The 144,179-nt window shown below is 43.6% G+C and overlaps 3 protein-coding genes across 7 annotated transcripts; 1 reads left to right on the forward strand and 2 right to left on the reverse strand.

The window, feature by feature from the left end:
• Positions 1-5,140: 5,140 nt before the first annotated feature.
• On the forward strand, positions 5,141-15,768 carry Ube2a (ubiquitin conjugating enzyme E2 A). The gene is made up of 6 exons (XM_059250401.1): positions 5,141-5,348; positions 5,506-5,586; positions 5,993-6,018; positions 12,945-13,034; positions 14,142-14,230; positions 14,546-15,768. Exons 1-6 carry the CDS (start codon positions 5,305-5,307, stop codon positions 14,672-14,674), a joined length of 459 nt encoding a protein of 152 aa, XP_059106384.1. The 5' UTR covers positions 5,141-5,304; the 3' UTR covers positions 14,675-15,768.
• A 1,435-nt stretch (positions 15,769-17,203) lies between these two features.
• Positions 17,204-34,247, reverse strand: Nkrf (NFKB repressing factor). Its single transcript, XM_059250306.1, has 3 exons — positions 33,982-34,247; positions 23,176-23,306; positions 17,204-22,013 (listed from the first exon to the last, which is right to left on the reverse strand). Exons 1-3 carry the CDS (start codon positions 34,245-34,247, stop codon positions 20,056-20,058), a joined length of 2,355 nt encoding a protein of 784 aa, XP_059106289.1. The 3' UTR covers positions 17,204-20,055.
• An 8,555-nt stretch (positions 34,248-42,802) lies between these two features.
• Positions 42,803-115,344, reverse strand: Septin6 (septin 6). 5 transcript variants are annotated; one of them, XM_059250384.1, is made up of 11 exons: positions 114,968-115,344; positions 100,040-100,154; positions 91,532-91,727; positions 73,391-73,577; positions 68,641-68,802; positions 61,910-62,006; positions 57,591-57,759; positions 54,095-54,227; positions 52,368-52,558; positions 49,531-49,575; positions 45,630-45,789 (listed from the first exon to the last, which is right to left on the reverse strand). In XM_059250384.1, the coding sequence occupies exons 1-10, from the start codon at positions 114,995-114,997 to the stop codon at positions 49,572-49,574; spliced, it is 1,284 nt and encodes a 427-aa protein (XP_059106367.1). In that variant the 5' UTR covers positions 114,998-115,344; the 3' UTR covers positions 45,630-45,789; positions 49,531-49,571. The 5 variants fall into 5 exon arrangements, with proteins under 5 accessions (XP_059106366.1, XP_059106367.1, XP_059106364.1 ...); XM_059250385.1 differs by lacking the exon at positions 45,630-45,789 and adding an exon at positions 46,302-47,029; XM_059250383.1 differs by lacking the exons at positions 45,630-45,789; positions 49,531-49,575 and adding an exon at positions 42,803-43,770.
• Between the last annotated feature and the right edge of the window lie 28,835 nt (positions 115,345-144,179).

The following is a 144,179-nucleotide window of genomic DNA, read 5'->3' on the forward strand; positions in this document are numbered from 1 at the left end:
TGCACCACATGTGTGCAGTGCCCATGGAGGCCAGAAGAGGGCATCAGACAACCTCTGAAGGTTGTGAATTGCCTTGTGGGTGTTGGGAATTGAACCCTGGGGCCTCTGCAAGAGCTTCTAGGGCTCTTAACCACTAAGCTATCTCCCCAGCTCTCCTTCATACTCTTGTGTTCATTCTTTTTCTTCAGTGCAGGGAATCAAAGACATTTATTTACCTTGCAGCATGTCCCTGCATTGCAGATTAGTAACTTTCAGTACAAGTTTGAATAGAAAATGCTGTTGGAACTGAAATCTGAGCTTGGGAAATATATTCACTGCAAATTTATATAAGAATGCAAACCTTTAAAAACAGTTAAATAATATTTTTATTTATTCTTTGAGAACTTCACACACATATCCAAATTTCCCTCACTTCCAACACATCTCAGCCATGCTCCTGCACACACACACACACACACACACACACACACACACACACCCTGAGTAAATGTTAAAAAAAATGTTAAAAAAAATTGAAGACACAAACATCATAAAAAGAATCATTTATCAAGTCTATAGCAAAAGATAATTTTTAAAAACCTGCTGGGTGGTGGTGGCGCACGCCTTTAATCCCAGCACTCGGCAGAGCCCCGCGGATCTCTGTGAGTTCGAGGCCAGCCTGGGCTACCAAGTGAGTTCCAGGAGAGGCGCAAAGCTACACAGAGAAACCCTGTCTCGAAAAAACAAAACAAAACAACAACAACAAAAAAAAACAAAAAAAAAACAAAAAAACAAAACAAAAAAACAAAAAACAAACAAAAAAACCCATTCGGTGTTCTTTAACAGATGTGGAGGGTGCTGCTTCTCATTCAGAAAACTTTCAGTCTTAGCCCTGAGCTCTAAGAAAGTTCAGCTGCTAAGCTGTAGAACTGTGGCAGGCAGGGCAAATGAGAAACATTCAATTCCCATCTCTGATCAAAGGCAATGGTTCCATCCAGGAGAGTGAGTGAATGACCCTCTGCTCTCAGACAGCATGGAGCCCTAGGCTGTGAAGAGGGCATTTCTTCAAGATGCCAAAGTGAGATGGGGGTGAGAGAATGCTGCAGGTAATATGTTCTAGCCTGATAATCATCTGTGGAAAACAACTGTGTTGCTGCTTGGTATGACAACCTTGCTTTGATGAGGAGTGTTGGGGACACAGTGTCCCCAGCATGCAATTCCATTCTTCAGTCATAGGGCACTATTCTCAGACAGGTGTCTTGGTCTTGCAAACTACTTTGCTTTGAACCCTGGAGTTACCTTGATTATATAGTCCAAGAAAGAAAGAGAAGGAACTTAAAAAAATTGACAAGCCCACAGAAAATTTAAACATGTTTACTGTATCTTGTAATTACTTTCAGACAGATACCCAGTCAATAAATTAACCATTTCATGGACACCCCCAGGAGAGCTCCCTTGCTCTTTCCTGGTCTCCTTCCCCTTGCCCCTGGCCCCTTTCACTCTCTTCTTCCACATCCCACTATGTAACCCAGGCTGGCTTTGAACTTGCACTCCTCCTGCTTCAGCCTCCCCAGTGCTCCATTCACAGCCATTTTTCACCATGCCCAGCTTGCATGGTGCTTCTCAATAGTCTATTCTGTACCTCTTCCTCTCTTGCGCTCAAACTCTCACAAAAGCTGCCTATGGAGCCTAAATCCCCCATCCCTGCACTTAAGGGCATTTAATCAACTTTGTAAAAAAAAAAAAAAAAAAAAAAAAAAACCTCTCAATTCATTACTTCTCTGTGAAGAACCTCTCCCACGCTGGGTTTGATGGTTCACACCTGCAATCTCAGCACCCAAGAGGTTAAAACACCAAGATCGCCATGAGTCTGACAGAAGCCAGGGCTATGTAACAGAATGATTTCAAGGACAACCCAGGCTATAGAAAGACCTTGTCTCACTTCCTGCTGCAAACAACACATGGAACACATGAACCTCCTCTTCTGACCGAGCCAGCCTGCCCACTTCTCCAGAATACAGTTTCGCTCCATGCACTTGTTCATGTTGGCGTCCTCATATAAACTGTTCGGATTTTGTCTCTTTTCCAACAAAACTGAAATGGGCTTGTTTTAGGAAGCTTGTCTTGACCCCACTAGACTAATTAATGGTCCTTCATTGGTGCATTTCTCAACATGGAGGGATTCCCCCGTGCCTACTAGAGATCCCACTCTTGCTGTGGAAGGTAGGGTTGTATAATGCCACCCTTTACAAAGACTCTTGGTCCTTGTTGTACCCACATATCTTTGTTTGGCTGTTAAACCAAACATTTAATCTAGATTCTACAGGGAAGCAATTGCACAAATTTTATTTATTTATTTATTTATTTATTTATTTATTTATTTAGGTACTGGGGATGGGACACGGAGTCTTAAACATGTTAGGCAAGTACTCAGTGACTGAGCTCTAATACTCCAGTCCTCTGAAAAGAGTGAAGACAAGCTGGAGTCAGAAGATTTTTAAGATCTAGAGATTATCAAGGTCCGGTGTGATCTAATTGGATAAACTAGAGAAAGTACACTGGGTTCTCCCTAAAGAAAAATGTTCAAAATGTGAGAAGAAGCAAAAGAGAGAAACACTCCATGTGTGACTGAACAGAGAGCAGGTCCCATAGCCAAGAATGGGGAGTGGTCCCAGTTTGGCAGTCAATAATGAAACAGGGCCCTCAGCCCTACAACCACAAGGCACTGGACTTGGCCAACAGTAATCAGTTGGAATGACAGAGATCACATGCTGTTGGTTTTTGCCAGTCTTGCTTTTGCTGATTTCGTATGTGTGAAGTAGAAGACTTCAAGTTCCTAGATAAGGGGAAAGGAGTTTTGAAACTTCGTTTTGTAACCTTTTCCCACCACGGCCATAACACGATGCTGTGATGGACACTTGCTTTAACCGATATGTTGGAGTTAATGGGAGATAACAATTGTCTGCCACGAAGGTACTTGTTGTTAAGCACCTAGCAAAATCATTACTGTTGGCATGTGCTTCCTACCTCCTGTACTAAAAACAATTTTTCCTGTGTATCTGATGATTTCTGGACATCTTCACATGGATGTCTCATCAGTCCCAGGAGCTCAGAAAGTCCCACTCAAAATTTCCTCTCCCAAATGTGTCCTTCACCCTTTATACCTAATTCTGTTAATGGCCACTTCAAATCTCCACTTATCTTGAGGCTTAAAGCTTCAGGCACTTTTGACTTCTTGTCACCACATTCAATCTCTTGCCAAGTGCTCTTTATTCACCCCTTCCTTTTCTCTGGTGGCTATAGAAGGCTGGGCTCTCCTGAGAGAGAGAGAGAGAGAGAGAGAGAGAGAGAGAGAGAGAGAGAGAGAGAGAGAGAGAGAGAGAGATTTTCAAAATGCAGCAGGACTTAATGGGAGAGAGAGTCTGTTGACGACTTTGAAGCCATAGTAGGTTCCCTGGTAAATGGCCCCTGGGAGGTGGGGTTGACTGGTATGGTATCTCTCCCTCGCAGTGGCACAAGAGCCCTACAGCTGCTCTCTTGGGAGCAAAGTCTGATTAACACAGCTCTAATGGTGTCACTTCCATGCTCAACTACCTTCCAAGGATTCCATTAGCTTGGCATTCAAAATTCTCCGGGATTTAACTCAAACCTGCCTTTCTCATAATTTCCATCATTCTTAAACGTGTATCTTGTCTGCCTCCTGAGTGATTTTTGGATGGATCTTTAAAAATGCTTCTTTCAACCTGTTATTGCTTTTGCAGGTCCCTATTCCACCTGTGACTCTTCCCTGCAGCTCACAGCTTTGCCACGTGCCCCTACTGTTTCCTTTCCTTCCGATCTTCTGTCCTTCCAAGGCCCTGCAGCTGGATAATCTCATACCTTGGACTCCTCTAAAGTAGCTGCTCGGCTTGTTGAATTGCCAAGGGGAAATGTGGTTCCAGAGACAAATTGTGAGTGCCCAGAGCAATTGTAAATTGTCCATTTTATCTGCCTGAAGCTCTGATTCCCAGTACCATTTTATTCAGCCCCAGGCTTAAATGTTGGGATTGAATTGTGCACCCTCATCCCAAAGAAAAGGGACCCAGAGTCCATTTTCAGAGTCAAGCAAGACCCATTTATTTCTCTGCTTATTTTATTTACTTTATTTATTTACTTTGCCCACGATACTAACCAGTCTCTTGTGTCGGCAGGACTGTGACTCTAACATTTGTGTCTTTTTTTTTTTTTTTTTTTTTTTTTTTTTTGGTTTTTCGAGACAGGGTTTCTCTGTGTAGCTTTGCGCCTCTCCTGGAACTCACTTGGTAGCCCAGGTTGGCCTCGAACTCACAGAGATCCGCCTGGCTCTGCCTCCCGAGTGCTGGGATTAAAGGCATGCGCCATCACCGCCCGGCTAACATTTGTGTCTTTTGAGAATGAGTTTTCCTCTGCCAACTCTTTCCTCCACTCTTCTCTTTCAACTTCTCCTCTTTCCTCCACCCTAAACAGTAGTTGACACTTCAAAAAATTATTCCTTCTCAAAACAAAAGAAGCTAGGGGTGAAGGCATATCTCTGTCATCACAGACCTTGGTCGGCCTCTGGGATTTACAGTGAGTTTGAATTAGCCAGTGTTACATTGGATACTATTGTAAGCGACCAAAACTACAATACACACACACACACACACACACACACACACACACACACACTAAGAGGAGGAGGAGGAAAGGGATTGGGGAGCCAACGACAAAATAAGAAGTCATTAAAGACTGGCATGGTGGTGCACTCTTGTAATCCCAGCATTTGGGAGGTGAAAGCAAGAGGGTCAGGAGTTCAAGGTCATCCTCAACTACACCGTGAGTTCGAGGTCAGCCTGGCTTAGAGGAGACTCAAAAAAGAAAAAAAAAAAAAAGCAAGTAAATATGAAAAGAAAACTTCACAGGGTTAGCCTTCAAATCAGCAAGTGGGACCAGAGCCGTCCCCCCGTTAAATCCCCGTGAGTTGAGGACTTCCGTTTGCTCCCAGGCTAGCCTTCCTCCTCGAACTTGGCCGCCACCTCCCCGTGGGGGCTTCCAGGCCGGCCTTGAGTGACATAACAACTTTCGGCCCCCCCCCGCCCCGTGTCTTGGTACGGCCCGTCCGGCGTCCGGCTTCCCACCCCGCTTTCTCCTCAGGTTGGTTCAGCCCCCGTCTACTCAGGGGTGGTGCTTAGCCGGCGCCAGACAGACCCTCGACTTCGGAGAGGCAGTGCCGTTCCTCTGGGCGCTTCCTCGGCTGCTCCGGCTGCCTCAGCTTCCTCAGGGACCGCTGACCCTGGTATATGCCCCAGCTCTGACCCCGCTCGAGACATGTCGACCCCGGCCCGGCGGCGCCTCATGAGGGACTTCAAGAGGTAAACCCCCCGTCAGTCAGGGAGAGGCGGTCAGGGGGCTGCCTGCCTGCCTGCCGGGGCACAGGGCGGATCCCGAATTCGGGGCGGCCCGGGGTGTGGTGATGGGGGGCCGGCGGCGAGGCGCGGGACTCAGGGGAGCCGCTGTGTGTCTCTGAAGGTTACAAGAGGATCCCCCGGCCGGAGTGAGCGGGGCTCCGTCCGAGAACAACATAATGGTTTGGAACGCGGTCATTTTTGGGTGAGTCGGCGCTCCGGCCGCTGCCGAGGACCGGGGCACCGGGGCCGGCCCCTCGACGAGCCGCGGGGGGGTGGTGGGAAGGGGAAGATATTTGGGGTGGTTCGGGCCTAGGCGCCTCCCCGGAGCCTCTGCCTCGATTAGCTCCGTTCCCGCTGCCGGGGGAGCCGTTTGGGGGTTCTCGGGGGGCGGGGTGGGGAGGGGTGGCGGCCGTGGCGGCGACGGCCTGCGCTGCCTCCGGAACCCCAAAGGGCCGGCCCGGAGCGGCTTTGCCAGCCCAGACAGCCGTGGCGGCGGGGAGGCAGGCATGGGAGCCCTTGACAGAGGCGCCTCCTCCGGGGCGCCGGGAAGAAGGGGACCCCCTCCGCGGGTACTAACTGGGTTCTGTTTGTGTTTCTCTCTGTGGCAGGCCTGAAGGGACCCCATTTGAGGATGGTAAGAGTTTCTTTACCCACCTTTCAGGAGCCTGCTCATCGGGGGAAGGGGTTCCCTGTCATCAGCAAGCCTGCCCTGCTTAAAGATCCTGCTTTGCCTTGCCTCCTTTGCCTGCTAAAGGCTTGAGTGAAAGCCAGTGTGTGGCCGGTTCTGGATAGGCTTATGCTTAACCAGGACCGCACCTTTTCGGTCGCTTTCCTCCGTTTAAAACATCCTGGGTAAAAGTCACTTTGTAAAAGAAGTGCCACAGCGCTGGTACTAAGGAGTGTGGGGGTTTGAGCAGCGAGCCTGCTAACTTCAGCCCCCACGGAGATAAATCAGTACGAAACCAGTCCACCAGAGACCATCTGGTCCAGTATTCATTCCATCCCAAGGGCAAGAATTGTGTTCAGCGGTAGTGTGTGCTTTGTTGAGTGCTGAATGGATGCAAGATTCTCTGACACAGTTACCTGGCTTCTTCAAATCGACATAGAAGACACATCAGCCTTACTGCCGTAAAGATGCCTAATTTGAGTATAACATTGTTCCTTGATTTTAAATTCCTTTACAGTGTGTGCTTTCATTGGGATCCTCTCGTCAATAATCTCAAAGCAGCTTCAGAATTGAGGTTTGCCTTACAGCAGTACCCCTTTGGCGAGTGTCCAGCCTACTTGAATGTTGAGTTTGTATCAAGAGGTGTATAACTTTTAAACAATTTAGGGTTAACTTTTAAAACACACTAATTGCTCTTCAAAAACTTTATATTTTTGAATGCCGCCATGGTGCCTTATACTTTTAATTCCTGCATTTGGAAGGCCGAGGAGGAGGCGGCAGGTAGATCTCTGTGAATTGGACACTAGTCCAGCTTACATAGTTTCAGGCCAGCCAGGGATACATAGTGAAACTTTGTCTCAAAAAATAAAACAAAAAGAAAAATACCCTTTCTATTTTGACATAGTTATAGATTCCTGTGCAGTTGAAATACCACAAGAAGTCCTTGTAAACTCTCCCACGTAACCTCCCTTATTTGGTTATCTCTTGAATGACTATAACTATAATATCACGATCAGAATTGACAGTGATAGAGTTTTATAAGCAGACAGTTGTGTATGTGTGTGTTCAGTTTTTGGGTCTTTTAAGGTTTAATTCATTTAAAGGATGATTAAAACTATTTGAGTTCATGAAATTCTTTAGTGTATGGGGTACTTAAAAATAATCTTTCTGTATTTTTTTCAATGGTTTATGTTTCTTTAGTAACATGTACATGTGCACACACACATAGACATACACACCCTTCAGTTTAAAGGTGACAACCAAAACATTCCATTTTTTTTCCAAGACAGGGTTTCACTGTGTATCCCTGACTGTCCTGGAACTTGATCTGTAGACCAGGTTGGCCTCGAACTCAGAGATCCCTCTGCCTCTGCCTCCTGGGATTTAAAGGTGTGCGCCACCACTGCCTGGCCCAATACATTTCTAAAACTACTTCATATATATGCTTGCTGAGACAGATTGCTTTTTGTTACTGGCAGTAACAAAATGCTGTGAAGTAAGTCAAGTTCACCTCATTCTATAATTTGTCTCAAATACCAGACACCCGTAGGAAACCATGGATAGCTACCAGAGTACTTTTAGCTTTCTCTTGACCTCACTTACTAGGTAACTGCCGCTGTTACATGCTGCAATAAAAAAAGAAATGACACAGGAGGGTGATTCTAGGGCATACTACTTTGATGAATTTAATGGAAGAGCTAGCCAGACTTTTCTTTACTAGATTGGTAGATTTTGTTGTTGTTGTTTGTGTCATTTTGTATGTGTAGCCCTGGCATCCTAGAACTCACTCTGTAGACCAGGCTGGCCTTGAGCTAACAGAGATCTGCCTGCCTCTGCCTCCTGAGTACTGGGATCAAAGGCTGATCTAGTTCTTTATATATAAGCTTTATGTGTAGACCAGTGGTCCTCAACCTTCCTAATGCTTCAACCCTTTAATATAGTTCTTCATGTTGTGGTGTCCCCAACCAAAAATTATTTTTGTTGCTACTTCATAACTGTAATTTTGCCAGTGTTATGAATCATAATGTAAATATCTGTATTTTCTGATGGTCTCAGGTGAACCCTGTGAAAGGGTCATTTGATTCCCCCCAAGGGGCCATGACCCACAGGTTGAGAATCACTGGTGTAGTAGGATTTATTTTTATTGCCCCCCCCCATTTTTCCTCAGACTGTTTTATCCTAGGCACAGCTTATTAATAGCACATCATTTTGCTAGAGACTGACTACTTAAAATTTCAAGGGTGCTCCTGATGTTTAAAGTAGTATGAATTAAAAAGGTACTTGTGGAATCCATTATCTACCTGGACTGTTGCCTTTGACATTACTGGCTTTGTTTTTGATGGTGCATAGTTCTCTCTAACCTGGTATTGCTGAAAGGAGTTAAGCTAAATGACAGTACCCATCTCTGATTCTTTCAAACAGTCTAATATACATGGATGCTTCCCCGAGGGTTTAGAGCTCTGACTGGCAAAAACAAATTCTGACCATTTTTTTTCATTACTCTTAATTACATTTGGAGAATTTATAATTAGGGAAGAGATTTGATAAATGTTAGCTGATTTTGCTGTTTCCAATGTGTTTCCAAATTAAAAGCCCTCACACAACTTTTGTTTATTCCTTGGTAGATGTTTCTGAACCAGGTCCTAGTTAAAAAGAGGAAATCCTGAGAAAAGGATTTCTTAAAAGCAGTTTGCTTTACCTTCACATATTTAAGATGAGGTGGATATGTTCTGGAAAACTTGCACTACCAGAATATTGTAAGGAAATACTTGGTTGAAATATCTTTATATATAAGCTAAATACAAAAGTTGTGGGATATATTCTTTATCATATCCCAAATTATTAAGAGTGAGATAACTGCAGGTATTTTTATGGTATATGTTTATCTTTTTAAAAAGTTACCTCTTGAAGTCCACTAAGAGTGATAAAGAATTTTCTTTCAGTCATCAAAAAAAATTTTTTTTTTGGTTTTTTGAGACAGGGTTTCTCTGTGTAGAAAAAAGTTTAAGTACATATAATTTTGCTTTTTCCTCCAGGTTCCTAAGTTAGTAGTCAAATGACAAGAAACAAGAGCAGAAAAGTTTTTCTTTGACTAACAGGATTTGCTTTCTTCTCTCTCTCTCTCTCTCTCTCTCTCTCTCTGTGTGTGTGTGTGTGTGTGTGTTTGTGTGTGTCTGTCTGTCTGTGATTGTTTTTGTTTTGTGTTGTTTGTTGTTTTTGAGACAGGGTCTCTTGTAATCCAGGCTGGCCTCAAATTAAATATGTGGCTGAGGATGACCAGAGGAACCTAAGAAGTTCCTGATCCTCTTGCCTCCTCCTCCTCCCAAGTGCTAGGATTAGAGGTATTTGTGCCAAATTGGCCATCAGGTCTGATTCTTAACTTTGAATTTTCAAAAACATTGAATGTATGGTATGTCTTTAGGCAGAACATACATTCTTTAATTCAACCATGTCAGTCTTTATTGCCATATACTAGACATCACACACACACACACACACACACACACACACACACACATATTATATTTTTTTCTGGTCTCCATGTTTATTTATGTTGGGACTTAAAATGTTTTGGCCCCTTCAGGAAGATGAAAAAAATCAGTAAAAATCAGTAAATATTGTGTACAACAATGAGGCCTAATCTTTCATTATTTTGGAGTCTAGCCCTCTGAAGGTGAGCTCTGGTGTGAAAATGTTTAATAGCCTATGATTTTTTAAATTGCCTTAACAGTTGTTTAGATCTCATGAATTGCAATTGAGGGTTCTACTGAAGAGGCTCTGCTTATTTAATGTAATTGAAAGAAATGTTGCCTTTTAAATGTATACATTGAATAAGATTTGGTTAAGTCTTAATTTATGAATCAAGTAAGCATAAACAGGTTGTTTCACTTTTGAAGATATCTAAAGCTTTTACAAAGACTGGATTCACTACTTTATAGCTAGGGTAAGCCTCTTGTTGCTTTTCCAGACCACAGTTAGGCAGAAGGTTCCAGCCAAAGAATTTGAACTGGCTGCATATATACTCAACTTACGAATATATGTGTTTGCTATATGACAGAAAATTAGTGATGCTTAATAACTGAACTTATGTGTTTCTCACTGGTAGTAAATCTCAGAGCTTGGATTTTTCTCTCATTTAGCCAGGTCTAGATATGTGAAGCAGAATTTTAGCTAAAGTAATTGTCCATTTATGGAGAACTTTGTAGGACTATACACATCTACTACATTTAAGCCTTACAACAATGTTGCAGTAGATACTATTAGCCTTCTTTTGCACAGGAAAAACTTGAGGTTTATCAAATGCAGTACCAGAGATATGTATGAGTGTTTTACCATGTGTGTGCCTATTGCCCTTGGAGGCTAGAAAAGGGCTTGGGATCCTCTGATCTTCCATGTGTGTGTTGGGAACCTATCCCTGAGCTTTTACTCGTAAGCCCATTGTGGTGTTTTTGTTGTTGCTTCCCCTGTATATTGCTTTACCCCCTTTGGGTACCACATTTAATGATGCTTTAGTTCAGGGTAGCTGGGGTCTCTGTATTGTTAAGCCTGTCCAGTTTTAGAGCAGCTTCTTGGTCATAAATCCATTACCTATAATTTAGTGAGATACCACTACTAATCCAGTTCTGTTTATACATAAGAGAATTCTAAGTGTTGAATATGGTCTACCATTTCCACCTTTCTTGCATTTCACGGTCATTAATACTGAAAACGAAGGACTGTGCTTTACTTCTAAAGAAGATTGCTGGGTGTGGCAGAATATACCTTTACTCCTAGCACTCAGGGGCAGAGACAGATGAGTCTGAGTTCAAGGCCAGCCTGGTCTACATAGGGAGTTCTGGGGCAGCCAGGACTACATAGAGAGACCTTGTCTCAGACAACAACAACAAAAAGAAAAATTGGTAAGCAGGAGGTGATGAGCATGAAGTATGCTCTGATGCTCTGTAGTATGCCCATTCTTTACCGTTTTGCTCCCATAAGCTTCTTTATATAGTATCTACATATGGTCTTCAAAAGAAAACAGTTTCTAGAGTGACAGTAGTTTGAAGAATGTACTTTTCCAGTTACATTTTATTTACTTCTATATTTGTGGTGCTGTGGATGTAACTGAGGGCCTGAACTAAGCTAAACAAAATGCTCTTATCATTCAGCTACAATACCAGGCCCATATTTCCATTTTAAAAAAGCAATTCTTCTTTCTTTCCTTCCTTCCTTCCTTTCCTTTCTTTGTGTGTGTAAGGACTTTGTAGCATTTCTTTTCTTTTTACATTTATTTTCTGTATGCTTGTGGGTACACATGTGGAAATCACAGGACAGCTTGGTAAGAGTCAGTTCTCTCACCTCGTGCATTCTGGGAATCAAACACAAGTTGTAAGGCTTAGTGGCAAATGCCTTTACCTATTTAGCCATCTTGCCAGCCCACATAATTGTGTTTTAAATTATTCTAGAATTTGGTGACACATTCATAGCAAGCACTTAGCCATCTCATCATGCTCTATAACTGATTCTTGAGTTTACTTGAAGAGATTTCAGAAAAAAAAGTCCAATTGCTTTCTTTTGTTTTTGTTTTTGTTTTTGTTTTTGTTTTTGTTTTTTCAAGACAGGGTTTCTCTGTGTAGTTTTGGAGCCTGTCCTGGATCTCACTCTGTAGACCAGGCTGGCCTCGAACTCACAAAGATTCGCCTGCCTCTGCCTCCCAAGTGCTGGGATTAAAGGCATGTGCCACCACTGCCCGGCCCAATTGCTTTCTTAAATCTAAGAAGCACAGTTAAAAATAACACTTCAAAGGATGTGCTCTCCACATCACAACAGCCTACAATTCTTTTTTTTTTTTTTTTTGGTTTTTCAAGACAGGGTTTCTCTGTGTAGCTTTGCGCCTTTCCTGGGACTCACTTGGTAGCCCAGGCTGGCCTCGAACTCACAGAGATCCACCTGGCTCTGCTTTCCGAGTGCTGGGATTAAAGGCGTGTGCCACCACCGCCCGGCTCAGCCTACAATTCTTGAGTGTCTATAATTTAGTATGCTTTAGGGCCACCAGCTAACCTTAGGCTGGTACATATTTTTAAAAATCATTTCTTTTTAATGCTAGTAACCGAAACAAGGATCACGAAGATAAATTTGTAGGAGCCATTAATGCAATCTAAACCAAATGTAAATTTAATTATTTTTGTTATTCCCTCCATTAGTGTGAATTATTGCATTGATGTTTTAGTGAAGTACTTTATGAGTGAAACTTAAGGGTCTTGAGAGGCATTGCAAAGTTTGTTCTGGCTTAAGTTCAATTAAGTTTTCATTATAATCACTATTACATTAAAGGAACCAGTGAACATTTTTCTCTGTGTTCCACTGTATTTATTAACTCGATTATGGATTTGGATTTCTAGCAATGGTTTTGGATTTTTTTTCCTAGCCTATTGAGGACTATTAGAGAATTTTAAGGTAATGGCTGATTGCAATAGGCCTTTGAGGTTTTGAGGGGTACTGCAGGTTAAAACTAGGGCCCTCTGAATGCTGGGCAAGTGCTTTCCCACTGAACTGTATCACTAAGTTATTTTTAGTCTAAAGGAAGATCAAGTTTGGGGCTCAGTACCTTGTCATTTGAAGGATATTTCAAAGTGCATAATGACTATCATACAGCAAGCAGCAATTTTGTTTATTGTGACTGTCTTTAAGTTTGGAGAATAATGGGGAAATAATTAAATCACCTTTGGGTGGTGCTTCTTAGAATAGTTCCTAGAGATGCGTTTCTTAACTAGTCTCCTCTGTACTTTATCACTGTCTATATGTTATCTCATTTAATAATTGAAAAAAAAACTCAGATAGCATTAAAAACAAAGTACATGTGAACATGAAAAAATTGATAAATGAAATCTCCTACCCTCCTTTTTTAACTACAGGAACATTTAAACTTACAATTGAATTTACTGAAGAATATCCGAATAAACCACCTACTGTTAGATTTGTCTCTAAGATGTTCCATCCTAATGGCAAGTATTTTATTTTATTTATTCATTTATTTCTTTGGTTTTTCGAGACAGGGTTTCTCTGTGTAGCCCTGGCTGTCCTGGAACTCACTCTGTAAACCAGGCTGGTCGCAAACTCACAGAGATCCACCTGCCTTTGATTCCTGAGTGCTGAGATTAAAGGTGTGCACCACCAGTGCCTATTATTTTGGTTTGGGGTTTTGTTTTTTGTTTGTTTGTTTGTTTTGATGGCAAGTATTTTAAACATGTTCTTGTAAGGTCCTACAGTGCTTTTTACAGTGGTATTCCAAATGCTGTTGCTGTTCATGTGAAGTACTTGTGAGTATTTTGCGTAGGTATCTTCCTGTCTCTGGAAATTAGAATTTGTTCATGTTCTTTTACCATCTTGATCTATAGTCCTAGAAGTGCAAGAGGATGGTACCTTTGCTTGGAGTCGTAACAGTCTGTTAGCTTTATGATATTTGTTACTTACTAAACAAAAATAAAGATGTTTTTGAGGGTTCTGTTTAATGACTGGCCAAATTAGGGTAACTGTATTGTAATTATCTTTACTAGCACGCAGAAAGGTATTTTTCAACTTAAGGTGCAAATCAGAATTGCCATGGAACACTTTGAATACAGAGTCTGTGGTCCCACCCCAGACCCACCAAACACTAGATTTTGTTGAAGGACCTGGCACAGTTTGTTGGAAAAGTATATAGTCTACAGGATTATGTCTTTTACTTTTTTTCTAATAAATTTTTATGGTGTTAAGACTTTTATCTTTATACCAAGATAAAACTTTGTGAATGTTAAGCTATTACCATTAAAAATAGGATATGTAGTTTTCAGATTTGGTGAACTAAACTTCCTACAATTCTATGGAAGGATACCCACTGGAAAATATGTATGACATCCTGAACAGACAGTTTCTTCTGAATAAGCATTGCCTTCCAATTTTATACCATGTTATTTCTTGATCACCTTATTTCCCTAGTAATGATTGGTACCTTTTTAGACAGTTAACTAAAGGAAATTTTAAACTTCAAAAGCATTCCTGAGCATTTTTGTCTTGAATATGCTTAAATTTTAGTAGTCTTATGTTTAACATACCTACTTCTGTGTTCTTAGTCTATGCAGATGGTAGTATATGCCTGGATATACTTCAGAACCGTTGGAGCCCAACGTATGATGTATCTTCCATTTTAACATCCATACAGGTGATTTTTTTCTTTAGTGTGATTATGATCTTTGATGTTTTTACATTAGTGATTATTTTGACCTTTTAAATTTTGGGACCAAGTTTATTGTATAAGGGAAGTAGACCATTAAAATACACATCACCAGGAAATGTTTATGTGCATGTATAGGTGCCTGAGCTACTTGCAGTTAATTTAAGTTAGTATGTGGAAGATGGAAAAATTAACTATTATTTGGAACAGTTGTACTGCCACCAACTGATAAAATAACTGTTCTTCAACACTTTTTCTGTCTTGTTGCATTAAGGAACTGACACTTCTATCTTTTTTATGTAGTCTCTATTGGATGAACCTAATCCCAATAGTCCAGCAAACAGCCAGGCTGCCCAGCTGTACCAGGAGAACAAGCGGGAATATGAAAAGCGTGTTTCTGCAATAGTAGAACAAAGCTGGCGTGACTGTTGACTCAGGGAAGAGCAAACGAAGAGGCTGGCCATAAGAAAAATGTATATTGATGCGTTTATCAACTTCTTATTCTTAATTCATTACATTTACTTTATTAAAAACAAAATAGCTGTTGTGCTGTTTGTCTTCCCTTGCCAAATTTTTCTTCCCCTTTCTGTCCTCCTGTGGAGCATCAGAGATACCATTTGAAATCCAATGTACTGTACCTGGGTTACTTGCAAACATTACTACTGCGTATGTCCCTTTGTTGTATCCCACCTCCAACCTTCAGCCTCCAAGCAGTTATCAGGTTACTGTATATTTTATACTAAGCTTTTAAGATAAAACAGTTATGTATAGCCTGGTGACCAGGATGTTATTTGTAACAAAATGATTGCTGCTGTGTTTCATCCTGGCTAGCCCTTCCCTTCTGTTCAATTTGGCAAAGAATGCATTTAGAATATGACCTAAAGAAAACAGGAATGCATCCATGTAAACATTTTAAAGGGGAAGGAAAGCTGAAAAATCCTATACTCATTTGTAAGCAAGATGAATTACAAGATGGCACTTATTAATAGCAAGGAGACCGCTAAAGGACCCAGCTAACAAACTGAAGCAATTTTAATAACTGACATAGTCTACTTTTTGCAAGATAATCATAGTACAAACCCATTATGTTTCAGAATCCTGGCCTTCAGAGCGTTTTGCTTTTTAAAGAGGTATGAGAACAGGACTAGAAGCTATCATTTTTTTAAGTTCGGAAAAACTGAAGATCCTCTAATGTTTTTAAAGGAACAGTGTTGCCCTAAATAAACTTTTCTTTTTATGATTCAAGGAAGTGAGCCTATCACTTACAAACTTTTCTCATTCAAATCCTGAGTTATTGCTGCATGCTTTCAGTGTTTTGAGAACCTTAATGCCCACATCTGCAATTTTTCTTTGGATATTTACACTTTTAAATATACAGTATGGGGCAAGGCTTGTAAATGTTTTGTCTAATATATTTTAATTGTTAACCTTTTATGCATTTATAGCACTTCTAACTTTGCACAAGTAACCCATGTAAAAACTGTACATTTTCAAAAGTTGTAAATAAAAAATAACCTTAAAATTTAGTTCACATTTTTATTAACTTTTTTAGGGATTTCCTTTCTCCTTATCTTCCCTTTTAAAAATAAGTACAACAAAAGCAAAAAAATGTTTTCTGGAAATACAGACAGTACTGTTAGAAAACCTTTTTCAACTTTGCAGTCACAGAGTTAATGCTTTTCAAACATTTTGACAAATTATTATTCAATATACATTGTAGGCTATAAAAAAGAATGAGGGGCTGTAGATGGCTCAGAGGTTAAGAGCACCGACTGCTCTTCCAGAGGACTTGAGTTCAATCCTCAGTAACACATGGTGGCTCACAACCATCCGTAATGAGATCTGGTGCCCTCTTCTGCCATGCAGGCACACCACTATATGTAATTATGTAGTAACTCTTTTAAAAAAATGAAATGATAGGTATTTTACTAGTATCCTCAGAGACTAAGCTCTAACTTGTTTATCTTGGGAATCTACCTCTTAAAAATCCTCTAGCTTGGGGGCTGGAGAGATGGCTCAGCGGTTAAGAGCACTGCTTGTTCTTCCAAAGGTCCTGCGTTCAATTCCCAGCAACCACATGGTGGCTCACAACCATCTGTAATGAGATCTGGTGCCCTCTTCTGGCTTGCAGGGATATGTGCAGAACCTGGTCTACAGAGCAAGTTCCAGGCCAAGCAATTACATAATGAGACTCCATCTCAAAGGAAAATAATGGGGAGGGAGGTGGGGGACAATTGGAGAGACAGCTCAGTGTTTAAGAACACTTGCTCTTTTTCCAGAGGACCTGTTTCAGTTCCTAGAACCCACACTGGGTTGCTTACAACTGCTGTAACTGCAGAACTAGGGGACTCTGATGTCTCTTCAGGCCTCCTTGGGTACTGCACTCAGGCAAGCACACGACACATACATAAAAATGAATAAACCTTTAATACTACAACATTTATATAAAATGTTTAAATTCTGTGTAAGCTTGTGAGGGCAGCTATCTTCTGACATCATGCTGAAATGCAAGTAAGCTCTCCTGTGAGGAGCAACCTATGTCACTTTAAAGAGACTATGACAATGACATGCTGTGTCTCGTTAATAGTTGGAAGGAAAAGATGCGTGCACCCCAGTCATCCTTGAAGGGTACTTAAACCTTATTGTGGGAGAGTTCAATCTACACTATTAAATACCACATTAACTGCATTGTTCCACTTAGGAGTGATGTCGTCAAATACACTTAATATTTGCCTTTCAAGTCCATTTCTGTTTCAAAGTAGAACTCTATCAAATTTTTTGTTTGCTGTTTGAATTAACTTTTTCCACTCCGTTTTGGCTGGGCACCTTAAATATTGATACTGTTAATATTTGAACAATTTAGGATGAGACTTGGAACAGGTCGAGTTAGTAACATTTTATTTTGTACACCTGAGAAACACCATCTCCAATTTCTCATGGGATAATCCTTTTACAACCTTAACAATGAAGCTGACATAGGCACAGCCAAAGCTACCTAGACACTCATCAGAACATTTCATACAAATTACCCTTTTTTCTTTACAATTTTTAGCACAGCCTGCCTTGTCTGCATGTAATTCCAAGAAAGTTAAAGCAGATTTGCAAGGTGCCTTTTTGAGATCCAAATTTTCAATTCTGCACCTGCTTATGTGAGGAAAGGGGTATGCTGAAGAACCAAAGTTGTAATTAAGAGTCCTTTATTTAGGACCAACTTCAAGGGTTACTCATAGCAAAGTAAACACACTGAATACTACTAAACACCCCAATGGAATGTATATTTCTATTCATTTTGCAATCAAGGGGGTGTTAAAAAAGTGGCTCTGTGAGCACAAGCACATATGCATATATAGATTTCAGCTTATATTTAATATAAATAAAACTTGGAAGCACTCATATTCTGTCAGGTTTTATAGCAAAGTTCCTGGGGTAAAAATGTCTTCTATTTCTAAGGAAAATGCAAGGACAAAATAAGGGGAAAACTGGAAACTAGAACAGCAAGGTTGTCAGCAGCTCATTCCTGTCAACCTGGTTTCTCCACATTATTCTCAGGCAGTTAGTGACTCTGACTTAATTCCACATTAATACTAAAGCTGCTCTACCTGGCCCACCAAAATCAGGAACCCAATTCCTATATACTTTACCTAATTATCACTGATCCTTAAGTGTAACTAATCTGTTCCAAGATGCTTTTATAAACACATATGACTTTTGATTTCCTACCATTTTCCTCCAAAACAAAACAAACAAAAAAACATTTTGAGAGGAAGACATGTAAAGAGAGAAGCAAACCAAGTTTTCAAATATCATAATCTCTGAAAACCATCTTTTGTCACCAAGAGCACCAAAGACAGCGTTCAAACTACCTGAACCATAACTTTCCAAGATGGGAGTAAATTTTGCAGGTAAAAAAATAGTTATAATCACAAAATCGATGAAGGTTCTACCCTAGTTCTCTGTTTTTGCTAAAGTATTATACACCAAAATAAAATGTACACCTCTTCTACCAAAACTAATAAAGTATATACACTCTGGTGTGGAAAAGGAGTAGAAAGCTGATGCTGTACTGTGCTACCCAATGCAGGCACATGTAAGTTAAGCTGTCCACGTATAAAAGCTAATCTATATTTTTAAATACACATTTTACTCTCGCTTCTTAGCATAAAAAAGAAAAAGGAGTAGGGAGGCAAAAAGGAATTTGCCATGTATTGTGGGCCAGTTACAAGCCAAACATGGATCTTGCAAATGGGCGCTGAAGAGCTGGCTTAGCAGTTAAGAGCACATACTGTTTTTCCAGAGGAGCAGAGTTCAGTTCCCAGCACCCACGTCAGGAGGCTCACAAGTGCCTGTATTGCCGGCTCCATCTGACACCTCTGGCCTCCATAGGCATATGCACTATACATGTAACTCGCCCCCCACACATTATAAAAAAAGAAATCCTTTTTTAAAGGACATTGCAAACAACCTAAGAGTCCTTACCATCATTTCTCTGGAGTTGTTTAACTATCAATTTTAATATTCATTTGTCCTATTGCTAGGTTTTACCTGATTCATCTGAGATACAATAAAACCACATAAAAATAAACAGCCAAAGATTTGATAAGCCAGAATGCTGGCATACAAGAAAAAAACAAACCACACAGTAAACAAAAAATGTGATGCGTGACAGATTCTGCTCCCATTTGCTAAATCATTACATTATCCATGTGTGCTCTGACTGAAATATTTTGTGCAGCCACTAGGTCCTTTGTCTAAAGACCCAAAGTGCTGCCACTAGGCTGCTCTCCAGAAAGAAGCACACCACCATTTTGATCACCTTTGGCTCCTTTTTATTCAGGAAGCATACACTAACTCTTTTATATTTATACATTTTTACATTCCAGAAATAAGCGAAAATAGCAGTTTTAAGTATGTTACAAAGTTGGCTTTGGGGCGCAATAAGCTTTTTGAGAGAGGGACCAGCCAACTGACCTTTTCATCAAAGCACCAATGTATCTTCAGTCTTTCACCAGGCTCTACCACAGCTGTGGTTGCCTTGGATGTGGTGCACAGACCGTGTGAAAGCTACAATGGAGAGTTGCTCTGAGTCTCTCTGCAAGGCACCAAGAACAAACAGTTCAAGCTTCCTTTCTTCTCACTGAATCAAGGCTTTTTGGAAACTTTTTGACATCTCTCTCAAGTAGTGCTCTCTCAGCATGAAGACTAGAATTTGATAAAAGTCATCTATCACAAGATACAGTAAATCACTTCCAATATCCTGGAAATCACAGGGCAGAAGTTATAAATAAACACACACTAAAATTACTTTTAAGAAAGTTTTACATCATTTAGTAGTTGGTAAGGACATTTACATGTACAGCACGATTTATTGTTAAATGTTCTATAACTGGCTTCACACAAAGATGAAAATTGGTAATACAAAGTGACCTGACATCTTAAGTAAATCTGGAATTAGCTGCAGTTTAATTAGAGTCACCATTGACTTTACATATTGTTGCAGAGTGCGGTGCTATGCCCTTTATAATGTGAATTATTTTCCTCAGAGTGAAATTGCACTTAGATGGGTGATTTTGCTTGTGCAAACTACTAAAATCTGAGGGACAGAACAATATGAAAGACACAAACAATATCATCTGCTGGGTTAAGCTAATACAAGTGGACAGAATTCTCTCCAGGTTCCAATACCTAATAAAGCACTACATGAAACGAACAAGGTGAAACATTTTAAGAATGAATACTCGTCAACCAGAATATGTGGCTTTTTTTTTATTTGTAGACCTGCCTCACGTGACATTTACAAGTAACTTAGTAAAATCTTAATTTGCTTGGGGCATGACAAGCTCATAATGTCCCACTTGGCCTTCCTGTTTGAGTTGATCTAGTAGGTCTTCCTTCCGCCGTTTTCTACCTACCACCAGGTACCTATCATGGCCTACCCCATGAGACTTACTCTTCAGGCCATACTTCTGAGCAATCTGATGGATTTGCTTCCGTTCATCATTGGTCAGCTCTGTGGAGAAGGTCAAATCTGAGTGGCTCTCAGAGCGGGCATAGTTTCTGATGATCTGTTCTATATCTCTCTTAGCAATCTTATTGACCCTCTCTACATCTAGTCCAAGCCCTTCTCGCTTATGCTGCTCTTTGACTGAGATAGGCTCCCGTATGCCCTCACCAGATTTACCTAAACCACCACCCGTCCAACCCATCTTTCTCAGCAGTTGGTTTCCTATGTTATCTTCTTTGATTTGCTGTTTGTAAGCTTCTTCTGCTGAGCGGCCCTGAATTTCATTTCTTGAAATCACATCTTCAACAGTCCCTTTCTTCAAGTTGTTAATGACAGTTGGCTGGGTCTTTTTCAGGGTTTTCACAGCTTCTCCAGCAGCTTCATATTTGACACTTTTCTTCACCCCAACTGCTTCTGCAATGACTTCACTTTCTAGAATCACTTTGCATTTCCAGCGGAGACCTGTCATCCTTTCATAGACATATTCAACTGTCATTCGGTTAAACTGAGCCGTATCATTCAATGTGCACACAGGATTGGAAGAATTCTCATAAACTACAACATCTTTTATATCTTTCTTCTTTCCAGATCCTCTGGGTGAAGAGCCTGAGTGGCACTGGGAACTTTTGACAGATGGGTAAGTGGGTTGTGTTTTTTGAAGAACCTTCAAAGCCTCATCAGCAGCTGCATGTTTACTTGTTTTCTTGGTTCCAAAACCTTCAGCTAAGCAGTGATCTTGTAGGAATACTCGACACCGCCATGTGCGATTTGGCATCATCTCATATTTGTACTCAATTGACATTTTGTTGAACGAGGCAGAATTGTTAAGGATGCCAATTGCATCGTTTGCATTTTCTGTAATGACAAAATTGGTCCAGTGTTTGGCAGAACTATTAAAAATAGGCTGCCCCGAAGCATCCTTTCCCAGTACTACCAGGTCTTCTGGTGGTTTCAGAGCTGGGGGAAATTCATACGAAAGCATGCCAATCTGACATACAACAAGGTCCTCTCCAATTATGTGCTTGAATTTCCGCCGGACAACTCTAACCTCAATCCGCTTCTGTAAGAGTTTTACAGCTAGCTCAGTAGCTCGATCCCTGGACCCATTCTTGCTCCCTGCATAACCTGTAGTTAGATAGATATTTTGGCATCTAACTTCACAAGCATAACCATCTGTGAGAAGTTTTTTATTTTTGGGGATGTCGGCAGGAGGAATTTCTTTTAAAGGAGCATATATATACTCAGGATTTGTCTTACATGCCTGAATACAACGAGTTAGCATATAGGTATAATTAATTTTATCAGATCCAGAAGTCATCTCTGGATTAGAAAGGTTCTTCCAGATAGTTGCTGTTAACTTTTCAATAAAATACTGTTTTTCAGCAACCACTGACTCAGGAAACATCTGTGAAGGAGAAGGCTCTAGAGGTGGCTGACAGTTTGCCTGCTGGGATGTGCTGCTTGGGGCAGGGTTCCCATTGTCAAAATACATGTTGGATTTTATAGGCTGCTCTTTTGTGAAAATAAATCCCGATGAATTACAATAACGAGAATTCCCATCTTGTATATTGAAAGAGTCTTGAGTATAATCTTGGTAGAAGTTTCTTGGCATGTTGACAAAATGTGTTCGTCCATTTACCTCTTTTGTTTGAGGGCCATAAGGATCTTCCTGTCTTTCAGCTTTTGAACTACTAGCTACAAAATGTACAGGCTCAAAACGAGGTCTCACATGGAATTTGGAACCAGCTTGCTTTTTAGGAGGATTTTGACCTATAGAATGAGTGAAATTTACAATTCATTAAAATGGGAATATTTCAAAAGAACCAAGCAGGAAAATAGCACCAACTGCATTATCTGAAAGCTGCACTGTTGGTACAAGGTCTGTCCCAGTCACTTGGGTGAAGGGATTCACATCACCATAAGACTCAACCATAAGGGGAGACGCTCCCTCTCCCCCCATGCATAAGGAAAGGCTCTTAATAGGAAACAGTTCATCCAATCAAGTATGCAGGCTGCTGCCGTGCATGACTAGGAGATGAAATTACAAGTGAGCTAAAGCACAAGTGAAATGAACTCTTCACCTCTACAGAAACGTTGTGCTAGGACAATCTCTTACCACCTGTGCTTGAAAGTTCCCAGAAGAACTACAGATGACTCTAAGGAAACAGAAATGCTAGAGGACCAGAGGCACTTACTAAACCTTTCTCTTTTGTGACTCTCTGATAGTGATTTACACAGTTGTAACTATAGTATCAAAATAAACAGTTTTCAACCAAAACCTTAGTTCTGACTTTTCTTGCACAAAAGGCTGTTGCCTCGATTTCTAGAACAGATAACAACTGAAACTAATGATTAATGGGGGACACCACATTTGAAGCCACAGAGATCTACTACTAAAGCTATGCCAGAAACTAGTGCTTCTTCGCTATAGCATTCCTCAGTAGAAAGCTGGTCCATCTGGACCTATCCAAGAATATCTAATTACTCAGATGCTCAGATGATCTCAGAATGAGACTCTTCTATTTAGAGGAAGGTTCCATGGCATAGACTTCAAGGATAGCATTATAGTGGGACTTTGTACTTTCAGTTCTTTTTAGAATACTCGAAAAATTGTATGTAAGTTAGAAATAACTTATCTGGGCCAGGAAGAAAGGCACACACCTTTAATCCCAGCACTTGAGAGGCAGAGGCAGGTGGATATCTGTGAACTCAAGGCCACCCTAGTCTACCAAGTGGTTTCCAGGACAGCCAGGGCTACACAGAGAAACTCTGTCTCAAAAACAAAATAAAAATAAAACAAAACACAAAAATCATTTATCTTTGCACAGAATCCAATGCTACCAGTGTTATTTGAAGCCACATGCCACACTCGTATCATTTTAAGAAACCACACTTCTTCAAATCCCACCTCCCAGAAACAAGTTATACTCACCATCGTAGGCTGAAAGGTAGCGTTTTTGGCCTTTGGAAGGTTTAGGCAGCATCAGATCATATGACGGCATCTCCCCAATATCAATACCTTCGGCCATCTGAAGAATTTTTTCCATCAAGCGTGGGCTGTATCTATAAATTAATATAATGTACAATTAAAAGAGGCATAAATATAATTCTTATAAATGCATCTAAATGAGAGAGTATTTTATCATTGCTCCCACAGGATTTATTAGCAGGGTATTTTTGTTATGAAAACAAAGAATCAGCCCTAAAATATTTACCTATATAGAATGAGTAGTTAAGTTACTCACTAGCCATCAAGAGCAAGGTTTTCTGCATAAAATATACAAACATAGAGACTGCAGAGACGGTTTATCAGTTAAGAGCACTGACTGCTCTTCCAGAGGACCCAGGTTTGATTCCCAGCACCCACATGGCTGTTTACAACTGTCTATAATTCCTGTTCCAGAGTATACAACATTCTCTTCTGGCCTCTGTGGGCAACAGGCATGCATGTTGTGCACAGACATATATGTAGGCAAAAAACAGTCATATACATAAAAATAAATATTTTTAAAAGACATACAGATATAATTTCTAGCCAAAAGCATTTTAACACGTGAACTGGAAATATAGCTATACACTCATGATTTTTCTCTTTCATACATGTATTACATGTAAACAATTACATGTAAACAATTACATTTATATGTTTACAAAAATACTGAGTGTTAAGGACAGCTGGGTTGCTAACATCCAAATTGTAGCTGCTATCATTTCTCATGAAAAGAAATCATGTTCCTCAGAGAAATGCATGCTTCCAAGTCTGGGGCAGGAAATGTCTAAGAAGAGCCTGGGAGATCTTGGGCCTACAAACAAAGAGACAGTCAAAGGTCACGGGAGTTGTGCCAAATGGACTCAGAAGCCAATCAGAATAAATTCCTGGCAACATGAGCCAATTTGTGTATCAATAATAGGAGCAACAGCTAGCATGAATTAAAATATATCAAATATGTTTAAAATCTATTAGTTCATAATACTTACAAAGCCATTATTCTCTAGACAAGTAAATATTAAAGGGAGAAAGCAAGTACTTATCCTGCATTTTCCTGTTCAAATTATATCTCAAAATCACCAAAGCGTTGCCAAAGAAAATCTCCTTTAAAGATTTAGTTTTAGTTGTGTGTATTCATGGGGGAAGTGTGCATACATGGGTGCAGGTGCCATGGGAGTCCAGAGGCATCAGATCTCTTAGAGCTAGAATTCTAGATGTGAGCTGCCTGTTGTAAGTAATGGGAACCAAACTCCACTCCTCTTCAAAATCAATAAGAACACCTCTCCAGCCCAAAGAAAATCATTTACAGAAGCATTACAGCTAGCCAAGGTAAAATGATAGCCCACTATCATTCTGCAAAGCACAAGAAGTCTACTGGTGAGGTATAGACAGGGAAGAACCTAGAAATGGACTCACGTAGAGGTACAAATACAATCCCACAGAGGAAGTCTGAGCACCTATATGTAAAAACCAGGCAGGTAAACCTAACCTTCACTTTACAAAAGCATAAAGTGTAAAACTATGAAACCTTCATTTAAAAAAAAAGAAAATCTTCAAGTTCTAGGCCATGGAAGCAGTTCTTAGAATTGACACTAGAAGGAAACAGTGTGGGCTGGAGGGATGGCTCAGTAGTTAAGAGCACCTGTTCTTATAAAGGACCCAGGTTCAATTCATAGCACCCACGTGGCAGTTAACAACTGTCCATAACTTCAGAACCAGTCCATAACTATTCATAACTTCATAACTTCCAGAACACACATGATACAGACATACATGCAAGCTACACATGCATACACATAAAATAAATAAATCTTTAAAAAGGAAAACATGGTAAAATGGACCTAATCAGAATTAAATCTTATCCTCTTAAAAGACTGAAAAAAAAAAAAGACAAATTACAGACTGGGAGAAAATGTTTGTGTACCAGGTACTTGACAAGAACTTGTTAGCTCCAAACCCAAGAGCAACAAAATCAAACTTTCAAATGAACAAGAGGAGCTGGGGAGATGGCTCAGTGGGTAAAAGAATACTTGTTGCATAAACTGGAGGCCCCAGATTGAATTCCCCAGCATGTATGTAAAAGCTGGGCATGGTCACGAAAGTCAGTAACCCCAGCATTGTGGGGCAGAGACAGGTGGATACCATAGCTTGTTGGCCAGCCAACCTAGCTGAAATGGTGAGCTTTGGGTTCAGTGACAGACCCTGTCTCAAAATAATAAAGAAAGAACAACTAAGGAAGACCCTTGACATCCTACTCTGGCTTCTATGGGTGCATTCATCTGCACACATGAATGTACATGTATATACACATACACATTGTACACACACACACACACACACACACACACACACACACATACACACACAAACACCAAGTACAGAAAGACTGTAAATGAACACACAGAAGGATGTTCAACACCATCAGCCACCAGGGAAATGCAACTGAAATACATCACTGACCTATCAAAATGGCCAAAATAAAATAGTGGTGACACCAAATGCTGGCAAAAATACAGAGAAACTGGATCTCTCAGACATTGTTGGCGGGACTATAAAATGACAGTTACTCTAGAAAACAATTTGGCAGTTCCTAATAAAACTAAACATTAATTATCACATGACCCAGCAACTGTACTCTTGGGCATTTATCCCAAAGAAATGAAAAGTTATTGTTCATATAAACACTTGTATATCAATACTCAAAACAGCTTAGGCCTAACTATATATAATCAGGTAAATGGCTAAAACTCTGGTACAAAACAAAACAAAACACCAGGGAAACCACATAGCAACAGAAAGAAAGAAACCACAGCTACAGGTCACAGTGAGTGTGGGGGGTTGCTAATTATTTTAAAAGAACAATAGGCGGGATCTTTGTAGTATTGGGAATATTGAAGGTCTTCTTAAAAAACATATTACAACTGTGTGTAACTGCACACACCGTGGTGCCTGCTACACGTGGTGGTCAGAGAACAACTCTGGAGTCATTCTCTCCTTCCACTTTCATGTGGGTTCCAGACATCAACCTTAGGTCATCAGGCTTAGATGGCAAACACCTTTACTTACTGATTCATCGCACCTGCCCAGAAATAGTAAATATATTGGCTACAGTGATGGATTAAAAAAACATGCAGTTTGGAGGTATTGCTCAGTGATAGAATGCCTATCTAGCATGCATGAGGATCTAGGTTCCATCCTCAGTACCACAAGCAAAAAAACTATACATAATGAATTATATAGAATGAAATACAAACATACAAGCATAACTAGAGGACCCTGAGTAAGATCTGCTGGTGAAGACAATGTCATTATTCTAACTGCAGTATTTTAGCATCATGGAGGGAAACCAATAGAGGACTATTGGGCTGTGTGGGCTGTGTTTGCTTTCTTACATTTGTTTTGTTTTTTTTTTTGTTTTTTTTTTTTTTTATTTTTTTTTTTGCTTTCTTACATTTGTTTATTGTGCCTGGAGGGGGTTGCACATGTGCTGAATTGTGCCTATGGAGGTCAGAGGACCACTTGTGACAACTAGTTCTTTCCTTCCACCATGTGAGTCCTGGGGCTCAAACTCAGGTTGTCAAGCTTAGTGGCAAGCTTTCTTGTCACTGTTTTCTCCCACCCACCCCATCTTTCTGTTTTGAGATGATCTCAATATACAAGTCATATGTATCTCAGACTAGCCTCCCATCTCAACCTCCTGAGTGCTGGTATTACAGGTGTGACCACAACAGGCTAGATTGGCTTCTTGATGACATAATTTTACTGCATGGCAATTAAAAAATGAGCTCAAGCAAAGTTTTGTTATCATGAACACCTGCTTACCCTTCCTATTTTCAGAGCCTTTCTTGGCCTAACTGGCAGCATTTGGGAAGAAAGTCCTGAAACTGAGTAACTAGCACAGCTTTTCATGAATACTTGTGAAGTTAAAGATTAACATCTTGCATTTTCAGCGCAGTAGGCTACCTACCCATCAGATGGCTTTCCTTGTAAAGCATAAATCAAAAGCTAGTAGTCTTTACTGACAGATTATGGGAAGCTAGCTATAACCTGAATTTCTTACAGACAACTGCTATCACAGTGAGCATCGGTACCTGAATACCAAGAGTAATTCTATTTTTATTTACTCTTATCTGAGCATCAGAAAAGATATTGTAAAGCACCATACATTCTATATATCACTTCCTTCAGATGTGGGCAGTCCAATTTCTAAAGTATGGGATGAAGATAAAGACTAGGAAAATCAGGTGACACAATTTAAAAACATTTATTCATTACTTTAAAAAATTATGTTATGTATATGGATGCTTTGCCTACATATATATCTGTGTACCATGTGTGTGCCTGGTGTTCATAAGGGCCAGAGAGGGTATCCAATGCCCTGGAACTGGAGTTATAGATAGTTTGTGAGATGCCATTTGGGTGCTAGGAACTGAACCAAAGTCCTCTGAAAGAGCAGACAGTGCTCTTAACCACTGATCCGTCTATCTAGTCCGAAGTCCACAGCTTTTTAAAAACACTGATCTCACATTTGCAAAAATTGGTACAACCAAGCCACTTGCCTTGGGTCCAGTCATAATTCTCTAGATCTTCAATCAGAGCCTGACTCTGAATATGCAGTATAACTGAAAATGGTACACACGCCATATGATGCACATGAAGGATATACCTAGGGCTCCCTCCATTCATATTCACTTGTCTCTCAAGTTTCTTCCAGCTTCGCTAATTGTTCCTATTTATTGCTCCCTATTCATTACAATTGCTACAGAATTTACCATCTCCTAGAGGCTATAAAAATAAACCCTTGCGTAGGTTGCCAACACAGCCAGATTCTGTCCTTTATTAGGAAGTCATAATACAAAAGAAGCCCAGCAAGCTTAAATAAGAATGGAAAGACCATCATGTTATCTAATGCTTGACTAGTCAAAATACAAAGCAAAAATTTTAGTCTTGTTTAAGATCACTAGAATTCTATTTCTAGTCCTAAAATTATCCAAACACCCATCCAAGGATAAAGGTCAAGTTATTGCAATCTTCCATAGTGACTTTTCATAATGCATTAAAAATGATACCTTTAACTCTAAAGAAAACCAATGAAGAAAAACTTCACATTTCAACCAGTGATAACTTCAGTATCATTTAAGGGGTTACTTTATATTCTGTTTGTTTTCTATGCTCTCCCATTGCCAACTGACTGCCTATGTTGATCTGCTATCTATTATAAGAGTTCTCTTTATGTTGCTATCACATCTATTCTATTTTGGTTTTACCATGCTGAAAATTGAACTCATAGACTTGAGCATTCCAGGCAAAGATTCTACCACTGAGTTATAGTCCCCTGCTACCATATGGGTTTTAATGGCTACACAATGTTCTGTATTATGGAATATGACATAAAATATCATTAAGGCAAGCCAAGTATAATTTTTAAACGCACACATATCACATATTTATATGCCCATTAGATCACATGTTTGGCTGTTAATATTTAAGGAAAAAAACCACAGAATTGCAACAGGTCTTAAAGTTCTTTACATAGTTTATCAAGCTTTTGGAAAGCAGGACGTTCTTCAACTCACCTACCATGTCTAGCATATTATTAAAAGATGATTTATAATGGGCAGCATACTCTTCTTCATAGCTATCACAGTCTTGGTTACAAGACAGTTGCATCTATGTGCACAGCTACAAGAGAAACATAAATCATTATACACAATGGCACCTGAAATTTAGTAAATATTTGATAATAGATGTTTATAAGTTATTTGCAAATATATTAAATAGCTCTACTAAATCTAAATTAAAATGCTGAGATTAGAAAGTTAAAAGCTGGATGTAGTGGCACATGCTATTATTATTATTTTTATTAATTTTATGTGTATTAGTGTTTTGCCTGCATGTATGACTGTGCACCACATGCATGTCTGATGCCTGAGGAAGTGGTAAACCTCCATGTGGGTGCTGGGAATCAAACCTGGGTCCTTTGCAACAACAACACATGCTCTTAAGCTCTGAGCCAACTCTCCAGTTAATCCCAATACTTAAGAGGCAGAGGCAGAGGCAGGCGGTGGTGGTGCATACCGTTAGTCCCAGCATTCAGAAGGCAAAGGCAGGTGGTTCTCTGTGAATGAGGCCAGCCTGATCTACAGAGTGAGTTCCAGGACAGCCAAGGCTACACAGGGAAATCTTGTCTGGAATAAACAAACAAAAAGTACAACAACAAAAGAGGCAGAGACAGGTGGATCTCTGTGAGCTCAAGGTCATCCTGATGTACATAGTGAGTTCCAGAACAGCCAGGGCTGTACAGTGAGACCCTGTCTTGGGGGAAGGGGGAGAGGGAGAAAGAAAGAGAGAGAGAGACAGACAGACAGACAGACAGACAGACAAAAATTAGGGCTTCAAAATACAAAATTCGACATTCAAAACTACTTACAAGATGCTTAATGGTTCAAGTTAATAATATATGTATATTAAAGGTGAATTTTTCAAAATCCCCACCCCTCACTCCCACTTCCTTAGTGACTTGTGTACCTATGTGCAACGTTAAGTTTCACAATATATATCTACCTGGAATCTACCCTCCAAACTCTCTAGACTGTATCGAGGAAAAGAAGTTAAGGTAGCTAAGCTGATTTCATGTCATTTCTCTAATAATGTGTTAACAAAGATAAGCAAGCCAGGGTTTGTATGCCAGAACTCTGCTTCTAAATCCTATGGATCAAGACTGGAAAACTGAGCCAGGTGGTGGTGGCACCTGCCTTTAATCCCAGTACTCAGGAGGCAGAGGCAGGTGGATCTGTGTGAGTTCGAGGTCAGTCTGTTCAACAGATTGAGTTCCAGGATAGGCTCCAAAAGCTACACAGAGAAACCCTGTCTCAAAAAAAAAAAAACAGAAAAAAAAAAAGACTGGAAAATTGAATATTCCAGGTAATCTAGACACTGTGTCTTCTTAAATGGCTGTGGGTGGATCTTGGTGGTATAGTTTTTTGGCTAGCATGCATGAGACTCTTAAGTTCTACACTCAGTCCTGCAAAATAAATAAAGTAGAAAACACACTTGTTATAATCTGTAAGTAAAAGCTGCACAGACACCCTAGGTCTTCATATGCATAATTATTTATTTATATATGTAGTTGATCAAAAGACTATAATAAGTTTTCATTAGCCACAAGACTAATGTTTTGAAACTGTTTTAGAAATTTCTCGGAAAATTCTTCCTGTCTCAGACTAAGTGCTGGGATTACAGGAACGAGCCATCACATCCAGCAACATTACTTGATAGGCTGCTTACTTTTATAAAACAGAAAAAGTGAAGGGAAAGTTCTTTGAGCTTCTTGGTTGCTTGAACAATGAGGAGACATTATTAAAAAGTAGAGTGGAGGGCTGGAGACATAGGTCAATTGATAGAGTGCTTGCCTAGCATTCATGAAGCCCTAGGTTCAATCCTCAGCACCAGATAAAACCGAACATGGTGGTACACCCTGTGATCTCAGCACTCAGGAGGCAGAGGCAGGAAAAGCAGAACTTTCAGATCATCCTCAGCTACATGGCAAGTTCAAGGACAGTCTGGGCTGCATAAGACCCTGTCTCAAAAAAAAAGTAGATTGCAAAACATCACTTTATTTATCCTATAAAGTACAACTTCTCACACTCTGGTCCTCAAATTAAAATATCAACATCATCTGGTAACCTGACAGAAATAAAAATTTTGAGGCCCCTTCTCACATCTTCTGATTTGGAAGACTTTGAGTAGGGGTCCAGGAACCTGTCTTTTAATAAACCTAACAGGTGATTATTATTGTTAATGTTATTATTTTAGACAGGGTATCCTTATATAGTCCAGGTAAGCCCTAAATTCAACATCTTGTTTCAGTCTCAGGTCCTGAGTACTAATATTAAAGTCTTGTGCTACCACATGCAGTATCTAAAACGTGTGTTTTGATGCATGTTCATGTGTAAGAACCACAATTACAGAGTCAAAAAGATATTCAAGTGCTGGGAAGATGGTTCAATGCTTGCTACAGAAGAGGACCTGAGTTTTAATCCCCAGCATCCATGTAAAACTAGGGCAAGGTGAAACACTGCACTGTCTGTAATCACACTGTTCAGAGAGGAGACAGACAGATCCCAGAGGCTCAGAGGCCAGTCAGTCTAAGCTAATTGGTGAGCTTTAGATTCCATGAATTTGTCTCACACAGAGAGACAGAGGTAGAGAGTGATAAGAGGTGACACCCAACAAGGATCTCTAGCCTCACAGTCAAGGGTACCCACCACATAGCCCCCCCCCCCTCAAATCTGTTCCGTGGAAATGGCCACTATCACCAAAAGGAATGAAACGTGCTCTGTGCTCTGCATCCCTGGCACATGAGTTCTTCTTGCGCTAAATGGTAGAATTTTCAGGTATTCCTTTTATCCCAGCTCTTAATCAAATAGAATCCCTTGAACAATGAATTAACAATTTGAGTTTACAAAGGACTGTGCCACCACATTCCTACAATGTACCTGAGAAAAGAGCAGTCTGTCACACAAAACAAGAACCCTGCTAACTTTGAGAACGTAGATTTTATGCACTCAAGAAGAGAGCTAACAAAGCCTACCTACAGTGAAGACCACACTTAGTTGCTAACTTCCAAAAGTTCTCTTGGGTTCTTCCCATTCTTCTATGTCCAATAATCAGATATAATGCAAACACTGCTTTTCAGTTCATCTATTTCATAACTCTTTAGTAATTGTTGTAGTGATGTAGGTATACTGCAACACACAGACTTCTAAACAAACGATTTGCAAATACACACCCACACATCCTGGGTGCTTGAGCTTTTAAGGCCAACTACATTGGCTTGGTTTGTGTTCATACCCTAGTTACGCATGAAGCTGCTATTCTCGGGATATAAGCCTGAGGTTTAGAGATCTGACTTCTGTCAGTTACTTGCTTTTGTTGATGGTCCATCCTTCCCAAACATGGCAGCTGTGTCTCAATGGAAAGAGCATCAGACTGGAAATAGTTGTGAGACCTTGCACAGTAACTTAACTTCTTGGCCTTCATTGATATAGCTGTAAAAGGGACATACTTTCTAACCTCTAGGGTGGTTAATACAAGATGGAAAGTGCTGAAAATATGCTATATACTACAAATCTGTATACATCTATCACCCTCCAGACATTTACTGAGCAGCTATTATGTTAAAGTAGAATATTGTACAAGATTTCTTCTAGGCACTGAAGACAAAGATATAAATATGAACAACAGTAAAGTCCTACCCACCCCCCCCCAAACTTGCATTCTAGCAGGAAGGTAAGTTTAGTTTTGAACACAAAGGATGCTTATCCTCCCCTATTAAAGATGTTTTAGGATTTTGATTCCTTGTAGCCTTTTGTGGTATTAAGACTTAGGATTATAAGATAAAGGTACCTTTTTACATGCAAGAATAACATTGTTAGGTAAATTAGATTTATCTGATGATTAGTTGTTGAGGCTTTCCCAGCAGCAACCAGCTCCTCCAGTGAAATAATCATTATCTCCAGAGGTAGAAATTATGTTAACTTAGAGAAGATAGGGAAAATAAAATTCTGTGACAGGGCAAAGCAAAGTTTCACACTGGATGCCACCTTCAACAATTAATAAGATAAGAGCAGACAATTTCTTCTGCGTTGTTTACAGTCATTCCTAGAACTGATCTGGCTGGATTGAATCTGATCATTTTCCAGAATTTTTCATCTTCCTAATAAAAACAAATTGGCTGTTAGGCAGGAATACATAAAAAACAAAAAGAAGAAGTAGTTTTCCAGTGTACTGAAGGAATTAGTCTAGGATAAGGCCAATTTTGAGGTTCTAAAGGACAGAGGACCCAAGCATGCTGTTCAAAACAACAACAACAACAACAACTGCGCTGGAACCATACTGCAGTCTACAGAGAATGCAAAGTGCTTTCCAAGAGGCCTGTTCAGAAGCCACCAGGTTCTAGGAAAGGAGGAAACAGAGAAAGACACATATACACCCCTCCAACCTCACACAGAGGCCAAATGTTAATTCTTCTTATCACATTGAAGGTGAAAAGAGGGCACTGTATTTTCACAGCAGATAGACCCATTTCTTTGTTTGAGTACATTATGCGCAAATCTACAAGCAAGTCTTACACTGCAGCCTGATCAGAGACCTGACACATCGCCTCCCCCAGAGAAGACTGTAAGACCTGGCTGGGGGGCTGCAAGGAGAGCAGGGTGTTTAATCTAATGGAGATGGAAGAAGAGTGTGGCCAAGAGACTAGGGTTAGAGCTGCGGAGTTCCTTGTCCGCTCCCTGAAGCCCCGTGGAATATCCTCTGCGGATGCCGCATCCTTGGGAAGACCCTATGCAGTTCTGAGGTTCTGCTAATTATCACCAATCACCACGACTAACTCTCAATAATTCTCTTCCAGGAGCTACCTAATCTCCATCTCTGGTCCTAGAGGGGCATCTCTGTGCCCTCATGTGCTGTCATGTCATTGCCTGCCACCACGGACGCCCACCCCACCCCTCAACCACTAGTGAAGCGTCTCCGTGTCCTCTAGCCAATCTTCAAATCTCAAGCCTCCAGGCTATGATCCGCATCCTGCCCCTGTTCCTATCTGGACCACCTTTGCTGACCCTTTCCTTCCCTTGGGCTATGCGTAAGCCAAACTCCATCATCCGTCTCTCGCCTCATCCCTGAGCCGACCCTCATCACCCGTCTCCCGCCCTTGTCCCTCACTCGAGCTCTCAACACCATCCTCACCTGCAGCCCAGGAAAACGTGGTTGGTCCAGGCGGCGGAGAGCGCGAGGAGCTGGTCGAGCGCAGCCCCGGGATAGCTGTGCAGGTGCCGACAGATGAAGCTCCGCCGCAGAGCCCAATGCCAGTCACTTTCGTGGCTATAGCGCCACTGCTCCAGCACTGGCTCGGGCGGGGGCGGCGGGAGGGGCGGCAGCGGCGGCGGCGGGAGGGGGGGCAGCGGCGGCGGCGACAGGAAGTCACCCCCCAGCAGCAGACGTCCTCCAGCCATCTTCTCTGCTTCAGAGTGGGGACGTTCCCCCCCCCCCCCCGCCCCAGGGACGAAGCCAACAAAGTGGCCGCGAGCAATCGAGGCGGCTGCAGGGAGGAGCGGGTCTGTGTGAGGGACGCTTGAGGCCAAGTCTTAGAGGACGGGAGTGTGTGCCTGGGGGCTACGCTCACAGGGAAACGGGGCGCAACGGTCCTTGTAGCCAAGCTGGCCGCACCGCTCCAACTAGTGTGGGAACGTGGGGGCTTTCTCATATACCGGGCGCACGCGCCAGCGGAGTTGAGCCCCGCTACTCCGCGCCTCCTCGGACCCTGAGACCCATACACTGAGAGTAGCGGCAAGGAAAAAAAATAGAGGAAGCACCGGCACGCTGGGATCCCCGGCTCAGGTGTCTCACCCTACCTCCCCGCGTGCCACCCTGAGGTTGTGAGGCCACTGCGCACGCGCCGCGGCCGGTCTCCAACTTCAAAATCCCGCCGCCAAATCTCGCGATGGACATTTTTTTCTCTTCCTCTGACGATTCCTCTCCACTGACGCACTCTGGTGACCAGCGGTAGGCGGAGACTCCGGATAGGGACCTGAAGAAAGGCTCTCTGAGGTTCCTGAACACGCTGATTCCATTATGTCCCTGGAAGGTGTCCTCAGGTGACTCGTTGGCAGTGATGCCTGGCTTTACCTCTACCTGGGTTTCTAAGCGGCGCGATTCTGAGGCTGTGTCCTTTGGAAGGGATTTAGGTTTCTGGGTGATTTGGCATGTTTTTCCTGTTAGCTCTCCGAGATGCCTCTTCAGAGACTAGCTTGAAAAAATCAACGCACCGTTCACCATCAGCTTTGGAGCTGCTTGTGTAAGCGTGGTTGCAAAGAAAATAACGGCGTCCCTTCTCAAGCCGATCCTTTTACACCTTTCTGATCGTGGCTGCAGACAATTCTGTGTCCTGTCTATATATATATAGATAAATATATATATATATATATATATATAGATAGATAGATATATATATATATATCTATCTATATATATTTGGTTTTGTTTTTCTTCCACTGGGTTTTATGTAGCCCAGGCTAGCTTCCAATTCACTATACCAAGGGTGACCTTGAACTTCTGTCCTCCCGCCTGCATCTTCCAAGTGCCAGGATTACAAAGTATATCATCATGCTCTTATATTTCAGTTTACTCAGAAGCCAAAAGACTAGTTAAAAGCTGGGCAGCATAATGGCCAAAACATTATATAGATTACAATCTCAGTAATGAAAATTAACCCTTCATAGATTTAACTATTACACTAGCATCAGAACTACTGGATAAGGTGTCTTTTGATACATTATCCTCAATTTAAAAGTGTGTATGTGTGTGTGGGGGGTTGTTTCTTGCTATATAACCAAGGCTAGCCTCTAACCAACACTTTCCCAGGTCTCTTAAGTGCTGGGATTACAGACACTAATCATTGTGCTCAACTTGCAGATTGACAAGAATGACAAATTTAGCTTCTAATTTTTATGTAGATATGTCTCTGTGGGAGTGAGGGAGGGCAGACGCCAGAAAACTAGAAAGGGGCCCATGAGAGGGAGAGAATTACTTTCACCAGAAAATTGCCCTATAATAAAATCTCAATAACTGGTATCTATGCTTTATTAAAAATACCAAAACTCATGATTGAAGGGATCCACACTTAATCGTTTATGAGAAATCTTAAATTCTTGATTATGTTCTGTTAAGAATTGCTGTTCAAATTTCCTTCTAGGTGTATCTTTTCTGGTTAGTAATATTACTGGGTATATTGTCATATTCTGTTTTTGCACATTTCTACACATGTAACTATTTCCACTCAATGGTGTAATTTTTATTTTGGTCTTGATATATTTCATTAGTTAATATTGTGTCTTTTAAATCTAATAAAAATTTGAGAAAGACAAACAACTGACTCTTTTTCCCTTGATAAAATGTCCCATCTGTGAAAACAGGAAGTTCTTCTTTTGCTGTTAATGCCTGCACTGGCTTCCATGGGCATGCCATAGGCTCGTCAGATGGATGAATGCTTTTCTCTTTGCACCATCCTAGCTTCTTAGAGTCGACATTTAAGCTGATGTTTTAATAATTGGATTAATTTTGGGCTTCTATGGTTATGTCCCCTTCAAAATTCAGTTGCTGAAATTTAATGGCCAATGTGATGGTGTTAAGAGGTAAGAGTCTTGGGCCAGCCTTTAATCCCAGCACTTGGGGGACAGAGGCAGGTGGATCTCTCTGAGTTCAAGGCCAGCCTGATCTAAAGAGTGAGTTCCAGGATAGCCAAGGCTACACAGAGAAACCCTGTTTCAAAAAACAAACAAACAAACAAGGTAGGGTCTTAGTGCTGAAGAGATGGCACAGTGGTAAAGAACACGTGTCATTCTCGCAGAGGACCTGAGTGGTGCTCAGAACACCCACATGTTGTCTCACAACCTTCAGTAACTCCAGTTCTAGAGGAATCGGATGCCCTTTTCTGGCCTGTCTGGGTACTAGGTATGAATGTGGGCTACATACATGGAGGCAAAACACTAATGCACATAAAATACATCTTTAAAAAAGAAGAAAGAGATAGGGTCTTAAGCTAAGTGTGGTCATACACAGGTGTAATCTCAGTATTTGGGAGCTAGCTGCTCTACAAAGTAAGTGCAAGGGGCGGGGCTAGTGCATAGCGATACCGTACATGTATGTTAGAAACTGAATATCCCATCATCCTCTTCTATGTATAGTTGAGTTCTCAGATTTGTAAGTTTTTATACATCCTTTCATTGAATAAACACTTAATTAAATGGGAAAAAAAAGAAAACAAAATCATAGGTGCTGATGGCACACACCTGTAATCCCAGCACTCGGGAGTCAGTAGGAAGCAGGCTGATCTCTGTGAGTTCAAAGCCATTCTGGTCTAGAAAGTGAGTTTCAGGACAGCCAGAGCTCTCTGGTACACAGAGAAACCCCGTCTCTAAAAACCGAAAAGGTGGAGGGGAGGCAAGAACAGAAAAAGGTAGGATCTTTAAGAGTTAATTAGGCCTTGTGGGCTACTTCCTCCTGAAAGAAATGAAGATCTTCATAAAACATAATTTCATACAGCATTTGAACTTCTATCTTCTCCTGTATGAGGACACAGAATTGCTCCCTTCTGATACAGCAACAAGAAACCGTCTTGGAGCAGAGAACATTCCTCACCAGACAAGCACGTTTGCTATTGTCTTGATCTTGGACTTTCAGCCTCCAGCACTCTAAGAAATCAGTCAGTTCTTTAGCAGTTATGTAGCCTTGGGTATAGCAGCACAAAGGAACTCGGACATGGTCTATGCTGCCAACCCTCTCCAAAGCGGCACTGCAGTTATAACACATCTTTCCTTCAATCTGAGAAAAAGAAAAACTCCTTCCTCTTAGCTCGGAATGAATCTTCATCAGATTTGCACTTAGGTTTGAGACTCCCATATTTGTATTCTGAAACTACCGACACCATTACTCCTGTGGATTGGTTACAATTGTATTTGACACCCATAGGTCCCTTTTGTTTCCCTTTTTCCTCTTGGTATAAACTTAAAATGTTTGATTTTGAGACATGATCATATTCCACAGACATCCTTACTTAGGGAGTTGTAATTATACTGGGCAGTATTCTATAGATTCCTGAATGACAGATTATGTGATCCATTTCCTAAATTGGATTATACAGGTTGTTCATAGAAAACTGATTTTGTGTAGAACATTTGTGACCTTAGCTTGGTGTTTAAGCCAATGTGTGTCTCACAAATTTATCACTGAATTTCTGGAGAAACTTAAGTAAATATCTTTCTTATATATTATTTTCAAACTATAAAATTGCTATAGGATCTCAGTTCCTGTGATGATTAATCTTGCTTGTCAAGCTATATCCATACAAGTAACATTATACAGACTGAGCAGATTGTGTTTGTATATTTAGGGGTGTGTGTGTGTGTGTGTGTGTGTGTGTGTGTGTATAAGACAACAATTAAAGAAAAAGAGGCCCAAGGCCAGAGGCCATTTTTCCTGGAACATCATGATGGTGTTGTTTAGGATTCCCACTATAGAATGGAAAGCTTTTCTCTAGAAAACAAAGCAGAAGAAAAACTTGCATGATCATCTTGTGACCTTCTTGTGACCTGGTAATCCTTTTTTTTTTTTAAATAAAATCCTACAGCCAATCTGTTTTAACCCATTCCCTTTGCACAAGGTACAGAATCTCTCAGGGAGCAGCTGAGACACCTAAACAGAAACATTATCTGAAAAAAGATTGAGGATATGGAGGGAAGAGACTGTAAAGGCAGTCCAGTGCAATCCTGAACCATACCACAAAACTGTTCCCATTCATCTTCCTACCCTCCATTAGTTTCCAACACAGCCTTCAGCCACTCTCTTTAGACTATGCACACAACGCATTTGACTGCACCAGGCTTCCTGCTCTGACCTTTCTTGTAAAGGAGTCAGTAATGACAGGAGGGAACCTCAGAACCCGCTTAAACACTATTTCCCATTAACATATCAGAAATCAGACTACCCCAAATTCGTGTGTGTGTGTGTGTGTGTGTGTGTGTGTGTGTGTGTGTGTGTGTTGGAAGAAGTTACATGCCTATTTTGATTACACACACCACTCCCTATTATTGTAACTCTCTAGTTCCCCTCCTCCTACCACCAACTCCCTTCCTCTTCCTAACCAGCCTCCTTTCAGCTTTCATAGGTTTTTGGGGGGTTTTTTGGTAACACAGTTTCATTAGGGTAGTTTACAGTAGCAGGGGTCAGAGTTTGTTTACAGGAGCATGGGCATCTTACCATCAGCTATACCACTGAAGAAAGCTTCTCTCCCGCATCATCTGCATATAAATCCTTAGAGAGGCTTTTGTTTGTTTTATTGTCTTGAGACAGAGTCTCACTCTGTAGCCAGAGCTCGCTTCATACCTGCAGCAATCCTGCTGTCTCAGTCCCACACACAATTCTTTTCTAAATATTTATTTTAAAATTTTCCTATGAGTATATATTGTACATTGAACATACCCCTCTTCCCCCTTGCTTTTGTCCCCCCCCTCATTAGTTCCTTTTGTCATCCTAGACAATTACACCTCCATTTTCATCCCACAGGGTTCTTGACCTGAGTACTCCTTAACACAAATGCACTTTGAGGAATGTTTACGAATGGATTCCAAGCAATGGTTAGGAATCTCCAATTAGACCAAATTTGGGTAACCTGAGCACCAAAATAATTAGGAACAGTAATGAAGTAGAAAACATTGGAAAGTGTATGTGTGCGCGCGCAATGAAAATCCAAAGAGGAACATGAGACGGGAGGAAAGACATGTCAAGGGAGAGGCAAAGGGAGAAAAAAAAGAAAGGAAAATGGAAGAAGTATGACTTGAAAACAGAAGGAAGAGGACTTAGGGATGAAGGGAACAAACAGGATAGGAGCAGGGGGAATGTGAAGGACAGTGCCAGGAGGGGACAGATAAGAACAAAATGTAGTGACTTGGATCTATGGAAATGTCATAATGAAGCCCACCACTTCGTGGGCTAAGTTTCAGAGTTAATAATGCAATCCTGAAATATTCATAGAAAACATATTTATCGTATAAAGCCATCAATTGGCAGTGATGCAAGCAGACTAGCGAGAGGGAAGGAAAGGCTTGTGCTTACCACGGAGTAACCGTGCACTGACTAGCACCTGTGGAAGGAGAACTGGAATTGAAAATCATTTTGGATATTTGCTCAGGCAAGAGCTACCAACACGCTAAATCTAGGAGGCATCTTCTGATGAGAAGCAAGGTGTGTGCAGGGACTCACAGTTTCTCCACATCGTTTTTTAGTAGTAAGGTCGTTGATGGAAGAGGGCTGACTAAGCCTGGCAATTATATAGTGGAGGAATGAGGCAACACCTTGACACCACATGAAAATATTTCTTACTATTTATTAATGTATTGTATGTGTGGGTGCATGGGTGTCATGGTGCATTTGTGAAAGTCAGAAGACAACTCTGCTGAGCTATACTTGACAGCGCACCGCACATTCTGTATCTTTAAAAACAACAACAAAAAGGACTTCAGAAAGATCAGTGTTGAAGGTGGAGAGATGGCACAGAGCTTAAGAATGCATACTACTAAACCGGGCAGTGGTGGCGCATGCCTTTAATCCCAGCACTCGGGAGGCAGAGGCAGGCCGATCTCTGTGAGTTCAAGGCCAGCCTGGTCAACAGAGTGAGTTCCAGGACAGCAAAGGCTGTTGCACAGAAAAACCCATCTCAAATGCATGCTACGCTAGGACCAGAGTTCAATTCCCAGCATTCTCAAATGTACACTAACTCCAATTCCGAGGGCTCAGACACCCTCAAACACAGGCATTGCCCTCATGTACATTCTTGCTCACACACATTTGTAGTTTTAAAATAAAAATAAAATATTACAAAAAAGATCAGTGTCATAAAAGGCAAATAAATTCTATTCCAAATTAAGGAGATTTAAAATACAAGACAAAATGTATGATTCTAGACTAGATCCTGCATTTTTAGAGAAAAAAATGATGTAAAGGAAAAAATTTGGTAGATTAAAATGCTGTAATAATGAGTCATTTACCAAAGTTGACATTGTCCAGAAGAAGAGAATGTACTTAACTCAAGTTGACATTGAACATGATACAATAGCCAACTCCTGATCCTCCTGTCTCACCTTCTTAGGGCTGTATTACAGGCATATACTACCACTGCTGGTTCTATTTGGTGCTAAGGATCAAACCCAGGGCAAGCAAGCAGTAATGCAACATTGTAATGGTCCTCAATGGGAGGTGTCCAAAACAAGAAACCTCATTTACTAAATGCCCCGGTTTTTTTTAAGACTTATTTTAAATCATGTGTATGTGTTTTTGTCTATGTGTGGGTATGTGCATGTGAATTCTGGAGCTTCAGAGGCCAGAAGAGGGAAAGGGAAACCATGGAGCTCCTGGAGTTACAAGGGCTCAGCTCTTGTGCTGGGAACCTGGTCCTCAGCAAGAGCCGCTCTTAACCAATGGGTCATCTCCCCAGCTCCATCCAAGAATGATTTTTTTTTTCATTTTCATTTATTTAGTGACTTCATACCCACATTTGCCTGCGCCATGGCACATGACTTAAATTCAGAGGACAACTTGCACGAGTCAATTCTCTATTTCCAGGAATTGAACTCAGATCTTTAGAGGCTTGGCGACAGGTATGTTTTCCTGCTGAGCCACCTCGATGGTCCAAATGCCCAGATACTTTTTGTTTTCAACGCGTATTAGTTCTGTGAAGGACTTACTGGTATTCTCCTTGTCTAGAGAAGTCCCACCCCCACCCTACGCCGGGTTTACTAAGACAGGGTCTGGATATGTAACTCAGACCGGCCTTGGACTCACTGTGTTTGACATCCCCTTCCCCATGCTTTCTGAATGCTGAAATTATAGGAATGTGCCATCATCCCAGCCTTTGGCGTTTTTGGATTTTGCTGTTTTTCGGTAATAGAAACGGTCCCCAGGGCTTCGAACTTGGTCTTTTATTTATTTATTTTTTCCGGGGCTGGGTGGAGTGCCAGAGCACGTGTGGGGAAATGAAAACAACTTACAAGAAATCAGGATTCTCCTTCCGCCATATGGGTCCCGGGGATCGAACTCAGACAGTTGGGCCTGGCAGCAGGCGCCTTACCATATTACCAGGCCGCGTTTGACTTTCTTATCACAACTTTCCCGCTATTCCAACTAGCTAAGGATTCTGTATTTTTCCACACCTCTGCAGGCTCATCAGTGTTTAGCGACGTCATAAACGAGTATAGGCTTACTCTGCTGCCCTCTAGTGTGTGAGCTGCGTAAAGGCAGGTCAGTGCTGTTCGCTCTGGTACCTGATGTGAGCTGCATAGAGGCAGGTCAGTGCTGTTCTCTGGTACTTGAGCAGAGGCTTCCGGTTTTCCTGCAGAGAAGACTCACTGGTCCTTTCTACTGCATTTGGTCGTTAGGCAAATGGAGCTGGGGGAAGCAAGCTCCACTTCACTCACAACCAGATTTCTGAAAACTGACCATGCTCCATTTTGCCTACCTTAACGTTTGGGAGGATGGGAGGCATCTCTCTCTGAGAGACTGAAGGCTTAGTATCTACAGAATGTCTTTTAACTTGTGAAATTGGGGAAAATGTTCACATCACAGGAGTAAATGAAAGAAGTAGCACAGAGCTGTTTTTGTTCCATAATTAAAACTTACCTGGATTTTGCTCTGTGGGATGCCATTTTCTGTTTTCCCCTTCCTCTACTGTCTGATACTCAGTTCATTTGATTAGTCCAACCAGTGCTAATTAAAGGGAAAGCAGGAGACTGCCTGCTAATACTCACCTTGCCCCACCGGAATTTCAGGGCCAGGAGGAAGAAAGAAGGGGCGTGGCAGTCCACTGAGGAAGACTTTGAGGCATCTCTCTGAGCCTCCCAAATTATCCACTTGGGAGGTGGCCACCCATTTCCTAAAGCAAACTGTGGTGAGCCATGCCACCAACTGATGGGATCAGATCATAGAACCACTGAGCATTTGTTTGAATTTTATTGAAAATTGACACGGACATTAGAAAGATAATGAGCTAAACAGTGCTGGTTCTGGGATGTATCTTGTGGAAAATGAAGGCCCCAGAGGGGCAGTGACTGGTCACACCTTTGAGCAAAAAGAACCACAGAGAAGAAAGGAAAAAAACAAACACAGATTCTGGAAAACATGCGAAGAGGCTCTCAAGAGACAGGACAGCAGAATGTTGGTGTTTGTGGTATGGCTAGATGGGAATGAGCACACTCACGTGATATTTGGATGTTAAGTAAAGCCAATGAATTGAAGGCAGATTTACCAACATCAAAGCTCTCCTTCCAGATACCAAGTTGAGCGGAAACCTCTTGCAAAACCCCCAAAGCCCCTTGGAAGTTTGTGTGGAGAAACTTTGCTCTCACTAAGCTTAACCCCCCTCAGTCTTTCTCCAGCTGGATTGTTAACGCTCCATTTCTTCCCCTTGCTGGGGTCTGCAGCAAGCCCGTGGATGCTGAAGATGCGGATGTCACTCAACTTTCTCTTCCATATTCACAATCAGCTTAATAGTGGCTGAAGACAGTCAACCCATTGACCCAGAGAATTGTTTTAAACAACAAACACAGAACTCAAAACCTGGTGAACAGCGCTTCCACACCCACAGCTGAGGTCTCCTGCCCCAGTCACTTAACACCTGGGGGAGTGGTCCTGTCGTCGTCTCTGAGGTCACATTGGGTCCATTTCCAGCTCTGATGATTCTTTTTCCTGCCTTGTAAGTTTAGGACAAGACACTTGCATGTAAAACAGCATGTAAGTCAGAAGAGAGCTTCTTGCCTGGACACAGGGACACATGTACACTTGAGTGTGGTGTGTATGTGCACAGTTGCAGGGAGAGGGGAACTGGTTGGTTTCTTGCTTGAGACAATATGGAGCCCTAACTAACTCTTCTAGAATGGCAGTCTTCTCCTGTAGACTTAGAACAGCTGCTGAAGACAAGGTTAAAAAAAGCTGGAGAGGGAGAGAGAAAGAGAGAGAAAACACGAAATTAGCCGAAGAGAAAGGTCGTTCAAAGTGGAATGCCAGGGCAGTGGGCAGTGGAAGGCAGCATAGGTTAAATGCCAAGAAGACAGGAGCAGGTCACGGAGGGGACGTCACCATGGGGAATCTGTTGAGAAGGGTTGAAGAACACCACACACCGGTTTAATGAGTCTTGCTTTAATTAAAAAATAAGCACATATTAACAGCCACATGTGAATGCCAAATGATGTCTAAAAAAAGATCCAAACTAGGTGGGGAAAGCAGACTTCTTGGCTTTGGAGAAATGAAGGGTGTGTGTGTGTGTGTGTGTCTTTCAGGAAAGCCATTCCATTCTAGTCCAGAAAAATAAAAGCACAGACCATATCTAATGACTGGTTTTTGTTTCACTAGAAGCAAACAGAGTTTAGGGCACTTTAAAAAAAATAGTAACAACTGTACTAATTAAAAAGACTTCCAAATGAAGAAAAACAAAACCCGTTCCATTTACAGTGAGAACAGTTACTTAATGAAATGTAGCATCATCTCAATTCCTTTCATAAGTTCGATTGCTTTTTATATCCACCAAAGTTCCCTGATTACAAGAAGCCACACAGTGCGCCAGCGAATGGACACTGATCTGGTCCTGGTCCAGACTTACAGGAAAGCTGACTGACCATCAGGCACCATGGCAACTGGCCTGGAGCCGTCTCTTCACCATCCCATCCTAGTTTTCTATGTGAAAACTCTCAAGACTCCTCCAACATTGCCTGGTTTCTCTGAACTTCAAAAAAAAAAAAATCTTGTCTCCAGGAGCATACATAAATACTCGGGTCCCTTAGTGAAGTGGATCAGGAACCCAGAGACATGAAATTTTGCTTGGGCTTTGCCAAGAAATAGCAGTGGGACCTTGGAAAAGTTCTTCAATTTCTCTACGTGTCAATATCCTCCATAGGGGGTTACATCGGCCATGCTGACCAAGAAGTTCCCACCTTAGATATAATTCCTGCTTGCTTTTGGAAGGTTGTATAGCTCAAATGAAATCCTCAAGCCTCAAGTAGTGAATTTATATACAAATGCAAAGGAGAGGCCTCATTTCTGGGAAGGTGGATTAAAACCTCTAAGACAGCTGGGTCTACACATAGCTGGTGTTTGCCTTTAATCTTAGCACTCAGGAAATACAGGCAGGCAGATCTCTGTGAAATTGAGGGCCAGCCTGGTCTACATTGTGATTTCAAGGCCAGCCAGTTCTACATAGTAAGAACTTGTCCCCACAGAACTCCATAGCTACAAGTAAGAGGTCCTTCTCAAGGAGACCCAGACAGCCTTAACTCAGAAGCCTGGCTCCCCCGACTACTGACTGTGTATCTGAGGGTATTTAGCGATTCTGCTTTGGAGCTTTCTGTTCTTGGTGGTGGTGGCTTCTTCTGTTTTACCTCTAGGCATAAGGTTTCCTGAAATTCTCCACTTCCAGTTGGTTTTTCCCAAGAAATTAGCTCATGCTTTCTCATTGTCGCCCTGTACTTGCCTCTAGCCAGTGACCAGTAACGTATCAACGTTGCCTTCTCTCTTTGCCAACAAGAAAAGAGAGTGCACACGGACTTGCTTGCTTTGAACTAGTTACACTTTGGGCTTGGTCTTGGCTTCGGGGTATTAACTATGATTGGAGAGAATGGCCCCTGCCCTTTTGCAATGGTTCAGGAAGCCTGGAAATTTATTATCGTCTTGTGTGTTTTAGAGGTAGTGATCATACAACCACCTTTAAAATATGAAAAAAGAAAAAAGGCCATGGTCCATTCCAGTCAGACTGGGAGGCAGAAACAAGTCGCAAAACTCAAAAAGAGAGAGAGAGAGGTGGGGGGGCTTGAAGTACCAGAGCAGGGGTGGAGGGCCCTGCTGTCTGGCACCATTAAAAAAAGTTGTCAGTTAAAATAAGAACCTTCGCTTAAAAGGCTAAGTGGAGTCCAGTCCAGCTGTAGCAGGGCATACTATTCAGTACACAGCCATGGATTACTGCAAAGGAAGGGCAGAGAGACGCCATATTAGCCACAGATCATTGCCAGGTCGCCTCTAGCTGTTGCTCTGTCGCTAGTCAAACACCAAAAGCCTTACTGTGCCTCATGGCCCTGACAGCGGAAGGCTCTGCACTTCGAAGGGTGGCCCAACGCCATAATCAGATGGGACCCATTATACAACTTAAGACTAGGGTATTTTTAAACTATCAGATCCTCAGACCAAAGTAAATGTCAACCACAGCACCTCTTTTCTTCCCTCCAGCTAAGGATCTCTCCTCTTTTAAGTGGCATGTGTGCAAATGCAGAGTCAACCCATCATTACAATCATTGGGTAGACTAGAATACCCATCCAGGCAAGCCCCAAGCCTAGATTCTTTGACCAGCTCATCAGTTTACAAACTGGGATTATTAGTCTTGCTATTCCATCTCACTGGGATGGCAAGAAATGACCAATGACATGCTAAAACCCCCAAAGAGAATTCTGTAAGTCTATCATTCAAGACTCTAGGCTGGTAATAACATTCTGCTTTATTTTCCCTTCTGTATCTGTGGGGTACCCAGAATCAGAGAGAGGGGAAATATGCACTGTCTTCCCCAGAAAATTGTGTTTTATAGGAAGGGCTTGGTGCAATAAGTGTGTGGCTGACTTTTAACACAGCTTGTATAACGTGACTTTGAGTGAATGGGATCGGGAAAGGGCTGGGCTAAGACGGTAGAAGAAATAGGTATCACTGACGGTTCTTTTGAAGCCTATGAGAAGGGGCTATGGCTCCTGGGATTAGAGGAATGGGAGGACAATCCCATTGACTAGGATGCAGGAGTGTAAGGGGACAGCTCTGAGCCCCGACTGGTGCTTATCCAGCCAGCGTAGATGGAAATACCTCAAGGAAACAAGTATCAGTCACCTTCAACGGGGAAGCTGGTACATGAAAAGTAGGAAATGGCAACCCCTGAACATGTAAGAGTCTGGCAAGGATGGGGATGGGGAAGTGGGGGCACAGATGACTGGGGTACTAGGTGAGGGACTGAGGTATGGAATGTGTCTCCAATCTATGTCATGGCTGGCTTCTGGGTCAGAGGCCAGACATCATAATTTGACTCTCAGGCTTCTATAAACACTCGCAGGAAGACAGGGGAGGGCATGGGTTGTATGCCCCCTAAACATGGTAAGGGGGAAATAAAGAGAGGGAGGCCCAGCTCTGTTGCACAGGAAAGGGTGCGTCTACAGGAAGCCCAAACTGAAAAATGAAAAGAGAAGGGGGGGGTTAATGAGTGAATGGATGAATGTACCCCTAAAAAAAGTCAGAAGGAAATTAAGTCGTAACTAATAGATAAAGTAGAATAGCTATGTTAGATGGTCTTAAAAGTCGTGTTCACTGGCTCCTGGAACATGCTTTCTCATATGAATGGCAGCAGTAATGGCATTGAAAAGCAAAATAAAGATCAAAACCCACGCAAATAATTTTAAAAATCTGTTCTTGACATACAATCCCACATACACACACCAACTGATCTAGTACTGCTTTCACAGTCTAGTACACAGAAGCTTGCCAAGAAAAGACAACCGACTTGGGCTTGAAATCGGCTGCTCCAGCTGTTTGCTGTCTCTCACTTGTAAGTCATGGCTTTAATGATCGTTTCCCAGGGTTCATTTTAAGGGTGGCCACTAACAAAGATGTACTCAGGGAACTCTGAATGAAAATGTGTCAACCAGTGTGCAAATGAAATCTGAATTAGCCTAAATTGAATTCACCAGGCTACATCTTCCCTGCTGTCATTGAAAATGGTGGAACAAAGAAACTCCGTATGAACTGAGCTCCTACTATGTCTCAGACACTTGGCTAGGCACTTGGACTATGGTAGTGATGATATTATAGGAATTTAGTCTTCCTAAATAGAAAGCTGCTATTGGATGATGCTGGTGCCCTAGCAGAGGCTCCAGGGCTTGGTTTTAAACCAGGCAGTAAATGATTTCTGTGTTCCTTTAGCACTCATTTGTTTGGCTCAGTTTCCTGGGCTTTCTGTTTCTGAGGCCTGGACGGACTTCCTTGCCAGGATTTGCTTGAAAGGAGGATGCTTTTGCCAGCTGCCTCAAGTCTCTAGTGCAATGGTTGCAGCCACTGGTTTAATGGCTAACAGCAGACTCTCCATATAAACCACTGCATGGCTGGGCCAGGGGACATCTTCTCAATACTTTAGTCCCCAACCCAAACAAACCAAAAGTAAGAAAGGCATTTTATGAGACCACTGGGGTACTTTCAACACCAATTAGACATTTTATGTTAGCAAATTATCTTGTAGGTGTGATAATGATGGCTGTGTTTGTTTTAAAGCATCATTTATCACCTAGAAATATATACTATGTATTTTACACATAAAACGATACAGCTTTTGCCTTACAATAATCCAACAGTTGTGGGTAATTGAGGAAGCAGGATTAGCTGTATGTCAATGATTCTTTGATGACCAGGCTCCAGGAATATGAGGCTGAATTGTACTATTACCTCTTCTCTTCCCTACATTTGAAAGTTTCCATGTTAGAGTTTTAAAAAGAAATCTAAGTGTGCTGTTAAAAATATCTCTATTTAATTTCCCTCTACTACCTGATTTGGGTAGAGTATACAAAAGCTATGTGATAGCATGGAGTGTTCTGTTTACTCCTGTAGACACAACCACTAGTCCTCAGGCATTCTAAGAAATACCTGCTAAATCCTTAGCAGAGGTTTTCACGAAGCTTGTACTTACAGAATTAATATATGTTAGTGTGTGTGTGTGTGTGTGTGTGTGTGTGTGTGTGTGTGTGTATGTGATGTATCTGCAGGTACCCACAAAGGACAGAAGAGGTTGTCAGATGCCCTGGAGCTAGAGTTACAGGCAGTTGTGGGCTGCCTAAAGTGTGGGTGATGGGAACCAAACTCAGCTCATTTGGAAGAGCAGCAAGTGTTCTTAACCACCTGAGCCGTTTCTCCAGACCCAGAATTAAATCTTTAAAAAAATTAATTTATTAGCACTGTTTGTGGGCACACATGCCATGGTGTAGTGTGATCAGAGGAGAACTTTTGGAGTTGGTTTCTTCTTCCACCTCTACATGGGTTCTAGGGACTGAACTCGGACTGCTGGGCTTAAACGGCTTTCTGTGGAAGGCAGATGCTGTCACTGAAGCTGCTCAGTCCCTCGCTAGCCCTTACAGAACCAAATGGAATGATTTCCCTGGAGTAGCTAAGTCTCTTCACTGTCTTCCACCGAAATAGGAGAACTTGAACCCCACAGATAAGGAGCAGTTAGTAGGGGGAGACAGAAGCAATTTCCTAAATCTAGGGTGTGTGTGTGTGGGGGGGGAGTCAATAGTGACTGTGACATTGCAAGCAAGGAACCCAGCAGTTTCCTGCATCATCACAATCCATTTTCAAAGTCATGATTATGGCTCTATGGAAAAAAAAATGTCCGAGCTGAAACGTTACTCGTTGGTCTTCTTATGCTACACAGCTGTTCTAGCAGCAAAGGTCTGCAAATGCCATCACACACATACCTCCAATCAGACAGGCAGTCATTCCACATGTAGCATGCCCACTTCAAACCATGACAGATTACATCTTCATACTGTAAGTCTTGGGAGGAAACTAGCAGGTCCAATGAAGCCATTTCCTTCATGGTTAACTCTATGTATCACAAGTGTGGGGTTTAGGGAGGTATGTTCTAGAAGCCACTGCCAGGTCTATTTAGAGTTAATAAAGCTTACCAGGACCCTGGGTCTCATGCAGCATGCAGCAAACAGCAGAGTTAACTGTAAAACAGTAAGAGCTGATGAAGATGGAGTGAGCATGAGGAGAAATCCAATACTATGAACCGATACAAATAATGAAGTGTTAGAGGTCAAAGAGATTAGGAGAGACAGGGAAGGGAACAGGGAAGGGTGGCTTGGTAGACACCCCTGGAACACTGGTACTCTTTCTTAGTCTCTTTAGGGGCATCCAGAGGAAATTCTAAAGCTGGGACTTGATCAGATCCAACCACAATCTGTCTAAAAGAAACATTACTACCACAGTTTCTACCCTCCTCCAAACCATCACCAGCAAAAGCACCACGGCAGCAGAGTAGCATAAGTTTAGTGACATGTCTTCTAGAAGTTAACCAATTGCTCACAGAGACGCATAAGGAGCCCAGACCTGGGACCACTCACACATAGTAGAGTATGGATGGGGACAGGCTGGCTCTGATTGCTAGTGTAAGGTGCCACATTCCAGCAAGGTTCTTCCATCGAAGAACTGGAAAAGGGCACTGTCACCAACCCCAGATACTTCTGGAGAGTGGGGAAAGCTATGTCCCTATCCAGTCTTCTGCACGAGATGGGAGGAAGTCAGTCAGTTTGAGGGCGGGGGGGGGGAGTCTGGTCTGGGAAGAGTTTTCACTGAGCATCTTAAAGGGACTATATACAGCAGCGGTTCTCAACCTTGGGTCCCCAATCCCCTTGGGGGTTAAATGACCCTTTCACAGGAGTCACCTAAGACCATCAGAAAATGCAAAATTAGTCATCAAGTAGTAATGAAAAAAATTTTATGGTTGGGGGTCAGCACAACATGAGGGACTGTATTTAAAGGTCGCACAACATGAGGGACTGTATTTAAAGGTCGCACAACGTGAGGGACTGTATTTAAAGGTCGCAGCGTTAGGAAGGTTGAGAACCACTGCTCTACAGCATCAGGGCAGCCTAAACAAACCGGGTGATGACAAATTCTTTTATTTACTTTTAGTTTTTTGAGACAGGGTTTCTCTGTGTAATAGTCCTGGTTGTCCTGAAATTTGCTCTGTAAGTCAGGCTAGCCTCAAATTCGAATGCTGGGATCAAAGTCATGCACCACCACCACCCAGTGCAAAATAAATTTTAAAAAGGAAAATATGAATCATTTCCTGCTAGTATAACTAATATGCCATGACTGATAAGTTAATAGGTGGTACATCCAAAGAGGTTTTCCATTTGCCTAGTTGAACCTTACTACCAAAAAAAAAAAATCAGTGAATTTGATATGTAGTTTTAAGATTCTATTGTGGGGGTGGAGGTGGGGCATGACAGGCAGATCTCTGTGAGTTCAACGCAAGGGTGGACTACAGATTGAGTTCCAGGATAGCCAGGGCTACACAGAGAAACCCTGTCTCAAAAAACAAAACAAAACAAAACAAAAAAAACCCCAAAGATTCTATTCTGGAAAAAAAAAATATCTGGACCAAGTTGGTGAAAATATTCAAATTACATATTATGTAGTCAAATTGGATAACAAGATCACAAAACTTAGTGCCTTGACATATAAAATGGTTTACATTCATGGTGTGATTCCTACGTGATAAGCCAGGTACAGAGGCAAAAAGATACTTCTTCCTTCTGGAAAGTATCCAGTGGCTGACTCAAATCAGTGGCTCAAAATAGAAGGTCATGAGCATGGTCACCTCTGGATCTTAAGGATCCTTTAGTAAAGAAACTGTTAAATACTCCATCTCGGAATTCCCTGAGTCCCACTGCACAAACAGCCATAGAGCACAAGGGAACCTCTGGATGTGTTCTTGCCAGAAACATTTTCTTCTTCTCTGGCTCTGAAATAAGGAATGGGTAATTTCTGCAAGCAGAGACTGGGGTAGGGTCAGGACTATTAACTCACCCAACACTTGGAGAAACAAAATGGTTTCTGAATCGTTCCCCAAGCTTGAAAATGGCTGGGTATAACTAAGCAGCCAGCAGGAAGAGGTATAGCAAAGGGATGGGGGATGGGAGACAGGGTGCAGCCTTCAGTGGCAGCATTCACCTTTCACAGGCTGCAGCTATGGAGAACTGAGGCAGAGGCAGGCTTAGATTGTAGGCCCCTCCCCTCAGATGTGGGACAAGCAAGCAGACCTGTATGCTGCATAGCACTGAAAGTCTAGATCAGTGGTTCTCCACCTTCCTAATGCTGTGACCCTTTACTACAGTTCCTCATGGTGTGGTGACCCCCAACCATAACATCATTTTTGTTGCTGCTTCATAACTGTAGTTTTGCTACTGTTATGAACCGTAATGCAAATATCTGTTTTCCAATGGTCGTAGGCGACCCCTGTGAAAGCGTGGCTGAACCTCCAAGAGGGGTCTCGACCCCCGGGTGGAGAACCACTGGTCTAGGGTCTAGGGAAGCGCATTTAGCTTCTGCTAAAAGATCCTGGCCTAGCCAGCCTTCCGTTCCTCTCCTTATCCTTCTACCTCTCTCACAGTTTGTTTCCTACTCTCTAGCCCCTCTTCCCTTTACCATCCACCATGAGTTGGTAGAGCTTTTCCAGACGGGCCAAATGGCAAAGCTGTACTTCTGGGAACGCTCTCCTCCTCCTCCTCCTCCTCCTCTCAGCAACTCAAACTTGGGTGCCATGGGGACACTGAAGACTACTTGAGTCTACCTGGCAGCCCCGCAGTTCACACCTGAGCACCAGCCCCCTTGGCCTCTAGGTCCTGCCAGGTGGTGGATGGAGTGAGGGGAGGGGATAGGCAGGAAAAGAGAGATCACACACACACACACACACACACACACACACACACACACACAGCAGTCTGCTACTTACTTCTTCTTCTCTTTGTCCCTTTTCAGAGTCTGCGAGCCCCCAGCCTGAGAACCCTGAGACTGGAGCAGCTCAGCCGCTGTCTTTCTCTGTTTGAAAGCATTCACTTCATCATCCAGGGATTTCTTCTTATCCTCCAGCTTCTTCTTTTCTTCCTGGTGCAGTTTCTTCAGGCGGTCAAACTTCTCATGCAGCTGGCGGAGAGGCACAGGGAGGTTAGAGGGAGCCCCGCCCCGAGCAGTGAGCAGTCCCCAGCCCAGCGAGGACCAGAGTGGGTGGGAACCACTGTGGCTACAACTCTGCAGGACTCTGGGACATTAGGAGACATTCCTGCCAGTGACCGCCATGATGGCACCAAGGATGATTGTAGATTGCTGTAAATGTTCTCAGAATCTCTGCTCCTGAAATGGTCAAGGAACAATGTATTCTGTGTATCCAAACATTTTATTTAAAAGAACCCTTGTAGTCATTGGGTGTGGTCGATAATAGTATTCAGTTAGTTTGTTACAAGCCAACCACTAAATCTAATATATAGGGCTGGAGAGATGGCTCAGAGGTTAAGAGCACTGGCTGTTCTTCCGGAGGTCCTGAGTTCAATCCCAGCAACCATATGGTGGCTCACAACCATCTGTAATGAGATTTGGTGCCCTCTTATGGTATGCAGGCATACATGCAGGCAGAACACTGTTTACATAATAAACAATCTTAAAAAAGTCTAGTATATAAAAACTGTTTTCATTAATACAGCACTCTGTTTTCTTTTTGAGACAGGGTCTTGCTGTGCAGCTCAAGCTAACCTTGAACTCACAATCCTCCTGTATCTACCTTTTGAGTACTGAGCTTACAGGTATATGCCGGCATGCCTAGCTTACAACACAGTTGAGGTAGGCTCTGTTATTATGTCTGTTTTATGAGGAAACTGAAAGTCTCATAAGTGAAGGCATTTGCCCAAGGTCAACCCAGTCTTTGGAGGATTATATAATGGGATCTCCCACATGTAAAGCTCTCCTCCTGGCTAAGCCCACCTTAGGATCTACCTGTCTGTGCTCCCTAAGGCTGGATCACAGGCATGTGCAGCCATGCCTGGCTCTTGGTGTGGGTGTAGATCTCAACTCAAGTCCTCATGCTTTCAGGGCAAGCTTTGTATCTTAGCCTCCCATCTCAGCACAGGAGTGCTAGGATTACAGATGGGTGTCACTGCATCTGGCTTTTCTGTGCTTTCCAGGAATTGAATGCAGGTTGTCAGGCTTGACTGGCGAGCACTTTTACCCACTGAGCCACTCAGCCAGCCCAAACTGCATGTGCTTAGAAAGGACCATCAAATCTTGGTTTAAAGAACCAGCTAGAACTGCACTAACGCAGATAGAGGTGCTAGGTGTGGGGCTCAGTGATAGAACACTTGTCTAGCATGCGGAATGACTTGTCTAGCATGTGGAATGACTTGTCTAGCATGTGGAATGCCTGGGTTCCATCCCACCTACAGCTAGTGGCTAGCATGTTGGATGGCAACACCTCTAAACAATGAACAGAATGAGGAAATGTCCCAGCCTTAGGGAATGAAGGTCAAGGAGACACAGATGTCATCAGAGTCTCGGCCACCTGAGCTGCACTGCAGTCGTGCCCAGAGGCTACAAGTCCCTCCACCCTCTAGCTACTCGGTCAAGGCTGAGGCCTCTCGCCCTGCACTCAGTCTCTCCTCCCACCTGCCTGCTCTCTAGGCTCACATTTACCTCTTTTTCCGCCTCCTTGAGCTCAGCTTCTTTCTCTTTGACTCTCTGGACAAACATCTGTCTCATCTCCTCTTCTTTTTTCTGGAGCTCCCCTAGGAACTCATTTCTTTTCGCCTCATATGTCTCCTGTAAACTGTAGATACAATCAAGTCAATTCCACTGGCTCCGGGGCAACCCCTGCTCAAGAAAACGGGCCCCAACCATCCTGAGTCATCTCATCCTCTCTTCCCTAATTCTAATTCTGACCGAGAAATGCCAAGAGACCCACAAAAGGGGAGGGGTATGCTTAGCATGCAACAGCAATATTACAGAGCTACTGAAGGGGGCAGAGGAGCCCTGGTGAACTGCTGGATACCTTCTAGAAATATTCTCTCTCTCTCTGTCTCTCTCTCTGTCTCTCTGTCTCTCTGTCTCTCTCTCTCCCTCCCTCCCTTTCTCTCTCTCTCTCTCTGTCTCTCTCTCTGTCTCTCTCTGTCTCTCTCTCTCTCTCTCTCTCTCTCTCTCTCTCTCTCTCTCTCTCTGTACAGATGAGGAAACTGGGGCTCACAGAGGTGACGTGACTCGCTGAAGAGTGTACACCTAGTTAGAGGCAGAGCTGACACCAGAGGCCGGGTCTCCTGTTTCTTCATTTAAGGCCCCCTCCCGCTGTACTGCACTGCCGGGCCCCGGCTCTGAAATCGACCACATTGACGTACCACTTCCTCAAATACTCGCTGAGATTATTTATACCTACCACGGAAGTGAACAGTGTGAATAGACATGATGCTAGTTGCTCAGCCTCTAGAGTCCAGAGCCACCATGCCTGTCCTAGAAGAACTCAGGGTCTAATGGGAGATGCCTGGATCAAGACCACTGCCCCTGGTCCTCATTTAGTTTTCAAAAAGGGAGAGTCAGCCTGGTGAAGAACAAAAGGACTGTGCTCCCAAAACAGAGAAGCATGTGGGAAGGCAGAAGCGGGGAGTGGCCATTCTCGAACAGGCTTGGGGGAATCGTGTGAGCCATGAGGAGTGAGAGGGGAGGTTCTTGAGTCTGGAAGAAGAGGACATGCTTTAGACGGCACATTAAAGAAGTGGACATATATCCACAGAGCGGTTTACATCAGTCAGAACATGAGGAAGTCTACTTGGCTATTCTGGGAAGGAAACTTTGCAGCAATTCAAGTGTGAAGTGGCAGGATCTTCATGTTAAGGGCTGGCAGGGAATGGAGAGATCTGGAGGGACAATAAGGGCTGCAGAATTTCTAGGTCTTGGGAGAAATCAAAGCTGACTCTAGACAGCTCTCCTCTGAATAGCTCACACGGACTTTCTCAAGTATATCTTATTCTCTTTGTGAGCATCTTTCTTTGAATCTTAGTGCTTTCTTTGAATCTACGTTAAACTTTGCTAATACCCCCCAAAGAAACTTGGACCACTAGGTAGACAGTAGAACATGAACAGCAACAGGAAATGCTGGAAAGGGAAGAAGAACACGGACCAGACGGCAGACTGTTGGGGACTCAGATCAGGCATCCATAGGATGCCTGAGCACAAATGTCTGCAGAGCAACGGCTTCAGAGTTCAATGGCAAAGTCTTGGCTTTGGATTCATCAGTTACCTAGTGGTAATTAGGGTTGTGAGAATAGAAAGAACCAGGACAAAGAGACGAAGTATGAAAGAACAGAGGTTCCTTCCTCCATGGAAGGAATTCTGAGGGAGCAGCAACATTTAAAGGAGACAGCTGAAGAAAATGAGCCGGAAAGTGAGACCAAGGAGTCAGAAGACAGAGAGGGAGAGGGATGATAAAGCTGGCCAGGCCAATACTGGAAGAGCTGAAGGTCTGCAGAAGGTATCTCAAGAAAGCCGAATTAATGTTTCACATCAAAATCAAAGATAAAAATCAAGCCACAATGAAATCGGCCACCAACCTACAACTACAGGCCCTTTTGTGGAGAGCTGGAGGCGAAGCCAGATTGCAGTGGGTTGAGAAGGAAGGAAGTGAGGGAGGAGGAAGAGGAACAGTAGATCAGAAATGTTTCTTTCCTGTCAGAGACAAACCTCTTGACAGGGGAGGAACTGGCAAAGAAAGAGCAGAGCTAAAATTTAAAAAAAAAAAAAAAAAAAAAAAAAAGGACTTCATCAGGCAGGAGTATTTCCGAGCAAGGTAGCCAAGGGGCAGGGGAAGTGAGTGAAGAGGGCGAAGATACTGGAACAGAAGTACCGAGGATGGGGCACAGGAGGAAAGGCCGGGACTGAAGGGCCAGGTAGAGGCACACCTCCTTCCGGATGCAGATGAAAGCTGTGGAGGTGAAGGAGAGCAACAGAGGAGTTTCTGCCAGAGACAAACTCGCTTTCCCCCAGCTCAGGAGCTCTGGGGCCTTGACCTGCCTACCCTCAGAGGGGTGGGAGGCTGCCATTCCTAAAGCAGACATCCCCCAAAGGACTGTTTGTACAGTGTTCTGGGCCCCCTTTCTGCTATGAACAGGTTCTGTGGCATCCCAGAGGCCATTTGAATGCCTTTTCCTCCCACAGATAATCCCCCTGGCTTGCTCACGGATGTCTGACATTTCCTGAAAGGAGATGGAGTCATGGTAAAGGGCAACACATGGTAATTCAAAATGCAGGGCTGATGACACATATTGTGTATACAGAGCAGATATTTCCACTGGTCTATGGCTCCCACCTGTGCAATAAAAAGCACTTTAGATTCTGAAACACCAGTGAGTATTCATCTTCAGTGGCCAAAACAAAACTCACACTGAAATGCTCCGGCAGTGGGGGAAGAGCATCACGCAGGTCACCAATACAAGCAAAGTGACTGTGGTCCTGTTTTGTATTTTCCTGCTTATTTATTTATTTATTTATTTATTTATTTATTTATTTATTTATTTATTTGGTGCTAGGGATGAACTCAGGGCTCGTGCATGTTAGGCAAGCACTCTACTACCAAATCACATACCCAGCTTTCCTTTTTTTTTTTAAAGGAATGCTCTTGCTGCGCAGCCCTGGCTGGTGCAGTGCTTGCTACATACCCCATAGCAATCCTTCCGCATTAGCTTTCCCAGTGCTGGGGTTCCGGGCATGGGCCACTATGCCTGACTTTTCCTATTTGCTTTCTGAGAACAGGGAAGAAGGGAAAGACCATAGTGGAAACCTGTCTTAAGCACAGCAGAGCCAGATGAAGAAACAGGGAACAGAGAACAGTTCCTAACTGCTACCCAGTAGAACAAAACCCCAGCTCAGGGTCTCTGTGAGCCTGGCTGACTAGAGCAGTTATGTATGGGAGGGAGGGGTGGAAGCAGTGGGTGATCAGCAAAGTGGTTTCTCCAGGCCCCTCCCTTAAGCAAGGTGGTGGTAGCTCTTCTGGCAGATGTGCAGACACGGAGAGGGAACAGTCCAGCAACACTGGTGACTCAGGAATTACTTTGGGCCCTCTGGCTAACCCCATGCCTCTCCTCTCCTGCTGATTCTCCAGGGCAAGGCTTCCTGAGCCGGCCTGGCCTGGCGTGAGTGGTGGTACCTGAATGGTTTGCTGTCGGGGTCGGTGTCCTTGAAGCCCATCTCCTCCAGCTTACAGCGGCGGTACAATTCATAGTGCCGGGTGTGGGTCTGCTCCCGCAGATCCTCCATGTTGACCCGAATCAGCATCTCCCGCAGCTTCACAAAGTCGCAGTGGGCCTCATTTTCAACTGCATAGTGGGGATCGGGGCATGGGAGGTATATTGAAAGGAAGGCCAGCAGAAGAAGAAATGGATGAAGTGAGAAGTAAAATGGCTAATGGTGACATCGCCTCACAACCTCTTTATACGGCACCTACAAATTTCCCTTCATTCCATTTTCTGTGAAAACGGGAATGAAACATTAGGAAAGGGCACTACTACTGTGCAAATATCTAAGAGCTTTCATTAATGCCTCAACACGAATTCGCCAAGCAGACTTCCACAGGAATATCTGCTCCGCACTGCTTTGCAGATCTATCCATCCACCCACTAAATATTTGTGGTATCTTTGTTCCCAGTAGTCTCTGTGGCCCAGATAATTCAGAAACGAAGCCGTGGGGCTCTGCTCTTAGGGACCTGCTGCTTAGTGGGAAAGCACATGGACACAGGACAATATAACGCAATGCCCAAATTACAGACATGGAGGGAGGCGTGGCTGCAGTACAGTAAAAGCCCAGAAGAGGGGGACGTGGGAACTCCCAGGAGAGCACAGGCTTCCCCAAAGACAAAACCTCTTGGATGACTCTGGAAGGAAGAATAGAATTTATCAGGCAGAGAACAGAACACAATCTTCACGAGGTCTCCAGAAGGCTAGGCAAGGGCACATAGAGAGCAACTTGCAGAGTCAGGCTTCAAACTCGGGTAGTGTAGGGGAGAGGCAAAAAGACCAGAGATGGAGTCTCCAGAGAGCAAGGAAAAAGAGCTAGGGTAGCAAAAAGGTCATGGGGACAAGGAGGGGCAGACCTCAGGTGTGGCCCATGTGGATAGTAGAAGCTTTCAGGGAGGAGTTTTACCAAGGGTGGATCATGGCCTGACCACTGCAATCTTAAGCAGGAGAAAGTGGGCACCATTTCTTTGCTTTGTGGGCAAAGGTCTGCATTTTGGGCAGTAGACGAGAATGTGAGAGATGTGGACTAAATCACAGCAAAGTGGACTTCTGGCCCGAGCAATTCTGCAGGCAGGGCTCTGTCAGGATGTCTCCAGGCCTGGATCCACTGTGTTGGATGGTAGTGTTTGGCCATGTAGAGATGGATGGTGGTGTCTGAGAGGATGAAAAGATAAGTTACCCAAGATTCTGTCTCTCGGGGTCTGGGAGAGGACAGTAGGGACAGAGAGGAGGGGTTCTGGAATGACAGAGTTGAGTATAGTTGCACCATTATAGATGGTCAGATATGGTCATCAGAAGTATTTGTCCAAAGTCCAGAGTGGTCCATGTACTCTTTCTACTTAAGGCCCCTTACACTCAGGCCTGAACTCTACCTATTGCCATAGAACATAAACTAATATAAAAAGCTGCATCAATAAAATAACTCCTTGGGAGCAAGCTATCTGTATCTGCTTCTCTAACTCTGGACAGTGATCTCTGGTCAGGAGGAATGATTCTAGAGCCAGACATGGTGGCACACCTGTAATTTCAGCACTTAGGAGGTGAAGGCAGGAGGGTCAGGAGTTCAAGGCTAGCTTCAACTACATAGTGATTACAAGGTCAACCTAGACTACATGAGACCCTATTTTTTTAAAAGAGAGAAAAAAAAAGAATAGTTCTAAGTCTCTTTTAGGCTCCCAAGCAGTGTTCAATTGCTTCCTCATTCAAAAAGAATAGTCAACTCAGGAGTTCAAAACAAATAAACAACAACAAAACTCAGTTTGGGATAAGAACAGGGTAGGCTAAGTTGGAGGAAGGAAGTCACTGGAACTATATCTGCTGGTTTGTCTCCTCCCATCTCAGGTTTCTGTCTTTCAGGCACAGACTCCAAAGGTGTGACTGTTGGTTCAGAAGCCACTTCCCAATGTTCCTAGTGTAACATCCTGTGGTAGTTTGAGTGTAATTGGCCCTCATAATCTCATAAAGTGTGGCACTGTTAGGAGATGTGACCTTGTTGGAGTAGCTGTGGTCTTGTTGGAGGAAATGTGTCATTGTGGAGGTGGGCTTTGAAGTCTTATATATGCTCAAGTATGTCCAATGTCTCAGTGCACTTCCTGTTGCCTGTAGGTCAAGACGTAGGACTCTCAGCTCCCTCTCCAGCACCATGTCTGCCTGCATGTTGCCATGTCCTACCATGATTATAACAGACTAAACCTCTGAAACTGTAAGCAAGCCACCCCAATTAAACACTTTCATGGTCATGGTCTCTCTTCATGGCAATAGAACACTGACTAAGACACATCCCTAGCTCCAAATGGTGAAGAGCAAAACTTAGTGTAGCTCTGCCCAACAGTCTTCTCCTACCTATGGGACATCCAGACAGGGGATGTAGCTCAACAGTAGCTTTCATCTAGCATGCATGAGGCCTGGCTTCCGTCTCTGACACTGTAACAAAGAAGAACTGAGGATGTAGCTTAGTGGCAGAGCACTCGCCTACCTTGCATGAGGCCCTGAGTTCCATCTTGAGCACCACACAAGAATGAAAAGGAAAGAAATCCAGCTACCGTGAGTGGGGCTTTGCTGTGCCTTGAATCATACCAGTCTTTGTATGTGAGGTGGACAACTCACCATCAACTTTCATCTTTGCTTTTTTGCAACACAGTCTCCCCAGGCTGTCTTTGAACTCACGATCCTCTCATCTCAGTTGCGCTCCACCTCCCAGTACTGGACTTACAGATGGATGCCACCCTTCTTGGGTGCCCGTTCTCCTTTATTTGCCCAAGGATTGGAAAGAATTTACAGAGAAACTGCCAGCCCTGGCCCAGTTTACAGCCATAGACTCAAGGCCCCCAACTCCTGCGCACTGTAGTGTCATAGGGCTGACAAGAGCAGCGTAGTATGTGTGACAGACCACAAAAAGAATTGTCGTGAGTGTATGCAGTAGATATCTGATTCTTTTAAATTATGAAATACTCATATACATATATATATGTATATGAGTACATGAAATAGGTATGTGCAATTTAAAGAAATTCAAAATTTTTAAATATCTCCACAACCTAAGTTATTGTTACTGGTACCTTGGAAGCCCCTGCTGGCCTCTTTTTGATCTCATGTCCATCTCTCAATTCCCTGCCTCCTCTGGCAATGAAACTTAGGCATTATCCTGACTTCGGGGTTTAACACTCATTTGTGTATTTTTATTTTAATTAATTTAGTGTGGGGGTGTGTGGGGGGTGTACGTGTGCACTCATGTGGGTGCTGGTGTTTGTGTGAAGGTCAGAAGACAACTTTTAGAAGTCAGCTCTGTCCTCCACTGTGGGGCCTCTGGAGATCAAACTCAGGCCATTAGACTTGGAGGAAAGTGCCTTTACCTTGCCCCACAAGCCATCTCACTGGTCCCCTTTTAAAGGATTATCTTTATATTTATGTGTGTGTGTGTGTGTGTGTGTGTGTGTGTGTGTGTGTGTGTGTGTGTGTAGGGTGTCTGCAGAGGGCAGAAGAGGGTTCTGATCCCTTAGAGGTGGAAGTGAGTCTCATGGTGTGGGTGCTGGGAATAGAGTTCAGGTCCTCTACAAGAGTAACAGGTGCTCTCTACCTCTGAGCCTTTATTCCAGCTCTTGTTGTTTTATAAAAATGATTTCATCATTTATCACTCATGCATGCATTTATAAAAATACATATCATGTTATTTTAGCCTACTTTTGGAATTCATATAAATAGAAACCTATCATATGCATTCTTGTATGAATTTATTCAGCTCAGCATTGTGTTTCTGAGATCCATTCACACAGATGTAACTGCAATTAATTCATTTTCATTGCTGTCTAAGATCCCATTATATGACCATTTCACAAATTACCCAGTCTATTTTTATGGACACCTCATTGTTTGTAATAATTTATCATTATGAATAGCACTGCTGTGAACATTCTTGTGCTTCTCCTAACGACATAACTCACTCCTATAGTCCTTTCTGTGTTGTGCCAAGTCCATTCATCTTTTGTTGTTTCGTGGGGGGGGGGGGGAGAGATAAGGGAGTACTTTCTCCATTAGAGACAAAAGGAGTCTGCTCATATCATAGAATCCAGGCACAGGGCCAGAAGCTTGCTGCTAGTGACCCCTGTGGCTGTTTGAGACCTAAACTGAGCAGCAGAAGCTGAGACAAGCTAGGAACTTGTCATATCATGGCAGGGGGCAGCAGATACACAAAGAAGGGGCTCTCTGAGTGCAGCCCATCTGTGGGAGACTCACCCTGCACAGTCCCCCAAGGATACTGTCGCGCCCTCATCATCTTGTTGCCGATCTTCACTTCTTCCGTGCTGCCAACAACGGCAAACGGCAGGTGGGCCTAGAACAGAGGCAAACAAGCACTCAGAACTCCAGAAGAAAGATATTGAACACCCCACAATGTAACTGCTGCTCATCTCCAGGCCTTCCTTTGGGCCTTCCCCTGCCATGTCACTCACTGCCTCAGCACGGAGAGGTGTTTATTAAGCTCCAGAGTTCCACAGCCATGCAGGGATGAGACCTAGTTCTTGCCTCTCTGTTCTGGATAACAATGGCATGGTTGAAAACATAGGGAACAGAGCAGGAACATATGCAGATACATGACCTAGCAACCTAAATTCACCAGTCACAGTTGCTGGGGGTGGGTTTATGAGCATCAGAAGGGGTTGGGCACAGACTCTGGCATCACTGCTCTCTTTCTAGAGTTTGAGAGCACAGTCTAAAACCATTGAGCTAGACTGTCCTTGTTCTTGCCCACCCTAGACAAGAGCTCACACTGACCCCATGAGCCTAGAGGGCAAATCACTAAATCTTCATCCACGAGCTCAGATGGTGCACAATAAGGGCCCTAAAGAAGTAGAAGACAAGAGTTGGGGATTTAGCTCAGTGGTAGAGCGCTTCCCTAACAAGCGCAAGGCCCTGGGTTCGATCCTCAGCCCCAAAAAGAAAAAAAAAAAGAAAAAAAAAGTAGAAGACACTTCCTCGCGCTTTGGGAGCTTGCGCTCTTGTTGATAAAGCCTAAATTACATACTGAAAATTCTGTTAGCTAGTAGGTGACCCAGGGCAAATAGTAAGTACTTCATAAATACTCCTTGAATAGAGGGTGGCAGGGCTATCAGAGTAGCGAAGAGGATGAAAGGGGAAGGTCAAGCAGGGTCATGAGCTTGGTGCTTGCAGGAGAGATGAGGGGCAGTGAATGCAGAGGGCTAGACTGAGGGAGGAGGTGAGAACGAAAACCATGTTGTATCATCATCTGCTTGCATCCTGGGCTCTCAGCTCTAAGAGATGGAGGAGGACTGTGTGTGAAGTGGGAGGCACTTCTCTAGGCTCAAGAAGAAAGAAAAAAAAAACACAAGAAGAAAATAAAGGCATAGGAAATGCCAGTCTTCCCTTGGGCCTGTTATTTTTATCATCAAGGGACACTGTCAGAATGACAGGGTCACTCACTTCCCCTCTTCCTCAAACTGCTGTCATTTGATTCCTCTAGCTCCCTGACTATTCTCAAATACACAGCCCCCGCCAAACTGAATTCCAAGGCCTCATAAAACCTCCCACAGCACACTCCTTTGTAACTGGCATCAAAGATGGTTCTAGAAAGTACAGGCAAACAGATCATTTCCAAGGGCCAGAAATATAAACCTTATATATTATCAAGAGGGAGCCATGCACGTCCTAAACTCCCATGCTAGGTCTTCCCAGTAAGTAGTGAGGCCACCACATTTTGACTGCCAGCCTCCCCGAGCCACCTAGGGTGGTCTACATCCGGTGTCCTGGCTAAACAGCATCTGCTAAACGTCAACTAAACACGACAGACCAGGAGTCACTGGAAACAAGCTCTGACCATGCTGTTCTTGAAAGATAGATGGCTATGACAACCAGAATGGAATCAAGCAAGATAGTGAGGACTTTTAACTTTCAATCATACTATCAGGTCCTACTCACAATATCTCCCCCCCCCAAATGGAGGCCAGACTTTCTTCCAATTTTTTTCAGGTCCCTGCAGGAGGCTGACAGGTGATGTTTCATATACGTGGTCCCAGGGAGGAGACTCTTGATAGTTGCAAGACAAGGTCCCTGCTGACACATGATGAGCAGACTAATAAGGGGACCCCATGTGACTCTACTTAAACCTATGATGAGTGACACCAAGATATGAGATCTCTCAGATGCAGAGTGCTATCACAATACATAGCTTGTCTTGGGAGTCTGGCCCCAGATTCAGCGCTTAGTCCAAAATCCCTGAGACTAAGTAATTTATAAAGATATAAATAGACTTCCCATAGTTCTAGAGGCTGGAAAGCTAAGCTCAAAGTAGTAGCGCATCTGGGTGTCGGATGAGGGTCTTCTTGTTACATCCTCCCATTGCAGAAGGTAGACAATCAGGCTAGCTAAATTCTACATAAAGTCTCTCTTATAAAGGCCCTTAATCTCATTAGTGAGGGAGCAGCCCTTATGGCCTAACTAACCACTAAAGGCCCAATCTCTCTTCTTTTGAAAAGAGGTTTCTTTTTCATTGTGTACATGTATGTCGGTATGTGGGTATGTGCATGTGAGTGTAGGTGCCTACAGAGGCCAGAAGAAAGGGTTGGATCTCCTGGAGCTGGAGTTAGGGGAGTTGTGAGTCACGCTACATGGGTCCTACAGTTCTCTGGTATGTGCTCTTAACCTCTGAGCCATCTCTCCAGCCCCTCTCTTCTTTTTAAAAATCAGACCTAGGAATTGAACTCAGGGCTTTGCACATGTCAGGCACATGTTCTACCACACACACACACACACACACACACACACACATACAGAGAACACACACACACACACAGAGAACACACACAGAGAACACACACACACACACACACACACACACACACACACACACACACACACACACACACACATACAGAGGAAGCCGGAGAGCAGGTTATGTGGGGGCCGGCAGGGGCATTTGCCAGCGACACCGCCGCGCGCGAGCCGGAAGTGCAGGCTGTGCCAGCCAGCCTGCCGCGCCGCAGGAGCTCCAGGCTAGACCCTGGTGACTGCGGCCCCTTGGCGGGAGGAGGAAGATGAGGAGCGGCGGGGGCGGCGCGGGGCCTCGCTGCTGCGCGGAGCCGGGTTCCGAGCCCGCGGCCGACTGCGCAGCCCGCCTGCGAGCCTGAGATATCTACGTGGAGCTACCATGGAAAAATCCTGGATGCTGTGGAGCTTTATTGAAAGATGGCTACTAGCCTTGGCGCCGAGATATATATGCATTCATCCCCAGCCTTCTTTTTAGTTTTTATTTTGAAACAGGGTCTCACCAAGTTGCTCAGGCTTGTCCTGAACTCACGCTGTAGTTCAAGCAGGTCTTGAACTTGTGATCCTCTTGCCACAGTCTTCAGGGTGGCTGAGATTATAGGTTTGCCTCACCGGGCCTTGCGAGGCTCCATCTCCAAATGCCATCACATGGGTAATACTTTCAAAGCACAGCACTACTTTTCCAGTTTCATGACTACCTTCAACTCCCCCTGGTCCACTGGAAAGTTGTTTGATGATCAAGTGTCATGACACATGTGTTAGGCTTTGAAGACCAGAAGAATAGTTTTTGCTTTTGTTTTTGTTTTTAGGTTGTGGTATTCCATCAGGATCCTGTCTAGTGGAGTATACAAAGTGGCTTTGGTTTCTTCCCAGGGTGGACAGTGCCTACCAGTCATGAGGCTGGTTCTACTTGCCCTCACTTCAGGCTCCCACTAGTGGCTAAACAAGACTGTCACCTAATTCACTCAAGTATCGTTGGTCACGGAAGTACACGGGAGCAATGGAGGTACCGTTGCTGGGTTGAGGGAAAGGACACACCTGTGGGCCTCCCTATGATCCAATTTGCCAACCATGTGCTCTTATTGGGCACAAATACACTGTCTCTGTGGGAATCAAACCCAGTACTTAACAAACGGCCAAATAACTGAGCTTAGTCATGTAACCGGGCCTGTTCTTTAATCCCTGGCTACAATTGGAGCTATTCTAAGAATAGCATTAAAAATTTTGTATTTTTTTTAGACAGGGTCTCATGTAGATCAGGCTATCCTCTAGCTCTCTGTGTTGCTGAGGATGACCTTAATCTTCTGATCCTCCTGCCTCTACCTCCCAAGTGTTGAGATTAAGGAAGCTGAGGCAAGAAGGCTACAAGTTTAAGGACAGCCTGAACTACCTAGTGAGACCCTGTCTCAAAACAATGAATTAATTTAAACAATGTGACAATTTTGAGATTTAAAGCCTACACAGCTTTGAGAGCAATCCCAGCATGGGTCGAAAATAGCATTTAGCAAACTCTCTCTCTCCCAACTCCACATCTCCTGCCCCCACAATCTGAAATAAGGTTTTCCAGAGCCACCCAAAAGCCAAAGGTGAGGCCGGGCACGCTCACTTATGAATATCTCTTAGTTGAGAATAACAGGGCAGCTGCACCAGTCTTCTCTAACTAGGTAAAAAACTTGGGCTTCTTCTATTTCCCATGACAACGGGCCGTGCAGTAGACAGAGGCCAGGGATCTGGAACCACATCTGGAATGGAAAGGTCAGCACCCAATCTTCATAGCACCCAAGCACCCCCTCCCCATCTCTGTTGATATCAGTGCATAGCTCGTGGTTTCTCTGGAGACTTTGACACAGTCGTAGTGGGGGCAGGTGGACAAAGGCCTTCTGTGTTTATTATATCCGTGACTCTTCCCTCCTGTTTCCCAACTCGGCATCTGGAGCACAGAGGCTTCCCATACAGGCCCCTCTCACAGACATGCCCAGGTCCAGGCATCTTAGCTGTAAGGCAGCCCTTCTCTTCCCTTCCCATTCAAAAGAGCACGATGGGATGAGGGAAAGGACACACCTGTGAATACTGAGCAATGCTACTTAGAGGGATGACCAGAACCCACCAGATTTAGCTTACTTTTCTTTTGGAGGCAGGGGATTACGATATGCAGCCAAGGCCAGAATCAAACAAGTGATCCTCCTGCCTCAGTGCTCAGATGACAGGCATGCTCTACCACAACTAGTTTTTAATTTAGGTGTTCAAAGTGAAGCAGGGGCAAACTACGGGCTGTTGTGCATAACATACGGCTGGCAGTCTCTTCACTGCCATAGCAGTGTGGTTGAGAATTGCTGCTTCCCACCAATGGCAAATTTCCAACTCCGAGGTTCAATCTGCCTTAGGCTGAGCAGGAGGCCAGAGTTGTGCTGAGAACAGAGAAGGTGATTGACACTTCTAACCCATAATGTAGTGACGTAGTTTGGTGGGACACCTTCGTATTGCAAAAAACTTATTCCTATTTGTTTGTAGCAAAGCAAACTATGAGGCTGAACACTGCTTGATGACTCAGAGAATGAGTCTGGAAGCTGTCTACAGGGACTGAAGTCCTGGGGTGACTAGACGCTTCCAGGTATCAGTGCAAGCGACACCCGGTGCAAAACACTTCCTGTTTTGCTACATGCTGGGCACCTTCTTTGCTTTTCTTGTCATAACAGACCCTTATTTCCATCAAAATGCCCTGACTTCCTGATAGGACAGTACTATTTTGTTTTTTGATTTTTTTTTTGTCCATACCCACAGCAGGTCACAGAGAACACAACTCTACCTACTACATGGCACACAGACTTGAGCCGGACTTGTCAAGGCTGATGAAAAGCTTCTACTACTAAACCTATCAGGGGTGGGCCGTGCTGATGGGCAGGACATCAGGCGAGACAATGACTTGCAGCCTGGCTATGCTCATTTGTTGGCCAATTCACAGGAGGTGGCAGCTCATGTTGTAATGATGACTTAGAGGGCACCAGCAGCGGGAAAAGTTGGCTAAAAATGGCTTTTGATGACAAGGCTTTCCTGAGTTTGGCTGTCCCCTGACATTATGTCATTAGGAAAAACTGATGCCTCTCAATAGAGCAAAAGAAATCTGTTCCCGAAGTAGAGACTTGCTGAAAGCTCTTAGCTGTCTCCTAGAAATCACAACATTGAAGCTTTCACAGCAACAGCAGCAACACGTTGTAAAGAAGCGCCCTCAGCCGTCTTTATTACTCACTCCCCTAGTAGGGGGAGGTGGGGGAGGAGAGGAAAGAGGACTCTTTGTGGAAATTCATTCACACTTAATAAGGCAAAGCATAACCCTGATGCTTAAAAATAACATCACTGGGGCTGGAGAGATGGCTGAGTGGTTAAGAGCACTGGCTGCTCTTGCAGAGGATCCGGATTTGACTCTGAACACCCACAAGGCAGCTAACAACCACCTGTAATTCTAGTCCCAGGTGATCCCATGCCCTCTTCTGGCTTCTGTGGAGACTGTACACATGTGGTACACTTACATACATGCAGGCAAAACATTCATATGCATAAAAATAAATAAAATCGTTTTTTAAAAAATCATTGTGGTTGCCAGAATATTGGAGGCTATTTCTCACTGTTCGGTTTATGAGAACAGGACTTAATTCTTGGACAACAGCCCATCCTTGTGCCTCTGAGGCCAAGCAATTGTTTCAGGCTTTTGCTGTGCCCAGGGATCCCCAGGGCAAGCTGGCCAGCTAGACTGTGAGGTATTGGTGAGCCCTGGTTTCAGCAAGAGACCTTACCACAGTAAGTACAGTGGAGGGTGATTGAGGGAGGGAGACACCCTACATCACCCTCTGGTCTCTACACACACAAACATACACCTGTACACACATATGAACATATACATGAACCAAAAATGAGGAAGAAGAGAGTGGAAGAGGCCTGAATTCCCAATCCACACTAAGCCTTGGGCCAGCCTTTCCCTGGTTACCAATCTCTGTGTCATTGAGACTTCACAGCAGCCACCACTAGAAACAAGTTAATTAGGTTCTGGATCCTCTGTCAGCAATACCTGAGACTTGGGCAATCAAGAGTTACCACACTAAGATGGTTGATGAAGGTACTTCACTGCTATCTGCCCAAGACTGATCATAAGAACGCATGTCTAGGCAGTTGAACCCCATGCTCCCACTCACATTCATGGTTCCATTGATCTCAGCCACTGACTCATCATCCGTGGGGAACTGATAGATCTGGACTCCATTGCTCACAAGTTCGCTGGTGATTTTGATCTTGAACTTGGTCAGCTCACTCTTAGAAATGGCATCTGATTTGGCAATGATGGGGATGATATTCACCTAGGAAAAGGAGGAACAAAGCGGGATCAACTTTCGTTAACTAGCAACTCACAACTACGCAGCCTAGAGCTCCCACCAGCTCCCAGAGGGGATAGCTCAGCAAATAGGTGTGGCACTGCCCACCTTTAGCCACACAACAATATACTAAACAATAACGAGGACTTACTATGTGTTGGCCACTGAACTAAGTACCCTATGAGTGGTTGCTAGTGTTTTACCAATGTGAAACCGAACCACACAGAGGTTCAATAACTTACCTAAGGCCACAGGGCAGATAAGTATCAGAACTGAAATTCAAATCAAAGTCAGCCTTATTCCCAAAGCTATGAGCAACTATGAGCTTTAAGCAACTATGAGCTAGCTAGCTATCAGTTCAGATCTAAGCTGATGAACTGTGTGATATCTTGGAATCAAGGTCGCTGCTGGAGTGAATCAAAGAAGAAAGATGACAGGGAATCTGTGGTTGACAAGGTGACTGGTGGACATCCGTTGGTAATAGTAAGTTGTCCCAACCCATGCAACCTTGGCTCGCCCCAGGCAGATATAACACGGATCCACATGGGAGGTCAGAAAAAGGAAGCAGGGACAGAACTTGATGAAGAAGAACATGTGGCTTTCTTCCTTGCAGCAGCCAGTTGGGCACAGAAGACCCAATATTACAGATCTGACATGAAACATATGCAGAAATGTCAGACTGGGGCTGGGGCTGGGACACAGCTCAGTTGGTAGGATGCTAGCTTAGCATGAACAGAGGCCTCAGTTCCGTCTTCAGCTGCACCTGTAATCCCAGCACTGGAGAGGCGGAGGTGGGCAGATCAGTTCAAGGTCATCTTCAGCTACATAGTGGGTTTGAGGGTAGCTTAAGCTACACCAGATCCTGTTTTACCCCCACCCCACCCCACCGCCTACAAGTTACAATGCTTGAGTCAAAGGATTTGTTTCTGAGTAAAGAAAGTAGGTGTGAATACTCAATTTCAGATAGCAAGAGAAAGGCCTAGTGCCACGCCAAAAGTTCAACTCACCTGAATCCTGATCCTTGAAATCCCTCCAGAAAGAGGGAAAGCTTTTATTGCCAAAGGTAAAGAAATCTGACATGTGCGAGGCTTTGGGAGACAGCACACTAAAGCTCAGGTTCCTGCAGAAAATGGAGTTGATCCTGTCTGCAGACCCCTTTGGGGCAGCGTAAGTGGTGCTCAGGCCCTAGACTCTGAAAGGAGAGCGTGGGAGCTCTAGAACTGAAGAAGTCCCCTAAAGACTCATACCACATAGCTTGGGATGCTGGTCAAAGATCAGACCTTGTAGTTATCTCCCTTGAAGTCTTTGGGGTCAAGAGAGCAGAATCTTTGCCAAGATGGAACAGCAGGCAAATCCAAGTCTCCTTGTCATTTTTTTTTTTGCTAAGTCCTCATTAGTTCACAATAAACATAAGCCAAAAACTGCTTGCTTAAGGCAGCCCACCCAGCAGACTGCCTGCCACATGGCTCACTGCTACCCTATACAGGGCCATGCTGGGCAGGAAGACATTTCAGGAGCAGCCTATTATTCATGAGCAGTGAGCTCATTGCTGCAAAAATGGAAAAACTGCTCTTATTCTGATTATAGCTGACATTCAGTTTTTATAGTGGCTCTGCTACCAAATGACTACATGTAAATTAGAATTTTGTATACTAAAATAACTTGCAGTTAGAGCTAAAGGCAAATCTCAACTCTGTTATAAGTTGTCTGACCTTGAGCAAGCTAGCTACTTGCCTCTCTGTGTCTCAGTGATCTCATATGTAAAATGCAACTAACAGCACCTAAATACACTAGATTGTTGTTGTTGTTGTTGTTGTTGTTGTTGTTGTTGTTGTTGTTATAAGGACAAAATAGGGCCCAGTCTGTATTGCTTTTTTTAAAAAAGATTTATTTATTTATTATGTATACAGCATGTATGACTGCACACCAGAAGAGGGCACTAGATCTCATTACAGATGGTTGTAAGCCATCATGTGGTTGCTGGGAATTGAACTCAGGACCTCTGGGAGAACAGTCAGTGCTCTTAACTGCTGAGCCATCTCTCTAGCCCCCAGTCTCTATTGCTGAAGACAACACTTACATATCTCATTGAACACGGAGAAGTGGAGCTGGTGTCTAACTAGAGCCTTCACCTCTACTGACTAGTGTTCGTGGGACTGGAATGGACTTTGCACACTACCCAAGGAGAAAGGCAGCTAGCTACCCACCCTGCAGCTACAAACCCTGCAAACCATAATGGTCACCTGCCTATGTGATACGCTGGTGCGACAGGGGCACAAATGTGAAGGCAACCAACCGCTATCTAATGGCACTTAAGGCCCACTCCATGAGATGGAGCTCATGGCTGACACTGCTAGACCTGAGTGAGACTGGATAGGTCATGGGCCTACGGGAGAGCTGAAAACTACAGTTCTGCTAAAAGAACATGGCGATAAAATGACTCCTGACAACATTCTGTTACACCCGTAGATCAGTGCCTTGCTTAGCCGTCATCAGAGAACCTTCTTGCAGTAGATGGGAACTAACACAGAGACCCACAACTGGACAGTATGCTGAGTGAGAGATTTTGGAGCACTCAGTCTTAAATGGCATGTCTTCATCAAACTTCTCCCCTCGTGGAAGAGGAGGCAGAAAGACTGTAAGAAGCCAGGAGTGGTGGTGCATGCCTTTAATCCCAGCACTCAGGAGGTAAAGCCAAGCGAATCTCTGTGAGTTCGAGACCAGCCTGGTCTACAGAGCGAGATCCAGGATAGGTACCAAAACTACACAGAGAAACCCTGTCTCAAAAAAAAAAAAAAAAAAAAAGACTATAAGAGCCAGAGCTGATGGAGGACACCAAGGAAGCAGTGTCTTCCAGACAATGGGACTGATACACATAGGAACTCACAGAGACTGTAGCAGCACACACAGGTTCGAGCCAGACAGGATCCCATTGCTAAGAGAGGGGAAGTAAATACAGGCTCTATCTCTAACCAAGAAGCTACCTGCAACTGATACCTACTTGCAAAGGAAAAACTAGTTTTTCACAATGAAGTCTCAGTGAGTATATTAACTTCAGGATACACCCCATGCTCAGCAGTAGATGGTCAACACACAGTGAACTCAATGGTGTTTTTGTAGACTTTCTGTCTCACACTGCTTTGTTTGGACTTTATTTATTTATTTATTTATTTATTTTTGTCTTATTGGTCTTGTACTTATATATTTAGTTTCTGTTTTCATGAAGTTTCTTTTTATATGTGTTTGGGGGGGCTTTTTGTTGTTTTTGTTTTTTAACGAGAGAGAGAGAGAGAGAGAGAGAGAGAGAGAGAGAGAGAGAGAAAGGAGAAGAGAAGAGAAGAGAAGAGAAGAGAAGAGAAGAGAAGAGAAGAGAAGAGAAGAGAAGAGACATGAAGTTGGGTAGGTGGAGAGGTGGGGCAGATATGGGAGGGGTTGGGGGAGGGGAAAAGCATGATCACAATGTATGAAAAAAATTTCGATTAAAAATAACTAAAAATTTAAAAATTAAAACAAAATACAATAAAACATCTTTTGTTAAAAACAAAACCAAAAAAATAACAAAACCCAGAGCCCAGTGGCTAAGCTCTTGTGGCACAAGCATGAGGAGCAGAGTTTGGATCCCCAGAACCTACAAACATTCAGCCTGCCCATAATTCAGCCTCAGAAGGCAGAGATGGGATTCCCAGAGCAAGCAAGCTAGTTAGCAAGACTAGCCATATATTTGAATTCTGGTTTGGCTGAGAGATTCTGCCTCAATGAATAAGACAGAAGACCGATGATGGAGGAGGATTCTGACATCAACCTTCGGTCTCCACATAGCACCCATATGTGCATGCACATACGCACATGTGTACACACACATGCAAACATGCATACACACACATGACCAACACATACAAGGATGACATAACATGTATAAGTATATAGCGCCTGGCACATGCCAAATGCTAAGGAAGAAAAACTGTAGTAATTAGGCTTTTTGAAGATTCCAATGTTCAGTTTATTTTGTTTTGCTTTGTTTTGTTTTTTGGTGCTGGGAATCGAATCTAGGGCCTTGCACATGGTTGGATAGATAGTTCAGCAGTTTAGAGCACTCGTTGCTCTTGCAGAAGACTTAGGTTTGCTTTCCAGCACCCACTTGAGGGCTCACAACCATCCGTAACTCCAGTTCTAGGGAATCTGGCATCCTCTTCTGCACCAGGCATGCAAGTGGTGCACAGATACACACGCGGAGGTAAAATACCCAAAAACATAAAATACAATAAATCTAAAAAAATTTTAAAGGAAAGAATAACACTTTCCATTGCCAAAACCAGCACCCTTAGACTTGAACAGCCATCTTGCTTGCATTCATTCTTATTTCCAAGACACCCAGGACAAATCCATCCCTCATACTAGGAATCCAGATGGCAAAGCATATGATACAAATGCAGGATCTGTTACATCATCCTTATGGAGGAAGGGCAGGAAGGATTGGATTAGGATGCCACAAAACCTCTGCTGGACTCCAGCGTCCCTTACATATTAGATCAGTAAGAGTCCAGCCTGCTCAGCCCCAGCTCCTGCCTCATACCTTACTATCCAGCTTCTTCATGGTTACTAGGTCCAGAGACTTGAGCGAATGTCCTGTGGGGGCAATGAAGTACAAGCAGACATGGATTCGGGAGTCATGGTAGGTGTGCAGTACTCTCCGGATCTTCAGCTCCTCCTGCAGGTAGGCCTCAAACTGAGCATCTATGAATTCCACGATGGGCTTATAGCTAGAGAGGAGAGGAGAGAAATGCCATCAAGTGGTTGGTTTTTGACGTCGTCAGTCCCAGTTAGAAATGCAAAGTGTCTTCTGTGATTGGTCCTCCCACATCTAGTTGGGCTTCTCCATGACTTCTCAGTGGGCTCTTATACTGACAGCTTTGGCTGCCTTCTTGGTCCACATATAAACCCAATTTATTTCTTCACTGTGGAATGCCCATCAATCTTTCCTCATCCCCATCCTGCCTCCGCATACCTCAGGGCTCAGTTTAATGCCTATCTCCTTCCTATGGCCTTCTCTACTTATACTCAAAATTCCTTCTGTGGCCCAGCAGTGTAAACAATTATACATGGTATTGGATTGTTTGTGGCTGCTTCACAGGACTCCATGCTCTCTTAGATCCACTGTGTCTTCCTGAAGGACAGGACCTGGGAAGAGAACTTCTCTCTCTTCCAGCAGGCCCCGAGGCAATGTGGAACCCACTGGTGGGATCTGTAGTTAGGCCCTCAGGAGAAGCCCATGGGATGTTTCCTGCATCTCCCCACACCCTGCACTGGAGCTGTGGACACAAGACCTCTCTGTGGCCACCCTGGGGGATTTTGTCACAGTGCTGTGGGACCTTTGCTCATTCTTGCAGCAGTGAGTGAAGCATCCCAATTAACAACCTTGACAGTCACATTTTTTTTCACTTCTCATCTAAGCATCTAGACAAATGTTGATAAAGATACTTCCCCCATCATCTACACAGGAACCCCAGCTCACTGAGAATCCATGGAAAGCTCTCCTAGGCAGCTTTCTTGACTCAACAACACATTTATTTGTTTGTTTGTTTTTGAAACAGGGTATCATTATAACCTTGGCTGGTCTTGAACTTGCTACGTAGACCAAGCTGGCCCCAAACTCACAGAGATCTGCCTCTCTTTGCCCTCCCAGTGCCAGGATTAAAGGCATGCACTACCATGCATAGCTCTATTTGTTTATTTTTTAGACAATGTCTTGCTACATAGCTGTGGTGGTTTGAAAGAAAATGGTCCCCAAAGGGAATGGCACTATTAGGAGGTGTGCCTTTGTTGGAGTAGGTATGGTCTTGGGGAAAAAGTGTCACTGTGGAGGCAGGCTTTGAGGTCTCATATATGCTCAAGCCATGCCCAGTGAGACAGAGTACTTCCTGTTGCCTATGAGTCAAGATGTAAGAACTCAGCTCCTTCTCCAGCACCATGTCTGCCTTGCTTCCTGCCATGACAATAATGGACTAAACCTCTGAAATGTAAGCTGCCACCACAATTAAATGTTTTCCCTTATAAGAGTTGCCATGGCCGTGGTGTCTCTTCACATAGAAACCCTAACTAAGACAATAGCCTAAGCTGGTGGAATTCATGTAGCTCAGACTGGCCTCAAACTCATGAACCTTCTACCTCAGCTTCCTGAGTACCAGAATTACATACATGTACCACCACACCTGACTCAGCAAGTCCTCCTAAACAATAGTGAGTGGAAGGTCTATAGGCAGTAGTTGCTAAGGGAAGGAGAGATATTTTCTTCATTAGTATAGCCACTGATGAATTGCCCATGCTTCTGTAACTAATCCCTTATCCATGTTCTTATAAGTAACCCTAATTAAACTTATTGGTTTGCACATACATAGGCATAAAACTAGAAAAGGGAGCTGGTGAGATGGTTCAGTGGTTAAGGGCACCTGTCATCAAGCCTGAGGATCTGAGTTTGATTCCCAGAGCCCACATGATAGGAGAAAACTAGCTCTTGCAGTTGCCCTCTGACCTTTATACATGACTGTGGTATGCATACACACACACATGCTTGTGCACGCATGCACACACACACACACACACACACACACACACAAATGAATGAAAGTGTAATTACTAAAACACCTCTATTTACAAAAATAAGAGTAAAGGAAGGGTTACTTGGGAAGAGGAAGAAGATCAGTGGGAGGGAGACAAGAGAGGGTAATGGGGAGTGAATATAATTAAAAAATACACTATGTACATGCACAAAAGTCTCATAATGAAACCCATTATCACGTATAATTAATATATGCTAATTTTGTAAAACTTCTAAAAAGAATAGTCAGCCCACTCCTCCTCCCTGTGACATTCTTTCTTTCTTTTTCTTAACTACATTTATTTATTGTGTAGGTGTGTGGCCTAAGTGTGGAAGTCAGAGGACAGCTTGTGGGAGTCAGTTCTCTCCTTTCACCCCGAGAGATCGAGGGAAGGAGGAACTCAGGTCATCAGCTTGGTGACAAGCATCTCTACCCACTGAGCCATCTCACCTGCCTCTGCCTCACCCTTGACCATATCATCATCTTTCTGCTCTAACTAGGTCATCTCAGTTTTCAGTCCTCCCTCCCTCCTCCTCTCCTCAGAGATGCTGCCTCTCCACTGGAGATGTTGCCTCCCTTCAGGGAAGAAGAGGTTCATTACCTCAGCCCAGGGCAGGGAGTTTTCAGATCCCACTGCCAGAAGAGAACATGATCAAAGAGACGTCTGAGCCCAACCAACACCTCCCACCTGCAGCAGCTCCCAACCTGAGCCTTTGTGAAAGAGCCCCCTTAGGCAAGGGGAGGAAAGCGGCCTTTAAAAAAAGAACCACAGAATTCTGCATCCCGAGAGCTGCATTCAGGAAGAGACCCAGGTGCAGGGTATCTCTGGCACCCCAAAGGAAAAAAACTAAAAATACTGTTCTTTCTCTTTCTTCCTTTGCTTCACCCCCGCCCCAGCCAAGACTGTTTTGAAGCACAAATGATTGTTTGGCAGCAAAGAGTCATAGAAGGTTCCGGAAGAAATCATAGTGAGAACAGAGGGCACATCCCTCAGACGTAGCTAATTTTTAGATGGGTAGCTGCTTTGAATTATATGATCAGGGCATGCATGGCTTTGCTTTCCTCTATTACATAACTTCTTTTTTATTTCAGTTTTTGCTTCACACAAAGGGGTGGAGGAGACAGGGGAGCAGATTTTCTCAGCTTCCTTCCTCTTGGATCTCTGGAACCCTGTGTTCATCTGATTCCCACTGCCCCTGACTCCGAGAGCCTCTGAAGAGGCGCACAGATCAGACCAGGCAAGCCCGCCAATCAGCCACCAGGATTTGGTTTCAAGGGATCTGAAAGATGGTGACTCATCCTTGTACCGTCAGTGTCTGGCCTGCCGTCTGGCATCCAGTGAGGATTCCACCTACCGCTCTGAGTTTGCTCACCCCGGCCCCCATGGCTGATCTTCCCACAGTGGCCATCTCTTCTCCACCTGTTGCTATCCTTACTAAACTCCACTCTGGGGCAAAGGAAACCTTACTTCTGTATGCAGCTGCATTACCAACTCTGTCCTTTTTTCTTCAAGGTGCTACTTTTCTCATACCCCTCCCAAGAGGACATTTCTATGTGACCCACACCCTAGTTCCATGGAGGGCTGTAGAAGACAGCTTTCTTCTAGCACTTTCTTCCATGGCAGACTCTATCCTTCCTCATCACTACAATTAATCTTTTCCCTTTTAAGGCAGCAAGTTCAAGACTTTTATGGACCATCCACGCAATTCTTTTCTAATGTATATAGGTGTTTTGCCTGCATGTATGTCTATGCATCACATGCATGTCTTGAGTCCATGGAGGCCAGAGAGGGTGATGGATCCCCTGGGAGTGAAGTTACAGATAGTTATAAGGCCCCATGCAGATGCTGGGAATTGAACTTGGGTCCTATGCAAGAACAGTCAATGCTCTTAACTGCTGAACCATCTCTCCAGCCCTTTCCACACAATTCTAAACATGAAGTCCACAGACCTCCAAGAAGCCTACGAATAAAATTTAGAGAATTCCCAAACTTGGACAGGAACAAAATACATCTCTAACTGAAGTTTGGCAGTTTCTTCCATTATAAACCAAGGCAATAATCTATGGTCCAGTAGAAATCATTCATATTTTCCTTTCCTAGTCCAGTGGTTGCACATCTGTCAAAATATCATCTATATCCATCATAGCTTCTATGTTCTGGTAATTATGAAGCCTGCAAACAGATACTGTTATTTCAGGACTTAACAGAGAAGCATATGGGTTACTAAATCATAATTTAAAAATATTTTGGTAACTGTATTTTTAATACAATTGGTACATTTTAGGCATTCAAAAGTTATTTGAGAATGAGCCCAGAGGCCACAGCACAGTACTAAAGGTGCCAATTGTCCAAATGCTTCTTCATTTCTGGTGGTGAGATGTACTATGGAGACTCTGCACTAGACTACTGAATAGAAAGTACGGAAAGTTCAGCTACTTTTGACACCATGACCAAGGACAACTTCTCTGAGGGTGCAGTATCTGAGCTGAAAGGATGAGTATTACCAGCAAGCCACGGTAACAGTCAGGAGAAGGGCAGTCCAAGCAACAGAAATGCCAGAATGACCCTGAGGCAGAAACCAGCCTGACAAGTTTAAGCAACAGGAAGAAAGGCTGGGAGCTCAAATTCAGTGAATGAAAGAGGAATGAGAAACTATCAACCACAGCTACACAACAGAAACAGCCTATGTGTCCATCAACTGATGACTGAATAAAGAAAACACGGACTATCCATTCAATAAAATAGCTTTAGCTATAAAGAAATTATCATATAACCTGCCTAACACATGCTAGGCCCTGGGTTCAATCCCTATAACTGGAAGATTTCCTGTGTCCCGGCCTGTGGTCGGGACAAATCTCTCCATCTCTCCTACTCACGTCCCCCAAGTAAACACACAGAGGCTTATATTAATTAAAACTGCTCGGCCATTAGCTCAGGCTTACTACTGACTAGCTCTTACATTTAAACTCAGCCCATTTCTGTTAATCGATATGTTGCCATGTGTTCCATGGCTTTACCTATGTGCCATTACATGCTGCTCCTTAGGCAGCTGGCTGCTGTCTCCCCTGCCTTCTTCCCATCTTTCCCTTTGAATTTCCTGCCTGCCTCTAAGCTGCCTTGCCATAGGCCAAACAGCTTTATTTATCAACCAATCAGAGAAACACATACTCGCAGCGTATAGAAAGACATTCCCCCACCAAATCCCCAACATTGAAAAGGGGGGAGGGGTAGAAGGGAGGGGGGTATTAATGCACGGGTATTAATGTCTCTTCATAGAGACAGAAAATATGGTAGTTGGTAGTTACCAGAAGCTGAGGTGGGAAGGGAATGGAGAATTGTCAGGTGAGTTTCCTTTGAGGGTGAAGCAAATGTGTGGGAACTACACAGAGGTGATGGTTGAACAACAGATAGCAGTGGTGGTTGTCAGTGTATTACATGCCATTGGACCATTCATCTTAATCATCTTACTTGAGTTCCGTGGTTTGGGGACACATTAAAGTCTGAGAAGTACTGGCATCTGGCATCTACCCGTTCACCTGCCCAATACTTGCCCGGAGACACTACCACCCAGCAGCCATCTCCAGGAACTGTTTCTTTTCCCTACAACCCATGCACCTTGAGGTGAGATAAGGTGGGCAAGTACGTAGCTCTTCTAGACAATCCCTCTGGCCAACTCCTCCTCCATGCCAATGTCACACCTCTCTTCATTACAGACCTAGCCCATCTTCCTTTGGCCGACCTTTCTCCACACTCCAGGTGATTACAATGCACCTGCTAACAACTCATCAATGTTCAGTCTCCATATTCTGTGACTGCCTTCACATCGTACCTTCAGCTCCCCCTGCTCCCCACCCAAGAAATCCTCCCTGTAACACCCAACTCTCTTATCACAGCCTAGTATCTACCTAGCTGTTGTATGTCTTTGATCCTCCTCTACATGATTTAATCTCCTCAGAATGCTGATGCTCAGGAATCTGGCCCCTTTCCTTATTTCACAGGCTATCACTGTCTTCCCGGTCTCAGCTCCTCTGCCAAAACTGAATCACATGACTGGCTGATTGAACCATGTTTTTTTTTTTTTTTTTTTTTTTGAGACAGGGTCTTGCTGTGTTGTCCAGGATGGGCTTTGAACTCTTGGGGTTAAGCAATTTTCCTGCCTCAGCCTTTCTAGAAGCTCGGACTACAGATGTGCAACACGGCACCCATTATGAAACATTCTTATCAACACCTTCATCTCTGTTCAGCCCCACCCTGCTGGCCTAGTAAAATTACTGAACTGAACAAATGTCAGATGCTGACTATTCCATTGTTCCCAAAGTTGGCTGAAAGCAAACACAAAGCTATGGGTCTTGATGCTTTTATAAATTCATGGTCTGCTAAGTCCCATGTGGTCTGGGTTCCAGAACCCTGGCTAGGGGTAACAAGGGAATAAGGAAAGGAAAGACACACAGACACGTGTACAGTGAAGCTGGGACCAGGTTGGGCTCTGCTACCTGTATCCCCACCACCTGGAACCTCAGTATGTTTATTAGGTACAACACAGGGGCAACGGCTAGCCAGTCTCTGTAGGTGAGCAGTCTCAGGCTGTAAACATCTGGGAGGAGGAAACCGCAGGTCTTTGCACACACTGATCCGTCATAAACACTCATCCTCAGGGTCCCAAAAGGAGTCTTGCCATTTCTTTTGAGTCTGAACCACAGGGACAACAGCTTTTCCAATTGTCCCATGGGTCTGAGGCCTTGGGATATCCTTGACATGGCCATGCCCATGTCAAAATACACATTCACTCAGGACTTTACACACGTAGGGTTTCTTCTGCTCCCTGCAATGGCCTCTAACTTCATATGAGCCCCCAGAGTAACATAATAGCCCTTTTACTTGGCCTTGATGGGCTCCTTTCCCACAATTCTCATTGCTTATTCCAGACTTTCATTTGATTTCTCAAGCTCCAGTGATTCCTGACCTCTTCACTCACATGATAGCCTAACAACTTATTTTACCAACAAACCTGGGGTCACAAAGCTCGTATGACCTCATTACCTGTTATTTAAAAATGGACCCATTTTTCTTTTAATCTTGGGATGAAGTATTTCTCATCTTTTCAAGGCTTGTTATCCCTGTGCACATGATCACATCCCTTTCAAGCTCTTTGGAATCCTTGCTCCATCCCCTCTCTTCCTACTGGCTCTTAAGTCTTCCCTCATCTCAAAAGAGAACTTTTCTTAATCAAATCCAATCCTCCTCAACTCTGGACCTCCCCAACCATGTTCCTGTGCCTTCCCTTCCCTAAGCAGTCAAGTTTGAAGTCTGTACCCAGCATGGGTGCTCAATAAATATTTATTGAATGGAAAGAATGCTTTTCTTTCCTTTTCAGTTTTTTTAAGAAAGGGTCTCATGTAGCCCAAACTGGCCTCAAACCCATTATGTAGCAAAGGATGATAACCTGGAATTTTTGTAACAGATGGTTATTAACATGGAGACCCACAACTGGACAACATAAACAGCATGAGACCTTGAAGCACTCAGCCTTAAATGGGATGTCTATCAAACTCTTCCCTTCTAGGTCCAGTGATCTATGTAGAAGAAGAAGGGGAAAGACTGTAAAAGCTAAAGGTGGTGGATGACTCCAAGGACACAACAGGGATAATGCACACATGAACCCACAGAGAATGTGACAGTATACACAAGATCGGGAGAAATTCAAGCCAGAGAAGAAGGAGTGCATGCAAAGTCCTACCCCTAACCAAGACGCTCTTTGTAGTTGATACCTACTGGGAGAGGGAAAATCAGTTTTCTCCAATAGAGTGACAGTGGATATATCAACCACACTCCAAGGCAGGCCCCATGATCAGGAGTTGTTGATCAACATAAAACAGACTCCATATTTTTCTGTGTGCTTTTTTGTTATAGTTTGGTGTTTTTTCTTTCTGATTTGTTTTTTGTTGTTGTTGTTGTTGTTGTTTTATTTTGTGTTCTTGGTTTTTTTTCTCTCTTTTAAGAGAAAGAACATAAAGTTAGATGAGTAGGGAGGGAAGGAGGATGTGGAAAGACTTGGGGGAGAAGAAAGAATATGACCAAAATGTATTGTATGAAAAAAAGAAAATATTTAGTTTTTTAAAATGTATATGGCTGTTCAACCTGCATGCACATATGTGCACCATGTGAATACAGTGCCCTTGTGGGCCAGAAGAGGGCATCAGATCCCATAGCACTGGAGTTACAGATGGTTATGGGCTGCTATGTGGGCACTAGGAATTGAATCTTGGTCTTCTGGGAGAGTAGTCAGTGCTCTTAACTGCTGGGACATCTCTCCAATTTTATTTTTAACTGCATGTATATGTGGGGGTGATATGTGCGCATGACTGTGGATGTCTGGGGAACACAGAGGTATCAGATCTCCTGGAGCTATCATTATAGATAGTTACAAGCTACCAGATGTTTGTGCTGGGAATTTAACTCTGTCCTCTGGAAAAGTAGTATGTACTCTTAACTGCTGAACCATCTCTCTAACCCTATGACCTTGAGCTTTTGATCTGCCTACCTCTGTCCACCAAGTGCTGGAATTACTGGCATGTACCACCACACCCAGATACAACTAGAAGTTTCCTGAAAAGAATAATCTGTTTAGTTTTTTTAAAAAAAAAAAATTCTAGTTCACTCTTCAATTCACTGTAGACTATTTCTACCCCATGTCAGAATCCTAGTTAATACATCTAATGGATACTTTTGGTATCAAATGATGGGAACTTATGGGTACTGTCTTAGTTAGGGTTTACTATTGCTGTGAAGAGGCACCATGACCTCGGCAACTCTTCTAAAGAAAACATTTAATTGAGGAGGCTTGTTTACAGTTTCAGAGGTTCAGTCCATTATGATCATGAAGGGTAGCACAGCAGTGCACTGGCAGATGTGGTGCTGGATCTAAGAGTCCTACATCTTGCAGGCAACAGGAAGTTGACTGACTGTCACACTGAGTGAAACTTGAGAAAGAGACCTCAAAGCACCCCCACACGGTGACACACTTCCTCCAACAAGGCCACACCTACTAACAGTGCCACTCCCTTTGGGGGCCATTGTCTTTCAAACCACCACAGGTACACTCTTTATGTTCTCTACCAATGTATATCTCATGCATTCATTCATCACATACTGAATACCAACTACATTCAGGGTGGCTAACTTATACTCATTCTTGATGACTTCAAGAATTAGCCTAGCCTTTCATTCCTATCAGTCTACACTCTGGACTCTTACAACAAGGTTTGGCCAATTGCTGACCCTCCCTGTTTCCACACCCTGAACCCCTCATATCTATATTACTGTACTTAGCCCCACTATGCAGAATTGCACACATCTTCATCCCTTCCACTAAGCTGAAAGCTCCTTAACAAAGACTATGCTTTCTTTATATTTTAGTAATGGGATGGTAGAATGGATCAGAGGGTAGAGGCACTTGATGCTTAGTCTGACCACCTGAGTTTCATACTCGGGACCCATATGGTAGGAGAGAACCAACTCCCACAGGTTGTCTTTGACCTCCAGGCATATATCATGGTACCTGCTCACTAACACAGCGGCTGTTGTGTAGTGGTTTCCTCAGAAACTGAAACATTTCATACTGTAGAGAAGCTCCTTAACCCAGATGGTAAACAACTCTAAATAGCTTCAGGAAGTCCCTGAAACTGACCAGATTCGCTCCTCCCTTCCAAGGGTAAGCAATGAAGACTGCTGAGAGTCACTCTCAGTCTAGCCAACCTACAAAGAGGACTCTGAAACAAGCCAAGCTGCAAAGAAGACTCTTTGTTCAAGCTGCCTGGAACAAGCAGAACCAGCTGAGCTTCCTGGAAGGGGGTTAGACCAACTGAGTCACTCAGAAAGGACACTCTCCAACCTGATGAGCTGCCTGCAGGCTATGCAGTGTACTCCAGGTTCCCGGCTTTTGTGAGCTGTCGCCCATGCTGGGGTGGGCTTTGGTGATGCAGCCATCTTTGAGTCGTTTCTGCTCCTGTAACTAACTCCTCACCCATAATCTTGTAAGTAAAACTAATAAAACTTACTGGTTCACCAAGTTGGACTTCAGTGGTATCCAAACCTTGGTCTGTCATGGGCTCCTTATCTGGGGTGAGTAGATGTGTGTGTTGTGTCTCCCCAGGAGACACAACATTGGCCTCATATGCACACACAATGAATGAATGAATGAATGAATGAATGAATGAATGTAATGTTTCCTAGTGCTACTAGCCTTTCACATTGTTCCTGGCACGCTGTAGACAGTTAGCAGTTAATAAACTGAACAAGATCCTCCATATCCACTTGGTGCTGTTTTGTGGATTCTCTCTCAAATCCGCCCCTCCTCTCTATCCTATAACTTTCTGTTCCTGTTTAAGCCTTCATCATCTCTCCTATCCTCAATTACTGCCCCTGTCCTCCTTATCTCTCTTCACACACTGCCTTATCTCTTTCCCCCAGCTTTTTAAATCCACTGTCTACACCTACTTTATCTATTTCCTCTTTTAAAACAGCATCCTTTAAATTTCCTTTCAATTACACAAACAATCCATATATGCATTCTTCCTGCCTCATTAGTAATCACTATTTTCTGTCTGTTGACTGTCTTTTCAGAGCTTCCCTATGTTTATATGCAGCTATAGAGAGGATTATTTGTTGCGGGGGAGGGGGAATTTTCACAAATGACACCATAATACAACTACTTCTCATTTTGTAACAGCATGACCATGTGAATATAAACTGCAAATCCAATCCCATGGTATGGTCGAATCACAGCTAATGTAGCTGCTCTATTGATGGACATGTAAGGAGGTTAAAGGTTTTAAATTTGATAGCCTATGCTGCAGTGAACACTATTGCTTCCTATAAGCATGTGCATGTGTTTTTCTGGGCAACATAAATGAAAGAGGAATTGCTGGGTCATGAATTATTCACATTCAAAAATTTAATGGATGCTGCCAAATTTGCCCTCCAAAAAATCTGTATCACACACCCACGTGAATGAAATTCCCTGGTGGTAGTGGCTATTATATCATCTTTTATTTTTTGCAAATCTGAGAGGAGAAAAAAAATCATTGTTTTATTTTGCATTTCCCTAATTACTGGGGAAGCTGAATGAGCATCATTTCATAATGTTGATTGTTCTATTTGTATTTCCCTTCCCAGTCAATTATCTGTTTATCACTCATGGAATTACAGAAGCCCTTCTTACATTTAAAATCCTTTTCTATAACAAAGGTTACAAATATTTTTGTTCCATCTGTAGCTTGTTTTCACTTTTGCTTTACTTTTTGAAAAAATGTTTTATCGTACTGATTTACATGTCTGTGATTGAGTATGTAAATGTGAGTGCAACAGATCCTTTGGAGCTGGAGTTACAGGTAGTTCTAAGCCACCCGATGTAGGTGCAGAGAATCAAGCTCAGGTCCTCTGGAAGAGCTGTATGTGCTCTTAACCACCAAATCATGACTCCAGCCCCAAACTCCTATTCCTTTAGTTAACTTAGACTTAACAACTCTCTCCTTCTGTGATTTTTAGACTTTGTTTCACAACTCAAAAATCTTTCTGTACTCCCAAAGTTATAAAAATATTCTCCGACATTTTCTCTTTATATTTTTAGAATTTGTTTTTAGTCCAACAGGAATCTATTTTTGCAGTGGTGTTTGTGTGAGAGGGTCGCATTTTATGTTTTTCTAAATGGATGGCCTATTTTTCCCAGAACCTCTTCTTGAACAGCCCACTCTGTCCTTGCTGACTTATAGATGTGAAATTTCCATGCAAACGGGCATCTGACCTTGTACTCCCTTTCCCCCTGTTCTGATGCTTCTACGTCCCATTCATATGGAAGAATGGCAACCTAATTTCTACCTACAATCTCCTGGGAATGATCAGCCCTAACTACAATGTTCATGCTGCCAAACCCAATGGAGTTTTGAAAAAATTCTCCTTTTCTTGGACTCCATTTATCATTTCCTCCTAAATGCTACATAATGCTACACCCCTTTGATTCTTATCAATACAAATCATGATCATAATAATACCTTCTATTTATCAGGTAGTTACTCTGTGCCAGGCATGGTTTCAGCATTTTTTTTTTTTGGTCATCCCTATCAAGTATGTTATACCATAGCCTGGTATCTTAAAGATTATTAGGTCATCATACCCATTTTACAGGTGACTTAAGAACTGATGCATAGACAACTGAACTATTTTGCCAAAGGTCCCTGGTCTAGCAGATGGCAATATGAGATGTGAATCTAGGCCTGTCTGAGATCAAATCTTAAATTCCTAGACACTCTTCTCTCTCTAGCCTATCTTGAAAACTTCCCCGCGGCCCCCTCCCCCTGCCCCCCCCCTCCGTTTTCTCTAGCACACATTATTCTCTTTCTTCTTTCATTTATTAGTAGTATTTGGAGTTTTCATGTGTTAGTTGGTTGTTTTGGTGGTGTGTATTTATTTTGAGACTAAGTCTCACTATGTAGTCCTAGCTGGCCTTGAACTCAATAAGTAGACCAGGCTGGCCTAGAACTCACAGAGACCTGACTGTCTCTGCCTTCTAAGTGCATGGGACACATGCCACCATGCCCAGCAAGTTTGTTGTTGTTGTTGTTGTTGTTGTTTCCGTTCGTGTGTGTGTGTGTGTGTGTGTGTGTGTGTGTGTGTGTGTGTTTAATTTTAGACAACATCCCATGATGTAACCAAGCCGGCCTCAAACTCACTCTGCAGCTGAAGCTGGCCCTGAATTCCTGATTTTCCTGCCTCCATGTTGCATGTGCTGGAATTCCAGGCACACCTCACTATGAACAGTCAAATTTACCAATCCATTTGTTTGTTTGCTTGTCTGTTTGTTTGTTGAAAGGGTCTCAAGTACCCTAGGCTGGCCTCAGACTCACTATGCAGTGAGGAGAATAGTGAACTTCAGATTCTCCTCCTTCTACCTTCCCGATGCCGGGGTCACAGGTGTGTGCTGTGGTGCTTGGAAGCGGTGCTGAGTATCAGACCCAGATTGTGTGCATGCCAGGCAAGTACTCTACCAACCAAGGAACATCAACAATCCTTATTTTAGTATTGTTGAGACAGGGCTTCACTGTGTAGCCCAAGACAGCCTCAAACTCTTGATCTTTCTGCGTCAGTCTACCAGGGTGGAACACCAAACACGACTCCCAGCATTTTCGGTTGTTTGGTCCTTGTTTAAACAGATGCCATAGAAAGCACAGGGCGTTCTGAGGTCCTTTTCAATGCACCTGTACTTAGATAGCTGCGCTAAAATGCCCCTGATAACATGTAGAAAACACTGTTTTTATAGGACCTGATGGCACTGGCCTAGAGTCCCACTGTTAGAGAGGCTGAGGAGCCGGGCAGTGGTGGCGCATGCCTTTAATCCCAGCACTCGGGAGGCAGAGCCAGGCGGATCTCTGTGAGTTCGAGGCCAGCCTGGGCTACCAAGTGAGTCCCAGGAAAGGCGCAAAGCTACACAGAGAAACCCTGTCTCGAAAAACCAAAAAAAAAAAAAAAAAAAAAAAAAAAGAGAGGCTGAGGAAGGATTATAAGGAACGGGGGATCACAAAGTCAAAGCCTGCCTTGCTACAGATAGAGTTCAAAACTAGCCTAGACTCAAATAAGAAAATGGAAAACTGGCTGGGGATATAGCTTAGTATTAAAGTGTTTGTCTATCATGCAAAAGGTCCTAGGTTCAATCCCCAGCACTTGAAGAAAAAAGCAAACTGCTTTTGATCACAGACTTGCAGCTTCCGTCTTTCCTGCCCTGTCTTAATCCCAGAGAAGCTTTAGCAGTTCTTCTTTGTGTTTGCACTATTTGAATTTTAAAATATCTATCTATCATATATTTTATTCATTTAACTAGTATTTTTTTAAGACAAGTTCTCAGTATGTTACCCAGACTAGCACTAAACTCTCAATTTCCTGCCTCGGCCTAATGAGTACTATGATTACAGGCATGTGCCACTATTCCCAGCTATCAATTTTAAAATCATGAAAAACCACTAAGGATATTCTAGAAACGAAACAGAAGTAGATTAGTGCCCAAGAAGCAGAATCTGTTCAGTATTCCCCACCATCATGGTCAAGACACTGTCCATATGTGGGCTGTCAACAACTGAATGGACTGTGAGAAAATTCATTGAAGACTTCCTAAAAAAAAAAGTGCAACTGAGTATAACACTCTGATTGTGACCCAACTACTCAGTTGACAGGAAGTAGGGTCTAAGTGATGCTCAGCTCAACAAGATTAGCATAAGAAGCAATCCTACAAAAAGAAAAACAGAGTGGTTGGGGCCAGTGAGATGATGCAGTGGATTAAGGCACTTGGCTACAGAGCCTGATGACGAGTTCAAGCTCAGAGTCTCACATGGTAGAAGGACAGAATTGACTCCCCAAAGTAGTCCTCTGATCTCCACATGTATGCCATGGTCCAAGTACGAAGTGTACATGAACATACACAATAAACAATGAATTAATAAGTAAATAATTATTTAAAAGAGAGAGGTGTCTTTCTTTTAGCATTTCATATAGAAAACAGAATTTGTTTAGGTGCTTAAGAAACTACATGTGGTGCCGGGCGGTGGTGGCGCATGCCTTTAATTCCAGCACTCGGGAGGCAGAGCCAGGTGGATCTCTGTGAGTTCAAGGCCAGCCTGTGCTACCAAGTGAGTTCCAGGAAAGGCGCAAAGCTACACAGAGAAACTACATGTGAACCGGGGGTTAACAGTTTAAGCAGAGAAATGGTGGAAACATTGGAGAAAGGAGGGAGAATGTGGGAAAAACCAAACTAAGAACGTATGAAAAAGCCTTCTGGAAAACTACTACTTTGTAAGCTAATTTCAAATAAACTTTGCGGCTGGAGAGATGGCTCAGTGGTTAAGAACACTTGCTGCTCTTGCAGAGGACTTGGGCTTGGTTCCAGTAGCCATGAGGCAGTTCACAACTGCCTGTAATTCCAGTTCCAGGGGATCCAACGCTCTCTTCTGGCTTCAAAGACATTACATGAGCATGCTGCATATATGTACAAGCAGGAAAACATTCATATGCATAAAATAAATTAAAATACAGTTATTTGAAAAAGTTTAGGCTAGAGAGATGGCTCAGCAGTTAAGAACGCTTACTCCTCTTGCAGAGGGACCCAAGTTCAGTTCCCAGCACCCACTCTGAATGTCACAACCACCTGTAACTCCAGTTCCACAGGATCCAATGCTCTCTTCTGGTCTCTGCAGGCACCAGTACTCCCATGCACATACATGCTGTGCACATGCATACATGCATGCTCCCTGGAGTGTGTATGCACATACACACACACACACACACACACACACACACAAACACACACACACACACACACACACACACACACACTGAAATTTTTTTAAGAGTTTAAACAGAAGTATGCTATATGGGTGGACAATACTGTTTCTAGGAGACAACAGATTATGAAACAACCTCAGTGCCAGGCATGACATACCTTCCTTTGAGTTACTGGCCTTGCAGGCCCCAGAGGCTATTACCGATGTTCTTGGTTGCTCATCATAACTAGATATTAAGAGCTTATTGCTAAAGATATCACATTATTTTACTGGACACAGATAAATCAATCTGGAACTGATCTGAAAACTTCTACTGGCTAGCTTTCATAGTGCTGGGAGGTGCTACACAGGCCACTGGGGAAGGAAAGACACCAATGATCTTACCCACTGCTAAAGCCTACAATACTGAACTGCCAGACAAGATGTGCTCACTTCAGCAATGACATGACTGCTACAGGGCAACTAGCTACTTTCTGATTGGATTTGAGGCTGATCCACAAGAGGGAATTCATGCCTGTTATTGTACACTTGGTCAAAAGCCTATGGCTGGGACAGTAATAGGTCATGGGGGGAATCCTACTGCTGTTGTTTTGCTGAAGGGACATATTATCAATCCCCCTTCTAAATATTTATGTTTATACCGGTAGATCAGTGCTGCTCAGGATGGTTCTCTCTGCAGCGGGCAGCAGTTAATACAGAGGGCCATAACCAGTCAGAGTGCTGATTATGTGACTGGGAGTGCTTAGCCCTAAGTGGGACATCTGTATCAACCCTCAACAATAGCTCAGGGAACATCAAAGAAGAGATGGAAGAATGTAAAGGCTGGGGTATAGAGAGGAATGCTGTGAAAAGCTGTCTTCTGGATACAACATAGCCACTGGACTTCTAAGTCCAGAACAGCTACAGTTATCTACACAAGACCTGCACAAGATCAAGCCAGACAACAACATTCCAGCACAGAAGGGAGAAGGGTTCATGAGGGCCCTTCCCTAGCTGAGGAGCTACTGCACATGAGGACAGCCCGGGCTTCAGAGCAAGTTCCAAGCCAGACAGGGATACACAGCAAGACATTGTCTCAAACAAAACAAAACAAACAAAACCCCACCAAAGCCAGGCAGTGATGGCACACGCCTTTAATCCCAGCCCTCCGGATGCAAAGGCAGGTGGATCTCTGTGAGTTTGAGGCCAGCTTGGTCTATAGAGCGAGTTCCAGGACACTCAGGGTTGCACAGAGAAACCCTGTCTTGAAAAAATAAAACAAAACCCTGTCTTGAAAAAATAAAACAAAACACAAATGCAAGCTGGGTGTAGTGGTGCACTTTTAGTCCTAGCACTCAGGAAACAGAGGCAGGTGGATTTCTGTGAGTCCAGGACCAGTCTGGTTTACATAGAGAGTTCCAGGCCAGCCAAAGATACACAGTGAGACCTTACTTCAAAAACAAATGAACAAACAAAATAATAATGACCACACACACACACACACACACACACACACACACCAAAAACATCAAACCCAGGGGGCTGGAGAAATGTCTCAGCAGTTAAGAGTTTGTACTTCTTTTCCAAAGAGCCCAAGTTTGATTCCCAACACCCACATGGGGCAGCTTGCAAAAGCCTGCAACTCCAGCTCCCAGGAATCTGGTGTCCTCTTGTGGCCTCTACAGGCATCTGCACTCACATACACATACCGTACCCATACATACACATACATACATACATACATACATACATACATACATACATACATACACATAAAAATAGAATAAATGTTGAAAAGTAAAGGACTGGGAAGAAGTCTCAGTAAGTAAAGTACTTGCCACAGAACCCATGTAAAGCTGGAGAGAGCAGCTCACATCTGTAGTCCAAGCAGCTTTACAATGGGACGGGAGGCCGAGACAGAATTCACTTTCTGACCAGCTACTCTGTCGTATGCATACAACAGCAAAACAACAACAACAGCAAAAACAAAAACCAAGAAACAAACAAGAACCCCACAAAACTCCCGAACAAGGTTGGAGGGGACAACCAACAACTAAGAGGTTGTCCTCTGACCTCCACACGTGCACCATGGTACATATGCTGTAGTACATGCACCTGCACTTGCATATACAAACACATACACATGAAGATTTTTACAGGAATGCTGAGTGGCCCTTTCTGTGAGTGCCCTACCAGCTTTTCCTCCCCCACCCCAGCCTCTAACTCATCTTCATCTCGGAGTCTCATTCACTCCTCACATGCATCCAGAAACCCAGCTTCTTCTGGCTCTCCTCCTTCCTCTCTGCTTAGACCTTCTTGGTCCCTCTTCACAATCCTCCCCTCCACCTGCTGACTTCATTGACATCCTGAGGTTTCTGTGAAAGCCTCTCTGACTTCTCTGCATAGAACTGACTGTTTTTGTCCTTGTGGCCTCATTGCAATCTGTCCTTTACCTCTCTCTACTCTGTCCTTTACAGGACATACTCCTCTCTACAGAAATTATTTACTTAAGACGGGCCTTTCCCATGAATGTCTCAGGAGCAAAGATTAGGCCACTCCTTTTTAGATTGTTAAAGTACAGGAGGGCCTGAACAGAATCAAGGCTCCACTCACATGTATTAGAAAGACACCCTTCTTTCGGCAAAGTCTATGGAGTGGCACAGTTGTCGAGAGGGACCCTGCGATGATGCCATTACAAGCTGCTTGCCCACATCATTCTAGCGAGACAGGCTGGGCCTCAGGATCTGTGCTCTCTGCCATGGTAAAGCTCCTTTTGGCTGCTCCTCCCTTCACTTTCCCACGGTTTTCCTTACCTGTCCTCCTTGTTGATCTGGTCCCCAAAGCCCACAGTGCTCACAATCGTGAGCTTCAGCCCCACATTGCTCTCCTGGAGGTCATAGGTATTGGATCGGAGCTGAACACCCGGCTGTGTGTGGGTGGCTGGCTCCCCCTCGAACTTGGTGTTGAACAGGGTATCCATGAGGGTGGACTTGCCCAATCCTGTCTCCCCTGAAAAGCAAAAGATATCACACAGTGACTATGTAGCCATTACATATCATATTTCACATATGTGTGAAGGGACCCGTGTATATACTAAAACACTAAATGAAGAATCATGCAGAAGTGACTGTATAGCGACAATTATATGAAACAAGAAAGCACAGACATGCCAGCAGCAGATAGCTCACAATCCTAGAGAACTGGGCTAATTTCCATTTTAGCCTTCATATTTTTTCTGTTATTTGAAGCTTTACCTTGAGTATATACTGCTTTTAGAGGCAGAGAAAGAAATGCAATATGTACAGATGGAGGAGTACAATTATTCCTAGATATAGACTGTAAAGAAATATAATGTACTCTTATTAATGCATATCTCTAAATGGTGCGCTTCTATACAGTTCTCATTTTTCTTTAGTTTTTCTGTATTTTTGAAATAGAACATGTAAATAAATGCCAATTGTCAAATAGCCCCTCCTCTCATGCCCTGCCTCGGATTCTGCCTGGCCTAGGCAGTGCTCAATTCCACAGATGTTCTGGAGACTGTATCTAACCTTGGCTTCTCCCAGCCTAGAAGACCTTTTAGTGAGACCATTTTTTATCTACTGAAGAATGAACTTAAGCCACAAATTCTTCTTCTCAAATCTCAAACAAACCCGGCATTTGTTTGCTTAACTAACACGTCAGCTGTGTGACACTAATAAATCCAAACACTAGAACTTCACACTTGGATGATAAATGGGGGAAGTAAAGGTTTGGGGAGGTTATTCCTGGGAGGCTAGAGGATACCAAACTACTGCCTAGAACCAAGGAGTCTTTGGGGAATGAGACACCACAATCACACATTGAAGAGAAGCTGGTGGCACGGAGTTATAGGCAGGAATCTGATATGAACCCGCAGCTGAGCAAGGCACTGAAACCACCTAGAATCTCTATGGCTTCAGATTGTATTTGGCTCCTCGTCCCACTCCAAGTGAATCAGAAATACTAGGAATAAAAGTCAGTAGCTGAGCTGGAGATGTAGCTCAGTGACTACAGTGTTGACTTAGTATACCTGAAGCCCTGTTTGATCCCCAGCAGTGAAGAAACTGAGCAAGGTGGCGCTCAGGAGATGGAGGGGCATAAGAAGGGTAAGGTCAACCTGTTACATCTCGAGTTGGAGACCAGCCTGGTCTTTAAGTCAATAATTAGTGACAGGCTAGGCAAGGTGGTACATGCCCTTAATCCCAGCACTCGGGAGGTGCAGACAGGTGGCTCTAAACTCGAGGTCAGCCTGGCCTACATAGTAAGTTCAAAGACAGCAGGTGCTATGTAGAAAGACTGTCTCAGACAAACAAACCAAGAAACAAACAAGTTAATGACCCTGGACCGTTCCTTGAACACCTTAGATCACACTACCATTTTACTAGCATAATCCCGCTTCTTTCTACCCCTCTCCAACCAAGGAGAGATGTATGACCTTTGACTTATCCTCATGGTTGGGGTTAGGTTTAATCTGGATAATTCCTGGTCTGGCGAATCTCTCCTTGAGACCAACAGTACACATTTGCAAGGCAGTGCATAGAACTACATGATGGGGAATAAAAAATGCTCCCTCTCTCCGTACCCTCTCAGTGTATGTAGCTTCTTTCATCCTAAACAACGATCTATAAACATGTATTACGACGACGAGAGCTTTCTATGTAGAGAAAGAAAAGAGCATTCAATTTAGCCTGGTTCCCAAGGTCCCCAGCTCTGTTTCTTAGCGAGGTGTGACTACTGAGATGAACTGCCAGGGTATACAGAAAGGGTTCCTTACACAGAATGTGCTTCCAGCCAGGGTCTGCTATAATCATCAGGGACAATTGTCTAAGAAGAGGCTCTTTTTTGTCCTCCCCTAAAGAAAGTATTCAGGTCCCAAGAATAACTGGTGCAGAGAGGTCTTTGCCATGGGAGGTGACAGATTCAAGTGTGCAGCAGAACACAGCATCCATTACTCCAGCAAAGGATGTAGCACAGCTCACCTATAAGCAGGTCCAGAATCTGAGGTGGGAATGCAAGGATGGCTGCCATGCTCCAACTCCCCTTCTCTGTGGACACCCACGCTTCCAGTACATTTCAACCAATTTTGTGTATGCCTAATGAATCTTCCATGTATATCCTCGACCTCATCCTCTTTGTCCCCTGAGCTCATTACTGAATGTCCCTGCTGCTCCTAGACAGTGGTGGATTCCAATCTCCCCAGCCCTCCAGAATAGGCTCACTGCCTCCACAGCCTAAGAATTCTCAGAGAGTCCTCTGTATACTTGACAGGGCCTGTCGAAAACTTCACTTAGATGGTCTCAGGAGCAGGTCTACAGAGCCAGAGACCCACCCTGTTTGCACAGCTGGAAAAACGGGCGCTGGGTGGGGTAGGGCAAGCAGCAGGGAGGAACAGCAAGGAAACTGGCCACCCAGATGCCTGCCAGCAACAGAAGGGCTGTGGCAACTAGATGTTAAATGATGAAGGTCTGGAAGAGAAGAATTCGCCATGTCTAGGGAATTGCAATAAATGCAGGCATCAGAAGAAGGCAGAAAATGCAGCCAGCTCCTCCAGAGGCTCTCGAGTGCTTCTGCTCTCAGTTGCCATCACGGGGGACCTGGAGCTGGAGGGATACCCTCTCTCAATGGCTGGCACAGACCCAGCCTGAGACAAGAATGCTGTCTCCTCCTATAGCTGCCTTGGGCCCAGTAGTAAATGTGTGTGGGGATATGACATGTGGCCTAACTGGGATCAGGTCAGCAGATTCCACCATGCCTCATCAAGAAGGTAGGAACTTGGCAACTGGCTTCCAGCAGGAAACTCAATGATTCCCAAGGGCTCAATTTCCCTCCCCGTCTCTCCAGCCCTCCCAGAGCATGTCACAATGGAGATCAGGGTTTCTTAACTCTTCGAACTCATGTTCTACCCCTCACTTTGCTTATTGCTGACATTGTATTGGAAACAATCATTTTGAAAAATAACATAGGGGCTAGAGAGATGGCCCAGTGATTAAGAGCACTGGCTGCTCTTGCAGGAGACTTGGTTTTAGTTTCTAGCATCTACATGGCAGCTTACAGCTGGTTGTAACTCCAGTTCCGGGGAACCAAAACTGTCTTCTGGTCTCTGCAGGCACCAGGCACATATATGTACATGCAGGCAAATATTCATACACATAAAATAAGTAAATACCTTTTTTTAAATAATTTAAATTTGCCAGGCAGTGGTGGCGCACACCTTTAATCCCAGCACTCAGGAGGTAGAGGCAGGTGAATCTCTGAGTTCGAGGCCAGCCTGGTCTACAGAATGAGTTCCAGGACAGCCAGGGCTACATGGAGATACCCTGTCTCATAAAACAAAATGAAAGAAAGGAAGGAAGGAAGGAAATAAGGAAGGAAGGAAGGAAGGAAGGAAGAGAAAGTCTAGATATGCTACCACTACGTTTGCATCTGACAAAATGTCAGCCCTGTCCCAGTCTGGGTTCTAGTCCTTTTTCCTATAAAAGGGGAAGGTTGAAATAGCAATAGTAGGTGGTTTTTTTTTTTTGCGGGGGGGGGGGGGGTTGGCTTGGTTTGAGACCTCTTGAACTCATAAGTCTCCTGCCTCAGCATCCCAAGTGCTGGGACTTCAAGGCATACACCAATAGTATTTGCTTGGAGCACATTTATGTGCTCTGTGCCAGGATTGCTGTGAATAAATATGTATTTTCTTTTCTTTTCTTTTTTTGTAGTACTGGGGATGGAAAGAGGCAAGCTCTCAACTACTGAGCCACACCCTTAGCTTCCACAGATTTTATGTGTTTCTTACAGCAAGCTTAGAAGGTAGACACTATGTGTTTTTATTTTTAGTGCTGAGCATGGAGTCCAGGCACTCAAGTCCATCAGGTTGAACAAGAGCTCTACCCCTAGCTGTACAAGGGGACACCTGGAGGCAGAGGCAGACAGATGTGTGTGAGTTCCAGGCCAGCCTGGGCTACAAAATGAGACTCTATCTCAAACAAGCAAACAAATAAACAAACAAACAACAAAAAAGTTCTACCCTTGAAGTACAACCCAGTCAGCCCCTAGATGCAAGGTACCCTTAATTTATAGATAGGTTAACCAAGTCACCCACTGGCTTTGTGAATTTGCAGTTTCCTCCTCCTCCTCTCTGTGCCCAGTTTTTCTCCTCTATACACTGTAGAGGAGATGACAGTCCAAGGTCACAAACTAATAAATGGCACAGCCAGTATTTTCATCGAGTCAGACTACTTCTGTAGGCCATGCTTTGAACCAATACACTCGGGTGAGGCCCACAAGCATGACAGATTGGTTCATTTTGTCACTCAACAAGCATTTGCGAAGCCTCTGATAATAGCCAGATACAATTATAGGGGCTGAAAATACAGCAAAGAGCAAGATAACCACAGTCCCTGTTTACTTGGAGAGAAGTCTCACTCAGCTGTAAATGGTGGGATAAGCCAAGAGAAAATGCTGCTGAGCTCAACAGGGAGGTGTCCAAAAGGAAACACTCCAGGAACTACAGTTGGCCATGGCCGTCTGTGGAGAGGGACAAGGTCATGCCTGGCTATGTGACCTTGTCCTTTCTCTTTCCTGTTCTTGGTGGAGCCTAGCAGACTGTAGTGTTTCAGCTAGCACATGCAGCTTCCTGTACCTCTTCCCAAACCCGTGCTCTGTGACATTGATAAAGTCAGCTGTGGAGGAAGTAATGACACCATGGAAATCAGTGGGTGCCACAAACCATGGACTGTTTTCTCCCATGGTGCCTTGATAGCCAATGACCAGCCACTGTGGCAGCTTAAGGCTAACAACTGCCTTTCCCAGAGATAGGGGGATGGAAACATTAGCCCCTGACCTTTATAGACTACCAGCTGCCCTTTGCACACCTCCCGCAGGAAAGCCGCAATCCTGCTGGTCCTCAGTGTGTTTTCCAAGTTCAACAGAGCCCAGTTGAGCCTGGAATCCTGAGCAGCTTCAAAGTAAATATTATCATTATGAGCCTTTGTGCTCTTCATGGCCATTAGCGCTGCCAGCACATTCAGATGGGCAACTCTCCTTAGGGCGCTTTCCCAGCAGTACAAAGCACCAGGCCCCAGAACGCTGGTATTGCTGGCTCGGGATTTTCTTCTGAGGCCTCCTATATGGATGTTTACAGTCACGAGATAGTCAAAATTTCCAAAGCTAAGGGATTGGGATATGGTTTTTGATGGGATGGGGATGGGGGAAAATCTCACCTCACTTGGTCACTACTGTCAACCTTAGAGAATCTATCAGACTGAGTTCATATACGCTTACATCTTTATACTTAGCTAAAAAATCATAATAATCATGGATGGAAATTATTGGTGTAGTCAATTTATTGCACTATAATTTAGGCTCTGGATTCATAAAAATTCTCTTTCCCTCCTCTCTCAATCTCAACAAGCACACATGCACATAGTCACACATACATGTACAATACTTACTCTGTAGGGTGTGGGCATAAGCTCAGTGGGCCAACATCAAGATAAACAATAATGTGAACAAAAACTATCCTAGCTCTCCAGCTAGCTCTCCAGCTAGCTCTCCAGGCTAGCACTGCCGTAATTGGACACTAAAAATACTTCAGGTAAACAATTTCTGTGAGCAAACAGAACCATTTTATAACAGTCACCAAGGAGGTAAATTCGATAGTCACATACAGGTACTAGGCATAAGAACATGGTCACTAAAATTCCTGCAGGAGCAGAGATCACCTTCAGTAACCTCACTGTGGACTCTGCCAAGTCAGTGACCGTTCCCAGCGCTATAGCTGGGCTCAGATGGCAGTCTCAGAGCCCCTTGTGACCTTGAAGCAAGTTGAGGGTTCTCTGAGCCATGGTAAGGCTATGAATACAGCAAGAGAGTAAGATGCACACACTGTAGGCATATTTTGATTCAGTTCAGAGATTGGTTTATCTACGGGCATTATAGGAGGAGGGCCATTTCCTCAAACTTGACAGGTAGAGAAAGAAAAGATATATGACTCCTTGGGGATGAAAGGGTCTTCCTTTCTTCCCTCCCTTCCCTTCTGAGAGAGTCTGCCCAGGCCCTTCAGCAACTTCATGTCATCAGATGTATGCTGAAGAACTGTAGAGAGCAATACCCTAGTGGGAGCATGAGTTGACTATCCCACTCACCTTGTCTTGGTCTTGGCTGCCCCATCCTGGGGGACTAAGGAATCTTAAGATTCATATGACAAATTTCCGTACACTTTGCCATCAAGTGCCATTCTGACTCACAGGGCTTTATCAGTCTGGTCTATTGCTCTAGGTTGAAAGGTTGCTTACAGTGAGCTTGTCATTTTGCTTTAATCTCAACTTCAGCACAGGTCATAAGGCACCCTGGGAGGAATGCCAAGGGAATCTGGTATGTGTGTGTACTGGAATATTTCAGTCATCAAATATTGTGTGAAATAAGTTGGCCATTAGCCAAAGATTGATCTTGTTAGCTAAACAGAAATTTCTTAGTGCCAATAGTAGATGTGATGACATTTCTTCTTGAGGTTGATACCCTGTCTTGCTCTTATTTTCTGTCCCTGTCCTAATTAACGCCTAAACATGACTGTGAGTTAGACTTCCAGCATTCAAAGACTTGGCAACCTCTATGTAGACTCTAAGGCCTCTGATGTGAAATTCCACGAAGCACATATTTTTGTCTCATAGGCTCCAAAGCTGATACACAGGAATGAGTCACTTTTGCTAGTGAGTGAGCCTAGCTGACTGCCTGTCACCCATATTTAGAAATGACCTTATTGCTCTGTTTGTCCTTACAAGTACAGTGAATTCCCTATATAAAGTGACATGGTAAAGAATACTGGAGATGGAGGAGAAGGAAAAAATGCCTTCAAAAAATTTTGAAGACCTTTATTTATTTATTTATTTATTTGAGATAAGATCCCATCATGCAGCCAAGGTTAGACTCAAATTCACAATCCTCCTGTCTCAGTCTCCTAAGTGCTGGGATTACAGACCTATACCAACACATCCAGCAGAAAAAGAAATTTTCAATACATTAAACACTAAAGTGTAATTCAGTGGTAGTTTGAATCTATGATGTGAATGAGTTCTCCATATGCTCTATACAAAAATAAGAAAAGGAAATTAGCAGAAGTGTGTAAGTGTTCCAGCCATTGTGAAAATTGGTTTTATTATGGTATTTATGCAACCATTAAGGTTCGGAAGGGTGTCACTGAAAATATGCAGGTATACTTTTCTTACACTGTGGGGTGAAAATTATATGTTACCACTGAGTTTGTAAATTGGGGATTTTTAAGGTTTGAAAACACATTCTTAAAGAATGACAAGGTACTATCGTCCGTCATGTTTGTTCGATGGTACTCAGTGGTTTCCAAAGGACTTTCATGGTCTCAAGGGATGTTGCTGGCAGCAGTCAGAGGCAGTGGGAGGAACAAGAGCTCAGCCTGTTTTTCCATGGTGCCTCAGGTAAATCCCTTGTCCTCCTCAATTCTCCTCTCCAGGAGTATAAGGATACGATTCCCAAGCCTCACTCAGCCCACTCGGGGCAGAACAACTAACGCAAGAAGCCGCTGAAAAGTACAGTGAGTGCCTCCTGTGGACTCAACTTACTCATTCACTTCAGAAATATTATTAAAGTCTCCTTGTGCTATAATCAGCACATCATGTGGACTAAAACAATGCCTCCTCATATAGATGCGGCAGCGTGTGACCATAACCCCAACACTTGGGAGGCTAAGGAAGGAGGACCAAGAATAAGAGGCTAGCCTGGGAGACTTGTTGAGTTCCATGCCAGCCTAGGCCACATAATGAGACTCTGTCTCAAAACATACCAAAATCAATCCCAGGCAGAGATACAGGTAGGGGAATAAAAGATCTTTGTACACAGCTGTGTGATTCCTACACTTAAGCTCCAACTACAAAGACTACAGAGACCCAGCCGACTACACACAACTGGAAGGCAGGCATCTTTATTTCCTTAGCCATCACCTCCCTCCCCATTCTGTCCTGGTTCTCATCTTCTGCAATCAAAAAGAACCTGACAGCAGTAACCGAGCCAGCCAGCCCCCTTTAACAAAATTTTCCACTGAGTCTCACAAAGCTCTGTTTTTCCCCCAAGGTATGGCCCCAGATTCTGGTCTGGGCAGAGGGGAAAAAAATAATTACAGCTGGTCGCTTACAAAAATAAACAAAGGGATGAGAGAAGAAGGAGGGGCAAGCTTGCAACTAGATGAGAGGGACACATTATTTAACCTAATTACCTGCAGAGCCACATCTAGCCATTAAGGATCTATATCCTGTAATAGAATTGCCTGCCATGGAAATACTCACCCACGCACAGGATGTTGAAGCAGAAGCCCTGGCTGACTGACTTATTCACCAGCTGGTCAGGCAAGCTGTCAAACCCCACATGTCCAGCCAGGGGGACAGTTCGGCAACCTTCGCCCTAATTTGGAAAGGGAGGGAGGAGAGAAAAATGACAATGTGCTTAAAAGCCATTTGGATCTCCGTGCTCCATCCACATGCACTCTATCCTGTGCCAGGAAGTAACCACCACAAAGGCCCAATGTGTCATCTCTTCCCTCAGCCACCCCCCAACACACACACTCCAAAGCAAAATGGCCCATCAGGTTGGAAATCATGGATGCTTGGGTACAGGTATCCAATAGGTCCAGTGATAAATACCACTGTAGTTCTGGACCAGGACAAAGTATGTGGGCAGCTTATCCAGGATAGCACTGAATGTTCCAACTTGGATGAAATCTCAACTCAATCATTTAGAGGCTAGGGAACCTCTCTGGGACTCAGTTCCCTTCCACATCTATCACATGAGACAATACAATGTGTTTTAGAGGTGTCAAGAGGATAAAATCTGCTTATTAATACTTATAATGAGCTTAATATGTGTACACACACTCAATAAATATTCCAAAGCCCTTCAAAATCAGTGAATCTCCTTTCTAGGACACGTTGGAGACCTACAAAGGTGGCCCAGCAGAGAAGTTAAGAGCACAGATCTGGGCAGGCAAGAAGGCTCCGTGGGTAAATGTTCTTGCTGCCAAGCCTAATGACCTTAGCTAGATACCTGGGACTCACGTGGTGGATGGAGAGAATCAGTTTCCATAAGTTATCCTCTGACCTCTACACTTGTGTGGCACCGGCACACACACACATACACACACACACAGACACACACACACACACACACACATACACAATGTAAAAATAGTTTTTAAAACACAGACTTTTGAATCAGGCAGGTCTGAATCACTGGCCAAACTCTGCAGTTCAACCTCTAACAAGTTACTTAAATTCCTCAGTCTCCCCCTTCTAAAGGCAGGAGTTAGTAGTTAATGTGCAGATTGCATAGGACAATACTCCTTATGCACAAAGCATACTGCTTGGCATGTGGAAAGCATCCAAATAGTAGCTGCCCTTATTACAGCACTGTAAGGTTATCCTTGGACCCCAAGCTGGCCCATCATGCACTAAAACACTTGTAGCTCCCTCCAGCTTGAAGGGAACTGGCTCCAGGCTTCCTCTGGCTCCCTTGACTCCACAGGGGTCAGCCAAGCCACTCCCAGCCCTGGAAAGCAGAGGGCCAAGACTTCTTATAGTTAATGGTTTTATAAACAAGGAGAGTCTCAAACGGAGGCAGATTTCCAAGGAATCAAGGGGAAGGACGAAAAGGGCCTGCATGTACTCCAGAAATATGCCAACTGCAAACGGTCACAGCCAAGGGTGGGGTGTCAGGAGAAAGGTGGGGAGTGGAAGCTGGAGGCAGTTGAGGTTCACAAAAGTGATGGGCTATGGAAACAGGCAGAGATTCTGTGGGGTGAGGCTACACCAAACTTTCCATAACCAGCAAGATGCCAAGAGCAACCCAAAAGGCCATGGTTTGTGCCAGGAGGCCTGCACCAGCATCCAGGCTGTGCCAGCAGGCAGCTCGGATGCTGACTGGACCTGCTGCTAGACTAGGTGTCACACCAAAATGGATGGGATGCCATAGCAGAGGAGCCGCTCAGCCACTGATGTAGTCACACAGCCCCTCCACCTAGTTGGGGATGGGGGGAATCTCCTCGCTCCCATCAGTGTCATTGGATCCTCCAAGAGCTTGTGCTAGTGACTACCATCTGGCACGTTCACTCCCCTCTCACTTTTCTCCACACAAACTTCCAGCAGAGCGCACTCGAAAGACTGCCATATGCCATCAAGTCAGGTTGATGCAGTCTTTGCTCACCTAAAGACAAGGAGTTTCATGAGGGATGTACAACATTTTCCTCCACACTCACTTCACCCATTTCCACGTCCCTTTCCCTATTTCCCATTTTTCTTAAACAAACAGTAAGCTGGAAGTTTACTGCTGTTGGTTCTCAGCCCTCGGCAAAGCAAAGACACTTAAGAGCCAATATGCTCTCTCCAGGGAGCCTCCTACGTAGCAGGCCTCAAAATTGGGACAGACTCAGAGTTGAGGTTTCCTGAGCCATATTTTATCATCTCTTCCTGTCTCCAAATTCAGCACTATGAAACTTCAAGGGCTCTGAAGTCCAAGGAATTCTCAAGCTAAAGATAGCAGGCAGTGGGGGGAGCATCTTACCTTTAAAATTCACTCCACTGTGAAAGAATTACCAAATATGAGGCCCAGGATGTAGTTCTGTTGGTAGAATGCTTGCGTGGCACACACAAAGCCCTAGGTTCAATTCCTAGCACTGCATAAATGGAGCACGGTGGCACACAACTCTAATCCGCACACTCTACCACAAAGTTCTACAACTACGCTGCACTCCCAAGCCCAGTTCCCTGCTTTTGAGTCTCAAGTCAGTTCAGTTGACTTTAACCAGAATTTTTTTTTTCCCTCAAGGTGTGTGGACGTCAGCCTGCCAATTCAATACCATTGGAGACATATCCTGCCCCTACTTTCTTGTTCTTTCAATCAGTCAAGTATCTGCAGATAGAATTAACTTTACAACAACTCCTGCATGTGGGGCTGGAGAGATGGCTCAGCAGTTAAGAGCACTTTCTGTTCTTGCAGAGACTTGGTTCCCTACACTCAATGTGGTTTCTAACTCCAGTTCCAGGGAATCTGCTGCCTTCTTCTGACCTCCGAGGGTACCAGGCACACACATGGAGAGTAGACATATATGCAGGCAAAACCCTCATCACATAGAATAAATCTAAAAAATATATTTTTAAATATTACATGGATCATGGCACTCCCTGCTCAAAACACCCCAAATTCACCAAGCTCGTTGCTTGTAGAGTAAATCCTATGTTCTTCCTTTTCCTGTTTGGGGGATCTTTATATTACTGTAGAAAATAATGGTGGGTTCATGGTAGGTGTTTGGTAAATTTTCATTTGGGGGCAGGGTCTCAAGTAGCCCATGCTTGTCTCAAATTCAATATATTGTAAAGAAGTCTTACTTACACTGTTGATCTTTCTGCCTCTGCTTCCCAAATGCTCAGATTAGGTCTGTGCCATCATACTCAGCAGAAATTATTAGAAAACACAGAAATTATCAGGAATAAAATAAAAATCATCTATCATATTCTCATTCTCCCAAGATGAGCAATATGTGCATGGATTTCCTGCCAGTCAGTACACCTTTACTTAACAAAACAGGGACACTGTTATCTGTTCCTTGGTAGGATCTGACTTAATACCCTGACACTTAGTACAGATGTTTTCTTGAGTAATTAGGTATACTTTTTTGTTGTTGTTTGTTTGTTTTTATATGAACTTTTTTAAAAAAGATTTATTTATTATGTATACAGTATTCTGTCTGCATGTATGCCTGCGGGCCAGAAGAGGGCACCAGATCTCATTATAGATGGTTGTGAGCCACCATGTGGTTGCTGGGAATTGAACTCAGGACCTCTGGAAGAGCAGTCAGTGCTCTTAACCTCTGAGCCATCTCTCCAGCCCTAGGTATACTTCTAAATTATTCATTTCATTGGAGCAGCATCTTTTTAAAAGATCCATTTTATTTTCAAAGACGCACACTTGTGTGTATCTGTTTATGGGTATGTGTACATGAGTACAGGCGACTGTGGAGACAAGAAGGCGTTGAGTCCCTTGAAGCTGGAGTTACAGGCAAATGTGAGCCGCCTGATGTGAGTGTTGGGGATCAAATGCAGATCCTCTGCAAGAGTGCTATGAGCTCGTAACCACTGAACCATCTCTCTAGGCCCCAAATCACTATTTTTATTGGCCACATAGCATATCCGTGCAGGAATCTACCACCTGTTCCTAATATAACTTCTACTGCTGGACATTTGATGTGTCTCCAGGTTTTCAACTTTAAAAAAAAAAAAAGTTGTTTTGTAGGGTGGTGAATGTCTTTATTTCCTAAAATTGAAGCCTGCTAGAACAAAGGGTCATATATTTTTCTTATTTATTTATTTGTTTGTTTGTTTGTTTGTTTGTTTTGGGACAAGGTTTCTCTGTGTAGCTTTGGAGCCTGTCCTGGATCTCGCTCTGTAGACCAGGCTGGCCTCGAACTCACAGAGATCCTCCTGGCTCTGCCTCCCAAGTGCTGGGATTAAAGGTGTATGCCACCACCGCCCGGCAGGGCCATATGTTTTTGACATCTACTTATTTGTTTGTTTGTGTGTGGCAGCACACGTGCCAAGTACACATGTGGAGGTCAGAAAACAATCTGCAGTTACAGCCAAACTCAGGTTTTCAGGATTGATAGCACGTACCTTTACCCGCTGAGCCACCTTGCTAGCTCCAAAGGTTCACACATTTTAAACACTGATTGATGCATGACTTAACAGAGGACAGTACTACTGAGTGTTTCTATCACTACCACATATATGTTTAGGTACCCATGAAGTTTCATGGGCTTCTATCTACTGTGAACTGATTCATTGGAAAATGGTATCGTACTCTTTAATTTGCATTTATTAGTGATAGTAAACATTAAAAAAAAACTTTCAACTGTGTATGTGTATGGTGTATGTAAATTATCTAATCATGATTTTGCCCATTTAAAAAATATATGTTTGTCTTTTCTCTTTGATTTGTAAGAGCCTTCCATGCATCAAGGAAAATAAGGTTTGATTTCAAGGTGAGATAGCTAAGAAAGTCAATAAGTAGTTAACAACATGAGGTTTTAGGTGCAGACAGCACTTAAGGCTGCGATAGAAATGTGAGGAGTGAGAGATAGCAAATTGGATTGCTCTGTGAGAGGCAGTAAAGGGAGGGGAAGCTAAAGCGGAACATAGGAAACACCCATGAAAAATGGGAAGGTGAAGGGGATTTTGCCGAGGGGGAAATAATCAGAAATGTAAAAGATGACCCGTTTCCTCTCATCTGAAGCAAGAAATAAGAGTACAAAGAATTACAGAGAAGTAACGACAGATTTGCATTTAGTGATGTCACTGGTGACTTGGAGTGTTTATTTCTTCTGTGTCTTTTACCCAGTGTCTGCTCTACCTAAATTAACTAGAGAACCTGGAGCCTTGGGACATGGGACCTGGTTGATGTGTTATTCTTGCTGTTTACTAGGTTGAAGGAGTCAAATTTCGTCTCAATCTCTGTGGTTAAGAAAGCATCTAAAAACATTTGTACAGTTCTTGATTTAGGAAATTCTGTCTGGAGAGCACCTGTCTTGCTTTGATTAATCTTACATCAAGATCATTCTTGTTCAGAGTGAAATATGTGCATGCAAATTACAGACAAAATACTGTAATTGTCCACTGACCTCAGGACAAGCCTTGGAAGTGTCTTTCCTTCTCTCTTACGGCACCTCTGATGCCTTATCTCTTTAGTCCTTCTCCTTAAGGTGGTATAATTAATTGAGCTCCTAATTACTCTGATTGCAGTTAATTGAATGTTCACTTGACTACAATGTGCAGAAAAGGAGATGGAAGTGGCAATCTAACACTGAAACTTTACCTTGCTAGCCTGAGTAGCAACAATCACTCATATCATTAATCTACCATAATCCCGCCACCATCTCTTAGAATCTGTTCTGTGGAACCTCACACAACTGTACAAGGGTTTCTGTGTGAGGAAATACACTAATGCATAGTTTATAGTCATGAAAAACTAGAAACTCCTTAAATGCTGGACAACTGAAAACTAATGAACACTCTGTTCTGGAACACTCTGTAGCAGAATGAAGTAGGTCCAAATGTACTGATGTGAATACCTCCAAGACATAGTATAAGACAGAAAACAGAAGTTGTAGAATGACATGCATAAGGAGTACATGTATGTCCAAAAGGTCTGTATATGTGTATGACAATACTTAGATGCATGAAAAGACACCAAACCAAAAGATACCAGTAGTTGTCTCAGGGGACAGGAAATGGAAACCAGGGGCCTACTCAGAGGTGTAATCAGTTTTTGTGGTGTTTGATTCTTTTATAACACAGATGAACTCACATGTTACCCGCAATAAATTACAGATATTTTTCTTTCTTTTTCTTTTTCTTTTTTTTTTTTGTTTTTTGTTTTTAGTTTTTTGAGACAGGTTTTCTCTGGGTAGTTTTGGTGCATGTCCTGGATCTTGCTCTGTAGACCAGGCTGGCCTCGAACTCACAGAGATCCGCCTGGCTCTGCCTTCTGAGTGCTGGGATTAAAGGCTGTGCCACCACTGCCTGGTAATTTATAGATTTTTTTTCAGTAAGAAAAGGAAAGTTGCTCACTCGGCTTTGTACTAGGGTTAATTAGCTAGGACATAGTCTGTAAGGAGCTAAAGGAAGGCAAAATGAGAAGGTGCTCCTGAGAATGGAGAGAGCCCCCACTTCCCTCCTCCCAGTTCCATTTCCTGTTTGCTCCTCATCTGCAGTCACCTGCGGTTTTGAAATACGTTATACCACATTTTGTATCAGAGACAGAAACACTGCTCTTCTTCTCTTCTGCCTCCTCCGAGGACACACCAATTTTGGTTTTTAATTGAATATTCGTACAGTACATATTAAGAGCAACGAGTTATGGCGCTTCCAGCTGTGTATCTTTCTCCCGTTGCTGTTTTTTGGAAGTAAAGAGTCCCAGCAGCACTCAATAGGCAAGTGCTGTCCTCCACTGCCCACTGCCTCTCCAACATCCAGGCAGAGAAAGCAAGTTGTTAAGCGAGGCCTCTGGGAACTGGGCCCACCTGTGTCAATAGAGAATTTCCTGTCTCTGTTCAAACCCGAGGTAGCCAAGTTAGCACGTGTCATCCTGAAGGATGAGGGGGAAACGTTTGGAACTCATGACCTATGACTCGGCTTTCCCTTAACTTTCTCCTCTGGTCTTTTGTACTCAAGTGTTAGCAAAGGAGACAAACACTGAAACCTGGTCACCAGCCTCCTTGAGTGCTTGGTGGTGGGCCCAATCCTTCACCCTTCCCCACACTCCATCATCATTCCGGCACCAAGAAACTGCAAATCTCCTAGACTTTCAAAACCAATTCATCGATCCAATGACATATGATGGAATATTGAGCAACTAATGAAAATATTTTCTAAGAGTGCTTAATGACCTGAGGAAATATTTGCCAAAAACTGTTATATAAAGCAAAGCAGAATATAACAAAACAAAAGCTTACACACACAGGAGCATCCCAGTAAGGAGAGAAAACTGGTGTTAACAGGTTACTTCGATGGTAGCCTTTCTGTTGCCCACTCTTTTTTCTAGAATAGGCATACTTTAGTTTTTTAATCTGGAAAAAATGTTTTGTTTTGAAAAAAGACTCTATGATGATACATTCCTAGGCAGGAAAGTGGCCTCAGATATTTTAGAAAAATGTTCAACTTCAACCAGAAAATGCTTTACACACAGATAATCAGCAAGTTTGGTTAAGTGCAGCCTTTAGCATCTGGGCAATTTTATTATATAGAAGACATTTGTTTTTACCAACAATACAACAGATTCTTACTATCTTCCTTTATTATGACTTCTTACTACATGTAATATATAACTGACTATTAAACAATACAACATAGAGAATCGTGTCAACCAGAAGACAAATATGTCCTGAAGTATGTCAGAAGTCCTGATAAAATCCCATCTGTAGCCTTCAGTGTTGAGAAAGGAATGGAAAGTACTATACCATCAGTCCTGAGAGCCACAGAAAACCAATAAGGTCCAAAACTTTAACAAGAAAAAAGTAAAAATGAGTGTACTCAACTCATCAAATGCCAGGAGTTTTCATGGACTGCTAAACCAGGAGTAAGAGAAAACTATAGCTGTAATGTCCTGGCTGGGAGAGAAATTTAGGGACCATTCTTAGGAGAAATAAGGCTTACCAAAGCCTCAGTGGGGAAGCAGTTTAGGGGACCTCGGGGAAACACAAAGGAGACCATCTTTACTATACAAGGATGAAAGCATCTCTTTGGCAACACCGATAGATGAAACTGATTTTAATACCAAAGATAAATGCCAAAGTGGCTTCTCATTCTGTAAAAGGGTTCACAGCAGGACTCCATTAACTAGCCAGCTCTCCTAGTGCATTTAAAGTGGGATTCCGCAGACAAACATTCAGTTGTTGTGTATCTTTATAAAAAGTCAATTGCTATATATACCTAGCCAGACAGGCAACGTTCAAATGGTTGTTTCTAGTTCAGTTGCAGAGACCCTGCTGAGCTAAAAGCATAGGTTCCTTCTCCAAAACTCTCTCCTCGCTCAGCTCAAGGCTGAAGGAGGGAAGGGTGGAGCTCAGTTCTGCCGCCTCATTCAGAAGCAGAAGCAGACAAGGACCTAATAGAATTGAGCCTGGAGAACAAGGCAGCATAAGGGCAGCACAACTTGAGAGCTGGAAACTCCCTTAAAGATCGCCTGACCCCAGGCCTCTTTTTGCAAAGGGGGAAATGGAGCCTGGGAGTGGGGGAAATGACTTGTCCCGAGTCATCCAGTGATTTAGTGGCAGAGAATGATGCTAGGATCCAGGCAGACTGCTTCTCTCAGATGGAAAAGCTGACTTAAATACCAGATGTACTTCTTCGTGCTGCTAAAATTCCAGGCCATGAGGCTCCTGGCTTGATGCAGGTAGGAGTGAGAAAGGACAAGGAAAATGAACTGGAAGCTTATGGGCTCACCATGATAGCTCTGGCCAGCCCAAGGCAACCAAGGCAACCAAGGCTCCTGAGGTCTATGCCCCAGCTCTCCTCTCTCTCTCTCTCTCTCTCTCTCTCTCTCTCTCTCTCTCTCTCTCTCTCTCTCTCTCTCTCCCCACTTTTCTCTCTCCTTCTTTCCTTCTCTCTCTTCTGACTCCAGCCTGATCCTAGGCTTGGCCAGCTGCCCAGCTCTACTCAAGAGCCCCAGAGCTAATGAGTCTACCTAACTCAACAAGCCATTGTCTGGTAAAATATCTCCACTTCAGGCCAGGGGTGACCCCTGCTCTGGGTGGGTCAATGTTCCCACAAAAGCCATACACATCTCCTTCAAGTCATACAGTTTGAACCATTTTCTAGGTGTTCTGGTCATTGTTACCTCCAATCTGATTTTTTTTTTGGGGGGGGGGGAGTCGGGAAGAAAAGGTTTACCCATAGGCCTCTGGGTAAATGCCCAACTACCCTCTGGGGAGTCTGAATTTGCCTCTGCCTCCATCTGGTCTCGTTTAATGGGGATCTGAAAAAAAAAAAAAAAAAACAGTTCTTGCTTCTGCGCCAGTGTTCAGAGCTGGGGGCCTCTGCCGTGAAAGGAAACAGAACACCACCTCGCACCTCATCAGGGCTGTGAGAGCAGAGCTCTGCTCCTGTTACCCCAGGGCCCTCGTTAGGGCTTTGAGAGAGTCCTGGCAGGGGGAACCGGAACCCTGAGGCTTGTCCCTGAGACTTGTCCCTGAGACAGCCTGGAAATCTTTCCCTGGTCACAGGAATGACCCAACTCCAGGGCCAGCTGAGAGCCTGCTGCATAATTCAGCAGATGGCTGTCTCTAGTGGGAAGACACTGGAGAAGAGGATAACACTAGTTCTCACTCTCCTGAGCATGTGGCCTCCTTCCTCTGTGCAGGCAGCCGAGAAACCCACGGTTTCAAATCCCGGCAGCAGCAGCAGCCTCCTGCCAAATTGAGGGGGAAGGGGGTCTGTGTTTCTAATTTATTCTGTACCCCCTCCAGTTGTTACCTAAAATAAGCCATCATTACATGGCTGGTGGCTCCAAGATTTTTATTTAAAGCAATATGGAGAGAGAGAGAGGGGGAAAAAAAGAGAGAAAGAAAACCCACACAACCCGTGACTATGCTATCTTGGATTTAAGCTGAGAATCTTTTTAACATCCGAGTCTCCACATCACTCATGTCTGCTTTTCTCTGACCGCTTTGGGGATGTTGACGGATGCAAGGAGAAGAGGGGGAAATGAGGACGTGGCAGAATTTTAACTTCTTAGAAACACCTTGGAAAGGCCAGTGCCTTTCAAAAGGAGTCTGTGTGATCTGGTCGGTGTTTCATTGTTCTGTCCACTGGCCGGCAATAACACTTTGGACTAAGTCTCTTGCTTGCTGCAGGCATAACATGAAGAGACCAGGAATACCTGTCCAGGAAGTTGTTGGGGGAAATGAAATCATACAGATGGAAGCATTTTGAGAGAGCTAAGTATGCTACAACTATGCAAGGTTTTCTTTCTTCTCCCTCCCCATCTCCCCTCCCCTCCCCATCCCTTTTACTTCTTTCCATGTGTCTGGTATGCAGTTTCAATGCACACAGAAATAAAGGCCTTCTCAATTGTTCATGCTAATATTAAGTCATGGCTTTGACAATCTAGAAATCCCAGCAAGTCTGGAAACCAGTGCTATATAATTTATAATAGTGCTTTTTTCCCCCAGCAGACTAACTTTCCTAATTAGTTTTGTCTAAGTTAAAGCAATGGGGTTGTTCCCTTACAGAACACAAGGTGTGGGACCACACTAGTAACAAAGCCAGCAATTAATAGAATATTTATATCAGACACAAAGTAAATGCTGTGCATATGATTGCAGATCAAGCTCTCATTTTATTACACAGACCTATTCGTCTACTGTAATCAAGTTTTGTAATAAATACACCACTAACACATTTCCTGGATTTAAAATGTCAAGAGCAAACAGGGCTCATTTGCCTCATCTGGCAGCTCTGAGGAGGGGCAGAGTTCCTCCATGCCTTGGCCACCACTACATCCCCAGCACTTGGCATAGGACCTGGCAGAGTCCGTGCCTGATAAATAAATGTTGAAGAATGAATGAAAACAGCAGTGGGTGAATTGACAAATGAACTGTTCCCAAGCAAGTGGCAGAAGTGTGATCTCACCCATCTTCACACCTACCCTTTTCCTATCCAGAACCCCCCAGGAAGCCTTCATAGCCTTCATCCATAGCTGAATTCGGTCCCCTATGATGACTTCTCATGGCAGGCAGTAGTTCTCCTCTTTAGCACTTAAGATGATGATAATTAAATAGGGATTTTTAAAACTTTATTATTGTGTAAGTGTGTGTGTGTGTGTGTGTGTGTGTGTGTGTGCGTGTGTGCAGGATGTGTGTGGGGACTTGTATGCCATGGCACATGTGCACAGGCCAGAGGGTTTTGTTAAGAGATCACCTGAAATGTCAAGTTTCTATGATAAGTGTTTTTTTTTTAACCCACTGAGCCCTACATAAAGATTTGTGTCTGCCCCCACCATTAGACTGCAAACCCTTTTGAAGGAAGAGGCCTTACACGGAGGGTTGGTACTGTAACATTCCTTTAATTTTTGTTTTACACACAGGTTCTCCCTATGTATATAACAGCTCTGGCTGTCTTGGAACTCATTCTGTAGACCAGGTTGGCCTCAAACTCACAGAGATCCGTTTGCCTCTGCTCTTGAGTGCTGGGATTAAAGCCATGCGCCACCATACCCAGCTTCTCTAATGTTTCTGACAAATCTTAAAGGTACAAAAAAGTTGGAAAACTATATAATGATTACCCCTATTCCCTTGACTTGGAATCAACAGTTTTTCACTGTTTGGGGCCATGTAAACTTCATTCTATACTATAGCCTCAGGTAGATCTATGGGGCTTGGTTCTCTCTCTCTCTCTCTCTCTCTCTCTCTCTCTCTCTCTCTCTCTCTCTCTGAGAACAATTATTACTTTTAGTGATTAAGGATTAAGGAGGAGCATCAAGAGGGAAACCATGAGGTAACTGCAATCCAGAGCACCCAAGGCAGGAGTTCCAGACTAACGTTGGTTAACAGGTGAAAGTCTGTCTCAAAATAAACAAACAAACAAACAAACAAAAGATAAGAGTGGATAATTGTTACTAATTGTAAGGGCAGAATGCAGAAGCAGTCTTCTCCTCAATGGCAGGTGGTAACTTGAGGACAACTCCTTCAGGGCAATCCTGGTGAAGACAACTTTGTAATAGTCCTTGCAAGGTCTTTCATTAGGGGCAGTGGCTTAATGGACTGTAACTGGAAAAAGTAACGCTGATCACATTGTGGGTGGTATTTGTTCAAGCCAGACTCAACCACACTCTGCTTTCCAAAGCACAGTACTTACAGTCCGAACCGAAAATGCAATCCTGAAAGCTAGATGCAAGTGCCAGTTGATATAGAGATTTTGATGACTGCACTGTGCCTTCCTAGGTCACCCTTACATCGGTCATGTAACGTCTCTAGACACAGAGCAACAACAGTCCGAGTCACCTCACAGATGGAAGCACCCCAAGAATCTTCTACTACTTCTTAATTGTATCAGTATCCACAATTTCCATCTCCAACTAAGCTGGAACTTTGAAAGTCATGAGCTGTATATATGTATGCTACCTTTTTTTTGTATGGTTGATAAGGGCTGGCCATAGTGTTGTTCACATCAGTCAAACAAGTATTCATAGCAATGGTGGAGAAATACAGAATCCTTTGTGGTGTTCATTCAGATGGGATGCAACTGAGTTATGAACTTTCAAGATGCATGCACACCCAAATGTAAGGCCTACAAGAACAACTCCCACGCCATTTTACTACTAACAATATTTGGTCACAGTGATCCTCCAGAGACTCTGTGAAGAACATACACACCAGGACACTACTCACATGGCATCATGCCTCAGAGTTTACTAAGAACTTCTAAGCTTGCCACACATAGCATGATTCTCAGGCCTTCTCTTCCCGAGCCCTAAACACTTATTCCTTTGAAGAAATCAGAAGTAACCAGCTACTCAAAGTCTCTTGAGTTAATTCCAGCCTCCCCTGGTGAATTACAACTTCTTGCAGACACAAAGGAAAGCAGAGAGACAAATGACACATAAATAAGAGCTTCCCTAGCTTGGGGGAGGGAAGCATGGAGAGTGACGTCAGCTTTCCCAGAAACCCATTTGTCATGATAACAAAGTCTCAAGTGCTTGGGCCACTTCAGAATTTGCCATACAATTATGTTTTTCAGTATACAATGTGGTAAGGCCAGCCAGAGAAAACTGGAACCACCCAGAGCAAATCAAGAGACCCTACATCATCCCTTACTGCACCCCCGTTTGCAGAACAAAGGTGATCTCTAGGTTGCCTGAGTCGTGCCTATGGTGAAGCAGCCTTCTGAAATCGTCTCCCTTGCCAATATCAGCCTTGCAACCCTAATCCAGAAAAGGGAAACTGGTGAGGGCAGATCCATGCAAATTCATCATGACAAGAAAATCACCAGTGTAATTTTTTTTTGGGGGGGGGGTCACTAAGGTTAGAGCAAGTGTAATCCAGGAAACTGAATCATCTACTTAAAACTATGGCATCTTTAAAATGCAGAGAAGAAATCGCCCTGGTTGTTCTCAAACTATTACAGTGTCAATCTTGAGAAATCTCTCCAATTCCATCATCATCAAGAGCTGTCTCATATCTGCCTCTGCCTTCCACACCATGTCTGCATAAGGAGCTCTGTGCTGGGGTGTACGAGGGGTAAAGACAGTTTCACATAAACAACCCTGACCTTCCAAAGCCAGACAGGAAATGCAATAAATTTCTTTATCTGCAGAAAAAAAATGCTATCAGATTCTGGATTCAGATTTAGAAAACAAATCAATTGCAATTACATCAAATACCTACAGGCTGCTTCCTACCCTCTCCTTTTGTGCTGGAGTTACATTGCATGGCTAGTTCACTAAATAAATGTGAGCTTACAAGGCTATCATTTTTCATCCAGTAGTATTCGGGGTAGTGGGCTATGCCTGCTACTTCGACCTCATTCTGCTTCTACTTATGGTGCTGGTGTGCTGGTGGAATAGAAAAACTAGATCGTTCCCACAAATTGAATCATCTCTCTTTGTAACCAAACTTCTGATTTAAAAACAAACAAACATGGAGCCTCCAGTTGTTGAGTATGATTTCTCTGCACATCTCAGGCTGGAAAACTTTAGTTTTTAAAATAATTTTTCCCCCACAGTTGGTCACCACCAAAAGAGAGGGAACACTGCTTCTGCAGCTCTCAGGCTATTTTCCTCAGTCTCTACAGAAAGATATCAGCGCCACAGGTTTTAGCATACAAGCCCATGCACACTGAACCGAAGACCGACCCTCAAAGAAGCGCTCGGAAATGTGCCAAAATACGCAGCCAGCCACCTACAGGCTGGGTGAACTGCACCACCCCCTTCCACAGATGCACAAATGGGACCCTGCGGGACTCGGCACAAGTAGACACAGAGGCATTCGGATACAGGAACACACACCATAGAGGTGAGCACAGAGAAACAGGCCGACTCATTCAGGGTCACATAACCCTGCCACGGGGAAGGCAGGAGGGCGCCCATGCACATATATGCATACACACTGATACACACAGAGACGCAGTCACATATGTAATGCATATGGAGAAACCCTACTCCAGCCATTCATCTCCCCGCCCCCTCACCACACTCTGCCTTTGGTCCCAGGCTACCCTCAGCTCCGCGCCCCTCATTCTGAGCAAGCTGGAGTCCCAGCAGGCAGCTGTGCTCAGGGGTGCTGCCAAGCTAAGGGGACAGGGACCCGGAGGGCTCCGTACTCATGCGGCCATTCATTCGGCAACGCCCCAGCAGCGGGGCCGCAGCTGCAGCAAGGGAGGCGGAGGCGCTCACTGCAGCTTTCTCCCGCTATGCAAGTTCAGCTGCCCGCCAGTAGGCTTTGCCAATCGCCCCCGACCCTCCCGCCACCACAGGTCTCCAGGAAGCGCTGGGGAGAGAGGGGACTGAGCTGCTGACCCTGGGAGCAAAAGTCCCGCCTTGCCTCTGCTCCTGGATGCTACCCCACTGCCCTCCTCGTGGTAGTGGTGGTGGCTGTGGCCAAGTCTGTTCGGCCGTCCCCAGCTACCCCCCACCCCAACCTCCCAGCCGGGGGGCTGGTACCCAAGCCCCGCACTCACCACCTGGCGAGCTATGTCGGCCGCTGCCATCGCTCCTTCGTCCGCCAGGGCTGCTACGGGTGCCGCCGCAACGGGAGCTGCTGCACAGGAAACAGAGGAGCTCCTCCGACAAAGAGAAAGTGTTACACTTCGGGCGCGACCAAGTCTGGTGGGGGGAGGTGCCAGGGAGGGGCCCCCTCACTGCTGCTCCAACCCCAACCTCTTCTCTATCCCCCACCCCCTCGGAGTAGGGTGTGGGGAGGGGACGGATTGGCCGCGCTGCCTTCCCCTAGGGCGAGCCCAGTTCCAGTTCTCTCTGCAACCTCAGCCTTGGCCTCCGTGAAGGGGGTGGGGGCTCCCCTCGGTGACCACGTCCTCGGGGCCCCCCCTCCCCGCCGCTACTGGGCTCCGTGGTACGTCCCGACCTCTGCTGAATTGTCCAAAACACACACACACACACACACACATACACACACACACACACACACACACACACACACACACACACACGTCCGTGTTCTCCTTTACATCCTTGAGCCCCCAGACTCGAGCCTGGAAGGGAGTCCCGGCCCTTCCCCCCTCCTGCTCTCTGCTCCCAGGCTGAGAGCTGCAGTCCTCCTTTCTCTTTTCCCAACCCCCATCACCCCTCGTGCTCCCTGCTGAGAACCCCAGGGTACTTGGATGGGGGCTCTGGCCTCTGGAGTCTCAGTGCTTCACTGTAGTCCATCCTAACTCACCAAGTTATCGCCTTGGCCCGGGAAGGTTGGAAGTGGGGGGAGCGGCAGGACAGGGGTTGCAGCACCTGCAGCGCCACCACATTAGAGCTCAGAAATGGAGCGTTAATGGGGGAGCCGCACTGCAGCCCCACAACTGAGCTATGACTTTTGGAGGACGTCTTTCCTGTCCTGAGGTTCCCAAGCCTTGGTTGTAGTAGGCTGTAATTTCCGTGGAGCCTGGCTCCCCATTACTGTACCTAATAAAAACTGACCTCACTGGTTCCCCTCTGGTCCCTGCCCTCAGTGTGGACAGGGTAAATAGGGATGCAGAGCATTCGACCTTCTAGGGTAGGAAGCCAGAAAGGAGTCTCAGTGGGAGCTGAAGGTCTCTAGCTCTGTTGAGCCAGATGGAGATACAGGAGGGGTAATCTGTCCAGCCCCAATTGCTCCTCAATCCTGATTCAGACCAGGACTACATGGCCGACCTGGAACAGAGCACATAACTTCCAAAATCTACAACTATGCTTGCCTGCTCTCCTTTCCCTTCTAGCCAACTGTTATTGCTGGTCTTCTCCCTGGCACGTTTTGCCACCTCCCCAGCGCTGAGATCCACCTCTCCCCTTCTCTTGGGATTGGTTCTTGAGCTTGGCATGATATGGTTCGCCAGAGGCCCAAGAGAGACACCCCATTCCTCAAAGTGATAGGCTCTTAGGTCTCTCTCTTGAAGTCAGCAGAAAAGGAGAAAATCTGGGAGAGGGCTCTCACATGCCTAGAAAGTGTGGGGAGAGAGGAGGCAAGGAACCAACATAACCACAAAAGAACTCCCCTGGTCCTTCATTCCACCTGGCAGGGAATGCTCCTCACGTTCTCTCGGGGAACTCTTTATGTAACTTATACACTTTGACAACAAGGACTCTGTGAAATGTGTCCCCTAATGGACATAGCTCAGCTGTGGGGCTGCAGTGCCTAATGTGCTGTTCCATTAAGTGATTCCAGAACAGAAGAAAGTGGCATACAGAGGAGGTAGCAGGAGGGGCAGCCATGAAGAACTAAGAATTCAGGGCGTGAGGTGACTGTCCACCCTTGTTCTAGAGACTCAAGAGAGTGGGCCAAAGAGAAGGAAGGGCCTGGCACAATCAGAGACAGTATCGAGGAAGAGGAGCAGCTGTAGTTTCTGAGACCCTCGGGAACACTTGGGGAACAGTTAGGCCCTGGTTAGAGCACAAGCACATAAAACCAAGACAAAAATTGAGGAACTGCTCTAAGGCTTGGGCCTCAACCGGATGGGGGTGGGGAATCAGAGGTGTTGGCTGCTTCCAGGCTAGGCCTCCAGTAGGTAGCCCTTGAGTCTTCCCTGACAAAGGCTGGGGTGTGGTAGATGACAAAGGCCCAGGCTAAGCTCTGTTATTGGCTGCACTGACTTCCTCCAGGGCAAGCTCAGTTCTAATTCTCTCTGCAACCTCAGCCTCCACAACCTCTGTGAAGGGGGCGGGGGCTCCCCTCGGTGAACGCGTCCTCCATCCCCCTCCCTGCTACTACTGGGCTCTGTAAAAGCTGCTACCAGGATGGTTGAGCTGGAGGTCATAATGGGGTTATGGGGCTCCCCAGGAGTCCTACCAGCCTTTACCCTCAACACACACATCCCACATACTATCTCACAGCACTGGGGCCACTTCAGCACAGATACTTTGGTGCGCTAGGATGTGCCACACTCAGCTGCCTGTCCCTAGAGGCTATCAGAACCTGAGCAAGATCTCTTTACAATGCTGGACCTCCCAGCCTGGGATAGAGTGTAATTCAAATCTCCTGCAATGCCTTTGTTCGTTCCTTACCTACCTGCTGTGTGTCTCTACAAAGAACACTCAGTTCTCCAGAGGTTTTGGAAACTGCTGGGCTCTGTGCCTCCTGGTCACCTTCTCAGGCACAGGGCAGGCAGAAAGGCTGAGAAGAGCTATCAGAGATGATCACTTGGTAAAGTTTGCTCCTTCTCTCCTCCTTCTGGATGGTTGAAAATATCTCCTTTCATGATAGGAAGAAAAAAAAACTTCAGAGGATAAAATAAAAGAACAGAGGTTACGGGAAGAGACTGGCCAGTTAATTTAGTTGGTAGAGCACTTGGCTAGTATGCAGAAAGTCCCGGAGCTGCTTTCCAACAGGGCCTAACTCAGCTGTGCTATAATCCCAGCATGCCTGTGTTCTCAGCAGTCCAGAGGTGGAAGCAAAGGAATCACATATTCAAGGTTATTCTAGCTACAAGTTAAATTCAAGGCTAGCTTGGGCTATGTGAAATTCTGTCTCATTTTTTTTAAAAAAAGGAGAAGAAGGAGGAGGGAGAGGAGGAGGGGGGAAACTTTCCATGAAGAGAAATTTTTGGACTCATAAGCACTACCACGGACATATATGCATATATGATGTGGTGTCCTTGGTGGCACCCTGGCTACCAAGGCCCAGCACAGTACAGTATCTGGCAGGTGCTCAGTCAATGGTTGCTGAGTGATGAAATGAACAGAGGCATGTAAATGAGCTGTTTTCATATTTCTACTTTCCTTAAGGAAGCAGGAGCGAGCCACAACTTCCTTAGGGTCAGCAGGTGACGGTTAATGTCCGAGAAGCCACAGTCTTCTGCCTGGGAGAGGAAATGGCTCCCTTGCTAGATAGAAATGGCTCCTATCTGGAGCCAACACTTACAGTCAAGCTTACAGAGGTCACTGTGACTGATGAGGTGGGATGCTAATACTGGAGAGGATGCGGGGGTGGGGGTAGGGGTGGTGGTGGTGGGACACATAATAGTGACATGCAGCCAAAGGCTAAGGAAAAGCCATTATCCTGAAATTATCCTGAAACTGAGGCTTTATGAAAGGAGACAAGGAAGACCAGCGGAATTGGTCTCAGGTAAGTAGAAAAGCATTTAGCATGATCTTAGATCGGAAAGTTGGAGGACAAAGCCAAAGCCAAGTGATGAACACAGCATCAACTGCATTAGAAAATCAGTTCAAAGCTGGAAGCCGGCGGTGGTGGCACACACCTTTGATCCCAGCACTCAGGAGGCAGAGTCAGGAGGGTCTCTATGAGCTCAAGGCCAGTCTGGTCTACAGAGTGAGTTCTAGGACAGCAAGGAATACACATAAAAAGACCCTGTCTCTTTTGGAAGAGAGAGAGAGAGAGAGAGAGAGAGAGAGAGAGAGAGAGAGAGAGAGAGAGAGAGAGAGATGTTAAGAGGCTGTCAGGATGAACTGAGGATTCCTTTGTGCATTAACATCTGCTGCTCCTGATTTTAATGTAGACCACTGGCTCTCAAAATGTGATCTTTCTCCACCAGCCTCAGTGTTATCTGGTAAGTTATAAGGAATGCAGTTTGGGACTGGGAATGTAGTTCAGTTGGTAGAGTGTTTGCATAGCGTGCACAAAGCCCTGGGTTCTAGTACTCAGCATTGCAAAAAACAGGCATGGTGCCTTGTACCTGTAAATCCCAACACTTGGAAGGCGGAGGCAGGAGGATCAGAAGTTCAAGATCATCAGCAGCTACATAATGAGTTCAAGGCCAGCCTGGGTTACAGGACACCCTATCTCAGATCATAACATGAATATGAATAAGAATACGAGAGCCTGCAAAGACGGCTCAGTGGATAAAGGAAGGCTCCTCGAATCCTGAGTTCAGTCCTAGGATCCACATAGTAGAAGGAGGGAACCAAATGCATTTTGTCCTCTGACCTCCGCATACACACCATGGCATGTAGAGACTACACACACACACACACACACACACACACACACACACACACACACACACACTAATATAAAAAGGAAGGAAGGAAGGAAGGGAAGAACGGAAGAAGGAAGGAAGGAAGGAGTCCAGGTTGTGGGCATAGTTCAGTGTTAACATGCCGGAGGTCCTAGGTTTGATTCTCAGTACTGCAAAGAAAAATAAATAAAAAGAGGAAGAGAGCATTTAAGACACCCCAGATCTCAGACAGAAGGGGTGGGACGAGAAGACAATGGCTATAGAGACTGCAAGATGAGACTGGACCAGGTCTGGAAGAGCCATGTTAGTGAGAGCAAATTGCTTGGGCTTCTCGCTCTAGAGTCGGGGTGCTCAGGCTGCGCTGTGTAAAGACAATGACCACTCAGTGTCTGGAATTGTGCCTGGCACAAATGAGATGCTCATAGAGCAAATGAAAAAAAAAAGTTAATGGGCAGAATTTTCTCTTTTTAAAAGAAATTTTAACCATAAATCTTTCCTAAATCTTTGACAGATGTTCCTGCTTATTAGCTAGCAAGCAACAAAATGAAGGAATGAGTAGCCAATGAATATTAAACACGCAATTCCACCACTGATCATGCTTAATTCAACAGTTTATCTTTTCATGGACATCTGTGCTTGTGGCTATGATTTTATATTGCACACACATAATCTAGACATATTTCCCACTCACAGAAGTGTTCTTTAGAAAATCATTTTATCTCATATGGTGTGATTTAATATATCAATTACTTCATGGCATTCTGGAAAGGACACCATGACTTCCAGATGCTGTGCTACCTGAATCTGTTGGAAAAATGGTCCCTTAGATGGTGGGGACTTCAGAGTGAGGAAGTGACAGAAGCCCATTTGCAATTTGAAAAGGTCAGCTCTGGCTTCAGCTAGGAAAAAGGAATTTGGAGCAGAGAGTGAGTGGAGCCCAAGTAGGGTGACAGGTCTCAGGATGCTATTTGCTGTGGTTGGTGCCATCCAAGAACTTCCGTTGAAACAAACGCAGTCCCCTTTGTGAGGTACTGAGAAGGTGTGAATGCAATCCCAGCACAGTGTTCAGAGGTGGGGCCTTGAGGAAGTGATTAGGATTAAATGAGATCATGAATGTGAAGCCCCTATGACTGGGAACATTTTCAGAATGTAAGATTATTATAACATTGAATTTTTTTTATTGTTTCTGGTTTTCTCGAGACAGGGTTTCTCTGTGTAGCTTTTGGAGTCTATCCTGGATCTCGCTCTGTAGACCAGCCTGGCCTCAAACTCACAGAGATCTGTGCCTGCCTCTGCCTCTGCCTCCTGAGTGCTGGGATTAAAGGCGTGCGCCACCACTGCCCGGGATAACATTGAATTTTTAAAATATTTATTTTTAAGTGTGTGTAGGCATCTGTGTGAGTGTATGGCACATGTGTGCAGGTGTCCTCAGAAGCTAGAAGAGTGTTGGATCCCCTGGAGGTGGAGTTACAGGCTATAAGCATGAATACTGGGAACTGAACTCAGGCCCCCTGCAGAGAGGCCAGCTCTCTTTTCTGCTGAACCATCTCTCCATCCTGACCCTCCTGTTTCTCCTTGAGTGCTGAGATTGTGGGCATGAGCCACCACCATGCTTAGCCTGCCTATGTTTCTTAATGGGTGATAATTAATGTGCATTAGAAGGGGAAGCGGGGATGGGGAAAGGTCGATAAACCTGTACTAAATTACAGTTAGATAGAAGAGGTAAAATGTTCTAAAGCCAGGCGTGGGGTGCATACCTGTAATCCCAGCACTTAGGAGTGAAGGCAGAAAAATCAGGAGTTCGAGATCATCCTCAACTACACAGCAAGTCGGAGGCCAACTTTGGCTATATGCGATCTTGTCTAAAAAAGTAAAAAATAAACAAAAAGTACAAAGTTCTAAAAAGAAAAAATTCTGTATCTAGGAGTACATTTCAGTAGTAGAGCTTTTGCCTAACATGTACATAGGCTCTGGGTTCAATCCCCAGCACTGCCCCCCAAAAGTTATAGTGTGTTATTATACAGTAGGGTTATTATAGATAGTAATAATATTGTACTGTACATTTCACAAAGATAAAAAAAATTGTCTTGGATTTTCTCATCATAATTGAATATTTACCTGAATTTAAATAATGTATACATGTATCAAAACATCATGGTACCCCATTACTATAGTTAGATCTTAACTGCCCCCTAAAGGCCAATATGTTAAAGGCTTGGTCCCCAACTCAGCACCATTGAGAAGTGGTGAAAATTTCAAGAATCAGAGCCTCGTTAGAAATCATTATGTTACTGGGGCATGCACTCAAAGGGGATTGTGGGATCCAAGTCTCATCTTTTACTTGTTTTTCCCTGGCTCTCCATCAGGTGAGCACTTTTTTTTTTGTACCTTGCACAGGCCTTAAAACAATACGATCAACTGATCACGGACTGAAAGCTCAATCGCCAGAACCCACATGTTGGAAGGAGAAATCAGACTCCTGCAAGTTGTCCTCTGACCTCCACAGATGCACTGCGGCATGCTCATGCCCACTCACCCCCAAATAAATAAATAAAAATTTAACATGAGTAAATAAATGAACAAAAACATGAACAAACAAACAAAAAAGGAGATATTTGGGATACCTTGAGAGTGGACAATGGTGGAAGGTGTTAAGGACTGATAGAACTTAGTCTGGTAGTTTAGTTTATCTGTGTATAAGGCTCCATGGAAGAAGTGATGTTTGACTTAAGATATGAAAATCACATAGGAGTCTTCAAGAACAGTGTCAAGGACATTCCAGGTAAAAGCAAGAGCACGTGTGAGTCTATGTTCAAGAAACAGGTGGTGGTGCACGCCTTTAATCCCAGCCCTCAGGAGGCAGAGGCAGGCGGATCTCTGTGAGTTCGAGGCCAGCCTGGGCTACAGAGCGAGTTCCAGGACAGCTAGGACTGTTACATAGAGAAACCCTGTGTTGAATCACCACCATCCTAAAAGGGAGAGAGAGAGAGAGAGAGAGAGAGAGAGAGAGAGAGAGAGAGAGAGAGAGAGAGAGAGAGAATACAGAAAGAACTGGGGGCTGGGCTGGGGCTGTGTGGTAGAATGCTGATAGAAAGCTGGTGTGGCTGGAATTCACAGGGCCTTGAGTGGAGGTAGCACAGAGGAAGATCTTGCAGGGCTCAAGGCCATTGCGTTGTTTCCACCCTGAAAGTCTGGAGGAGAGCTGAGGATATACTCGGTGGTAGAGTGCTTTCTTAGTGTGCATGAGATCTTGGGTCCAATCCCTAGAACTGGGAAAAACCAAACCAAACCAAATAAACCTCTCTGCAAGCAAGGGAAAGCTTACTGGGGCCAGGAGGACTTAAAACAGGAGTGTGATGTTTGAACATCCTTGGCTTCAGCGTGGGGTGGGCTAAAGAGAAGACTACAAACAGGAAAGCAGGTTCGAAGGCTGTTACGGCAGCCTAGCTGAGTGGTCATGGAGGCTTAGGCAGAGTGGTGGACGTGCACACGGAGACAAGAGAACACATTTGGGAGACACTTAGAAAGTAAAATTGGCCCAGGTTTGGTGATTTGGAGGGTAAGGAAGACAGATGTCAACCTAGGGACTCCTGTTACACTGGAGGGACAACACCAAGTAGGAAGTTACAGCTCAGAGGGGGATATAAATATGAAAAACACTGGAGTATGTGTAGTATTTAAGCCCATGTGAATGGATGCAATTACCTAGGGGCGAGTAGAGAAGAGTAAAGACTGAATTCCGGAAAACACCAATACTTAGAAGTGGAAATAGGGCTGAAGATGGAGCCGAGCTGATACAGTGCTGGCACTGCACGTGCAAGCCTTTCGGGTCTATCTCCCGTACCACCAGAAAGGAAGGGACATAAAAGTGGAGATGGAAGAATCGGAAAAGACAGAAACTCGAGGCCAGCCAAGATCATGTGTCATTGGAGCTCAAGGACAAGAGAATTTCAAGAAGAAAGTAATAGTCAACAGAATTGAATGCTGTCAAAAAAAAAAAAAAAAAAAACCTGGGAGGTCTGAATTGTGGCTCTGTGCTTGCCTAGCCTGAGAGAGTCCTTGGGCTTCACACTCAGAAACACCTACACACACACACACACACACACACACACACACACACACACACACACACACGGGGTGGGGGGGTAAGGTAGTCAAGGAAGATAAAATATATCCATAAAATAAAATTCCAGCTTCTTGGAGCTCTCTCAGCTCAGCAAGAGCTATTGCAGAGACAAGATGGTGGCATGTTGAAAAATGACAAAGAAATGAATAAAGAGATCAGCAAGTACAATTGGCTGTGAAGGAAAACAGAAGTATGTAGGGGTCAGAATTTCTTTAGAGACACTGAGAAGACAGAAAACGTGGGTACAATTCAGTGTACTTGGGAAACGTCCAGGTAATAGGCAGTGATTGACTGCACACAGTATTGAGCCAGTAAATATTTAATAGCTAGCTCTCCAAGAAACAAACAACAAGCCTGCTCTGCGTCACTTGCTGATTTCCGTGGTGTAAATACTCTCACCAGCTATTGGGCAGCTGTAGTTCTTGTTTTCGTGAACTTCCTGCACGTGTCTTTTGCCCACTTTTACACTGAAACACTTGTCTTTCTCTTGTTAACTCCTATGAGGCCTTTCCATGTGGATAGTCATCCTTTGTCATTAATTTTGTTTATAGTTAATTCTGTGTACAGAGATTGAAATATTTATATGTCCAAATCTATCATTGTTTTTCTCCAAGATTTTCACCCCTGGTGTCTTGCATTTTTTTTTGTAGACTATTAAGTTGGTATTCTGCTTTGATTAGTGTGTACTTGCCTAGCATAGGTAAACTTCCGGAGACTGAGGGGTTTAAATTGCAAAGTGAAAAACTAGCTATGAGTCTTAGTAAAATTCACCAAGATAACATGTTATGAAGTGTCATTCTAGCCAGCTAATACCCTTAACCTCATCCTTTCAACTAAGTATTTCAGACCCCCCCACCCCACCCCAGAATCTCATGTTTCCCTGGATGGCTCTGAACTCCCTATGTAGCTGAAGACGACCTTGCACTTTTAATCTTCCTGCCTCTACCTTTCAAGTGCTGGGATCACACAAGTGTGTATCAAAATGCCCTGTTTATATGGTGCTGGATTGAACTCAGGTCTTTGTGCAAACGAGGCAAATGCAAAAGCAAACGACCTGCATCCCTAGCCCCTCAGCTACGTATTTCAAATATCACAGCGGTGCAGAAAGCACTTCTAAACAGTCTGCTCCCCTCTTTTCCAAGTCAAATCTACATTGCAATGAGGTATTTCACCTACCCTAGCAAAGACAGTTGAAGTGCCTTGGGTAAGCTGGTGGCTGGTGTCCTGGTTTGTTTTTATGGTCAACTTGGCACAATCTAGAGTCACCTGGGAAAAAGGAATCTCAGCAGAAAAATTGGCTGTGGTGTATTATCATGACTGCTAACGGATGTAGGCGGTCCAGCCCACTGTGGGTAGTACCACCCTTGGGAGGTAGTCCTGAGCTGCATGAGAAAACTAGCTGAGCATAAGTCAGTGAATGAGTCAGTGAATAGCATTCCTCCATGGTTTCTGTCTCAGTTCCTTCTTGAGTTCCTGTCCTGACTTCCATCAATAACGGATTGTGTGACCTGGAAGTGTCAACTGAAGCAAATTCTTTCCTCCCCTAAGTTTCTTTTACAGCAACAGAAAAGCAAACGAGAACCCATGATTTTATCATTACCTGGCCAAGAAGGACCTCAGAGTAACTAGTCATGGTACGTTCTTGTTGGAAACAATTAAGGTAAAATTGTAACCGTGGACTTTGACACCATTATCTTTTGTAACTTGACTGCTCAATATTAAACTTTATAAAGTAGGTCCCATCACCTGGAGGTATATTGACTTGCAGCTAATTGGTGAAGGTGACTCATAAGGAAGTCATGCCATTTAAAATCATCTGTGCTGTCAACCTCTAGCTGAGGGAAGAAGTCAGAGGTACAATCAGGATTCAAAGGGGGTGACAGTGAATGGAGTTCATTGATGTATACTTATTTATTTCATAAAGATTGAAAGAGCATCTTCTGTGTGCTGAGCATCTTGAAGATCCAGCCATGAATAAGTGTCATTATGGAACTTAGTCTGGATAGGAGAAAGAAGACAGAAAGACAGGTCTGGCTGTTACAGTACCAAGCAATAAAGAGACGGTGCCCTGGGGTCCTTGGGAATAGGTACCTTAAGTCAGGCTCAAGCAATCGAATAAGGCTTTACTCATGTGATGATAGCTAAGTTTAGACTTTAATAACAGAAACATCACTAACCAGAAATAGGTTGGGAAATGCCAAATTGGGGGGAAAATAGCCACAGAGGTGGCTATGAGCTGGCATCCAACCCCGAGAGAGAGCATGAATGTGTATGTGGAGGGCAGGGAGTGGGTAGGTTTCCAAACTTAGAACCATTAGTTCCTGATAAGTTTTGGATTCCCAGTTATTGGGTATCCTCCACCACCGATGTAATAAGCCAATCAAGCCGAATTAATAAATCCAGGTTTAATCTGAGCAGAGTAAAGCATCTTCCGGGTGGCTCTCGGGTAGGCAGAGAGCACACAGCAGGTATGGCAACCAGTTCTTAAGTAGCCTGTAGGCGTGGTCTTGAGTAGCCCCAGGGAGGGGCTGAGTCTTGGCGGACTTTCTTAGGAGTGGGGTCTGAGGAGAGAGAGAGGGTATGGGGGTGCCAGTTCAAGTCTGGCTGCTTCTTGCAGGCATGGGATGACATGGGGGGAATGAGTCGGTGGGGTAACACTCAGCGGGAGGTGTGGCTGAAGAAGCATTCTGTTAACTGCCCTTCTGGGGACCTCAGGCATCTGTTTCTTGAGGAGGTGGAGAGGCAGGTTGCTAGCAGAAAAAAAAACAGATTGTTAACACCTGCCCTATGAATGGGGCTGGCTGTGGGAAAAAGAATGAAATGGAGATGTGCCCTGGTTGTACAGAAGAGGCAAGGGTGAATGAGCCAGACAAAAGAGCAGATATGCTCTTGAGTCTGGAGGGGTGGTACCAGCGTTGATATTCTAGAAGCTTGCATGTGGGCGAAATCAACCTGTCAGTTCTCTTGTGGAGATGTGAGCCAGGGAGATATCTTTGAACAGATCTCTAAAGTATGCAAATCCAAAAAACCTTGCCTCAAGTATGGATGCGATCTTGTCAGTTGTCTTAGTTAGGGTTGCTATTGCTGTGATGAAACACCATGACCAAAACAACTTGGGGAAGAAAGGGTTTATTTCACTTATACTTCTATGTCAAAGTTCATCACTGAAGGAAGTCAGGACAGGAACTCAAACAGGACAAGAACCTGGAGGCAGGAGCTGATGCAGAGGCCATGGAGGGGTGCTGCTTACTGGCTTGCTCCTCATGTCTTGCTCAACCTACTTTCTTCTAGAACTCAGGACCACCAGCTCAGGGATAGAACCCCCCACAATGGTCTGGGTCTGCCCACATTAATCACTAATGAAGAAAATACTCTCCAGGCTTGCCTACAGTCTGATCTTATGGAGGCATTTTCTCAGCCGAGGTCCTCTCCTCCCAGATGACTCTGGCTTGTAAGCACAGCAGATAAGGTAAACATCCGCCAAGTTTTCATACAGTACGCCACAGTCCAGCTCCATAAAGGGGTCCTCATGTGGCCTTTATGCTGCTGTTTGACGTGGAGGTTCATCTGCCATCATGCAAGTTACCTGAGAATACACTTCTTATTGTGGAACTTGGGAACTTGATGTACTCACTTTGTGACCAGTTGGCAAAGAGCCAAAGCTGCTTCCTGGGCATGATATGGGCTTTACTACAAATAGCTTCCTGGCCCACCTTAGTGTAAGGTCTTCAAGTGAGACAGAGGCCAAGCTTCTCAACATTCATAATAGGACATTTATAAACTGTTCTCTCTCCTGGTTTCCAAAGGAAATGCATCAGCTTTCAGCAGTGATAGTAATAAAAATATTAGTTCTCAAGTCCTGTGTCAGAAATTATGAATTTAAATAAATTGCCATGGCTTAAAGTTTGGTGGGTAGGAAATTTGGGAGTGGATCTGGGAGGAGATGGGGGGAGATGGGTAAATATTATCAAAATACACTTACAAAACTCCCAAAGAACTAATGAAAATATATTTTAAAAAGAAAAAGTAATAATTAATTGCCATGGGTCTAATCACAAATCCAAGCAACATACCTAAAATTTTAGGAAAGTTTGTTAAGACATGCTACTCACATTTTTGCCATTGGAGGCCACCTAATAAAAAATACAGATAAATAATATGTAATAAATTGTTAATAAAAGATGGCTTATTATCTATTCAGTAATGCGTACTGCAAGGACAATAAAGCAAAAGCATTCCCCAAGAGTTTAATCAACTGTGTGAACTCAAAAGGGCACATTTCCAGACTCATTGTTAGTTATTGATCAATATTGATTGACCCAATAAGAAGAAGAGAACACGGGTATTTAATGAAATGAATTAGGCCAGTAGGAGCTGTTTAGTCTGGCCCTCTCTCATGATGATTCCATTTAGAGATTTGTGATAGGGGCTTCAGTTTTGACAATTTTTAAGAATGTGAGATGCTGCTGGGCATGGTGGCTCACGCCTTTAATCCCAGCACTCAGGAGGCAGAGGCAGGCAGATCTCTGTGAGTTCGAGGCCAGCCTGGTCTACAGAGAGAGTTCCAAGAAAGCTGAGGCTACTTTTTTTTAAAAAGCAGGTGGTTGCTGGAGAGATGGTCCAGCAATTAAGGGCACTTCCTTCCATTGCAGAAAACTTACATGGGCACTCACAACTATTTGTAACTGCAGTTCCAGGGCTTCTAACTCCCTTTTCTGGCCTCCGTGGTCATTGCACACACGTGTTGCACAGACATACACACATCCACATAAAATGACTTTTTAAAAGCAAAACAAAGAAAGAAGGTTAGCAATAAAGCTTAGCAGTAGAGCACTTGCCCTAGATGCTCAAGGCTTAAGTTCAGGCCCCATCACCCTGCCACCCCCACCAACTCAAAAAAATTTACTTTTAATTTGAAAGCTGAACTTGGTGCTCTATGCTTATAATCCCAGCACTTGGGAGGCAGAGGCAGGAGGATTGCCACAAGCATTAGGCTATGGTGCTCTACACAGTGAATTACAAGCCATCCAGGGCTATATAGCAATAAAATCAGAAAGGAAGGGGAAGAGAATAGAGGGGAAGAAACAGGAGGAGAAAGTGAGGGAATGGAAGGAAGACATAATTCAGGGACATTAGGATGACTCCCAACTTTGCTTAGAATTTCGTCATTCATCTTGACAAGCTTACACCACATTCATCTGTTAAATTCTTCGGTGGGGGTAAAGGAGAGTTAGACAGGGTCTCAGGTAGCTCAGGCTGGCCTTGAACTCTGATCCCCCTACCTCTACCTTCCAAGTGCTGGGACGATGGTGTGGACCACCATGCCTGACTTTACTGGTAAAATTCTGACACAGCTTTTGATAATTTAGTCAGGTAAGGTACATAAACTGTCTATAGTCCTAAAGTAATCATAAAATGTCTTTAAACTTGTATTTTGTTCATTTGTTAAACAATTGTTTATATTTATCAAAACATGTGAATTAATCCATGCCTGGAATCCCAGCACTTGAGAGGCAGAGGCAGGAGAATAGTAAGTTCCAAGTTAGCCTGGGCTATATATAGCAGGAACTTGTCTATAGGGGTATAGCTCAGTGGTATAGTCTTGCCCAGAATGCATGAGGACCTATGTTTGATCCCCAGCAACATAAAACCAGCCAACAAAAACAATGAACCAAGTTAATAAGCAGTTATATTACATTTCAATACATGTCTGGGCTGAAGAGATAACACAGCAGCTAAGGACACTTGCTGCTCTTCCAGAAGACACAGGTTCGATTCCCAGCACCCGCATTGGGTGACTCACAACCATCTATAACTCCATTTCCAGGGATGGACATCTTCCTCTGGCCTCCTCGGATATTGCACACACATGATGCACATATATATGCAAAAGTAAAACAATCATACACATAAAAAAATAAAAATAAATATTTTTTAAATGTCTGAGGCTAGGACAGAGGCAGGCAGATCTCTGTGAGTTTGAAGCCAGCCTGGTCTATAGAGCGAGTTCCAGAACATCCAGGGCTACACAGAGAAACCCTGTTTTAAAAAGCAAAATAAATAAATAAAAATAAAAATAAAACAAAACAAAAAACAACAAAAAAAGAAAAGTCTACGAGCCTTATCTGCCCATTTCCTCACAGTGTCTTACATTCAGCTGCACCTCTGCATCCTACCATGGCTTCCATACAAAAGACAGAACAATCAAATGTCCCAGACCTCTGCTAGGTATGGCACATCCCAAGGCTGGCTCTGTCCCTGTTGTTATGACTCCGGTCATTTTGGCTTGTGAGTTCCTGGCTCTGCACATCTAGCCTAGGATGAGAGAGGCTTTTCTCCCTCCAGGCCTGAACTCTCAGGACCCTGTAGTCTAAACTCTCTTTTGCATTCTTCCCTCCACCCCAGTACCCAGGGAAGGGAATCCTCATGCAATCATGACTTATTTCCCACCAAGTATGGCACAGCATTCTTTCGAATCTAAGCATGTACTGGGCACAAGTCAGCTCCGCAATGAGAGACTTCCAGTCGCCATCTGCCTAATCCACATGGCCAGTTGGAGTCTGCATTTCCTTGAACGAATCAGCAGAGCTTTTCTTTGCCTCCTGTTGTTTCAATTTCAGTGTGTTCAGATGTATTGTCTCTTCCATGAGAAAACACAATCTTGTGATTTGCTGAGGTCTAGCAAGTTGGATTTGAGGATTCATTCCCCCAAAGTCCTTGGCTAGTGGCGGTAGTTCAGTACATCTTCAGATCTGGTATCAATCTCTTCCAAACAGCCTTTAAGCTGGTTGTGGCTAAGGCCTGAGGGCAGAGAAAATATGCTCTTTGCTGCTTCTTCCATCACATCGTACAGTAAGTCGGATTTGCAAAGTTCATGGTACAAGGCAATGACAGCTGGACTCACCCAATTTCTCTTGGCTTAAATATATTATTTAGCCGGGCGGTGGTGGCGCACGCCTTTAATCCCAGCACTCGGGAGGCAGAGCCAGGCGGATCTCTGTGAGTTCGAGGCCAGCCTGGTCTCCAAAGCGAGTTCCAGGAAAGGCACAAAGCTACACAGAGAAACCCTGTCTCGAAAAACCAAAAAAAAACAAAAAAAAAAAAAATATATATTATTTAAATCTTGCTTGCCTTTTGATGCACATACCCCACGAACAGCAAGTGAACATTTTAGAAATTTCAACGGCTTCTCTTTGAGCTGGTGGAACCTATTCATCCATGTGGCATGCCATTAAAAAAAAGGGAATCAGAAGCCAGACCCCTTATGTTTAAGCCTCACAGAGCTTCCTGCTAGCTATGTGGCCTTAAGCAATACACTAAGCCTCTTTGTAGTATAGTTTGTTTTCTCATATCAATGAAATAATGATAAAAAGAGAACCTATAATATAGGGTCATATGAAAACTAATCTCCAAATTTGTAGGATGCTCAGAACCACACTGTCATATAATAAATCTATGATAATAATTTATCCTTGTTTTTTTTTTTTTTTTTGGTTTTTCGAGACAGGGTTTCTCTGTGTAGCTTTGTGCCTCTCCTGGAACTCACTTGGTAGCCCAGGCTGGCCTCGAACTCACAGAGATTTGCCTGGCTCTGCCTCCCGAGTGCTGGGATTAAAGGCGTGCGCCACCACCGCCCGGCTTATCCTTGTTTTTTAAGACAGGTTTCAAATACCCCAGGCTGGCCTCAAAGTTTCAATGCAGCTATAGATGACCTGCTTCCATCTCCCAAAAGCTGACATTATAGGCATATACTACCATGCCTAGTTTATGTGGTACTGGGGATCCAACACAGGGCTTCACAAATACTAGGCAAGAACTTTACCAAGAACTGAACTGCATCCCCAGACCTATCTGTATTATTTATTAAGTAAATTAGTGAGTTACCAATATGCATTGCATGTTTATATCCCTATTAAGTTAATATGCTGAACCCCAATCTTTAATGTGACAATGTTTGGAGTTGGGATGTTTGGGAGGTAGTCAGCTCATGAGGGTGGGGCTTTCCAAAAGAGGACGAGTGTCCTTGTAAGAAGAAACAGAAGCCTGAGGTCTATAAGCAGGAAAGAGGTCAGCAACACAGTTTCATTAGTAGCAGTGGGCCAAAGAGGAGATGACAAGATAAATGAGGGAAATTCCTCATATGATGAAAGAAAATGATGGCATACTATACCACCAGCTAAGGGATGAAGCTAGAACAGTGCATAGAGGGAAACGTGAAGCTATAAATACCTTCATTAAAAAAAGAAAGGAAGCTCTCAGATCTATAGCATAACCTCCCACCCCAGGAAACTACAAGAACAAGGTCAAATAAAGCCCGCAGCAGAGGCTGGAGAGATGGTTCTGCAGTTAAGAGCACATACTGCTCTTGTTGACGATCCATGTCAGGTGACTCACAATCACCTGCAACTCTAGCTCCAGGGGATCCAATAACCTCTTTCTGGCATCCTCCATGGGCACCAGGCTCAAGTGTTACATACCCTACGCCAGCATACATATATAAACACCATCAAGAGTAAAATAATGGAAAGTTAAAGAAATGGCTCTTCAGTTAAGAGCACTGGCTGCTCTTATGGAGGATCTGAGTTTGGTGTCCAGCATGCACATGGTGCCCCACAACCATCTGTAACTACAGTTCTCCAAGATTCGACTCTGTTCTTATCTCCTCAGGTACCATGTACACACGTGGTATACATATATGCACACAGGCAGAACACACATACACATAAAAAATAAATACTTTTAAAAGTAATAAAATAGTAATTTTGAAAACCCACTGCTATGAGATGTCTTTTTGTATGCTGTGAATATTTGTTGCTCTTATTGGCTAATAAATAAGCTGCTCTGGCCTATTTGGCAAGGCAGTTTAGAGGCAGGCTGGAAATGCAAGCAGAGAGACAGGGAGGAAAAAGTCGGAGTGAGGGAGATGCCAGCCACTGCTGAAGGAGCAACAAGATGCCAGCAGACCAGTAGTGCCACAGCCACGTGGCAACATACAGATGAATAGGAATGGGTTAATTTAAGATGAAAGAGCTAGCTAGCAAGAAGCCTGAGCCATAGGCCATCCAGTTTGTGACTAATATAAGCCTCTGAGTGATTATTTTATAAGTGGCTTCAAGAGCTCGGGTGGGAGCTACCCACAACACCAAAGGAAAGAGAAACAAAGCCTAGAGAAGAAGCGAAAGAAACAGAGAGCAGAAAAGCAAAAGAGAGAATCGATGAAAGCAAAAAAAAAATCAAGTTGACAAACATTTCTTCAGGCTGACCAAGGAAAAGAAAAAGCACTCAAATTACCAAAACCATAAGTGAAAAAGGAGACATTCTGACCAATTTGTGCAGAACTGGAAAAGATTATAAGGAAATACCATAAACAACCATGGATGAACAACTGAATGTTAACTATTGGACAACTCTGATCAAATGAAAAAAAAAAATCCTAGAAATGACCAAATGGTAAAAATTCACTAGAAGAAATGGGGAATTGAAAGAGATGGATACCAAGTGAAGTTTTGCAGTCAGTAATCATCAACCAGCATTCATCCATTAGACAGTGTTTTATGAGCTGCTCTTTCTGAGGCAGGTTTCAGGTAGCCTGGAATACATGAGACCCTGTTTGAAAGTGAGACTTATGGGGCTGGAGAGATGGCTCAGAGGTTAAGAGCACTGGCTGCTCTTCCAGAGGTCCTGAGTTCAATTCCCAGCTACCACATGGTGGCTCATAACCATCTATAATGAGATCTGGTGCCCTCTTCTGGCCTGCAGGCATACATGCAGGCAGAACACTGTATACATAAATAAACAAATCTTTAAAAAAAAAAAAAAAGAAAGTGAGACTTATCACAGAATTATAGTGATCGAGACAGTGAGGGCCTAGGAAGATGGCTCAGCGGTTAAGTGCAAGCATTAAAACTATGAAGACTAGCGTTCTAGATCTTCAGAAACTCTTGTGAACTGTGGGTAGGGGAATGGCAGCCAGCCTGCAATTTCAGTCTCAGAAGGGGCAGAGAGAGGATCCCCAGAGCAAGCTGGCTAGCAAAACTAGCCATATGTGTGAGTTCTGGGTTTGACTGAGAGATCCTGTCTCAGTGAATAAGTTGGAAGAGCATCGAGGATAATTCCTGACATCAACCTTGGGCCCTCACATGCACGCATCCAAATCATGCCCCCCCACCCCCCGACACATATGCACACAGCACACACACAAAATGGAAAAAAGACAGAAAGGTCCTAGCGTAAGAATAGACATAAAGATCAATTGAATAGATTTGAGTACAGAAATAAACCCCCTGGTTTATAGTCAATCGATTTTCAGCAAGAGTGTTGTCTTGTACATTCAGGTTGCTATTGACAAAATATCATACACCAGGCAGCTTATAAACAACAGAAATTTATTCTTCTTGGTTCAAGAGGCTGGGAAACTCATAATCAAGGTGCTGGCAAGTTCTCTCTAGCTCACAGATGGCACCTTGTTACGATGTCCTCACACACTGGAAAGGGCTACCTAACTCTCAGCTCTCTTTTATAAGGAGGCTAGTCTCCCAAAGACCCCACCCCCAATATCATCACCTTGTGGTTATAATCTCAACATGTGGATTTGGGGGAGGGGCCACAGAATCTGTCAAGATAATTCAATGGGAAATTAAACTTTCAAACAAATTATGTTAGGACAAATGGATATCCACATGCAAAACAATAGCTAGATTCTTACCACATCCTGTATACAAAAAAGCAAACTTGGTATGGTGCTCATAAGGCTGAGGCAGACTCAGGTAGCTGTGAGTTTGAGTCCATCCTGGGCCACACAGTGAGACCCTGTCTCAAAAACAAAGAAGTCTGGAGAGATGGCTCAACAGTTAAGAGCATTTGTTACTCTTGCAGACCTGGGTTTGAATCCCAGAACCTACAAAATGGCTCACAACCATCTGTATCTCCAGTTTCAGAGTATCAAATGCCCTATTCTGGCCTCTGTGGGCAGAGGTTACATACACACAGGTGGAGCACAAATTCTAATTGGTCTTAATAATAAAAACCCAGAGTTAGATATCAGGGTAAATGCTGAAAGATCGGAGAAGTAAAGGAGCTAGCCAAAGTCACCTCTTACCTCCAGGAACAAAAGGTAGGAGGAGACAGAAGCTCACCCTTTGGATCTGAGGATTCAGTAGAGGTAAGAGGTGACTTTGGCTAGCTCCTTTATTTTTCTGATCTCCGGGCAAGCTTTATTTGTTAGAGCGCAAACAGAATATCACCACATACAGGCAAACACATACATAAAATAAGAATAGATAAAATACTTAAATTTTTTATACTTATTTATTTTATTTTATGTGTGTGAGTGTGTGTTTTGCCTGCATGTATATATGCACACCGCATGAAGGACTTGTACCCAAGGAAGTCAGAAGAGGAACTCAGATCCCCTGGAACTGGAGCTATAGACAAGTTGTAAGCTACCATATGCATGCTGGGAGTCGAACCCAGGTCCTCTGCAAGAGCAACCAATACTCTTAACTGCTGAGCCATCTCTCCAGACCCCAGATAAAAATTATTTGTTTTCATTTTTCAAGAAATGGTTTCTCTGTGTATCCCTGGCTTTCCTGAAACTCACTTTGTAGACCAGGCTAGCCTCCAACTCCGAGGGGAGACTGTGTCTTAAAGGAATTAGGTAGAATGATAAAGGAACACATCTGATATCCCCCTCTTGAGTTTGCATGTATCACACAGGTGCACACATTCACACACCCATGTGCATGCCACACACATGCACGAACCAAAAAATGTAAGTACTAACGATATAAAACTCTTAAATATAAATCTTTGTGATCATGTATTAGGCAATGGATTCCTTGATATTACACCAAAAGCATAGATAGTATTTAACAAAATATTAGCATATCAACTTGTAAATATATAGAAAAATTTGATGCAGGGGGGAGGGGCTCGGTCCTGCCTCAACTTGGTATACCAGCCTTTGCTGGCTCCCCAAGGGAGGCCTTACCCCCTCTGAGGAGTGGATGAGGAGGGTGGGGTGAGGGGAGGTGGGGGGGAGCGGGAGGATGGAAGGGAGGCGTTCTGTGGTTGGTATGTAAAATGAAAAAAAAAACTTTTAAATAAAAAAAAGAAAATTTAAAGTTAATAAAGCATTGTGCAATCTAAAAAAAATAGAAAAATTAGAATAACCAAGTGACATATTCCCCAGGAAGGCAAGGCTGATTTATTCAATGCTTGACAATCAATCCTGGATTTATGCATTTTTCCATTTAGCCCTGTCAAGTTTTGCTTCATGAAATTTGAAAGTCTTTTATCAGGTAGACTTATTTAAAATTTTGTACGCCTTAATGAGTTGACCTTTTCCTTATTATTAACTGTGCCTTTGCCTCTAATATTATTCTTTGTCTTGACATTTATCACACAGCCATGCTAGCTTTCCTGTAATCATTGTTTCCCTCCATTTTCTTACTTTTCACTTATGCACTATAAAGTATAATCCTCACAGAAATTCTATTTTACAGAGCTGTTGGGGCATGTCTTCTTATTTGCTCTGACAATACCTGTCTTGATTTGAATTAAATGTGATTGCTGCTATGCCTGAGTAAAAGCAATTTCATTTTCACATTTTTTGTCAGTCCTACAAGTACTTTTTAATGTTTTTCACTTTTGAGATTATAGTTATATGTTTATCCTTTCCCTTTCCTTCCTGCAAACCCTCTCACATACCCCACCCCACTCTCCTTCAAATTCATGGTCTCTTTTTTCATTGTTGTTACATGCATATATATGTAACACATACGTACATACATATATATTCATAAATATAACCTGCTCAGTCTGTACAATATTCCTTGCATGTATGTTTTCACGACTGTCTGTTTGGCACTGGACAATCAGTTGGTGTGTTTTTCCCTAGGGAAGACCACCTCTCCTGCTTGTGTGTGGAGGGTTGGGGCCTTGCAGACTCTTCCTCATCCAGTTTGGCATGTTCTTTGGTGTCAGCCTTGTTTAGCTCACGTTTGGGTGGTCATGTTGATGAGACTTTATGGGTGTAGCTTCTGCTGTTACTAGAAGACACAGCAAACTCCCTGATCCTCTGGCTCTTACAATCTTTCTGGTCCCTTCTTCTCCAATGTTCCCCAAGCATTTAGGTGTGGGAGTGTTTTGTGAATGTATCCACTGGGACTGGGCTCAACCACTCTGCGTTTTTATTGGTTGTGATTTTTTTGTAGTTGTCTTCATCTGTTGCAAAGAGTAGTTTCCTTGATAAGGGGTAAAGATTGCATTTATCTGTGGCTATAAAGACAAATGTTTATAGATTGTTATGATGTCTAGGAACCACATCAATGACCAACATGGCATGATAACCCTGAGGGTGCAGCTGTGGCGCACGTACTTTGGTGGTAAGCAACTGCTCTCTAATTGGACTGAAGACCCATTCAACAAGAGGGGTACCATGTGTCTTACCGGAAACTTACCTAACTAATCAGTGCTAGTGAAGTAATACTGGAAAACTAGCTAACTAATCAGTGCTAGTGAAGTAATACTGGAAAACTAGCTAACTAATCAGTGCTAGTGAACTAATGGCCTTTGGAGAATTTACAACCACTAATTTACTAAGCCAGCATAATCCCTAACAACAATCTTCTTTTTGTTTCTCTTTTCCTATTTGAGACAGGGTTTCATGTATTGCAGACTATTCTGGAACTCAATATGTAGCCGAGGATGACCTTGAACTCTTGATCTTCATTTCTCAAACTCTGGTGTGCTGAGATTACAAGTGTTCACCACTACACCTGGTCTATGCAGTGCTGGGAGACAAATCCAGGGCTTTGTTCATGCCAGCCAAGCACTCTACCAACCTAGCTACGTCTCCAAACCCCCCTCTTCTTCTTTATCATCAGTGAAATGATTGTTTAATAGTCTTAAAATATAGATAGGTTTAACTTCATCAAAATTTTACAATTTTATGCTCAAATGGATACCAAACAAGAAATTGAAATATCTTAAAGAATGGAGGACATTTTGCAAACTATATATCTGATAACACTTATAATTAAAATATATAAAGAATTACCACAAATCCATAAACCAAATAACTCATGTTTAAAGCAAATGATATGAGTAGACACTTCTCCAAAGATGATAGGCAGGTGGCCACTATGAAAAGATGCCAAATATCATTAGCCATCAAGGAAATGCAAATGAAAACCACAGTGAGAACCAGCAAGTTGCTCATTATTAAAGGCACTTGCCACTAAACCTTGGCCTGAACCTCATCTCATCCCCAGGACTCATACCATGGAGGAAGAGAACTGACTCCCCAAAGTTGTCCTCTGATTTCTACATGCATGTAATGCCATGGTGCACACGCATGCGTGCAGGTGCACACACACACACACATACATACACACAGATGTTACTTTAAAAAACTCAATGAGATGTCACTTCACACCTAATAGGATGTTTATAATAAAAAAGACATAATAACAAGTGTTGGCAAGAATTAGGAGACATTAGAATACTCATTCCCAGTTGGTGCTAATGTACAATGGTGTAGCCATTTAGGAAAACAGTTTGTCAGTTACTCAAATGTTAAACACCATTACCAAATGACCTAGTTTCTACTGTTAGATATATTTCTATAATGGTTAGTCTTCACTGTTATGTAAATTAGTGGAGCCACTATGGAAATCAGAATGAAGGTTCCTCAAAAACCTAAAAATAATACTATGAGAAGCAGCTATGGCACTCCTAGTGTGACGGTTAATCTCAATTGCCAACTTAATGAGACCTAGAATAACCTGGGAGATGAGGCTCTGGGAATGACTGTGAGAGATTATCTTGATAAGATGAACTGAGCTGGGAAAACATTCCCTGGGTTGGGGTCTAGGGCTGTATGAAAAGGAGAAGATAAGCTGACCACAGCATTCATTGCTCTTTTCTTCCTGACTGTGGATAAAAGATAAGCTGCTTCAAAGTTCCTGCTGTCTTGACTTCCTACAGTAGTGGAATGCACTTTGAACTGTGAGCGAAAATAAACTATCACTTCCTTAAGTTTTTGCCAGAATATTTTAGCACAGCAACATAAAATAGCTAAGACATACTACAAGGATTCTAAGCACAATACATAGACAATACGCTCATCCATTTTTATCATAGAACCATTCACATTAGCCAAGATATGGGACCACTCTAGATGTCCATCAACAGAGGAATGAATAAAGAAAATATGTTATGTGTTATAACCCAATGCAGTTTATTGGGCCATAAATAATAAAACTGTCATTTTTAAGAAAAAGTGTGATTATCATGTTAAGTGAAAATAAGCCAGACTGCCGGGCGGTGGTGGTGCATGCCTTTAATCCCAGCACTCGGGAGGCAGAGGCAGGTGGATCTCTGTGAGTTTGAGTCTAGCCTGGTCTACAGAGCCAGTTCCAGGACATCCAAGGCTACACAGATAAACACTGTCTCAAAAAAAGCCAGACTAAGACTGTATATAATGTTTTCTATCATATGCAGAATCCATACACACACACACACACACACACACACACCACATAAAATAAAATGAGTACTTGAGAAGAGGACAGTGACCAGCAGAAAAGGTTGGGACAGGAAAGGATATTGAGGGACTGTATGAGCAAAGTATATGATATACATGTATGAAAGTATAACCCATTACAACAAATATACACTATTCAGAATATCATATATCCAAACAAAAACTTGTACATAAATGCTTGAGGCAGCATTAATCATAATAGCCAAGATGAAAATAACACATTCCATTGATGGATGGATGGTTTCAATAAAATGTAGTATGTCCACACACTGCAATATGTTCTGTAACAAACCATGAATGAAATTCTAATATTACACTACAACATGGGTGAACCTTGAACACATGCTAAATGAAGAAACTTAAAAAGAAATAAATAGGAACCCACATACTGTATGATTCTAATTTTGTGTAATGCCTAGAATAGAGAATTCTACAGAGATAGACAGTGGATTAGTAACTACTAATTACAAATTAGTAGTAGTAATTAGTAATTATAGCCAAGAGCTGGAGGGCAGGAAGGGAATGGGGAGTGACTGCTGATGGGTATGGGGTTTCTTTTGGAAGTGATGAAAATGTTCTAAAAATAGGTGATTGTGAAAACCTTGTTAAATACTAAAAGCCACTGAATTGTGCATTTTTACTTTTATTTTATTTTATGTGTATGAGCGTTTTGCTTGCGTGTATGTCTGTGCATCAGGTATGTGCATATTGCTCACAGAGGCCTGAACAGGCCTTCAGATCCCTTGGAACTGGAGTTACCGAAGGTTGCGAGCCACCATGTGGGTGCTGGAAGTTGAACCTGGGTCCCTACAAGAACAGCCCATGCTCTTAACTGCTGAGACATTCCTCTAGCCCTGAGTTGTACATTTTAAAAGAGCTGGTTGTGTGGTATGTAAATTATATCTTAGTCAAGTTGCTAGTTTATAAAAGCTCTGTAGAGGCAAGACTGGAGGTCACAGGAGTCAACAGTGCATGGTCTGTGCAGAAGGAACAGAATTTGGACAGGATTCGTTAGCTAGACAGAATCAGAAGAGAGTTAGGTCAGAACTTGCTGGCAAGTATTGTGTTGGGTTTTTGGCAGTGGGTGTGAATAGGGACTCTAATGAGAGAATACCTTACTCTATTAACCCTGTCTGATCTTGAGCTTATGGTCTTCCTTCTTCAGCCAACCAAATACTGGGAATACAGGCACACACCACCACATCCAACTGAAAATTAATTGGTTTTTTTTTGTTTTGCATTTTTTTATTTCATCTGGGGCTGGAGAGATGACCCAGTGGTCAAGAACCCTACCAGAGGACCCAGGTTTGAGTCCCAGCACCTACATTGGGGTTCACAACCATCTGTAACTCCAGATCCAGGTAATCCAACAGCCTCTTCTGGCTCTGACTCACATGTATACACATAAAAAAAATAAATCTAAAAAAAGTTTAATTTTCTACCTTTTTATTAAATTGTATTGATGATGATGTCTATGTATATATGTGTACAGTAGTGTGGATGTAGAGGTCAGAGGATGACTTCATGGAATCAGTTCTGCCCTTCTACCTTTTATGTGGGTTCTGGGATTGAACTCAGGGCACTAGGCTTGCACAGCAAACACATTTACCTACTAAGTCATCTTACTGGCTCCTAATGTATTTTTATTCTTTGAAAAAAATGTATGTGTGTGTCTCAATTTCACCCCATCACTTTCTCATATCCCTCCAACTGAGCTTTTTCTTATTCCCAAGTCCACCTCATACTTTCACGTCTGTGTGGTTTATTAACCCACTGAATTTGGATTTTTTTCTGTGTAACCCTGGCTATCCTGGAACTCACTATGTAGCCCAGGCTGGTCTCTAACTCATAGAGATCCACATGCCTCTGCTTCCCTGGTGCTGGAATTAAAGGTGTGCGCTACCACACTCAGCTACTCACTGAGTTTAGTTAGGGTTGCTTGTAGGAACATGGGTAAGGATTATTTACTGGAGCATGGGTAACCTACTGATGTCTATACCACTGAAGAAAGCCGCTTCCCCTTCTACAGCAATCATTAAGTACCATTAGCTCCTTACGGAAGGCTTTTTGATATAGTTGCTGCTTCCATTTTATCTGTCCTAATACTGCCAGAATCTGTCTGTAATTGTTTTCCATCTGCAAGACTGCCAAACTGGTCCAAACCTTATTGCTTCATCTCACCTCCCTCCCTCTTGGATACTCCTTCTGCCTCATCTGCTTATGTTCTAACCCCGCCCCCCCCAATCTGCCCTCTACACTGCAGCCATAGTGATAATTTCATACTACAAGTCTGATCATGATATTGCCCTGCTTTTATTTTACATTTAGTATAAACACAAAAATTCTTAGCATGGTTGACCAGCCCTAAAGTTTAGAAGTCCTGGCCCTTCACAGATCACTAGACTCACCCTCAACTGACTACGCTGAGCACCCCATGTTCCCTCTTATCACTGGGCCTCTGCACATGTTGCTCGCCCATACAGTGTTTCCCAACGTGCTTTACCTGATAATGCCTATTCTCCCTTCACTTACCAACTTAATTACCACTTCCTCAGGGAAGCCTTCCCAGAAAGCCTAAAAGCCTAACATACCCCTATTTTATGCTCAGAGAGCTCATCGTACTTGTCCTTCATGCCACGTGTCTGTGTGTGTGTGTGTGTGTGTGTGTGTGTGTGTGTGTGTGTGTGTTTGGTCGGACCTTTGTTTATGAGATCATTTCATTACTGTCTGTCTCTTTCATTAGATTAAACCTTTGTAAGATCAACATCTGTGGCTCTTTGTCTTCCCCATTGTATTGTGATGCCTAACACAGTGTTTGACACACAACAGGTTTTGAATTATATTTGTTAAATAAATGAGTAAACCTCAGGAACAATTTTAAATGCTAATTAAAGCAACAATAACCTATCATTGTGCCCACGGATTGGCAAAGACTAAAAAGACTGAAAATATCCACCACGGGCAAGGACTGAGGCAAATGAGCACTCTCCTCCTCCAGGTGGTGGGGTGCAGATTGACATCTCCTGCATGGAGGCCAATCAGCCCTTCAAATGCTCACACTGTTTGATCTCACTATTCTGCCCATGAGAATTTATTCCAAGCGAATGATCACTCATGTGCACAATGATATACTTGGACGGATGCTGGCTGAGGCACTATTTGCAGTAGGAAAACACTGGTAACAACCTCAATGTTCAACAATAAAACCCTACTTAAAAAGTCACAGTGTATTCATAGAACAGAATACTGTGTAGCCATTAAAAATGGTCATGTAGGGCTCTAGAGATGGCTCAGTGAATACAGCACTTACCTCAAAAGCATGAAGTCCTGGCTGAATCTCCAGAATCCACAGAAATCTGGGCATGGTAGCATGTGTCTGTAATTCCAGTGTTCCTTTGGTGAGATAGTGAGGATTGACACCAAAGGTCGGCTCTCCCTAACACGTATATGCCATGGCACACACATGCCCACCCACACTCATGCCCACGCAAGATTAGTAACAATAAAACAAATAGCAATAAATAAATCAATTGGAATCATTGTTATCATAATATATTTATCAAAAAATTACGAGAAAAATTAGCTACCAAAAGATGATGAAAGAACCCTAAGCTTTCTGTTTTTTTTTGTTGTTGTTGTTGTTTTGGTTTTTCGAGACAGGGTTTCTCTGTGTAGCTTTGCGCCTTTCCTGGGACTCACTTGGTAGCCCAGGCTGGCCTCGAACTCACAGAGATCCGCCTGGCTCTGCCTCCCGAGTGCTGGGATTAAAGGCGTGCGCCACCACCGCCCGGCAGCTTTCTGTTTTAATAGTATGTAATATAGCTGTCTTTCCATGTATTTATTCTGTGTGGGGGGTTGGGGACTGTATTTGCCACAGTGAATATATGGAGGTCAGAGGACAACTTAAGGAAGTTAGTTTTCTCCTTCTACCTGGGAGTTTTAGGGATCGAACTCAGGTCATCAGGCTTGGCAGTAAGTGTCTTTACCCACTGAGCCATCTCATCAGCCCTTAATAGCTAATTATTAGAAAAAAATACAAAGCAGGGCACAGTGACACGCACCTACAATCCCAGTACCCAGGAAGTTGTTGCAGGAAGATGATCGTGAGTTTTAGGCCATCCTGGGCTACTAATAAATTAAAAAACAACCTGAGCTACATAGCAATACTTTATCTAACTAGTAAAAATAAGTAAATGAGGTTCAATGCCCAGTACCACCAAAAACAAATGAAAATAAACTCATATATAATTTACATAATTAAATAAATTACCTAAGAAAACAGAAAAATAAGTATTGAATACAAAAGGTAAATATGCATCCATACGTATGTGGTGTAGGTACATAGCCACATGAAGAGGATCTGGACTCACATGAAACGTGACAGTAGCTGTTCTGTGTTGAAGGATTATTTGTGATCCTTATGCTCTCTTTTTTGCATGTCTATTTCCTCTATAATTAGCATATATTAATGTTGTAATAAAAGAATGATCAAATAAATTTCACTTTGAAAAAAAATCATGTTGAAAAATAAAGGTCAAGAGAGAAGAAGAACTCAGCCTATTATTCCCGAGAGGGAGAGCCATGCAGGGGGCCACAGTTAATCAGGAGGTTGCTTAGTGACCAGAGAAGCAGAGCAGAGGGCTTAGCTGGATGGCTCCAAAGACTGGAGACTTGCAAGAAGAAACTGATACACATCTCTACTGAACTGACAAGCTACCTGCCTTGAATAACTCAGCCTTAGTTTTGTTTCCTTCATTACCATCACTCTTGTTATTATTGTGGTGCAGTTTGTGCAACCCAATATTGGCTCCAAGTATGCTGTGCAAGTGCTCTACCACTGGGCTACACCATCAGCTCAACCATAGCATTTAAGACAACTCAACACCTAATGGCCCAGGAACCCACTCCAAGTGTGTATGATGCATTGCCCTGGATTCTCCTTACTTGTGTGCAATTTGACTTCACCCAACCATTATCATCTCTAGCTAACTTACTCCAAATCTTTGACTCCACAATGAAGCTTTGCAGTCGTTTGTGGTCTGGTCTCTGGACCTCTGTTTCAGCATCTGCCCTTGATGTCCTGAGACTTAATTTGCAGCCTC

The sequence above is a fragment of the Peromyscus eremicus genome, chromosome X, assembly GCF_949786415.1.
Source record: "Peromyscus eremicus chromosome X, PerEre_H2_v1, whole genome shotgun sequence".
NCBI classification, from domain to species: domain Eukaryota; kingdom Metazoa; phylum Chordata; class Mammalia; order Rodentia; family Cricetidae; genus Peromyscus; species Peromyscus eremicus.

Bases quoted from the DNA above. Each gene is read 5' to 3' on its own strand.
- Septin6 (XM_059250381.1), bottom strand. From the start codon at position 114,997: ATGGCAGCGGCCGACATAGCTCGCCAGGTG. The intron at 57,760-61,909 runs GTGAGTCTCCCA...CCCACTATGCAG, and splicing joins TCCTTGGGGGACTGTGCAGG to TTGAAAATGAGGCCCACTGC. The intron at 52,559-54,094 runs GTAAATGTGAGC...CCTCTCCGCCAG, and splicing joins TCAAGGAGGCGGAAAAAGAG to CTGCATGAGAAGTTTGACCG.
- Nkrf (XM_059250306.1), bottom strand. From the start codon at position 34,247: ATGGCTGGAGGACGTCTGCTGCTGGGGGGTGACTTCCTGTCGCCGCCG. The intron at 23,307-33,981 runs GTGAGGATGGTG...ATTAATTTATAG, and splicing joins CACGTTTTCCTGGGCTGCAG to ATACAGCCCACGCTTGATGG. The intron at 22,014-23,175 runs GTGAGTATAACT...CTCATTCTATAG, and splicing joins CTACCTTTCAGCCTACGATG to GTCAAAATCCTCCTAAAAAG.
- Ube2a (XM_059250401.1), top strand. From the start codon at position 5,305: ATGTCGACCCCGGCCCGGCGGCGCCTCATGAGGGACTTCAAGAG. The intron at 5,349-5,505 runs GTAAACCCCCCG...GTGTCTCTGAAG, and splicing joins CTCATGAGGGACTTCAAGAG to GTTACAAGAGGATCCCCCGG. The intron at 13,035-14,141 runs GCAAGTATTTTA...CTGTGTTCTTAG, and splicing joins TAAGATGTTCCATCCTAATG to TCTATGCAGATGGTAGTATA.